Source organism: Durio zibethinus, chromosome 13 (assembly GCF_047325235.1).
Source record: "Durio zibethinus cultivar Kanyao isolate XHJ-2024 chromosome 13, ASM4732523v1, whole genome shotgun sequence".
NCBI lineage: Eukaryota > Viridiplantae > Streptophyta > Magnoliopsida > Malvales > Malvaceae > Durio > Durio zibethinus.
The window spans coordinates 10,891,550-11,014,470 of NC_143174.1; the positions used below are offsets into that span (position 1 = coordinate 10,891,550).

A 122,921-nucleotide genomic window follows, 5' to 3' on the forward strand; every position below is an offset into this window, starting at 1 on the left:
CACATTTCAAATATCAATTTTCGACGTCAAATTTTACTATACAAGCTTGCTTCAGGAGCTCGGGTTATAATCCAATCTAAGGTGCCTTGCGATGCCATTGTTGGTTGCTCTTAAGTCTTTGGGGAGCATGTTAAAGGTCAAGTCAGGCAAATGGATACCTTCTTGGATCTTTTTGGGAAAGATTGTTTAATGTAAAACTACTAGTTTTCAAATTTGGTTTGAATTTCAAATGACGTATTAGATTATATTGGCGGGTCCATGTCTTCTGTAAATCTGGAAAGCTAAAAAAAGGGCAGAAAAAATAGAAAAGTAGATATCACTCCTGATACTTAAAATAAAATTTTGGTTCAGCTTTTTCTTTCTTATATAAGATTGTGCTTTTTATGCAACTACAGATGCAACAATATCAGTATATCACCCTCTTTTTTGCATTTCTTCTTGCAATTGCAAAAAGTACAAAAGGTACAATGATTACGATGATGTGTCCAGTTTTTGCTATTGGATTTGATGTATAATATATCAACAATCAAAGGTAAAATCTTTTTGATTATGACTTAGGTTTGCTTCCTTAAATGCTATAGTAATGATCAAAATTGTCCAACTATTATTAACCTTTTGGTTTTAGGAAAATGAAGCATGGCATTGGAAAGTTGGAATCCTATGTAGTTGATTTCTGATTGACCCTGAGATCAGTGAAAACAAGCCTTTTTTTTTGTTTTTTAGTCTTAAAAAGGTCAAATCAAAATGTTCATTTTGAAAGTCCCAACGCCCACAGCTTTATTGATCAACAATGCCATGGCTCTACTGTCAAGCTACTAGCATATTGTTTGGGACGTCATCGTCAGTTTGCAATGTTAAGTCAAAGTTGCTTCATTATTGATATAAATAATCCACAATTGGCAATGCTAGGATTAGTGGGACATTTAATTTTTTAATTAGTTATTGTAATTCCACAATTACTTGAAATCAATTTTAAAACTGAAAGTCTTTTAATTGTTTGAATTTGAATCTTAAAATGAAATTCAAAAGAAAAAAAAAAATTGTGCATCATTGATGGTTTAAATAAACTTATATGAATAAATATAAATAGACTCTTTAATTATATTGATATATATTGCATTTTTTTATATGGGTTAAAATTCAATGTACCATTATTATTGGGCATTTCCTTGTTTTATTAACGCTTAAAGATGAATAAAGGTTAATTATAAGGTCTCTGTCTTAGGCAAATGTACTGTGCATAATCCAATAGCTAAAATACTTAAACAGCATTCCTAGACCAAAAATGTCCACTTATGTAAGATTTGGAGACAAGAAGAGTAACATGATATTATGTTCAAATTTGTTTGAAAGAACAAGATCAGCCATTTTGTAAGTTTACCTACTTCTTAAGTTAAAATTCGATAGGTTGGATTCTGTAACAAAAGTGACCGAAGAGAGTGGAGGCAATGGGGGCCGAGAAAGGAGCATGGGCTGCCCAAAATCTCTAAATTCGCGTGTGAAGACAAAATTCAATGCGGCGCACGAAGTTTAAACTCATGGAAGGGGGAGATGGAATGAAAAAGACCTGAGTGTGGGTAGGGGGCACCATTAATAAGTTATCTAAAAAGCTTTTCCTTCTTCTAGGAAATTGTGGCTGTAACTACTTTTTCTCTTTGCTTTTGATAGGACAGGACTGAGGGACAAAAGCTTGGGGGACTGAAGCCATCATTTCTTTTGGATATATAATAATGCAAACAATCTTATTCTTATGTTTTACTCAAAGCCCAAAAGGACAACTTAAGAAACACATGCAGTTTGTACAAAATTTTTTAATATCACATCAATTATTGTTGAGTATGCTATAATGATCCAATTATTATACTAGTCGAAAAATAAGTTTTAGATTAAAATTTAGAGCAATCTCCCGTTCAGAACTAGTCATTTAAATAATAGTGCTAATATTTTGTTATTTATGTTAGATTAAAAAATTTTAATCTAATCATATTAATAAAAGCGAAATAAAACATAAAAAAAATAATAATTTAATATTAATCAATTTAATTGACTTAACTTCATGAATAAAAAAAAATCTATTAATTATAAAAAATTACAAATAAATATCAAATTAAGTACTCGTAATTAATATTCATAAATTCTCTTAATCTTTTATAGACTTATAAAATATTTTCAATCTAAACATATACATATCCATATGCATCTATGTATCATACCTATGTGATCCTTTTAATCTTTTGTAGTTAGTTTTAACACACACCCATAAAAATGTTAATCTTTTTTAATCTTATGAGGTGCCTATTTAATAAAATTATACAATTCTCTTATATTTTTTTCTCATACCTAATCATATAAAAACTTCACTTATTTATAAGTATACTAACTTGTCTATTAAGAATCATTTTTCTCTTAAAATTTTACTATCAAGAATTTTTTTTCCTTTTATAATTCTTTTATCAAGAATCTTTTTCCTCTTAAAATTCTTTTTCTACAAACTTTTTTATCCATCAAGTAATATCTAACTAATCTCAAATAAATCTGTTATTGGATTTGAGTTACTATTCTTAATAATTTTCACATTGGCTCATATTTTATCAATCATCAATTTAATACTAGACATGCTTAGCAAATCTACAATAGAAGTTTCACAATCATATTTTCTTGCGTGTTTTTACATTTCACACAAATTAATTTTCAAAACATGAACTCAAATATCTTATTTGAGTTGAGCTTTTCTAGACTTATCTCTTCCTATAACTTAAACTATACTTTGATACCACTTTTAAGTAAAAAGCCTCTATCCAATCAAGTCAACAAAAATATAATCAAATAATTAATTAATCACATAAGAGATAATAATTTAATGTGATTCGATCTAATCTACCTACATATATGGATGAGAAATAAGATCCATTAGTTGTAGAAAATTACAAATATATAATCAAATCTAACATTCATAACCGATACCTATAGACCTTCTCAATCTCTTATAGTCTTATGAAGTATTCTCAATCTAAACAAAACATATACCTATGTGTACTATTTCAATATAAATAAATACATACTCATATGCATCCATGCATCATACTTATGTGATTCATCTCAATCTTTTCTAGTCTATTCACAAACATATAGACATATAAACATACACACTTATAAAAAGTAAATCTCTAGTAGTCTTATTGAGTGTTTATCCCATAAAACCTTTATAACTTTCTTATATTTTTTTCATACTTAAACCTATTAAAATTTCATTTATTTATAAACATATTAACTTATCTATCAAGAATATTTTTTCTCTTAGAATTCTTATTTTACAATTTTTTTCATCAAATAATATCTAACTAATCTCAAATAAATCTGTTATGAGATTTGAGTCACTATTCTCAACAAACTCATCAAATTTCATCAATCATCAATCTTCATGCTAGACATGCTTGGCTTCACCTGCAAAAGAAGTCTCTTAATCATTTTTTTTGTATTTTTATACTTTAAGCAAATCAATTTTCAAAACACGAACTCAAACTTCTTCTTTGAGTCGAGCTATTTTAGACTTGTCTTTTTTCATAGCTTAAAACCATGCTATGATACTATTGTTAGACAAAAAAGCCCCAAATCAATTAATCATCTAATCATACTGACAAAAATGAAATCAAATAATTAATCAATCATATTAGAGATAACAATTTAATGTGGTTTGGCCTAACTTACCTATATCTACAAATGAGATAAAAAATTTACTAGTTGTAGAGAATTATAAGTAAATATCAAATCAAGCACTCACGATTAATATCCATAGACCCTTTTAATCTTTGTTAGACCTATGAAATATTCTTAACTCAAATAAATACATATCTATGTGTACTTATACATCATACGTATTAGACTCTCTTAATCTTTTGTAGTCTATTCCAACATACATATCCATAAAAACATTAATTTCTTCTAGTCTTATGAGGTTTCTAATCCAATAAAATTGTACAACTTTTTTATATATTTTTCTTATATCTAATTTTATAAAAATTTCGCCTATTTATAAACATGTTAACTTATTTATCAAGAATCTTTTTTATCTTAAAATTTTTTTAATAAGAATCTTTTTTCTTTTATAATATTTTTTTATTAAAAATCTATTTTCTTTTAAAATTCTTCTTCTATAATTTTTTTATTTATTAAATAATATTTAATTAATTTCAAATAAATATTATGAGATTTGAATCACTATTTTTAATAATTTAATGATTTAATGATGAAGAGAATTGTATGTCTAACATGTTAATAATAGCATACACATGTTTTTATACATTTGCCAACAAATCTTTCTGACCTCCGTTTTGTTTTGTCTACTAAGTTGCAAGCAGTTAAGCTAAGGGTGGCTAGGGTTCTGTTCATTATGGGTTTTAGTAAGAAAAAGAGGACAAGAGACATGAATGCTCTATTGGGTTCAAAGAAGGTCAAGCATTATCAAAAACGTGTTGTATTTGAAAGTGTCGATGTAAAGTTATTTGCTAGAATTAAAAATCTTTGTTTTCTTTTTGATTGAATCAGTGAAGAAAGATTTAAATAAAGTTTTTTTAAGTAAAATTTATGAAATTTTTAATTAAAAATAATTACATTAAAAATTAAAATTAAAAGATTTTATTATATAATTTAAGTATGTAAATTTTGATTTATATTTTTATGTAAATATTTTGAGTAAAAATATTTTCGAAATTTTTATTATTAAATAAATATCGATTAAATTTGAATTATAAATAATATTTTTAATAATTTTTTTATATATTATTAATTTTTATATTAAATTTTTTAATATATCAATTTAGATTTTTTATTAAAATTTTTATTAAATTGTTTTAAAAAAAATTTACAAATTTCACCTAAAAAATTTGATATAATTTTTTCCCAACCGATAAAAGTGTCATATTAGAATGTATTCCCTTCCCTTTCGATATCTTTTGCAAGGGAGTACCCAACATACTTGATATTAGGAGAAACATTTTTTTGGGGAAGAAGGTTTATTAGTGTAGTATTAATCCACATCTAATTAATATATAATTTTTTATAGTTTTATATTCAAGTTAAGCTCTTTTACTTTCTTTCAATTAGTTTTAAGTTAAATGTTTAATAGGTACATCTTTGACAGATTGGAAAGGAACAATTAGGAAGCTTCTTGTCTAGCCTATGCCATTAGATGATATGATGGAATAACTACAGTCGGTTAGTTTACAATGTGATGCCAATCAACCCAAGCCTGTTAAATGTGATTTCAATGGGAAAAGAACACGAAAAATGCAAAAGGAAAGAATAAAATTAATGACTGGATTTGGGTTTGAATACATGCAAGATCTGGCCTATCATCTCTATTTACAAAGATTGATGTTATTGAGAGAAGACAATGTAGTAAGACTTCTCACTTCGAGTTCTTTTGCTACTAGCTATTTTGGCTTGTTATTAAGAATCTTAGTGGAAAAATCTTTAGTGGGTCTGAATACTTTTGTCAAAGCTGTGATCATCTCACTATCTCAGACATCTTTGATAAACATGAAGTAGTAGCGCGTCTCCGTGTGTCTCGTATTGTAGGACTCGTAATTTAGGCATTTATGTGCCATAACATGGAACTGGACATGAGAAGTGGCTCCACAATCGTTGCAGAGAATCCATACTTATTTTTCAATATGAAACTCAAAGTTAGAGACTAGTTGCGATTGTTCTATATAAACCCATGCTCTTGTTCATTGCTTAACAATACATTTACCATTTTATTTTGGTATATTGTAGGCATTGGGGTAAAGGCAATCTACATTAAAATTTTAAGAGAACAATGTCGGGACCTAGAGCATGAGTTACACAAGTATAAGCACACTAGCATATGGAAATGAAACAACAATGCCACGAGCCCGTTAAGTACCTCTTAATCAAGCTTTTTTCAACATTGAGAAATAAAGTAGAACTTACAAGTTAAAATTCACAAAAATTCAAGCAGGAAGGAAACTAGGATGAAACAATTAGGAAATATCATCATCGACTCGCTCAATAAAGTAGCAATGCATTTCTAACAGTTGTTCACCTCCTTATAAAAGCATGATTCAGAGATGCAAAAAGTAAGCAAGGTTTTTATAGTGCTTACCAATAATGTTGCTGCATTTCTCTCAAACATTCTAAATGCATTGTGTGCCCGTAAGGTAAGACAGTTATATCTTTCATTGTGTCAAAAGAACTGCAAAAACGGAATATGTTATCCCACTAAGAAACAACCTTTTTTTCTCCAAATTTGCTTAATATCATATGAAAATTGCCTGATACTTTTGTTTACCTCAAAGCAAATAGAGCAATTGTGGTGTATTGCTCTCTCCACATAAAGATATGCATCCTTCATTAATTTCGAATAGCAACATCCTATAGCAATAATTTCAAATCCTCAGTGTACCAGTATGATGAGTGGATGAAATGCTATGAGAAAAAAGAAAAGAAAGAGAGATTGCATTTGATTTGTTTTACACTAAACATTATCTAATTTTGTTTACCACATTTTTTGCAATGAAAGAAGTTCTCCTCACCTCCGGTTCTGTAAAGCAGTCACAGCAGAAATAGTGAGATACGACAGGAAATTATCAAACTAAAGAGTGATTCTAATAAAAAAGATGGCTGTGATAGAGATACCAAGCTTAAGCATAAACTTGAAATCTTACCTGTATATGCCACATTCATCACAATGGTATTGAGTTTTAGAAACCTGGATAATGTAACAGTTCATCACATCGGTAATCATTTAAAGGTTTACAAGTCAAGCCTTATAGGATTACAAGTTAGCAAATTAAGCATGAAAAAGACTTACATCATTGTCAAAAAATTTGTATTTAGGACAAAAGCACTTCCCGATACAAACTTTGTAATTGATGTAATACTACCGTACCTGAAAAGTTACAAGACAAGATTATAATAACTGTGATTTAGTTTCGACTTTTAAGATCTAAATAAATTGTTTTAATCTTAATGTTTGGGAGACTCACATCTTGTTCTATGTCACATAGGGAGAAATGACCTAAAATTGTCAAATGATGAATTTATACAAATCAAATGAGAATCTGAGGAAATTTATTTTGGGGCTTCTAATCAATTTTTGGAATGCTTTACTAATTTTATTGGAGATTGAGATTAGTCCATAGGCAACAAGCAAAGATATTTGTTACATAATGTTAAAAAACAAACATTATCCACTGAAAAACTGCCACTTTAGTTATTACTAAGGATAAAACAAACTGATGTCGGAGATTTGGACAACCGATCTAGTCCCTACCAATCTATTTTATTCGTGTGCTTGTTGTCTTTAACTTAAAGTTTATGGATAATCTACGAGACCACAGATCACAAAATCCACTTGCTTTTTCACATAAAAAATGATGTGAAAAAGGAGCAAAAAAGAAGCATACAAGGCAAGATTCAATTTGACAACCAGATCATATTTATAATCTTATTTTTATTTTCTTATTTTTTCTTTTTTTAATTTTTGGCTCTAGAAATGGAAACAAAGAGAAGTATTAACAGAGTAATTTAAATTTTCTATGTCAATTATCAAAATCATAGTAACCACGTTTATCTTGTTAATTTCTACAGCTATTCCTTCCAGATTGTCTTCATGCAAAATATCGGACATATCTTTAAAGAAAAAAGCCATGTTTTCATGACAAAACCCTCAAGTCATAGGGAAAGGGAGCAAAACTCGTCATTTGTGGGATCTAAATTATTCTAGTAAACATGAAAAAACAAACTATACCAAAAAGAAAAGATAAACTTTTTCAACTTCATGGCATGGACTATCATGTTGCTGAAGTGGATTAAATTCTAGGGAATTCTGATCATAGATTTTGAAAAACATAAAAACCAGGATCAGCTAAGCTAATGTTAACCCATACCATAACTTTTCTTAAGAAAAAAAAAAGAATGAAAGAAATAACAAATATCCGACCATGCCTTAGCTTTATTATGGTAATGCCTGCAATCAAAGATCTCATAGCAACATGGTGCTCTAATCTTACATCTCCTTCTATAATGAGAGCACCTAATCATATACACCAATGAAAAGAATCCTAGAAATTATCAGATATCAATTAGATAAAAACTTAATGAAATTAAGGCAAAAGAAGAAGATCGATTAAAAAGCAAAAAAAATGAGACATACCCATAATTCCCTAATCCAATCTCCATCAAAATGGCATTTTAATTTTCAAATTCAACTGTTTCCAATTCATTTGTAGATAACTTTGTCTCACATGCACCTTCCATTCTCTTCAATCTGAATCTCCCAAAACCAAAAGTTTAAAAAAGTTGCAAAAACTAAACAAGGAAGAGAAAACCAACTGTGATCCAAAATCCAATGTTTCCTTCAAAACGAATCTTTAGCAAGACTCATAGCTTTTTTTTTTTCTATTACAGAAAGAGAAGGGAAAAGAAATTGTATTTTATACGAGTGAATTTGAAACGAGCTGACTCAACAACAAGGACGAGCGTGGCATGTTAGACAATAATCAGATAGCTAAGTGATATCTTATAATGCATTTAGTCCTTAACCACTATAATTAGAAGCTATCTTATTTTTGGGAATTTTTCTTAACACCACACTGATATAAACACGCTTTAAAGCTCTGATCTTATTATATTAGGATAACACAAACTGAAAGTAGCTCTTGCATTGACAGCTACTAATGAGCTGAAATAAAAAATAAAAAAAAAAAGAAGGTGAAACTACGCTCTATGGCAACACGTGAAAGAAAATTAGATCCGAACAACTGGTTTCTTACAACTGTGTTAAACACATCATGTGTAGTAAACAACGCTGAACACATGCAAAGAGAAAGTGGATTAGGATACAAGTACTTGCTGACTTAGAACCCATTGATAAAAATTTTTTTTTTCATTTTCTTTTCATGGGCGGCCCTACGAATAACTCGTGATTGAATTTGGTGTTTTTCAGTCGATGTTTTTGTGGGTGAAGATCAACATGGCAGATAATGAATGGTTAGATGCAGACGACAGACCATATGTCGGAGTAGGTTGGAGCTCTTAGATTTGGATTTGGCCCTGTTCTTTTGCATTGAGAGAGATGCAACCGCGTGGTTTTAAGAGACAAAGTGTAAACTTGGAAAGTGGAGACAAAAACAAAATAAATTAATTAATTAAAAGAAGAGAAAGGGTGGAATAGGTTGGGAAATGGGAAAGTGAAAATTTTAACAGAGCTTATCATTGTCAGATATTCGTATTCATATCTATCGACCATCGATACTCTAATAAAGGATAGGCTTTATGATTTTTTAAGAGTTAGAAGGTAGGCCGCTTATCTTGGAAGACAATAAGACACGTGAAAAACTAAACATTGGACGACTAAAATAGATTAAAAAAAAAAGACATGGCAATATTAGATTTATTACAAGGGTCAATGGCCACGACTTGTTAATAAGTTTGGGCTTTGCCAAGAATTTGATCGACCTAAAGTTGTCCTTCTTACTAGCAACAAAACCCAATATCAGAAAGCTAGAAAATTGGCCCTCTAAAGACAAAATTAGGGTAACACAAGATATCAACTGTCTATGACTATGAGCCGTCCATCCGATGAAAGACTCGTATATCAACCCCAACGCTTCCTCTATATAATTAACACATCCGTCGACTTGCCATCTAGGGTTTTCTCACTTTTTCTCTTTGTTTTTGGTGTTTGAAGCTAGGGTTTAAGATTCAATCAAAAGATTAAACCTTTTAAGTAAGCAAATATTATGTTTGAAAAGTTTGAAGCTTCGCTATTTGGTCAGCACGGATTCAATCCTTTCCTATATGATTCGTTCCCTTGAAACGAAATTCATTGTGTTGCTTTTTTCTTATCTCTCCTTCTAATATTTTCTCTTTGCTTTTGGGAGAACATTTGGGCAACTATATTTTCAAATCTCTTAAAACTTTAATTTTTATTTTTACTTATTAAAAAAATTTTAATTTTGAGGAATGTCATCATCAGAACAGTGATGAGTTATAACAGACTTATAATGAATTGTGGATATGATCGCAGATATTTATAAACGTCTAAGGGACTGAGTTCTAGTATGATAAGCGCTCCAAATTTCTTTCATTTTTTTTGAGATTTTTTTTGTATTTAATTAATTAATTTAGTTATTTTTCATAATTTCTTATTTTTAACTCTTCATTTAGCTTAGTATTAATTGATCTTGTAAAGCTATTATAAAAGGTAATTTAAAGATTTTTGTAGCAAAAAGGGTTCAAAAATTTTCAATTAGAAAAGGAATTAAAATTATGAAGAAAAAACATGACCAAAGTTAGAGTAGGAATATAAAACACAATTATGAAAATGATATGAAAATATCATAAATAAATTTAATAAAATTTAAAAATATTATATATATTTTTAATATAATATAGATTATGATGCAGTAATTTTTATATAAAATATAATATAAATATACAAATTATTAATATTTTAAATGATATGTATATATAAATTGTTAAGCCTAATCAAAATAGTAATTGTTTGTCGTTGAATTCCACTTAAATTGGGCCCAAAATCTAACGGGCCTGAGCATTAATGCAAAAGCTTTAGGTCTAAACTAAAATATGACAAAACTTATCAATCTTCGTTGGTAGGACGTGTGGGCCACATACTAAAGGTCAAAACCAGAATCGAACGGGGTGATGAGAATTGTGCCAAGAGCTCTTAGGCCCTACGCCTAAAATGAAACCGAGCTCAAATTAGTGGCTGTTTTGCTAGTTTATTCATTTACAATAAAAGATTATTCCATTGACTATTAATTTTAAATACTGGTAAAATTTAAAAAAAAAAAAAAGAAAGGAGAAAGGTCGTCTAAAAAGCTTAGTACTTACTACCAGAGAATTGATCAAGATTATTGACGTGGAAAGTTCAATTCAACCAAAGCCAAAGGCATTAGTAAAAATATTGAACTAGTCCTTTAGTCAAAGGCCAGAAAAAGAAATGAAAAATACAAACCAAACCAAACCAAACACAAAGTGATTTTGCATTTGTTTGTGCATGATTTTATTGACAGGGTTTGGGTTAATTTTTCTCGATGTCAACAAAACAAGATAGCCAAAAATCCAAAAGAATAATAATAAAAAGAACAAGGGGAAGAAGAGCATACAATTGAGGGGCGGTTGATGTTGTCAGCAGCAGCGTAAGTATTCAGCGCCACAACGGTCGCTAATGGGAATGCGTCTTGGCAACGGTAACTTCAACGAAACATCCGAGACCGGTGTGGGAGTGGAGGACCACGTGATTCTTCGTTGATAAGATATCTTTTATAAAGAGAGGAGGAGAGAGAGGTTTGTTGACTCGAGAGTCAACACACACTCTCTCTAAACACTGTAATACACATATTACGTGCATGACCATTTGTTACTTCCCACCCTTTTCGTTTTATTCAATTACTCTGTTGCCCCTGCTCTCTTATTTTTATTATTTTTTAATTCATGAGATAAAAAATAAAAAATAATTACAAATATTAAAATTTAAATTTATTGAATAATTTTTTTAAAAATAATTATATAAATCAAATTAATTAATCTCTTAAATTTAATTATATTATAATTGATATTCATTCATCAACTAGTCAAAATTTTGTTTTCTATTTTTTAATTTAAAAAATTGATTATTCTAATTTTATCAATGAAAAATATTTCTAAATTTAGTTAAAAGATCTTATGGATATTTCTTTGCTTTTATTTATGTTATGAATATTCCTAGCCACTTTGGTTTTAGAGTCCAAAAATGGGAGAAAAAAAATCTAAAACAAAATCGCCAATTTTCTCTGCGAGATAATAGTAGGGGCAACCTTGACTTTCCACAAAATAAAGGAATGCTCAAAAGTCAAAAGTCAGTGGTCAAAATCTCTAAACCATAACCTCTCTCCACCTATCCGCCATTAACACGGAAGGCCGTGAGCCTTCCAAGCACCTCCCCCTATATATATTCCCTTGTCTGTCTGACACAACCGCTAAAAACAAGAGAAATCATCAAACAAAACGAACCCAAATTTGAACGTTGTAACAAAAAAGAACAAGGAAAACTTTGAAAGAGAAAAACACGATGTCGTGTTCAGTGGCCGTATCTAACTCACCAGTGTTCTCTCCGTCGTCGTCTCTTTTCTGTAATAAAGCCTCCATCATCTCTCCGTCGTCCGAAGCTTTGAATTTGACGTTGACTCACCTCAAACCTTCGTCTTCTCCTGCTTCTCCGGTTCCTTCTTCACCTTCTTCGCCTTTTAGGCTTCGGCTTCAAAAACCGCCGCCTGGGTCTTTGTTATCGTCTTCTTCATCTGCTTTAACGTCATCGTCTTCGGGTCCGGGTTCAACCGCAGGTCTGGGACCGGGATCAGTCTCGACGATTTTGAAGAGGAAGAGGCCGGCGAGGCTGGATATACCGGTGGGGACGACGGCGATGTATTTTGGGGTTCCGGCGACGCCGTGTGATGTGAGGAGAGAGGTGGAGAGAGAGGGAGATGGATATTCTGTTTACTGTAAAAGAGGGAGGAGAGAGGCAATGGAAGATAGGTTTTCAGCTTCTGTTAAACTCCAAGGAGATTCCAAACAGGTATTTTTACGGTTTCTGGCTTTTTTTTATTTAATTATTTTGTTTGAAATAATGACAAAGAAGAAAAGATCGATAGTGTAATTGATTTTAAATTAAGTCAAGGGTTTGGCATCAAAATATAAATTTGATTTTCAATGAATTTTAAGTTGGTGGGACTTATATGGTGTTATATGATAATTGCAGGCATTTTTTGGTGTTTTTGATGGACATGGAGGTGCCAAAGCTGCGGAGTTTGCAGCGCAGAAATTGGAGAAGAACATTTTAGATGAAGTTGTTAGAAGAAGAGACAAAACTAATGTAAAGGAAGCTGTTAAAGAAGGTTATTTGAAGACAGATGCTGAGTTTCTTAAGGAAGACGTCACTGGTGGCACATGTTGTGTGACAGCTTTGATCCAAAATGGAAACCTTGTTGTATCGAATGCTGGTGATTGTCGTGCTGTTGTGAGCAGAGGTGGTGTCGCTGAAGCTCTCACCTCTGATCACCGACCTTCAAGGGAGGATGAAAGGAACAGAATTGAGACTTTGGTAAGCAGTTTCTCAATAAATGAATGACCTTTGCTTTGTTCACAGTTTTCTTTCATTATGTGCATTTCGAAACGAACTTGATCTGAACTGTGACTGATGCATTGTGTGAAAATTGTTTTCGCAGGGTGGCTATGTGGACTTATGCCGTGGTGTTTGGAGGATTCAGGGTTGTCTGGCTGTCTCCAGAGGGATTGGAGATCAGCACCTTAAACAGTGGGTAATAGCTGAGCCAGAGACAAAGATCATTAGTATCAAACCTGAATGCGAGTTCTTAATATTAGCCTCTGACGGCTTATGGGATAAGGTAGGTTGTTGAAGTTTTTTCTTTTGTAAAGTACTTCATATCTTTACAATCTTTACAGTAGATAATCTTTCGTATTAATCTAAATAGATTCTTTCTTCCTTCTTTTCAGGTTAGTAATCAGGAAGCAGTTGACATTGCTCGTTCTTCATGTCTAGGCATCAATAAGACAAATCCTTTGTTTGCCTGTAAAAGGCTTGTCGACCTTTCTGTTTCTCGAGGCTCATCTGATGATATTAGCGTGATGCTGATTCAGCTGGGGCACTATATTTGATTGTCTAATTTCTGAAATGTAGGCAACCAATTAACTCTTAGGATTGACTCTGCTTGGTAGTTTCGTGATTGTTGTTATGTTGGGAGGAGAAGACAGTATCTCATTCAGAGCTAGTTGGTAGAGGTGTTTTGAGACTTTGATGCATTAGCAGATGCAGTAGAGGTGGAAGCTGGCTTATGTCGGTAGGGCAGCAGCATTTAGTCTTTATTGACCATTCTTTGAGGGATTTTTATACCAACGGCTGAAGAAGAGATCACAGAGACCCAGTTGTAATCTTGGTTGTATATTTTTGACATTCTTTGACCTTGGAGTTGTAAATCAGGATATTCTTTATAGAAGCAATTTTCCAATAATTCTTTTCAATGGTGCCGATTCAATTTTGTACACATTGTTCTCAACTGTCTTGTAGATTATCATACAGATTTAATTGATCATTATGATGAAAGATTCAAAGGCTGCCTTATGAAATAGTCTTGTCCATCTTGGTGTTTATGATTCTAGTCAATTAGTTGTTGCGAAGCATGATTCTGCATGAACGAGAACTTATGAAACTATATACTGCCTTATTCCTGTGGAATTGAGAGAGTGAACCGGTGGTTCTTGTGTACTCTTGTATGTTTGCCCTCTCAATGTCATCCTGACAATGAGGAATTTGCGCATTTTGAAGAGTTTCAGGCATTTGTGAATTTTCAAATCATAAACATCATTTCTATGATAACAGTCGCATACTCTTTGCTCTTTCTGATATTTGCATACCATTTTAAGCCTTAACATTGTGTTCATGTGGGGTATGGGAATATATGCATATTGGGATTAATGGATAATCATTACTCTCATTTCAAAGAGTTTCAGGAACTGTCAATCCTGAACTCTTGGTTAGGTTATAAGAATAATTTATACTCTTTCTCGTTCTGATATACATTTTGAGAACATTTTAAGCCTAACATTGTCCTATATTGACAACTTAGATTCATCAGTGATTCATACCAACGTTAACACCTTGACTAGAAAATTCTAGAATTGGTTTGCTTTAACAATGATTAATCAATAACCATTTTGAATCAAATCAAAGACACATAAGCGTGAACTTGAAATTGCACGATTGTTGACCCAGACACAACTTGTGAATTGAAATTATTCATTTGTTGATGAGCTCAAGATAATGAGAGTTGACCACTTTGATGGTGTCGACCATCTTATTGTGCAGCCCTTCTAGTATGTCTTATGCGTTGGATTCATACCGCAATCATGAAGCGCCAGAAAACTTAAGATGCCATAAAGGCCAGTACATATATTGACCAAATCTTTATCACAAGAAAGAATAAAGAAAAGTATCCTGATGCCAGAAAGAATGCAAATTATTTCTCGCACTTAAGTCAGTGGCATTAATAGAGAAAGAATAGTCATATCTTCATGTTTAGTGATCAGCTGTATAATTAGGACCCCTTCACCCTTTCACTAAATTTGACCCACAAATAGCACATGAGAACGACCAAATGTCCAAATACTTGTTTTTTTGTTTTTAATGCTACATCACATGTTCCAGGCAATACTGCAATATTCTTTCGTGGAAAAAGCAACTTGGGTTTGTTGGCTTGCATCATGTATTCATGTTCTGTGTTTTAAGTATTGGAACTTATTAATGTATGTCTAACCAAAACACATGCAATGTCTATGACAAGCTCTACTACATTTTTCTTATTGTCATTAAACTGTTTTTGAGGAGATAAGAATGATTCTTTAACTCTGCTCACGATGGAGCAATTATGAAGATTAAAGGACAACAAAATCCATTCGAATTGTTTTGACTTTGATACATTGACAAACTAGAAAAAAGCTCACATGATCCGGAATTGCATGGCACAGCATATAGAAAGTTAGTTGCAGTTAGGCTGAAAGCAATAGAAACTGAAGGAAGTATCTATTTATGTGATCTGCAACAACTGGCGATTTCATTTGTTTTTTGGTTTGTGCATGAATCTCAAGAAAAAGAGGCATCAAATTGGGAGGAATGAGGTTTGCTTGTCAGCCGCACAAAATGGGTTTGTTCTTCATGCACGTTATACTGTCAACCAGCCGGTTAATGTTTTGCCTCTTTGTAGTGCTGTCTTACGACAAATATTGGCAGCCTCCGCTGTTTTTCTGCCTGCCTAACAAACTTAGTGGGCTATTTGTTTCAGAAGTAATGCCACACCCCAGGTTTTATCGATTGAATTTGAAATTAGGTTCTAGCTATAGTAACGTCCCGTTAGAGTACTGATTCTCACGATATTTTGTGCGGTTATGTATTGATTTATTAGTTGATTAATTTGTTTGATTTAATTAAATTATTTTTATATAAACATAATATTTAATTAGATTGTAACTTATTTATCTAAATTCTACTTATAACATCATAAGAAAAAATAGCATAAATTTGAATGACGAGGATGCTAATTAGTTTAGTCATCAAAATTTTTACACGATTGTATTAAAGAATAAGAGATGATTATTACACCAAAAATAAAAATAATAGTAAAAGACAAGAGATCAAATCAAATATGTATTCATCGTGATTGGAGGGTTAAAAAGGATGACCTAATCCAACAATTGAATTAAAAAATGTACTTCTAATTTTAATGTGTTGAAATGATGATGCAACTATAAGTTTTTTATAAAAAAAAAAAAAAAGAAATAGCGAAAAGATTACCAATACTAATGAAAGGAACGGTAGAAATATTCTAATTCACCTCTTACAATTGGTAAAAGTGGAAAGTGTTGGATTTGGTAAACATAAATTTGGAGTTTTTAGGGTTTGGATAAGTATCACGTGCGCATAATACTCGATAAACTCCAAGATATACAGATATGGATTCAGTGAACAAAATATTTTTAATCGCCCGATGAGAGCCACATACTCATTAATTAATATTTACCAAAGGAGCTTTCCATTCCAACCACGCATAAGCTCACACCGCCAAATCTGAACCCCAATACAAAGGATTTTTTTTTTAATTTAAAAATAAAAAGTTATTTCATCTTCAAAATTAGAATAACTCATCAATTTATAAGTAAGATTTATAAATTTTTTTAAATTTTTTAAATTTATTAATTATTTATCAAAAAAATTTATAAATATTTAAACTTACCTAATTTATATTCAAATTTAAATTTTAATCACTTGCTTCAATTCCTATTAACACAATACAAATGCATTTGATTAAGTGATTAATCAAACACAATTGAAAAATGTTCTTTCTGTTTCCTTTTTAAAGCATTTGACGGATAATCGGCGGCCCCCTTTCTTCCGTTCCCTTGGTTTTAGCCGATTCAAGTTTACGTGGACAAAATTTTCTCTCTTTCCCCTTTCCCCTTCCCTTTTCCTTTGAGCAAGGAAATTGTTGCAGCTTATCCAATGTCAGGACATCTTTAAGAATGCCCCAAGTTGGTTTTCGGGAAGTTTTTGGTACTCTTTAGTACATGGTAGGGTTTCCAAAGATACTGATCTTTCAAAAGATTCGAATGGTACTGCCTTTGACAGGTAAAGTTGTCCTTTTGTTTTTTTAATATATTTTTATTTTAACATAAATCTGTTTAATGGAGGCTGGTGGTGCACGTCAAAGACTTGTACTCAAACGCTCACTGCAAAAGCCAGACACAGGATCAAGCTCCCTGTTGTTGCGACGAATACGTACCATTTTCTGCCATGTAAGCTGATCGTTGGGCGCTACGTACATTTGTTTTGTTTCAAACCGAAACTCTGCCACCGTGACCCTACCTAGTGGACTTGCTTTTGGCCACCAACTTAGCACCTCTAAATAATTTATTCCATTGCTTTTCCCTTCTGATCCCCTACTTCAAAATCACGTGCAACTTCATCCATCATCTTCAAATTTTTAATTTAACCACTCGTTTATCAGGTGGAGATCATCACTGTTAGTACTACAAAATTTGCCTTTTAGACAAAATAAAAGGTTTTAAGAGTGGTTTATATCAATTTAATCAAGTAAACAAATCGGAGGGACAGAAATACTTGGGATTGAGGCGTGTGGTTTTGGAAATATTCTATTGCTCACCAAAAATTTTGCTTTCCACGAACCGTGTAAGCTATTACCATGACAACCGCATACTAAAAAAAACCGATGTTCCCCAAGCCACATGGCCCTTAGATAAGGACAAAACCCATAATCATTCTGCACTCTTCTCGCTATCCCTTGTACGTCAAAACACAAGCCCAGTTCCTAGCTCTATGACATAATCAAACTGTTTTCCGAATTATCCATTTAGAAATTTCACGTAAGACTTGATATAATAATTACAATATTTAGCTTACACGTTTTTTAAATACCCATTTTGACCCTCAGAAAACAGGCGCCAAAAAGATACAGAGAAAAAAGAAAGAGATTTTGAGTTTCAGAGATGGAGAAACAGAGCAACACCCAGAAAATTTCTTGGACTAGAGGGAAATGTTTAGGCAATGGCTCGTTTGGTACTGTAAGCTTGGCAATCAACGAATCAGAAGGCGCCGTTTTCGCAGTTAAGTCCGTCGATTTAGCAACGTGTCTTCCGAACCAGTAGGAGTCTGTGGAGAACGAAATTAGGATCTTGCGTTCGCTTTCCTCTCCGTATGTCGTTGAATATCTCGGCGATGATGTTACCAGGTATGAGTCCCCGACGACGTCTTACCGGAATCTTCACATGGAGTACTTGCCAGGTGGCACCGTTGCTGATGTGGCGATTATTAAACGCCGGTTGGCTGACATGGACGAGAGGATTTGCGGTGGCAAACGCGGTGGTTATTTTCGGCTTTGAAGTACGTGCACGTTGAAGGCATTGTGCACTGTAATGTGAAAGGGAAAAATGTTTTGGTGGGCCCTGATTTCACCTCCGTAAAGCTCGCGGATTACGGCTCAGCGATTGAGATTAAAAGGGGTAACGCGGATGATAGGTGTAAGTCCCTCATCACTTCACGTGGAAACCCTCTTTGGATGGCTCCGCAGGTGATTCGCGGTGAGTATCAAGGACCGGAGAGTGATGTTTGGTCCTTAGGCTGCACCGTCATCGAGATGATCACCGGGCAGCCAGCTTGGGATGATCAAGGTTTCAACTCACTGAATCGAATCGCTAACTTGGATGAATTGCCTGACTTACCGACTCAGTTTTCTGAACTTGGTAAGGATTTCGTGGAGAAGTTTTTGAGAAGGGATGGGAATCAAAGGTGGAGCTGAGATCAGATGCTGCAGCACCCACTTTAAGCATCGGCTTCAGCGTTGAATATGATCGGGGAATCATATCCACGTTGCGTGCTCGATTTCGCTAGCTCGCATTTCGAAGCGGACGAAGATGCGGAGAATTTAGAAGCATCGGCGAGGGAGAGGAACGATAAATTAACGACGGAAGGAGGGGTAATTTGGGAATCGGATGGATGGGTGACGGCAAGGAGTTACGCTTGTGAATCGGGCGTGAATTGTGGGGAAGGAGTAAGTACGGAACACCCTGAGTTGATAAGTACAGAGAAGGAAACAGAGGGGACAAGTTCGGTGAATTCGGGTTCGATGGGGATTAGGCAGGGAATTGAGAGGACAGATTTGGAATTTTGTGATTGTTTTGACAGTAGTAACTCAGTTGAGTGGCAGTATGGTAACTACGAGGATGTGAGAGGGTTAAATTCGCCAAGTCGTTCTCTACGATGCCGTGGGTGGAGATCCGAGTGCTCTTCTGGTCCGAGCTGTCGGAATGGCTTACAAAAGTTGCAGTTAACGGTGGTGAAGGGAGGGTCTAGGTATTATAGATTTTGTAATTTATTATGACTATTTTTGTGTAATTTAAAAATATTAAGATATATTTTATCGGTGTATTCTAATTACTTTTTTATTCGGAAGAATTTATATATATTTTTTAAAAATTTTATTATTAAATATTTGATTTCAACGTTTGATTTAAAGATATTTAATTTCAAAAAAATTTGATATATTTTTAATAGTATTCAAAGTTTTGAAATTGAAAATTCATCTCTTCTTGTGATTTTAGAGGATTTCGAGAGAAAAAATATTATTATTTTTAAAATTGACTTAAATAAAATACTTGAAATAATCGTTATTATATTGAAAAACATGTCTGAAAATAAATGTAAGTTAATTATATATATATGCTGATAAAAAATTTGGTTTATATATGACCTTTGACCTTGAAAATCCCTTCAAGGTGTTTCTAATAAAAAATACATTATAAAAATTTATAAAAAAATTATTAAATGCATTTTTTATCATAAACGTTTTAACGAATCCCTATTAAATTTTTTGTAAGATATTATTTAATGCGTTTTTGATAAAAAATACTTTCAATAATCTCTCGTTATTTTTTTTTTGGATTATTGGAGGTGTTTTTTTTTTGTCAAAAAATACCTTGAATAATCTCTTACGAAAAATTTAATGAAAGCTATTAAAGCGTTTTTAGTAAAAAACGCTTTTAATAATCTCCTTATAAATTTTTATAAAGTGATTATTCAATGTATTTTTAGATAAAATATCTTGAATAATCCAAAAAAAAATTTAATAGGGCTATTGAAGGCGTTTTTGGCTAAAACACCTTCAATAATCCCCTCATAAATTTTATAAGATGATTATTTAATGTGTCTTTGGTAAAAAATGTAAGGGATTATTCAAGTGTTTTTGGTATATTTAAGTGTTTTTACCTATAAATGTCTTGAATAATCTCTTATAAAAAATTTAATAGAGGTTATTTAATGAGTTTCTAGCAAAAAAACGCTTTCAATAATCCTCCTAAAACTTTTATAAGGTGACTATTTCAAAGCATTCTTAAATAATCTAAAAAAAAATTAATGAGATTATCAAAGGCATTTTTAATTAAAAATATTTTCAATAATCCTATTATAAATTTTTATAAAATAGTTATTCAATGTCTTATTGATCAGAAATATCTTAAATAATCTCAAAAAAATTTTAATGGGGTATGTGTTTTAATGCGTGAGAAAAAAAAATTTGCAAATCGATGGGCTAAATGTTATAGATAAGTTGCCGAGGCTTATACAGTTTAGTCTTCACTTGCTATTTGCCAAATACAATTACAATTTATATTTATCTTTATTAACCAAGGATAAATTATGTCTCATTTACATCTAATTAATTAAATTTAAATTATATTCAACATTGCCAACATATTTATGCATTCAAACTGCACTATTTTCTCAAGGCAAATACATTGTTGAAATAAAATTTCCCATAATCTGTCCTTAAGAAAGTACTTTTAATTTTTTTTTCTACCAAGAAATAGCTTCACATTACACACATTCAGTTTGCTGAACTGGTGATGAAAGTTGTATCCTACTAAACTTCAGTAAAAGCTCTTATCTAAGCTTGTAAATACAACTGAATTTCTTAGCATGTATAATTCCTTAACTCATTGCAAAACATGAAAAGGAAAAAATAGTGAAATCAAAATTGCTTGTGCCATTAATCAATAGCTCATGGCTTTTAATGGTTTATTAAAAGAAACAACCTCCAACATATACAATAAGCTTTCATTAACAACTAATACTTATTAGAGACTGAAAAATGATTAACAATGTTAATACACAACACATTAAGTATATAGGAGGTTCAAGGGAGAAAATTCAATAAGATTAAAGGATAAGCCTAGAAACTAAGCAAATGCTGTTATTGATATATATATAATTAATAACATCAGCTCAAATCCTATATTTTAATAAAAGAAAAGAATATATATAAAGAAATCAGTGTCTAGATTTTGCATCATAGATGGTAGTTAATAGGGTGGGAAAGAAAATCAAATCTAAGCTTAAAATGACAGTGATGAAAAACAAGTAGTCTCAAACTAAAATACTCGAGGAATAATCTGAATTCTTAATCAAAATCCTCAAATATCAATAATAGAATACTCATATATCAAAACTATCAATCTCCAAAATCAAAATACCAATATCTTTATCTCATAATCTAAACCTTCTAGAAACTTAAAATAACATGAACATTTATAACTAAACCTAAGTAGAAACGTAAACTAAATATAACTTTTAAGCCTTACCACTTGGAAAATGAGTAAAATAATAACTAATCTAAAATAACCTAATTCATCTAAAATATATATGTAAAAAATAAGATTGAACCTATAAAATATAAAATAAAAACATTAGAGAATTCAATCCTTCACCTAGCATATTTCCATATTCCCATCATACATTGACAAAAACAAACTAATTATAGTTTTGGGATGTCCATGAGTGCACCTTGGAATCATTTTTGACAACTTCTAAGGAAAAAAAATAAGAAAGTTATATACATTATCTAAATACCACCAATAAGAGCAGGAGTAATGACTTTTGTCTAATATCAACCACCACTCTGTGCAGGGAAATAAGGTGCTCGGCCAAGTGGTATTATGAGATCCTTCATAACCTTATATTTTTCCACACTTAATTGGGTACCATCCAGCACTTATTTGCAACTAACAAAGACAACAGTCATCATACATATCATGATATCACAAAAATTGTTATTTTTCATGTGTCAACCACCTAAGTAGTCATCATACATATGAAGCTTTAGTTACTACATTGAACATTTCAAGAATTCAACTTATAATCTTACATTGAACAATACCAAAAGACTACCTTTACAATCTTAGAGTCTCACCGTACAAAGAACTATCCATCTATTAGTCATGTGTGAAGTGAGGGCAGGTATTTTAGATACAAAAAAAGCATTAACAAATAAAAAAGCAATTATTTGCCACTATTTCATTTTGAATACTGAAAGTGCTTCCATAAAAGACATTGTATCTAGTAGGCGCCACTATAAAAATGAACATTTAGAGAACATTTAGAAGCAACTCAACTCAAGATTATGCAAAGTGTAAGGAAATTTTTTGGTTAAAAGAGCTTTCATTAATAAGCAGAAGTAGTAAGTTATGGCTTTAAAATGATCTTACAATCACAATAAACCTCTTAAATAAACTAGTTCAATGTCTTTAAGGTCCTAATCAGAATTATCATCAATTTTTTCAATATGATTAACCATTTCAAAATTCAGAATTAATACCACTCATTGCTCCAAAATAGATATTGTTATTGGCAATTTGAGATCAATAATAATAGCAAGTAAAGCACAAGAAATACAACCAACAAGAGTTTTTTTAATTTTACAAGAATGCTTATCTCATAAGATAATCTTTTATGGATACTCCCTCCCATTAATTGTTAGGTACTCTTCAGGGAAAGTTTAATCTCTTTCATAGATATAAGCCAAAGAAGATGATGTTATCCATTAAAAAGGAGCATTCCACATGGTTGTAAATTTTGATAGCTGGTAGAAATAAAAAAGAGTAGGAGAGGCAATCAATATAAATAAAAAATGCAAAAATAATATGGCAATATTGTTAACCCTGTCAAAAAATAGAGAAATAATATGGTAATGTTGTTAGGTGCATAAGACTTACAATCAAACTGAAACTTTTTGACAAAGCATCAAACCATGAGTCATTTGGGTTAAACATATCAGAACGTAGAATCCCAAGTTTTGTTGGCCATTTTATAGGGGCTACTTCTGGTTCAAGCACATCAACATCCTTCACTGGCTTTTCTTTGTCTGTCTCACTTGGACATGGCAATATGAGAAGCATAGCTTTAGAAACTGGACATATTTTTTACAACAAAATGGGGTTATAGTCATTAAATATAACATTTAAACTATATTAAATTTAATGAAAGCATACAAAAACCTACCAGCATCAGTGGCATCAGAATATCTAGATGCCATAGCTTCTGTTGTCTTACTCATTGCCATAGCACAAGCTTCACTGATACAAATCGTAACATATTATCATCATCATCACCATATTTTGCATTGCCACATATTTCAGAATCTCCTTTCAGCGTATCCATTTCTTCAACTTCATAAAGATTATTACTAAAAGCATTGTCAACTTTCTTATTATTAGCCTAGGTAATGAAACGATTAAGTTTTTTTGCTCCTGCAAATTTAAGAGAGGACTTAAGCACAGTCTCACTTGATGCTGTTGCTTTTTCAGCATGGGCTTCCTTCTTTGCTTCAGCACTACTTGTATCCATACCACTGTAGTAAATGTTTTTTTGTTAAAGTTAATTCTACAATGCTAGAATCTTTTTCCCTTGAAGTGGATGAAAATCTTAATATCAGACATTTATCTTCAAAGTCTTTACAAATTTCTTTTACTTCTTTCAATTTTGACCTAAAACAACTTTGTCTCAACCTTGAGGGTGTCTTCAAAAAAGTATATTGATCATTCATGATTATTTCATTAGTAAAAGTCTATCTCATTAGTAACAAAATCTTCTTTCATACTACTCGACTTCTTTTTTGACTTTGTGTATAACTACCTAGATTCTTGGAAATGGTATACTCATTGTTCCTAATGATAGCACTAGTAAAGTCCATCTCGTTATTAACAAAAAAATATCCTTTGCTATCACCTAGCTTGGAAATACTATAAGCAAGCACTGTAATAAAAATTCAGTGTTTTTTAATCTAAACATAATTAAATTATTCTATATATAATTACCTGAATAATTGGGAAAAAAATTCTCACCTTTATTTTTTTTAATTTTTGAAGGTGAAGGCTTGAAAATCAATTTTCTTTGTGGAACATGGCCTTCAATAGCATTGGAGAGACCCACTAACAAAACTTCCCCAGCTTTTATTTCCTCATTCTCCTTAATCCTTAAATTCAAAAACCCTAAATCCCCATTCTTCCCCAAACCCTCATCGTCCAAATCCAAGTCCCTAAACAAACTTAAAATCTCATTGAGTTTTTCATGATTCAAAATTGAACACCTCTTTTATTGTAAACTACTAGCGAAAGCTTGGCTATTAATTAGGCAGTTGACGAAACAAAACATGTTAGTTTTTTATAAATCGTAAACTCTGTGTTCTTTTAAAAAGATTTGGTTACAACCTTTTCAACGAGGTGTAGATGGTAAGAGGTTCCCACACAGAGGATAATCACAAGTGTTGGAAATCAACCTCTCTGTTATGACATCCTTATAGTTGCTTTGAGAAATTAAAGAAGCAGAGGCTAATAGTTGCTTCTTATCTTGGATTTTGTCGAGAAGGTAAAGTTGAATCGACTTCTGAAAATGAAAAGTGATTGATCTCTCACCATTGATGATGAATTTTTTGGAGAACTTTTATTTATTTATTTATTTTTTTGGAGAAAGGGTTTTAGAGAGTTGCCATCGATTTTCGATTGAAATTTGAAGAAGCGGGGGTAGGAAACAATAGGTTTGGTAAGGTTGTTTTTGACATTTGGTTGTTTTAGGCTTATTGATCCTTTGGGATTTGATAGAATCCAACTCAAGCCCAATTTTTGAAAAGAAGCCTATTATATTAATTTCATAACCCCAAGGCCCAAACCATGTTGTTTTTCTTTCTCATAAAATATATTTTATTAATCAATAATAAAAAACCAAGATATTTAATTTTTTTTATATTGTGTTTGTTTATTTATATTAATAATTTAAGTTACAACATAATATACAGATTAATATTATAAGATATACATATCAATAATTTATTTTTTATATTTTATTTTAAATCACATAATAAAAGATTATTATATTTAAAATTAAAAATAATGCATCTATTTTTAATAAAATGTATAACACTAAAAGATTATATAATTTACTTTACATCATATGTATAATAATAAGAATTAAAAATATATAATTTATTTTAAATTATTATAACTAGTTGTGTTACTATAAAAAAATTGTTGTAAGTACTTATATTAATTGTATTTAATAGTATTATTTTTTATAATGTTTAAAATGTATTAATTGTGTAGTATTACATGTTAGATAAATATAACATATTTATAATAACAAATTTAAAAATTTTTTTAAGAGTGTCAACATATTATATATATATATAACTATTGATAAAATTAATAAATTCATAATAGTTATATATATATATATATTATAAGTTGCTGAAAAAAAAAATAAAGAAGAAAGTGAATCGAGATGATGGGTGCAAACCTTAAGAGTCCTTTTATGCTTCAATAGCTTTATAGTACCAATGCTTCTCTTTTTTCATTGATTCCCGTCTTTATCAAATTAGTACAGCTTTGACTTCCTAACAAATAAAATAAAAACAATATATATATTCAGATTATTCGAATTTGTAGATAAATTAGAGAATATTTGAATCAAAAATATAAAAAAGAGAAAATTACAGACAAATCAAGTATTGGATCTTCATTTTTCTCATCGGTACTGATAGGGACTTTCTGGAGCTTGACGATAGGGTCAACTTGAGCTTCGGTGTCTTCATCATTGGCAATGAGGGTTTTCTCATCTTTTCTAGGCTCGTGATTGGGCTCTTTACTTGTCATAATTGCTTTTTGAGAGTGAGGTGTTTAGTTTGTTGGTGGTGGAAGATATTTGGGGTCTAGGGTTTTTATATAAAAGAGGGAAGAAGTTGTGGGACCAATCAGTCCTCGGTGGGTTTCAACTTAACTTGACCTCATAAGGTCATTTTTTTTTTAAATCAAGTTTTAGGTCAGGTAATGTAAAGAAAAAATCGAGGTTGGTCAAGTCGGGTTTTAGGCAAACCTAACCCGACTCGACTTGATATTATATAAAAATTATTTTTTAATTATTTATTTATATATTTATATAATTATATATTTAAATATTTATATTTAAAAAATATTATTTTATTAATTTTGAATTGAGTCAGTTCAGGTATTGTTTATACAATATCAAGTTGGGTCGAGTTCAAGTGTGAAAAAAATAAAAAAAAATTTCAGATTAGGTTGGGTTCAGGTTTTATGAATATAAAGTCGAGTCGGGTTTAGAACGAGCAAAAACTCACATTGACTCGACCCATTGCCAATCCTAAAGATGAAAAATTTGTTTATTTTTTATTGTGGGAAGACGTTGAAAAGAGGCATACGGTTTTGACAATAATGAGGGAATGGAGGGTGTTTGGGTGGTGGGATAGCTTTATTCTATTGGGGAGTAGCCTTTTACTAGCTAAGGAGCAGTTTGGGATATTGTTACACGAATTAGGTTTTTTTTTTTGAGTAAAATAAAGATTCCATTAAGGAAGAAAAAAAAAATCAATCCAATAAGTCTAATGGTATTTAAGCATATTGTCAAATCATTTTTTTGTCTTTTGGTACTAGATTTGCAATATTACACTTAATCATCCTTACTCTAGATTGAATTGTTCAACTAGTATTCAACTAGAGTCTATACCCAACTTGCACTAATGTTTTAACACAAGCGATAAGGGTATTTTTTACTCTATAGCACCTTAAACATAATTCATTTAGACCAAGCATTATTTACCAGTTGCACGTAATAACTTCACGAAACATGCAAAAAGCATAATACATATCAAACTAAACAGAGTTTGAACGAACTTAGAATTAAATTTTAAAAAGTGTAGTAAAAAAAAAGATTAAAAATAATTCATCTGTTAAAAAAAAATATTGAGAAATTTTAACCATGAAGAATACTTTGTTATATAGTTGGGGAGGAAAGACAACAAGTATCAAATTTTGGACTCCTAGAACAAAGTAACTACATATCCGAGCAATTAACTAAATAGAAGCTAGCTCTGGTCACCCAAATTACAGCATATAATTGGTCAATTGAAGACGAGTTATCTTTGTAATTTTTTTTTTGCTACCTATACATTTTGTCTTCAAGTTAGTATTATATTTATCATTTAGGTCTGTAATTAATTTATGGTATTCTTTTTTTCCTTCTGTTACATCCACATGCAAGGTGAATCTGAGCCTGTTAAGATGTTTGAGCGAACAGCTAATCTGGTTAATAATCAAATCATTGACCATAAATATGATTCCAATGAAAAATGATTAGTCTTGATCGAAATTGCCCCTGGTTCTCCTAAGGTATCTCATATGCATGGCATTCTTATTCTCTTGATCTCTTATCAAATTTAGTTGTATTGATTGGTTAGAGTGCTTTTATTTCTTACAAAGTGCATCAGATACTAAAATCTAATGTAGTTTTAGAGTGTCTATTTCAGTTTTTGACTTCTTGTATTTGATAGTCATTAAGCCTGGTGAACTATGTTTGCTTGTGTATTACATATTTTTTGGTGGTGAATGTAGCAAAAATGGATTCACTTCATATGTAGTACTTTTTTATTGGATAATAACATAATGTTTCATGTCATGAAATGATGTGTTATTTGTTATAATTTTTTTTAATTCCCACTATTGCTGTAGCGGCCATAATTGGTCAAAGGGAATATATAACTTTTTTCTATGGATCAACATCATAGCCAAGCTCTTGAAGCACATTCTACATCATTTGCCACATTTAAAATGTGATTCTACCCCCAAAATTTATTTTTTCTTTCATTTTCTTTACTTAAAATTTGTATTCTTTTAAAATTTAATTTTTAAATAGGTGCCTGGGAATGAAAACCCTTCAACTCTTATTTCTTTTTCAGTAAAGTCATTCAATACCGAGCAAATAACATCTAAGTTATATGTCATTAAACTTGGTGCTCAGCCCGATCACACTTTTTTTCCTACTGGCATCTTCTTTCATGTATAAGAAGACACATGCAAATGTAGAATTTATTGCTTATCATCATTTCGATTATTGCATGGTTAGATGCATGTATGTCATGATTTATAAAATCAAACTTTGGTATTATGTTATTCCATGATACTTTTGTTGAACTTTTTGGGTACTGATCTTGGAACTTGTTATCAGGTAAATCTTAATTCATAAAGAAACAAGCTGATTTATTCTTTCCTCTAGATTTTGTTGATGACTTTTTTGTGTCAACGTAAGTATGGTTTTGAGCTTCTATTGACCATTCTATTATATACAGCTTCAATTATTTCTCTAAAATGAAGGTGGTAAATGTTTTTTCTGATAGATATCTCAAAACTATGGTATAATATATGTGATCAGAAAGCAAAGACTTCTTTTTATGTTTGACCTTGAGACAGTTATTGCAGTTTACCAAAATTGGATTTGTCCAGATCTTATATTCCTGACAATAGAGGCTTCAACCATTGGTGGCTTTTATGCAATAAACAGGTGAGGCTAGGTTTTGTTGTCCAGTGTTAATGAAGCTACAATTATACCTTTTATTAGTGGTTAGGTAAGAATTATCATATTTTGATAGCTAGTAAAATGTTTTCCTTTAAGGTTGCTATGAACTGTTATGTAGTTCACTAGTTTTATATTAAATTGTCATTTGGGGTCTTATAGTTGAACAATCTAGAACTTGCTGTTGCCAAAAGGGGAAATCTTTTTGGTGCAAAAAGCTTGGTAATTGAACATTGGTTTTGTATTTTTGTTCACACTTTCAACAATTCTTATTTTGAAGTACGTCACTTGACACTGATTTTCCCTAGCATAAATGCTTATCTTTGTGATCTTTTTCATGTGTCAAGTTGCAATCTAGTGCGTCAGGCAACTAAATAACTAATGGTTGATTTTAAAAGGAAAATTTAAACTTCAATATAGTTTAATAGTATCTTTTCAATCTTACATTAAGTTACCTTCATTTACTGATGATATGTCCTTGGGTTTGTGTCTGATTATTGACCAAGTCATTAATAATAGATTTCTTGCTACTTGTTTGTACATACCATATATCTTTACCATCTTTTAAAGATTTTGGCCATCTTTGTACTCAGGCGGTCTAGCGATTCTAAGAACTATTTTCACAGATAAAGTACAAAGAGGCTGTAAACTTGCTACAAAATCACCTTAGGGAATTCTTTGTACCTTAGACATTGTTACCAAATTCCAAGTATGTATGTATGCATGGATGAATGTATGAATGTTTTCATTGGTATTAGTTTTTATTCTTCGAATTGAGCAAAACTTTGGCAATTTACCATTTTAATCTTTATAAAGAGTGCTCCTTCCAAAGTTCAAAAATTATTTCTGTTCTTATTTTGAAAGCTTGGATAGTGAATGTCCTGTCATGCTTATGTTTATATGTTGCAGAGTGTTCCTGTTGAAGCTGGGCAAACTCTTCTGTTATTGTAGTATTTTAGAACCTTGTTGACTAGAGGAAGACTCAATGCTTTTGAGTCATTATAATTATCACGCCTTGTCATAAACCATAATAAAAAGAATCTATTAGAGAATTGGTTGACAGATGACAAGCTTGAGTGCAGTGAGGAGCTTGGAGATTTTATGAAGGTTATAATTTAAAGCCCATGGATTTTTTATGCTTTGGTCATTTTGGTGTATATGAAATATTTCTTTCTATGTAGTCGTATGTTATTGTAGGATTCCACCCTGAGAGGTTAGGAAGTTAATGTTAGAAAAATGGGATTCAGCCCCATGTAATTGATTTTGGACCAAGTAAAGGCCATGAGCCTTGGTATTTCTTTTTACATAGAGCCCTAGCTACTTAATAAAAGAGGTAGGATTATTTTAAGGTGGTGTCACAAAAACCAAGAAGATAAAGAAGAAAAGCTAGAAAAAGCAGAGAGAGAAAAAAAAAAGAGAGTTGGTTGAACGAAAGTCGATCCGTGGTTTGATTGAGCTAAAACTTTGTCAATAGGTTTATGATTCTGAGTTCTACATTTTGAACGGTAAAGATCAAGTTTGAAGCTTTCTAGGAACAAATCCAAGGTGTATTTGTTGAGTCACCTATTTGGTGATATTTTTCCAATTATTTCTCTAGTTGTTGATTAGTTGTAGTTTTAGCTAGAGAAAAACTTTGTATATCCATTATTTGATAGTGAGAATTTTTTTAATGGTTCATGATTTTTTCTTTTACACTAGAGGGTTTTTCACGTAAATCTTAGTGTGTTTTATTTTTCTTACATTTTTTTATTATTGATTATTGTCTATTGTTGTGGATTTATTACGATATATTACTTTTGTATTATTGTGATTATTGCTTCAGGCACAATAAGTGGTGTCAGAGCCAAGTTATTTTTAGACATCGATACAAAAGTAATCTAAGACAGAAGTAAATTTTATTTAAGATCATGGAGGGTGATACAAGTTTCATGATAAGATTGATAGCATCGAATTTTCAATTTAAAAGCCTATGATGGAGGATCATCGATACTGTAAAGATTTGTATGAGCCATTTTGTGTGATTCGACTAAATCAACAAATATGAAAAATGAAAGCTGAAAAAAGTTAGGCAAAAAGACGTTGGCTACAATTAAAAAATAAATTGATATCAGTGTGTTTCATTATGTAGTGCAGAGTCAAACGCTTATATTGTTTAAAAAAAATTAATAGCATTGTATGAGAGAAAAATAGGTATGAATAAAGTTATGCTTGTTAAAAAGCTTATAACTTGACAGTACATGGATGGATGATCTATTACAAAGCACTTGAGTAATTTTTAAGATATATTTAATCAGATGACTACTATGGAGTTTAAGATGGATGATGAAATGAAGGCGTTGTTTCTTTTGGGTTCATTACCAAACAGTTGGAATATTCTAGTTGTGACTGTTCTTAATTTAGCTCTTGCTTACAAGGTGACATTGGAGATGATAAAAGACAGTATGCTTAATAAAGAAGCAGGGCAAAAAGATGTGGACCCTAGTAATCAAGCTCTAGTCACAGAAAATAAAGGTAAAAATATTGACAGAGATCAAAACTTAAAAGGTCGTAGTAAGTCTAAAGATAGATCCAAGTTCAGAGATAAAGTGAATTGTTTCCATTGTGGTAAGGTAGGTCATATAAAATGATACTGTAAAATCTTGAAGCAAGAGTGAAAAGATAAGAAAAACCAAAGTTCAAATGATGACAATGTTGTAATAGTGAATTCAGATAATGATTTAGTTACTTTAATTTATATACATGGTGATTGTAATCATGTTGGTGATCCTAGCATTGAGTGGATAGTTGACACAGGAGCGGCATATCATTGTGTTCTTGTTTATAACTTACAAAGTAGGAGACTTTGGTTGTACCAAGATGAAAAACAAGAGTGTGTTGTAAATTGTTGAAATTAGTGATATTGTTATACAAACTAGTATAGGCTACATGTTGATTTTGAGGGATGTCAGATATATTTTAGATATGAGAATTAACTTGCTTGCTATTAATGTCTTTGATAAGGAGAGATATGAAAGATGACAAAAGAATGGACAGTGGAAGCTTCTCAAAAGATCTATGGTAGTTGCAAGAAAAAAACTATGCTACGCAATGTATAAAACATGGTTGCAATTGAACGGTAATAAGGTAAATACCATTAAGGATGATGCTTTCAGCAAACTTGTGGCACAGGAGGCTAGCACACATGAATGAGAAGTGGTTATAGGTTTTGGCAAGGTAATCTTTCATCCCCTTGACCAAAAGTATGTCTCTTTATTCATGTGATTATTGTTTGTTTGGTAAGCATTGTAGGTTTCTTTTCATAAGAGTTTTCAAAGAAAAAAATGAGTGGAATTAATTTATTCTAACGTATGTGGTCCCATTGAGATTGAGTCATTAGATGGTAACAAGTATTTTGTTACTTTTATCGATGATGCTTCCTGTAAGACTTGGATGTATATGTTAAAATATAAAAGTCAGGTACTGCAGTATTTTTAAAAATTTTATGCTATAGTGGAAAGGATGACAGGGTTGTCTTTAAAGTATATTAGGACTGATAATGGTGAGGAATACACATCCAAAGACTTTGAAAAGTATTGTTCAAAGCATTGGATCAAGCATGAGATGACAGAACTTGAAACACCGCAGCATAATGGTGTAGCTAAAAGAATGAATCACACAATTATGAAAAAAGTCAGATGTATGTTGAGAATGGTAAAATTACTAAAGCTATTCAAGGATGAAGTAGTCAACACAGCTTGTTATTTGCTTAATAGGTTACCATTAGTTCTTTTGGGCTTTGACATTTTAGAAAGAGTGTGGATAAAAAAAAATGCTTCTTACTCTCACTTAAAAGTTTTTGGGTGTTAAACATTTATGCATGTGTCAAAAGAACAGAGGTTAAAACTTGATAGTAAAGTCACATAGTGTGTATTTATAAGATATGATGATAAAGAATTTGGCTACAGGGTATGGGATCCAGTGAAAAAAAAGACAGTCAGAAGTAGAGATGTGGTCTTTCATGAAAAGAAAACCATAACAGACCTTGAAAAAAATGAGAAGACTATATGCATTATTGTTGAGTATGATGTTTCAACATCGATAGGGTTCCACAAGAAAGATCCACAGATGGTGGAAATGAGTAAGAAATAAAACTTGAGGATATGACTGAGCCAACCACAGTTAGTGATGAGCCAGATGCAATTAGTTTTGAGCAGAATGAGCAATCTTTTACTTGAAAGTGTTGAGTAGAAGAAGCTACCTTCGACATCAGGTGATGTAAAGTCTCAGTCTAGGAGATTTACTAGAGAGCGTAGGCCATCTACCAAGTATTCAAGTTTATATTTTATTTTAGTTAGCAGTGAAAGGGAGCCAGAAAGCTTTCAAAATGTGTAGGCTACTCTGGATAGAGAGCATTGGTTAAAAATAATGAAAAATAGATGAAATCATTGTAAAAAAATGATATTTATGATCTTGTTAAACTTTCAAAAAGAAAGAAGCCATTGAAGAATAAATGGGTGTTCAAGTTGAAAAAAGATGGTGACAAACTAGTGAGGTACAAAGCTCGATTGGTAGTAAAAGGTTTTTCTCAGAAATCAGGCATCAATTTTGATGAGATCTTTGCTTTAGTTATAAAGATGAGTTTCATTTGAGTGGTATTAGGATTAGCAGTTAGTTTGAATCTTGAGTTTGAGCAACTGGATGTTAAAACTGCATTCTTGCATGGTGACTTATAGGAAGAGATTTATATGAATCAGCTTGAGGGTTTTGAAGTAAAAGGGAAAGAGCACTTAGTTTGCGAATTAAAAAAAAAAGCTTGTATGGCTGGAAACAAACTCCACGATAGTGGTACAAGAAGTTTAATTATTTTATGGTAAGTCATAGCTATAAAAAAATACTAACGAATTCTTATGTGTATGTTAAAAAAATTTTTGATGGTAACTTCATTATTATCTTATTATATGTTGATGATATGTTGATTGTAGGACAAGATGCTAGTATGGTTTGCAAGTTGAAAGAACAATTGTCTAAGTCTTTTGATATGAAAGATTTAAGTCCAGTAAAGTAAATTCTCGATATGGACATTATCCAAGATAGGATAGTTGAAAAGTTGTGGTTGTTACAAAAAAATATGTTAAACGAGTACTTAGTAGATTCAACATGCAACATGCTAAATTAGTTAGCAATTCACTTGCCAACCATTTTCATCTGAGTAAGAAATCTTGTCCAGTGTTTAAAGAAAAGCAACTAGCTATGTCTAGTATTCCTTATTCTTTTACAGTTGGCTCTTTAATATATCTTATGGTTTGTACATAACCTAACATTGCTCATGCAGTTGGTGTAGTGAGCAAATTTATTTCTAATTTAGGAAAAGTTTACTAAGAAGCAATGAAATGGATTTTTAGATATTTGAGGGGCACCTAAAAAATGTGCTTGAGTTATGGAGTTTTACAATCAATTCTAGAAGGGTTTACTGATGTTGACATGATAGGCGATCTTGATGGTAAGAAATCTACTTCAGGGTATTTATTCACTTTTACAGGAAGAGCTGTGTCTTGGCAGTCTATGTTATAGAAGTGTGTTGCTTTGTCAACTATAGAAGCTGAGTATATTACAGCAACCGGAGCAAGTAAATAAATACTTTAGATGAAACATTTTCTTCTTGAATTGGGGTTGAATGAAAAAAAAATTATATGATATTTTGTGATAGCTAGAGTGCTTTAAATTTGAGTAAGAATACCATGTACCATGCTAGAATAAAGCATATTAATGTTAGATATCATTGGTTACGTTCAGTGATTGAAGAATAATAGATGCTAATGATAATGTAGCAGATATATTAACTAAGACACTTCCTAGGAAAAAGTATGAGCTTTGTAGTAACTTGATCGAAATGAGTTCTCTAGCCAAGATAAGTTCTAAATGAAACTGTTATAGGGATAAATCTCTTCCTATTGGGGCTGGAGGGGGAGATTATTAAAAAAATGGGGTCTAGCCCTATGTAATTGGGTTTGGACCAAGTAAAGGCCATGGGCCTTGCTTTTTTTTTTTTTACACAGAACCTTAGCTACTTAATAAAAGAAGTAGGATTGTTTTAAGGTATCGTAAAATCTAAGAAACTAAATAAGAAAAGCTAGGGAAAAGCAGAGAGAAAAAGAAAAAGGGAGAGTTGGTTAAACGAAAGTCGATTTATGGTCTGATTGAGCTAAAACTTTATCAGCAGGTTTATGATTCTGAGCTCTACATTCTTAATAGTGAATATCATATTTGAAGATCTCTAGGAATAAATTCAGGGTGTATTTGTTGAGTTACTTATTGCGTAAAATTTTTTCAGTTGTCTCTCTAGTTGTTGATTAGCTCTAGTTTTAGCTAGAGAAGAACTTTGTATATCCATTATTTGATAGTGGAGATTTTTTTGGTGATCCATGATTTTTTCCCTCTATACTGAAGGATTTTTTACGTAAATCTTAGTGTGTTTTATTTTTTTACATTTTTTAATTATTAATTGTTGTCTATGCTGTAGGTTTATTGCGATATATTGTTTCTATATTGTTGTGATTATTGCTTCAGGTACAACAGTTAAAACTTTTTGAGAATTTTTATGGCATTAACTAGGGTGGTGGTGGGTCAGTGCGCATCAGTAAATGGATGAAAAATGACTATTTTTATGTCCTTTGGTCTTCCATCTACTGAGGTGTCTATTTCTTTTCTTTTTATAGCAAAAGCAATCATGAAAACAATTCAAGCTTTGAAACTAGAGTGAAAGTCTTCGCCTTCATTATTTTTTTTTCAGCATCTTTAAATTTGTTTGAAGGAAAAAAATAAGAGATGTACCTTTAAATTTCAGAAGAACTTAGATCTGTGATGCAACTACTTTTTTGTTGGATGTACTAAAGGCAAATTTACCAGAACATGGATACTTTCAAATAAAAGTGAGCTTTCTCCTCTCTTTCTCTGTTGCTATAATTTTTATAGCTATCTTTGATGCTTTTACCATATCAGTTTCATGATCTACTCTATTCAGGTTTTGAAAATCAATCTAGTGACTTTTTCATATGTCGCTAATGCAATATTAGCAAATGTTATGTTTAGTCATTATGATCGTCCGCGTAATGGCCAACTTTGTGAAAATGTTGGTCTGTACATAAAGGCCCTTTAAGTAAAATGCCTTCAAAATCATGTGTCTAATATCTTGTTAAGATGGTTGATCAATTTCTTAGACTGTAAAGAAAATTATTTTTTGTACAGCATTATACAGAGTTTCCTGATATGAAACATGTCATTATGAATATACATGCCATTGAGTCCCAGGTTTTAATGCTAAAATGCTCAATATGTTTTTCATGTGTAAACTTTTTATTTTACTAATTCTTTAACATGATGCTTTTCAAGCCCTTGTTGAGTTCTTTGGAACCCTTTCTAGAGAATGGGCTCTTGAATGTATGAAAAATCTTCTAATAGTCAATCTTAGGGGAAATCTTCAGATTATTATACAGGTAAAGCATCAGTTCATTACTATAATCATTAGTAACTTTGCTCCAGTTGGAATAGACATTATTTTGTAGACTGTAAAAGAATACTACGAGCAGCTGAGAGTTGATGCGTGTATAAAACTCTTTGAGCAATTCAAGGCCTCTGAAGTATTATGCTTTATCTTGGGTTCATACTTGAGCTCTAGGTTCTTTTTTTTTTCCTTTTTAATATATATAACAAGGAAGATATGATTTTAACGTTATACATATTTTTTATATTAACTTTTTAATTTTTTTTTTCTTTTGGGATAGTGAGGATCTTGATATCCACTTAAAATACATTGAAGCGACAGCAAAAACTGGACAAATAAAGGAAGTAGAACGTGTGACTCAAGAATTAACTTTTTATGATGCTAAAATGACCAAGAACTTTCTAATGAAAGCCAAGCTTCTAGATGTACGGCCTTTGATTAATGTTTACGATCATTTAGGTTTTGTTCGTGATCTCATTCATTATCTATATACAAATAACATGCTTCGATATATTAAGGGTTATGTTTAAAAGGTAAAGTTCATTTTGGTATCAAAAGCATTAGCAAAATGAAGATGGTTGTTCATCCTTCTAGACAGGTTAAATTAAGTAAAAATATCATGTTATAGTTTTCCATTTCTTACATTATAGGTAAATCTAGGGAATGCTCCTTTAGTTGTTGGGCAGTTGTTAGGTGATGAATACCATGAGGATTTCATAAAAGGGTCTTATTCTTTCAGTTCATTCTCTTCTTCCGGTCAAGCCCCTTGTGGGTGAATGTGAGAAGAGGTTTGTTGCTATATGGTGGTCTTTATTGGGATTTGTCTTGAATCTCATAACCCCATATTGATGGTTAATGAGTTTTGAATTTATCTTGTATCCCACATCAGGAGTTTAGTAAATGTATAAAGGGTTTCACCTTTATAAATATAATGTTTTGATTTTGATTTGGTAGTTCAAGATAGTTAGACACCAATAGAATAGCTAGGTTAGTAGGCTATTAAAAGGGTGTAATTGGGTTTTGGGTTAAGTTTTAAGTAAGGAGTTTTTGAAGACTTTTCTTATTCTAAAAGTCACAGTTGTAAATGTTTATTTGTTAGTGAATTGGGTTTGGAGTAAATCATTTTGAGTTAGACCGAAACAAATATATTTGTGTGTTTTTATTTTTTATTTAAGCATGCTATTTTGCTTGTGAATGCTGCGTGTAGGTGTTGATTTTCTAACAAGTGGTATCAGAGCTATAGTGATTTTCTAACAAGTAGTATCAGAGCCAGGTTCAAGGTTTAAGATTCATGGGCCCAAGATATCATAAAACGATATTTCAAGATGTCTGAAAAAGGTATGTCGAGTATATCTATGCCTAAGTTTGAGATTCTGTTATTTGATGAAAAAATTAATTTTATGTTATGATAAAGTACGATTCAAGATCTGTTAGTATAACAAGGGTTGGATTAGGCATTAGAGAGTAGTAAGCCTAAGGGAATGTCTAATGGTAATTGGAATAGAATTCAAAAAAAAGCTGTTAGTGCTATTAGATTGGCGCTAACTCTAGAAGTAAAATACAGTGTGTTGACTGAGAGTACTTTGAAGAGTTTGTGGGATAAGCTTGAGGGTATTTATGCTTCGAAGTTATTGACTAATAGATTATGTTTGAAGATGGATCTATATTCTCTAAAGATGAAATAAGGTACGAGTCTTCATAATCACTTAAATGAGTTTAATAGATTGGTTTCTCAATTGCTGGCAATTTCTATTGATGAGTTAAAAGATAAAGAGAAAGCTTTAATTTTGCTATCATCTTTTTCCAAGTCTTATAGGCATTTAGTTCAGACTTTATTGGTGTGTAGGTTTACTTTGAAGTTAGATGATGAGACTACCCTATTGCATGAGAACGAAAGGTTTATGGGAGCATAGAACTCATCACCTGAGGGGAATACACTTGCTATAGAGGATTTTGATCGAGGAAGGACTTAAAAAAGGATTGATGGATCAAGAGAAAGATCTAAGTCAAGAGACAGGGATTACAGTGACATAGAATATTATTATTATAGTAAAAATGGACATATCCAAGTGTGCTGCAAGAAGCTAAGAAAGGATATGACTGCTTTCAAAAAGGCAAAAGATGAGAAGAAATCAGATAAAAAAAAGAGTGATACTGCTGCTATCATGTCTAATGATGATGATGTTGTTTTGACGACTTGTGTGGATGAGATTCAGATTTTGAAAGGTGATAAAGGTTGGATTTTAGATTCAACTACTACGGTTCATGTTTGCAATGATAGGAGTTGCTTTGTAAAGTTGAATGTGAATGAAAAGTATGGAGAAATTGTGGTTCCTAACAATGAAAAGGTGTAGATTCAAGGCTTTGGGAATGTTCGCCTTAGATCTCACAATGGTGTTGTTAGGACGCTTCGTCACGTAACGTATGTACCGGGTTATGGCGACAATTTAATTGCTTTGGGTGAGTTAGCTTCTCGGAGGTATACATATTATGGTAATAATGATTCGTTGAAAGTGTACAAGAATGATAGTATGATTCTACAAGGGAGTAGGGTTAAAAATCACTTGTACATGCTTGATGGAGCTTCAGTTGCTGGAATCCCTACAATGAAAGAAAAGAAGAAAGTAAGCGTATTAGCTTTGCAGATATTGTTGAAGAATTTGGAGATTCAAGTCAAGGGAGGATTTGTTGCGATTTGCCTTAAATCTTATAATCCCATATCGAAAGTTAGTGAGTTTTGAATTTGTCTAGTATCCCACCTCGGGAGTTTAGTAAAAGTATAAAGGGGTTTCACCTTTATAAATACAATGTTTTGATTTTGATTTGGTAGTTCAAGATAGTTAGACACCAATAGAATAGCTAGGTGAATAGACTATTAAAATGGTGTAATTGCGTTTTGGGTTAAGTTTTGAGTAAGTAGTTTTTGTAGACTTTTCTCATTCTAAAAGTCTTACAGTTGTAAAGGTTTATTTGTTAGTGAATTGGGTTTGGAGTAGGTCATTTTGAGTTGGGCCGAAACAAATATATTTGTGTGTTCTTATTTTTTATTTAAGCATGTTATTTTACTTGTGAGTGTTGCGTGTAGATGTTGATTTCCTAATGAGTGGTATCAGAGCTGTGGTGATTTTCTAATAGTCCTTACATCTTTTTTTCTTTTCATTCTTATCCTCACTTGCTTTTTGTTTGCAGGAATCGTCTCCAGCTGCTGACTCAATTTTTGGAGCGTCTAGTGAGTGAGGGCAGTCAAGATGTTAATGTTCATAATGCTTTGGGTAAAATTATCCTTGATAGCAATAACAATCCAGAGCATTTTCTAACTACCAACCATATTATGATTCACGTGTTGTGGTCAAATATTGTAAAAAACGAGATCCAACACTTGCTGTTGTTGCTTACCGTAGAGGACAGTGTGACGACGGACAGATCAATGTCACAAACAAGAACTCCTTATTTATGTTGCAAGCTAGGTATGGACACTGTCATTCTTAATTATCATGCAATTATGAATCCTGTTATTTTTATTTCTTATAACAGTTTTAATGACCGGATACTTTTCTTTCAGATATGTGGTGGAAAGGATGGATCAAGAACTTTGGGAGAAAGTTCTAAATCCTGAGAATGAGTACAGACGGCAACTTATTGATCAGGTTGTGTGAACTGCTTTGCCTGAAAGCAAGAGTCCTGAGCAAGTATCAGTGGCTGTAAAAGCATTTATGACTGCTGATCTCCCACATGAACTGATCGAGCTTCTTGAAAAGATAGTATTGCAAAATTCTGCCTTCAGTGGGAATTTAAATTTACAAAATCTGCTGATATTGACAGCTATCAAGGCTGATCCATCAAGAGTTATGGATTACATTAATAGATTGGACAACTTCGATGGACCAGCAGTTGGGGAGGTAGCTGTAGAAGCTCAGTTGTATGAAGAAGCATTTGCCATTTTCACGAAGTTTAATTTGAATGTTCAGGCTGTAAATGTTCTGTTGTATAACCTCAATAGCATTGATCGAGCTGTGGAGTTTGCATTCTGTGTTGAAGAAGATGCTGTCTGGAGTCAAGTGGCTAAGGCACAACTCTGTGTAGGGGATGCAAGTGAAGCGATTGAGTCATTTATTCGTGCTGATGATGCTACTCAGTTCTTAGATGTCATAAAGGCTGCTGAGGATGCAGATGTATACCACGACTTAGTAAGATACCTACTAATGGTTCGGCAGAAAACCAAGGAACCCAAAGTGGACTGTGAACTTATATATGCTTATGCCAGGATTGATCGGCTGGGTGAGATAGAAAGTTCATTCTCATGCCACATGTTGCTAATCTGCAAAATGTGGGAGGCTGCTTGTATGATGAAGCCCTTTATGAGGCAGCGAAGATCATATTTGCATATTTCTAACTGGGCTAAGCTTGCTCTCACACTTGTAAAGCTACAACAGTTCCGAGGTGCTGTCCATGCTGCTCGGAAAGCCAACAGTTCAAAAACATGGAAGGAGGTTTGCTTTGCTTGTGTTGATGCTGAAGAATTCCGCTTGTCTTAGATATGTGGCCTCAATATCATCATGCAGGTGGCTTTTTTGCTCCCTATCTTAATTTACTTTCTTGTTATTCTGCTTGGGGACAGACAAGCATTGTGAAATTGTGTCCAAGTCTGCTCTCAAGCAGTTTACAACATAAATTTACATGCCATCAATTTCTTGCTATGCTTTTTCATATGGCGTAGGTTTTTCCATATTGTTTGCTAGTTCAATATAAAATATATGTAGTTTTTGCTTTAACAAGTGTGTAAGTCTATCCTTTTATACGTTGATGACTTAGAGGAGGTTAGTGAGAACTATCAGAACTGTGGATGTTTCAGTGGGCTCATATCTCTGATGGAGAGTGGGCTAGGTTTGGAACGCGCACATATGGGCATCTTTACTGAATTAGGAGTTTTGTATGCAAGAGACCGTCCAGAGAAGCTTATGGAGCATATCAAACTTTTCTCAACTTCTCTGAACATTCCAAAGCTTATTCGAGCTTGTGATGAGCAGCAGCACTGGAAGGAACTAACATATTTGTATGTTCAGTATGATGAGTTTGACAATGCAGCAGCCACCATAATGAACCACTCTCCAGAAGCATGGGATCACATGCATTTTAAAGATATTATAGCCAAAGCTGCAAATGTTGAACTCTATTCCAAGGCTGTGCATTTCTACTTGCAAGAACATCCTGATCTTATCAACGATGTTCTTAATGTACTTGCCCTGTGTGTTGACCATGCACCTTTTGTGGATATAATGAGGAAGGTATGTGCATCTCTTAGGATGTGATAGGGGTTGCCTCGTGCTGTTCTTTGTAAATCTTTTATCCTCTTCTCTTCTTTTTAGAGAAAAATAATGCATGGAGAGAGTTCTGCCTATTATATTTTATTCGTGCTTGCAATTCATTGAGTTTCAGGCTGCACTTGCGTCTTGTTAAGCCATACATGGTTGCAGTTCAGAGCAACAATGTAGCTGCTGTGAATGAAGCTCTGAACGAGATTCATGTAGAGGAGGAGGACTATGACAGGCTTTGTGAATCTATAGATCTGGATGATAACTTTGATCAGATAGGCCTTGCCCAGAAGGTGAGAGGTTCTACCTTAGTTATTTTGTGTGTTGTGTTAAACTTTAGTTGTTTTGAAGTACCAAGACTGGGATTGTTTTACAACTGAGAATGGTTTGTATGAGCAGATTGAGAAGCACGAACTTCTTAAGATGAGGCGTGTTGCTGCTTATATATATAAGAAGGCAGGGAGATGGAAGCAGTCTATTGTGTTGTCAAAGAAGGACAGTCATTACAGAGATGCCATGGAAACGTGTTCACAGTCTGGTGATCTGGAACTTGCGGAGGAATTGCTTTTCTATCTCATTGAGCAGGTATTTTTTCTATTCTTTTTTTTTTTCATGCATACGTGTGCTAGACGGGCCTACGTTCACCTATTTTTTCTGTTTGTCTTATATAGGAAATTACTAAAGTTGAGTCCACTCACTAATCTAAATTTTCATCTCGTCTAATGTAGGGAAGGAAAAGAGTGTTTTCCGGCGTGCCTCTTTGTTTGTTACGACGTAATCAGGCCAGATGTTGCTCTTGAGCTTGCCTGGGTGAATAATATGATTGATTTTGCCTTTCCATATCTTTTGCAGGTGATTTCCGCCCTCTGTCACTAGTTCTAATTGTTAAGTTTTGAAGTTGTTATCCACGAACTTTTTGCTTGGTTCTTTTTCTGGGTTTTTTCTCCCCAATAAAGTTTATATGGGAGTACACAGGCAAAGTGGACGAACTTATAAAGGATAAAATTGAAGCTATGAAGGAGGTGAAGGCCAAACAGGAGGAGGAGAATGACATGGTTGCTCAGCAGGTAAAGCTATATGCAAAATCTCTTCGATTCCTTGCCTACAAATTTTTCTAAAATTTTTCTCAGGGAGAAACAGGGATAGGGATGGAGTGGTGTGTTTCCTCTTTGTGGAATATTTATATCTTTTCTTCATGCTACAAAGTAGGAGATTTTGAAAGAACTGCAAAACTCTTGGGTGCTTTTCGGTGTCACTACTCACTTTTACTGGTGGTCAAGAACTAATTAACTGTTTTCATTGTCATGTGCTTGCTCACACAGAACCTATCCGTCATGTCTCAGGATGTCAATTAAACCTTGAATAAGAACTTGGGAAGAAAACAACCTAATGGTCACTATTGGCTTCTTGATAGCTGATGTGAGGCGATGCTACCTTGGCAAGGAGAAAAGAAAGTAGGCACTTTCATCAGTCATTACTGCAAATGGGCTAGAAACTCTTTGTTATTTTCCTGCCATACAAAGAATTTAGCAACTCAGATTAGTGTGATCACTCGAATGCTGTTAGAAGCACAATGAGCAGAATATATTGTTTTCTAAAATGTGTTGGATGCGCTTATTTTCAAAACGGCAATTGAACTGCACATACTACAAGTTTTCTTATTAATATTATTATAACTTATACTAGACACTTGAGGTGCCTGTAATGGACGCCAATCTTCTTTCCTAAGAACTAATGCCCATGTTTTTGGGTCAACTGCAGAATATGTATACCCAGTTGCTGCCTCTTGCTTGACCTGCGCCAGCAATACCTGGAATGGGTGGAAGTTTTGCTCCATCACCTCCAATGAGTGGGATGGGGATGCCTCCAATGGGCCCATATGGCATGCCAACAATGGGTTCCTATTGACATCTTTGGAAACCAGGATACACAAGCAAGGAACTTGTCAACTTCTACAAGGTTGAATCTCCCAAGTGCCCACAATTTCCAGTTTACATTTGAATGTGAAATTTATCTGTACAGTGGTTGTGAAATATTGAGGTGATAGCTTGCGTTCTTTGGTAATGCATAGTGATGATTATTTACTGCCCAATTAATGCAGCTTTACCCCATAGTCGATAACGTTAGCAGTTAGGTTTTTGACAAAATTTTATGCAGCCTAGTGGTGACTGAACAAATTCGATGGAGCAGTGGCAAGTCCGCGACATGTATAGGTTATTCTAGCTTAATCATTCACTATATAATTTTCTCTTACAATTTTTTTTTGAGATTATTTGAGATATTTTTTGTTCAAAAATACTTTAAATAATCTTTTACAAAAAGTTTAATGAAAGTTATTGAAAGTGTTTTTAGCAAAAAAATATCTTCAATAATCATTTTATAAATTTTTATAAGATGATTATTCAAGGCGTTTTTGTCTAAAAATACCTTGAATAATTCAAAAAATTTTTTAATTAGGTTATTGAAGGCATTTTTGGTAAAAAATGCTTTCAATAATTCTCTAATAAATTTTTGTAAGGTGATTATTTAGGCCATTTTTGGAAAGAAATGTAAGGGATCATTAAAGCATTTTTTTGTCAAAAATGCCTTAAATAGTTCTAGACCTTTTTTTTATTATTATTAAATGCATTTTTGCCTAAAAATGTCTTAAATAATCTCTTACAAAAAATTTAATAGAGGTTGTTTAAGGTGTTTCTTACAAAAAACGCCTTAAATAATTTTTTCATAAATTTTTATAAGGTGATTATTTAAATAAAAACACCTTAACTAATCTCAAAAAAAATTTTAATAAGATTATTGAAGTCATTTTTGACAAAAAAATGCTTCTAATAATTCCATTATAAATTTTTATGAAATAGTTACTTAATGTGTTTTTGATCAAAAATATCTTAAATAATCCTAAAAGAAATTAATGGGGTATGTGTTTTAATGCATGGGAAAAGAAAATTTGTAAACCGATAGCCATTTCAAGTATTGCTCCTGTTGGACTTCTTATGTCAGGATATGGATCAAATAATAAATATTCCTTTTTAGGTGGTCTGTGAGCTACTGCTCAATCGATTAGTTATGAAATACCATTAACTCTATGTGTTTTATCAATATCTCTACATGCGATTCGTTGAAATATAAACTTTTCTTTTCCCTATTCCTTTCATTCTATAAAATAAGCTGAATGGATTGAATAGATATCTTCGTTATTTTATTATCCTTCAGGTTGATAAACTAAATTAGATAGTTATATATGAGTGAAAGATAAGTTGCTAGGGCTTACAAAGTATAGTTTTCACTTGCTATTTGCCAAAAACAATTACAACTTATATTCGTCTTTATTAACCAAGGATAAATTATGTCTTCTTTACATCTAATTAATTAAATTTAAATTATATTCAACATTGCCAACATATTTATGCATTTAAACTACATTATTTTCTCGAAGCAAATACACCGTTGAAATAAAATTTCTCATAATTTGTCTTTGAGAAAGTAGCTTCAGTTTTTTCTACTCAAAAATAGCTTCACATTACACATATTTAGTTTGCCTGCACTGGTGATAAAACTTGTATCCTACTAAAATTCAATAAAAGCTCTTGTTTAAGCTTGTAAATATAGCTGAATTTCTTAGCATGTATAATTCCTTCACTCCTTACAAAACCTGAAAAGGAAAGAATAGTAAAATCAAAATTGCTTGTGCCATTAATCAACAGTTCGTGGCTTTTAATGGTTTATTAAAAGAAAATGACCTCCAACGTATACAATAAGCTTTCATTAACAAACAATACTTATCAGAGATTGAAAAATGATCAACAATGTCAATACACCGCACATTAAGTATATAAAGGGTTCGGGAGAGAAAATTCAACAAGATTAAGGGATAAACCTAGAAACCAAACAAATGCAACTATTGATATATATAATTAATAACATTGCTCAAATCCTCTATTTCAAAAAAAGAAAAAAATCTATATGAAGAAATCAGTGCCTAAATTTTGCATCATAGATGGTAGCTAATAGGTTGGAAAGAAAACCAAATCTAAGCTCAAAATGATAGTGATGAAGAAAAAGTAGTCTCAAACCAAAATACTTAAGGAATAATATGAATTCTCAATCGAAATTTTCAAATATCAATAATAGAACACTCAAATATCAAAAATATCAATCTCTAAAATCAAAATACCAATATATTTATCTCATAATCTAATCCTCCTAGAAATTCAAAATAACATAAACATTTATAACTAAACCCAAGTAGAAACGTAAACTAAATATAACTTTTAAGCCTTACCACTTGGAAAATGAGTAAAACAATAACAAATCTAAAATAACCTAATTCATATAAAATATATATGTAAAAATTAAGATTGAACCCATAAAATATAAAATAAAAACACTAGAGAATTCAATCTTTCACTTAGCATATTTTCATATTCCCCTCATACATTAACAAAAACAAACTAATTATAGTTCTGGGATGTCCATGAATGCATCTTGGAATAATTTTCGACAACTTCCAAGAAAAAAAAAAGAATTATATACATTATCCAAATATCATCAGTAAAAGCAGGAGTAATCACGTCGCTTTAACATTAACCAACACTCTGTGCAAAGAAATAAGGTGCTCGATCAAGTGGTATTATGAGATCTTTCATAACCTCATATTCTTCCACACTTAATTGGGCACCGTCCAGCACGTATTTGCAACCAACAAAGATAGCAATCATCATACATATCATGATATCACAAAAGTTATTGTTTTTCACATGTCAACCACCTAAGCAGTCATCATATATATCAAGCTTTAGTTACTACATTGAACATTTCAAGAATTCAACTTATAATTTTACATTGAATAATACCAAGAGACTACCTTTACAATCTTAGAGCCTCACCTTATAAAGAATTGTCCTCCCATTAGTCATGTATGAAGTGAGGGCAGGTATTCTAGATACTGAAAGAGCATCAACAAACAGAAAAACAATTACTTGCCACTGTTTCATTATAAATGCTAGAAGTGCTTCCATAAAAGACAATGTGTCTAGTAGGTGCCATTGTATAAATGAACATTTAGACAACATTTCAAAGCAACTCAACTTAAGATTATGCAGAGTGCAATGAAATTTTTTGGTAAAAAGAGCTTTCATAAATAAGCAAAAGTAGTGAGATATAGCTTGAAAAATGATCTTACAATCACAATAAAACTCTTAAATAAACTAGTTCAATGTCTTTAAGGTCCTAATAAGAATTATCATCAATTTTTTCAATATTATTAACCATTTCAAAATTCAAAATTAGTATCACCCCTTGCTCTGAAGTAGATATCGGTATTAGCGGTTTGAGATTAGTAACAATAGTAGGTAAAGCATGAGAAATATAGCTAGTAAAAGTTTCTTTAATTTCAAAGAAACGCCTATCTCGTAAAATAATCTTTTATGGATACTCTCTCCTATTAACTGTTAAATACTCTTTAGAGAAAGTTTCATCTCTTCCATTGATATAAGCCAAAGAAGATGGTGTTATACATTCAAAAAGAGCATTCCACATGGTTGCAAAATTTGACAACTGATGCACATAAAAAAGAATAAGAGAGGCAATCAACATAAGTAGAAATGTAGAAATAATATGGCAATGTTGTTAACCTTATCAAAAAATAAAAAAAATACTATGGTAATGTTGTTAGGCCCATAAGCTTACAGTCAAATTGAAACCTTCTGGTAGAGTATCAAACCATGAGTCATCTGGGTCAAACATATCAGAACGTGAAATCTTTGATTTTGTTGGCCATTTTACAGGGGTTACTTCTGGTTCAAGCATATCAACATCCTTCATAGGCTCCTCTTTGTCTACCTCGCTTGGACATGGCAATATGATAAGCCCAGCTTCAGAAACTCTACATATTTTTTATGACAAAACGGGGTTATGGTTATTAAATACAGTATTTAAACTATGTTAAATTAAATGAAAGCACACAAAAACCTATAAACATCAGTGACATTAGAATCTCCATATGCCACAGCTTCTGTTGGCATAGCTCAAGCTTCTATTGATACAAATCACAACATATTATCATCATCATCACCATTTTCTACACTGTCACATATTTCAGAATCTCCTTTCAGTGTATCCATTTCTTTAACTTCACAAAGATTGCCACTAAGAGCATTGTCAAGTTTTTTATTATTGGCCCAAGTAACAAAGTGATTAAGTTTCTTTGCTCCTGCAGATTTAAGAGAAGACTTAAGCAAAGTCTCACTTGATGCTACTGCCTTGTCATCATTGGCTTTCTTGTTTACTTCAGCACTATTTGTATCCATTCTATTATGATGGACTTTTTTGTTAAAGTCAATTCTACAATGTTGGAATCCTTTTCCCTTGAAGTAAATGATGATCTTGATATCAAACATTTATCCTTAAAGTTTTTACAAATTTCTTTTCCTTTCACTTCTTTCAATTTTAAGCTAAAATAACTCTGTCTCAACCCTGAGGGTGTCTTCAAAATAGGGTATTGATCATTCATGATTATTTCACTAGTGAAGTCCATCTCATTAGTAACAAAATCTTTTTTCATACTACTTGGCTTTTTTCTTTCACTTTGTGTATAACTACTTGGATTCTTAGAAATGGTATACTTATTGTTCATAGTTATAGCACTAGTAAAGTCCATCTCGTTATTAACAAAATAAATATCCTTTGCTATCACTCAACTTGGAAATACTAGAAGCAAGCATTGCAATAAAAATTCAACATTTTTTAATCTAAACATACTATAAATAATGACTTGAATAATTGGGAAAAAAATTCTCACCTTCATTTTTTATAATTTTGAAGGTGAAGGCTTGGAAATCAATTCATTTTTATGGAACATAGCCTTCAATAGCATTAGAAGGACCCACCAACAGAACTTCCTCAGCTTTTATTTCTTCATTTTCCTTAATCCTTAAATTTGAAAACCCTAAATCCCCATTCTTCCCAAAACCCTCGTCGTCCAAATCCAAGTCCCTAAACAAACTCAAAATCTCATTGATTTTTTGATGATTCAAAACTGAACACCTCTTTTCTTGTAAACTACTAGCAAAAGTTCTGCTATTAATTAGGCAGTTGATGAAACAAAACATGTTAGTTTCTTGCAAATCTTAAACTCAGTGTTCTTTTAAAGAGATTCGGTAACGACCTTTTCGATAAGGTGTGGACAATAAAGGGTTCCCACATAAAAGGTAACCACAAGTGTTGGAAATCAACCTCTTCGTTACGACATCCTCATAGTCGCTTTGAGAAATTAAGGAACCAAAGGCTAATAGTTGCTTCTCATCTTGGATTCCATCGAAGAGGTAGAGTTAAATCTAGAGTACGGCTTCTAAAATGGAAAGTGATTGATCTTTCACCATTGATGGTGAATTTTTTTGGAGAACTTTTATTTATTTGTTTATTTATTTTTTTAGAGAAAGGGTTTTAGAAAGTTACAGTTTGTTTTCGGTTGAAATTTGAAGAAGTAGGGGTAGGAAATAATGGGTTTGGTAAAGGTGTTTTTGACATTTGATCATTTTAGGCCTATTGATCCTTTGGTCTTCGATACAATCCAACTCAAGCGTAACTTTTGAAAAGAAGCGTATTATATTAATCTCATAACCCCAAGGCCCAAACCATGCTATTTTTCTTTCTTATAAAATATATTTTATTAATCAATAATAAACAAAAACCAAGATCCTTAATTTTTTTAATGTGTTTGTTTATTTATATTAATAATTTAAGTTATAATCTAATATACAAATCATTATTATAAGATATACATATCTATAATTTATTTTATATATTTCATTTTCAATCACATTAGAAAATATTATTATACTTAAAATTAAAAATAATACATCTATTTTTAATAAAATGTATAACACTAAAAGACTATATAATTTACTTTACATCATGTGTTTGATCATAAGAATTAAAAATATATAATTTATTTTAAATTATTATAACTAGTTGTGTTATTATCAAAAAATTGTTATAAGTACTTGTATTAGTCGTATTTAATAGTATTATTTTTTATAATGTTTAAAATGTATTAATTGTGTCGTATTGCATGTAAGATAGATATAACATATTTATAATAACAAATTTAAATTTTTTTAAGAGTGTCAACATATTATATATATAAATATAAAACTATTGATAAAACTAATAAATTCATAATAGTTATATATATACATATATATATATTATAAGTTGATGAAAAGAAAATTAAAGAAGAGAGCAAACCAAGATGATGGGTGCAAACCTTGAAAGTCCTTTTATGTTTCAACAGCTTCACAATACCAACACCTCTCTCTTTCCATTGATTCCCCTATTTATCAAATCAATACAGCTTCGACTTCTTAACAAATAAAATAAAAATAATAGATATTCAGATCATTCGAATTTGTATATAAATCAGAGAATGTTTGAATCAAAAATATAAAAAAGAGAAAATTATAGATAGATCGAGTATTGGATCTTCATTTTCCTCGTCAGTGCTAATAGTGACTTCTTTGAGCTTGATGATAGGGTCGACTTGAGCTCCAGTGTCTTCATCATCGAAAGTGGGGGTTGTGAAGCTGTTGAAGCATAAGAGGACTTTCAAGGTTTATATCAAGGTTTATAAGTGGGGGTCAGGTCAAGTAATGTTAAAAAAAATCAAGGTCGAGTCAGCTTTTAGGCAAACCCGACCCGACTTGACCTGATATTATATAAAAATTATTTTTTAATTATTTATATATATATTTATATAATTATATATTTAAATATTTATATTTTAAAAAATAATGTTTTATATTTTAAAAATAAAATTTTATTAATTTTGAGTCGGGTTGGGTCGAGTACAATTTATACAATATCGGGTCGGGTTGAGTTTGGGTATGAAACAAATAAAAAAATTTTTAGATCAAATCGGGTTCGAATTTTATGAATATAAGGTTCGGTCGGGTTTGGGGCGAGTAAAAACTCACATCGATCCAACCCGTTGCCAACCCTAGAGAAAAAAAATTGTTTGTTTTTTATTGCGGGAAGGCATTGAAAGGACACATACGGTTTCGACAATAATGAGGGAAAGAAGAGTGTTTGGGTGGTGAGGTGGCTTTATTTTATTGGGGAGTAGTCTTTTATTGGCTAAGGAGCAGATTGGGATATTGTTACACGAATTAGGTTTTTTTTTTTTTAGTGAAATAAGGTTTCCATTGAAAAAGAAAAAAATGAATCAATCCAATAAGTCTAATGGTATTTAAGCATATTGTCAAATCATTTTTTGTCTTTTGGTATTGGATTTGCAATATTACACTTAATCATCCTTACTTTAAATTGAGTTATTCAATTGTTATTCAATCAGAATCTTTACCCAACTTGCACTAATGTTTTAACATAGTCGGCAAGGGTATTTTCAACTCTACAGCACCTCAAACATAATTCATTTAGACAGAGCATTATTTACCACCTGGGCATAGTAACTTCACAAAACGTGCAAAAATTATAATACATATTAAACAAAGTAGAGTCTAAATGAACTTAGAGTTAATTTTTAAAAAGTGCAATAAAAAAAAGATTAAAAATAATTCATTTGTTAAAAAGAAAATATTGGAAAATTTTAACCATAAAGAATACTTTGTTATACAATAAGGGAGGAAAGATAGCAAGTATAAAATTTCGGACTCCTAGAACAAAACAACTACATATCTGAGCAATTAACTAAATAGAAGCTAGCTTTGGTAATCCAAACTGCAGCATATCATTGGTCAATTAAAGGTGAGTTATCTTTTGTAATTTTCTTTTTGCTAGCTATGCATTTTGTCTTCATGTTAGTATTATTTATCATTTAGGTCTATAATTAATTTGTTGCATTCTTTTTTTCCTTCTGTTGCATTTCACATAAAAGGTGAATCTAAGCCTATCAAGATGTTTGAGCGAACAGCTAATCTAGTTAATAATCAAATCAATGACTATAAATGTGATTCCAATGAAAAGTGATTAGTCTTGATCGGAATTGCCCCTGGTTCTCTTTAGGTATCTCATATGCATGGCATTCTTATTCTCTTGATCTCTTATGAAATTTAGTCATATTGATTGGATTATAATGCTTTTATTTCTTACAAAGCGCATCAGATACTAGAATCTAATATAGTTTTAGAGTGCTTGTTTTAGTTTTAAACTTCTTGTATTTGATAGTTATTAAGCTTGCTGAACTATGTTTGCTTGTGTGTTACATATTTTTTAGTGGTGAATGTAGCAAAAATGGATTCACTTCATATGCACTACTTTTTTTATTGGATAATAACATAATGTTTCATGCCATGAAATGATGTGTTATTTGTTATAATTGTTTTTTTTTTAATTCCCAATCTTGCTGCAGAGGCCACAATCGGTCAAATGGAATATGCAACTTTTTTTTATGGATCAGCAGTGCAGCCACGCTCTTGAAGGACATTCTGCATCATTTGCCACATTTAAAGTGCGGTTCTACCTAAAAAATTTATTTTTTCTTTCATTTTCTTTACTTAAAATCTGTATTCTTTTAAAATTTATTTTTTAAATAGGTGTTTAGGAATGAAAACCCTTCAACTCTTTTTTTTTTTACAATAAAAGTCATTCAATGCTGGACAAATAACATCTAAGTTACATGTCATTGAACTTGGTGCTCAGTTTGGTCACATTTTTTTCCTATTGGCATCTTTTTTCATGTATAAAAAGACACATGCACATGTAGAATTTATTACTTATCACCATTTCGATTATTACATGGTTAGATGCATGTATGTCATGCTTTATAAAATCAAACTTTGGTATTATGTTATTCCATGATGTTTTTGCTAAATATTTTGGGTACTGATCTTGAAACTTGTCATCAGACAAACCTTCATTCACAAAAAAACAAGCTGATTTATTCTTTCTTCTAGATTTTGTTGATGACATTCTTGTGTCTATGCAGGTATGGTTTTAAGCATTTATTGACCATTCTATTATATACAGCTTTAATTATTTCTCTAAAATAAGGGTGCTAAATGTTTTTTTTTGGCAAATATCTTAAAAGTATGGTCTAATATATGTGACCAGAAAGCAAAGACTTCTTTCTATGTATAACCTTGAGATAGCTACTACAGTTTACCAAAATCAGATTAGTCTAGATCGTATATTCTTGACAACAGAGGCTTCAACCATTTGTGGCTTTTATGCAATAAATAGGCAAGGCCAGGTTTTGCTTTTCAGTGTCAATAAAGCTATAATTATACCTTTTATTAGTGGCCAGGTAAGAAAAATCATGTATTTGGAGCTATTAAAATGTTTTCCTTTATGGTTACTATGAACTGTTATGTAGTTCACTAGTTTTATATTAAATTGTCATTCGAGGCTTACAGTTGAACAGTCTAGAACTTGCTGTAAATTTTGCCAAAAGGGGGAATCTTTCTGGTGTAGAAAACCTAGTAATTGAACATTGGTTTTGCATTTTCATTCACACTCTCAATAATTCTTATTTTGAAGTACGTCACTTGACACTGATTTTCCCTAGCATAAATGCTTATCTTTGTGATCTTTTCATGTGTCAAGCTGTAATCTAGCACATCAGGCAACTAAACTAACTACTAGTTGATTTTAAAAGGAAAATTTAAACTTGAATATAGTTAAATAGTATCTTTTCAATCCTACATTAAGTTACCTTTGTTTATTGATGATGTGTTTTTGGGTTTGTGTCTAATTCTCAACCAAGTCATTAACAGTAGATTTCCTGCTACTTGTTTATACATACCATGTATCTTTACCATATTTTGAAGATTTTAACCATCTTTGTGCTTAGGCGGTCCAGCGGTTTTAAAAGCTATTTTCACAAACAAAGTACAAAGAGGCTACAGAACTTGCTATAGAATCACCTCAGGGAATTCTCCATACCCTGGATATTGTTGCCAAATTCTAGGTATGTATGTGTGAAAAAATATTTAGTTACAATTGGTTGTAATATGAATCATTGATTATAATCTATTGATTATAATCTGTATATATTTATATCTTTAAAATTAAAAATTTGTATCTCTAGAATTAAAGATAAAATATTAGGGTAGTCAATCTCTTAATTATAGGGATCAATTTTTAGGAAGATTTAGTTTTCTAGTTTAACCCTTAGTTAGTTGTAAATAAATCTAAGGTACTTGTATAATTCTTGAGGAGCAATTTTTCAATACAAATTCAATTTTACTCTTAGTTTTTCATATAATTTTAGTTTTTAATTTTTCAACATGGTATCAGAGCTTTAGGCTCTTCTTGAAAAGTAAAATTTTCAGCCTTAATTGCTGACTTCTATTTTTTACCTTTATTGTCGAACCCTGTTGAGGCCTTTATTGTTGAACCCTATTAAGACCTTTATAGCCATTTTATTTTTTCTTTATTTAGCCTTCATTGCTAAAAGTCATTTCTAGTTATATCTTAATACTTGTTTCAGTTTAAAAAAGATATCACCACACCCAATTTAAGTAAGTGTCAATTAAAAAAATCATCGAAATACTACATATGTCTCAAAAAACAAGAAGAGTTGGATAGAAAAGAGATTGAGAAGCTGAGAAGCCTATTGAAAACCTTTGAAAAGCCTACTGGGGTATGTTCTTTGGGTAAGGATTCTAGTTAAGATAAAACTTTTGATTCTTATAGATTAAATATCTCAGTTAAACCTATTATGAGTTCTTAAGTCATAAACTTATGAGCCACAAACTATATGACACATTTCTCATAGAAGTTTAGTACATATACCTCGTGTCTTAGTAATAAGAAAGTTATTATTGCAGATGGTTCACTTACTATAGTAACAAGATTAGAAGATGTTCAAATTAATCCCTCGTTTGTTCTTAAAAATATTGTTCATGTTCCTGGATTGTCTACTAATCTGATATCTATATAAAAACTTATCAAAGATATAAACTGCAAAGTGATTTTTTATCCTTCTTATTATGAATTTTAAGACCAAAGTTCAGATAAGAAGATTGGACTTGCTAAGGATAAGGATAGATTATACTATTTTGAGACATTAAACAACACAAGTAATGTCAAGAATAGTTTACCTTTGTCATTTTTTTCTGAAAAATCTCCCCATAAAGATAAAGTCTGGCTTTATCATTTTTGTCTTGGACATCTTTCTTTTGGAACTTTGAAAAACATGTTTCCTTTTTTGTTCAAAAGATTAAATGCCAAAAATTTTCATTGTGATGTTTATGAACTTGCAAAGTATAGACGTATGTCTTTTCCAATTAGCAATAAAAGAAGTTCTACTCTTTTTTACTTAATTCATAGTGACATATGGGGTCTTTCTACAATTTTTAATATTTTAAGTGCAAGTTGGTTTTTTTTTCATAGATGATTGTACCAAGATTTCTTGGATATTTTAACTCAAATTCAAATTAAATGTGAATAGTATATTTTTAAGCTTATAAAACATGATCCAAAATCAATTTAGGGTGAAAATCAAGAGATTTAGGTATGATAATGCAAGAAACTATTTCAACCAGAGTTTATCTACCTATTATCAAAAGAAAGTGATTATTCATGAGTCATCTTATGTTAATACTCCACAATAGAATGGAATGGCAGAGAAAAAAAATAGTCATTTACTAGCTATAACTCGAGCTTTACTTGTTCAAGCAAACGTACCCAAATCCTATTGGGGGAAGTTGTTCTTACTACCACACATATTATAAATAGGTTACCTTTAAGGGTTTGGGGATTGAAAACTCCTATAGAATTACTTTCACAATTCTATCCCAACTTTAATACAACAAACAACCTCACACCTAGGATATATAGTTGTACATCATTTGTTTATGTTCACAGTCACAATAGGGGGAAATTGGATTTAAAGTAATTAAGTGCATTTTGATGGGATATTTATTTACTCAGAAAGAGTATAAGTGTTATCACCCTTCAACTAAAAAATTATATGTCTGTAGATGTCACTTTTAAAGAAAATAAATCATTTTGTTACTCAACCTTATCTTCAGGAGAAGATTTGTCAAGGTGATATTAGCAATGGGATATAAACAGAGTCAAAGGGGTCATACACTGTTTATCAAACACTCAGATTCAAAGAAAGTCACAGTTCTATTAGCATATGTTGATGATATAATTGTAATCGAAGATAATAAAAAAGAGAAAAAAATCTCTAAAACAGTATTTGATCAGAGAATTTGAGATAAAAGAGCTAAAGAGATTGAAGTACTTCTTAGGAATTGAAGTAGCTCACTCACAGCATGATATTTTCATCTCATAATAGAAATATGTGATGGATCTTTTGAAGAAAACTAGGAAGCTCGCATGTAAACATGTAAGTACCGCTATAGATCCTAATCATAAACTTGGAGAAGCTAACAACAATGTTGCTGTAGATAGGGAGATGTGTTAGAGATTAGTTGAAAGATTTATTTATCTCTCATACACTAGACCTGACATAGCATTTGTTGTAAGTGTGAAAAGTCAATTTATGCATAGTCCTTAAGAAGTGCACTTACAGGCTATCTACTATGTACTACATTATTTGAAGGCTAATCCTAGGAGAGTATCTTATTCAAAAAAAATTCGAGGTTGTTACTGGAGGCATATATAGATACTGATTATGTAGTTTGACAATAAAATATCTATCTCAGGCTATTGTACTTTTTTAGGTAGTAATCTTGTAACTTGGAGGAGTAAAAAACAAAATGTGATGGCAAGATCAAGTGCTAAAGTAGAGTTTAGAGCAATGGCTTAAAAAAATTGAAAACTATTATGGTTAAAGATTATCCTAGAAGACTTGAAGATCAAATGGGATGGACCAATAAGACTTTACTGTGATAACAAGTTTGCAATAAGTATTGCACACAATCCTATTCAACATGACAGAACAAAACACATTGAAGTAGACTGGCACTTTATAAAGGAAAAACTAAATAGTGGGTAAATTTGCACATCATATGTATCAATCAAAGGTCAACTTGTTGATGGTTGACTAAAAGTCTTAGCAATGCAACATTTTAAGAAATTATTTCCTAGCAGGGAATGGACAACACCTATTCACCAACTTGATGGGGAGTATGGAAAAACATTTAGTTACAATTGGTTGTAATCTGTGTAGTTGATTGTAATCTGTTGATCGTAATATATATATATTTGTATCCTTAAAATTGAGAATTTGCATCTCTAAAATTAAAGATAGAATATTATGATAGTCAATCCTTTAATTATAGGGATCAATTTTTAGGAAGATTTAGTTTCTTAGTTTAATCCCTAATTAGTTATATATAAACCTAAGGTACTTGTATAATTCTTGAGGAGCAGTTTTTCAATATACATTCAGTTTTACTCTTAGTTTTTTACACAATTTTATTTCTTAGTTTTTCAATAGTATGTATGCATGGATGAATGTATGAATGTTTTCATTGGTATTAGTTTTTGCTCTTCCAATTGAGCAAAACCTTGGCAATTTTCCATTTCAATCTTCATAAAGAGTGCTCCTTCCAAAGTTCAAAATTATTTCTGTTCTTATTTTGAAAGCTTGGATGGTGAAGGTCATATCATGCTTATGTTCATATGTTGCAAAGTGTTCTTGTTGAAGCTGGGCAAACTCCTCCATTATTGCAGTATTTTGGAACCTTGTTGACTAGAGGAAAACTTAATGCTTTTGAGTCACTGGAATTATCACGCCTTGTCATAAACCGGAAATAAAAACAATTTATTAGAGAATTGGTTGGCAGATGACAAGCTTGAGTGCAGTGAGGAGCTTGGAGATCTTGTGAAGGTTATAATTTAAAGCCCATGGATCTTTTTTGATGCTTTGGTCCCTCTTTTAGTGTATATGAAATATTTCTTCCAATGTAGTCTTATGTTATTGTAGGATTCCACATTGAGAGTCAGGAAGTTAAAACTTTTTGGGGATTTTTATGACGTTAACTAGGGTGGTGGTGGGTCAGTGTGCATCACCAAATGGATGGAAAATGACTATTTTTATGTCTTTTGGCCTTCCATCTACTGAGGTGTCTATTTCTTTTCTTTTTCGTAGACAGTAGATAATGATCTTGCACTGAAAATATACATCAAAGCAAGGGCAACTCCTACAGTTGTTGCAGCATTTGCTGAGAGGAGGGAATTTGACAAGACTCTAACTTACTCAAAGCAGGTATGTGCTTTACAGTTCTGCAATCAATCATTATAAGGTAAAAGCTTCTGCAATTACTAATAGTGTCACTGACATTGATGCAGGTTGGATACAACCCTGACTATTATTCCTTCTGCAAACAATTTTGAGGACAGATCCAGTGGTATGCCCATTTGTTTGCATTTACAATTTTTGGTGGTGTGTTTTCAGCTCCTATGTTTCAGGTCTTTTTATGCAGTTGACCTTTTGTAGTGTTAGAAACTGTCTTAACTTTGGTGCTTGCATAACCTTTTTAATGCCAGGGTGCTGTTAATTTTGCTTTGATGATGTCCCAAACGGAGGGTGGTTGTCCGGTTGATTATAACACAATAACAGATCTTTTCCTTCAGGTTTGCTTGGTCTTGCTTTACTTTTGAGTGCTTAAATGCACATGTTTTAAAGCAAAAGCAATCATGAAAACAATTCAGGCTTTGAAACTAGAGTGAAAGTCTTCACCTTCATTGTTTTCTTTTCAGCATCTTTAAATTTGTTTGAAGGAAAAAATAAGAGATGTATCTTTAAATTTCAGAGGAACTTGATCCGTGATGCAACTGCTTTTTTGTTGGATGTGCTAAAGCCAAATTTACCAGAACATGGATACCTTCAAACGAAGGTGAGCTTTCTCCTCTCTTTCTCTCTTGCTGTAATTTTTATCGCTATCTTTGATGCCGTTACCATATCAGTTTCGTGATCTACTCTATTCAGGTTTTGGAAATCAATCTAGTGACTTTTCCAAATGTTGCTGATGCAATATTGGCAAATGGTATGTTTAGTCATTATGATCGTCCACGTAATGGCCAACTTTGTGAAAGAGCTGGTCTGTACATACGAGCCCTTCAGGTAAAATGCCTTTAAAATCATGTGCCTAATATCTTGTTAAGATGGCTGATCAGTTTCTTGGACTGTAAAGAAAATTATTTTTTGTGCAGCATTATACAGAGTTGCCTGATATGAAACGTGTCATTGTGAATACACATGCCATTGATTCCCAGGTTTTAATGCTAAAATGCTCAAAATGTTTTTCATGTGTAAACTTTTTATTTAACTAATTCTTCGACATGATGCTTCTCAGGCCCTTGTTGAGTTCTTTGGAATCCTTTCTAGAGAATGGGCTCTTGAATGTATGAAAAATCATCTAGGGTCAATCTTACGGGGAAATCTTCAGATTATTGTACAGGTAAAGCATCAGTTCATTACTGCAGTCATTGGTAACTTTGCTCCTTGTATGATGTTTATAGACATTATTTTGCAGACTGCAAAGGAACACTGTGATGAGTTGATGCGTGTATAAAACTCTTTGAGCAGTTCAAGTCCTATGAAGGATTATGCTTTATCTTGGGTTCATACTTGTGCTACTGGTTCTTCTTTTTCCTTTTTAATATATATAACAAGGAAGATATGATTTTAGCGTTATACATCTCCTTTATATTAACTTTCTAATTCTTTTTTCCTTTTGGGATAGTGAGGATCCTGATATCCACTTCAAATACATTGAAGCGGCAGCAAAAACTGGACAAATAAAGGAAGTAGAATGCGTGACTCGGGAATCAAACTTTTATGATGCTGAAAAGACCAAGAACTTTCTAATGGAAGCCAAGCTTCCAGATGCACGGCCTTTGATTAATGTTTGCGATCGTTTTGGTTTTGTTTGGGATCTCACTCATTATCTATATACAAACAACATGTTCCGATGTATTGAGGGCTTGTATGCAAGATACCGTCCAGAGAAGCTTATGGAGCATATTAAACTTTTCTCAACTCGTCTGAACATTCCAAAGCTTATTAGAGCTTGTGATAAGCAGCAGCACTGGAAGGAACTAACATATTTGTATGTGCAGTATGATGAGTTTGACAATGCAGCAACCACCATAATGAACCACTCTCCAGAAGCATGGGATCACATGCATTTTAAAGATATTATTGCCAAAGTTGCAAATGTTGAACTCTATTACAAGGCTGTGCATTTCTACTTGCAAGAACATCCTGATCTTATCGATGATGTTCTCAATGTACTTGCCCGGTGTGTTGACCACACACGTGTTGTGGATGTAATGACGAAGGTATGTGCATCTCTTAGGATGTGATAGGGGTTGCCTCGTGCTGTTCTTTGTAAATTTTTTATCCTCTTCTCTTCTTTTTAGAGAAAAATAATGCATGGAGAGAGTTCTGCCTATTATTATTTAATTATGCTTGCAATTCATTGAGTTTCAGGCTGCACTTGCGTCTTGTTAAGCCATACATGGTTGCAGTTCGGAGCAACAACGTAGCTGCTGTGAATGAAGCTCTGAACGAGATTCATGTAGAGGAGGAGGACTCTGACAGGCTTTGTGAATCTATAGATCTGCATGATAACTTTGATCAGATAGGCCTTGCTCAGAAGGTGAGAGGTTCTACCTTAGTTATTTTGTGTGTTGTGTTAAACTTTAGTTGTTTTAAAGTACCAAGACTGGGATTGTTTTACAAGTGAGAATGGTTTGTATGAGCAGATTGAGAAGCACGAACTTCTTGAGATGAGGCGTGTTGCTGCTTATATATATAAGAAGGCAGGGAGATGGAAGCAGTCTATTGTGTTGTCAAAGAAGGACAATCATTACAGAGATGCCATGGAAACGTGTCCACAGTCTGGTGATCGGGAACTTGCGGAGGAATTGCTTGTCTATTTCATCGAGCAGGTATTTTTTCTATTCTTTTTTTTCATGCATGCGTGTGCTAGACGGGCCTACTTTCACCCTTTTTTTCTGTTTGTCTTATATAGGAAATTACTAAAGTTGAGTCCACTCACTATTCTAAATTTTCATGTCGTCTAATGTGGGAAGGAAAGAGTGTTTTGCGGCGTGCCTCTTTGTTTGTTATGACGTAATCTGGCCAGATGTTGCTCTTGAGCTTGCCTGGGTGAATAATATGATTGATTTTGCCTTTCCAAATCTTTTGCAGGTGATTTCCGCCCCCTGTCACTAGTTCTAATTGTTAAGTTTTGAAGTTGTTATCCTCGAACTTTTTGCTTGGTTCTTTTTCTGGGTTTTTTCTCCCCAATAAAGTTTATATGGGAGTACACAGGCAAAGTGGACGAACTTATAAAGGATAAAATTGAAGCTATGAAAGAGGTGAAGGCCAAACAGGAGGAGGAGAAAGACATGGTTGCTCAGCAGGTAAAGCTATATACAAAATCTCTTCGATTTCTTGCCTACAAATTTTTCTCAAATTTTTCTCAGGGAGAAAGAGGGATAGGGATGGAGTGGTGTGTTTCCTCCTTGTGGAACAGTTATATCTTTTCTTCATGCTACAAAGTAGGAGATTTTGAAAGAACTGCAAAACTCTTGGGTGCTTTTCGGTGTCACTACTCACTTTTACTCGTGGTCAAGAACTAATTAACTGCTTTCATTGTCATGTGCTTGCTCACACAGAACCTATCCGTCGTGTCTCAGGATGTCAATTAAACCTCGAATAAGAACTTAGGAAGAAAACCACCTAATGGTCACTATTGGCTTCTTGATAGCTGATATGAGGCGATGCTACCTTGGCAAGGAGAAAAGAAAGCAGGCACTTTCATCAGTCATCACTGCAAATGAGCTAGAAACTCTCGTTATTTTCCTGCCATATAAAGAATTTAGCAACTCAGATTAGTGTGATCACTCGAATGCTGTTAGAAGCACAATGAGCAATCTATATTGTTTTCTAAAATGCGTTGGATGCGCTTATTTTCAAAAAGGCAATTGAACTGCACGTACTACAAGTTTTCTTATTAATATTATTATAACTTTTACTAGACAATTGAGGTGCCTGTAATGGACGCCAATCTTCTTTCCTAAGAACTAATACCCATGTTTTTGGGTCACCTGAAGAATATGTATACCCAGTTGCTGCCTCTTGCTTGACCTGCGCCAGCAATACCTGGAATGGGTGGAAGTTTTGCTCCATCACCTCCAATGAGTGGGATGGGGATGCCTCCAATGGCCCCATATGGCATGCCAACAATGGGTTCCTATTGATATCTTAGGAAACTAGGATACACAAGCAAGGAACTTGTCAACTTCTACATGGTTGAATCTCCCAAGTGCCCACAATTTCCAGTTTACATTTAAATGTGAAATTGATCTGTACAGTGGTTGTGAAATATTGAAGTGATAGCTTGCGGTCTTTGGTAATGCATAGTGGTGATTATTTAGTGCCCAATTAATGCAGCTTTACCCCATAGTGATCTTTTTTATTATTATTATTATTATTAACCCCTTGAATATTTTCTTATAAAAAATTTAATAGAGGTTATTTAAGACGTTTCTTACAAAAAGTATCTTTAATAATTTCTTTATAAATTTTTATGATGTGATTATTTAAAGCGTTTTTAAATAAAAATGCCTTGAATAATATAAAAAAAATTTAAATTAGATTATTGAAAGCATTTCTAACAAAAAATACTTTCAATAATCCCATTATATTTTTTTATGAAATAGTTACTTAATGTGTTTGTTACCAAAAATATCTTAAAAAATCCAAAAAAAAAAAATTAATAGGATATGTGTTTTAATGCATGTGAAAAGAAAATTTAGAAACCGATAGGCTAAATGTTATAGATAAGTTGCTAAGGCTTATAGAGTATAGTTTTCACGTGCTATTTGCCAAATACAATTACAACTTATATTCATCTTTATTAACCAAGGATAAATTATGTCTCATTTACATCTAATTAATTAAATTTAAATTATATTCAACATTGCCAACATATTTATGCATTCAAAAGGCACTATTTTCTCAAAGAAAATACGCCATTGAAAAAAAATTTCCCATAATCTGTCCTTGTGAAAGTAACTTCAGTTTTTTTCTGCTAAAAAATAGCTTCACATTACACACAGTCAGTTTGCCTTAACTAGTGATGAAACTTACATCCTACTAAAATTCAGTAAAAGCTCTTGTTTAAGCTTGTAAATACAGATGAATTTCTTAGCATGTATAATTCCTTCACTCCTTACAAAACTTGAAAAGGAAAGAATAGTGAAATCAAAACTACTTGTGCCATTAATAAACAACTCATGGCTTTTACTGGTTTATTAAAAGAAATAACCTCCAACGTATACAATAAGCTTTCATTAACAAACAATACTTATTAGAGACAAAAAAATAATCAACAATGTCAATACACAACACATTAAGTAAATAGGAGGTTCAGGGGGAAAAATTCAACAAGATTAAGGGATAAGCCTAGAAACCATGCAAATGTTGCTATTGATATATATAATTAATAACATCGCTCAAATCCCCTATTTCAATAAAAGAAAAGAATATATATGAAGATATCAGTGCCAAGATTTTGCATCATAGATGGTAGCTAATAGGGTGGGAAAGAAAAACGATTCTAAGCTCAAAATGATAATGATGAAGAACAAGTAGTCTCAAACCAAAATACTTGAGGAATAATCTAAATTCTCAACCGAAATCTTCAAATATCAATAATGGAATACTTAGATATAAAAAATATCAATCTCCAAAATCAAAATACCAATATCTTTATCTCATAATCTAAGCCTCTTAGAAACTTAAAATAACATGAACATTTATAACCAAACCTAAGTAGAAACGTAAACTAAATATAACTTTTAAGCCTTACCACTTGGAAAATGAGTAAATAATAACAAATCTAAAATAATATAATTCATATAAAATATATATGTGAAAATTAAGATTGAACCCATAAAACATAAAATAAAAATACTAGAGAGTTCAATCCTTCACCTAGCATCTTTCCATATTCCCTTCATACATTGACAAAAAAAAATTAATTATAGTTTTGGGATGTCCATGAGTGCACCTTGGAATAATTTTTGACAATTTCGAAGGAAAAGAAAATAAGAGAGTTATATACATTATCCAAATACCATCAGTAAAAGTAGGAGTAATGACTTCATTCTAACATTAACTACCACTTTATACAAAGAAATAAAGTGCTGGGCCAAGTGGTATTATGAAATCCTTCATAACCTCATATTCTTCCACACCTAATTAGGTACCATCCAACACCTATTTGCAACCAACAAAGACAGTAGTCATCATTCATATCATGATATCACAAAAATTATTGTTTTTCATATGTCAACCACCTAAGCAGTCATCTACATATCAAGCTCTAGTTACTACATTGAACATTTCAAGAATTTAACTTATAATTTTACATTGAACAATACAAAAAGACTAACTTTACAAACTTAGTGCCTCACCTTATAAAGAATTGTCCTCCCATTAGTCATGTGTGGAGTGAGGATAGGTATTCTAGATACAAAAAGAGCATTAACAGATAGAAGAATAATTACTTGCCACAATTTCATTCTAAATGCTGGAAGCGCTTCCATAAAAGACATTATGTCCGGTAGGCATCATTATATAAATGAACATTTAAAGAACATTCAGAAGCAACTCAACTCAAGATTATACAAAGTGTAATGAAATTTTTTGGTAAAAAAAGCTTTATTAATAAGCAAAAATAATGAGATATGGCTTGAAAAATGATCTTACAATCATAATAAACCTCTTAAATAAACTAGTTCAATGTCCTTAAGGTCTTAATCAGAATTATCATCAATTTTTTTCAATATGATTAACCATTTAAAAATTCAAAATTAATACCACTCATTACTCCAAAGTAAATATTAGTATTGGCAGTCTGAGATTAGTAACACTAGTAGGTAAAGCATGAGAAATACAACCAATAAGAGTTTCTTTAATTTTAAAGGATTGCCCGTCTTGTAAGACAACTTCTGTGGATATTCTTTCTCATTAACTGTTAGGTACTCTTTAGAGAAAGTTTCATCTCTTTCATAGATATAAGCCAAAGAAAATGATGTTAAACATTCAAAAAGAGCATTCTACATGGTTGCAAAATTTGACAATTAGTGGACATAAAAAAGAATAGGAGAGGTAATCAACACAAGTAGAAAATGCAAAAATAATATGGCAATTTTGTTAATCCTATCAAAAAATAAAAAAATACTATTGTAATGTGTTAGGCCTATAAGACTTACAATCAAGTTGAAACCCTCTAGCGAAGCATCAAACCTTGAGTCCTCTAGGTCAAATATATCAAAACATGGAATCCTCGATTTTGTTGGCCACTTTACAAAGGCTACTTCTGGTTCAAGCACATCAACATCCTTCACAGGTTTTTCCTTGTCTACCTCACTTGGACATGGTAATATGATAAGCCCAACTTCAAAAACTATACATATATTTTTTATGACAAAGTGGGGTTATGGTCATTAAATACAGCATTCAAACTATATTAATTTCAATGAAAGCACATAAAAACCTATCAGCATTAGTGACATCAGAATCTCTAAATGCCATAGCTTTTGTTGCCTTACTTAATGCAATAACACAAGTTTTTGCTAATACAAATCATAACATATTATCATCATCATCACCATTTTTTACACTGCCACATTTTAGAATCTTCTTTCAGCATATCCATTTCTTTAACTTCACAAAAATTGCCACTAGGAGCATTGTCAACTTTCTTATTATCAGCCCAAGTAATAGAATGATTAAGTTTCTTTACTCTTGTAGATTTAAGGGAAGATTTAAGCACAGTCTCACTTAATGTTGCTATCTTGTCAGCATGGGCTTTCTTCTTTACTTCAGCATTACTTGTATCCATACTACTCTAGTAGACTTTTTTGTTGAAGTCAATTCTACAATGCTATAATCCTTTTCCCTTGAAGCAGATTACGATCTTGATATCAAACATTTATCCTCAATGTCTTTATAAATTCCATTTCCTTCCACTTTTTTTCAATTTTAAGTTAGAACAACTCTATCTTCACCCTGAAGGTGTCTTCAAAATAGTATATTGATCATTCATTATTATTTCACTAGTGAAGATCATTTCATTAGTAACAATATCTTTTTTTATACTACTCCGCTTCTTTCTTTGACTCTATGTATAACTACCCGAATTCTTAGAAATCGTATACTCATTGTTCATAATTATAGCACTAGTAAAGTCAATCTCGTTATTAATAAAAAAAATATCCTTTGCTATCACTCAACTTGGAAATACTAGAAGCAAGCATTACAATAAAAATTTAGCATTTTTTAATCTAAAAATACTGTAAATAATGACTTGAATAATTGGGAAAAAATTCTCATTTTCATTTTTTCTAATTTTTTTAGGTGAAGACTTGGAAATCAATTCTTTTTTTGGAATGTAGCCTTCAATAACATTGGAAAGACCCACCAACAAAACTTCCCTAGCTTATATTTCCTCATTCTCTTTAATCCTCAAATTCGAAAACCCTAAATCCCCATTCTTCCCAAAACCCTCATCGTCTAAATCCAAGTCCCTAAACAAATTCAAAATCTCATTAAGTTTTTCATGATTCAAAATCGAACACCTCTCTTCTTGTAAACTCCCAGCGAAAGCTTGGCTATTAATTAGGCAGTCGATGGAACAAAACATGTTAGTTTCTTGTAAATTGTAAACTCTATGTTATTTTATAAAAATTCAATAATGACCTTTTTGATGAGGTGCGAACGATAAGAGGTTCCTACATAGAGGGTAACTGCAAATGTTGGAAATCAACCTTTCTATTACGACATCCTCATAGTCGCTTTGAAAAATTAAGGAACCAGAGGCCAATAATTGCTCCTCGTCTTAGATTCCATCGAGAAGGTAGATTTGAATCTTGAGTACGACTTTTGAAATGAAAAGTGATTGATCTTTCACCATTGATGATGAAAGTTTTTAGAGAACTTTTATTTATTTATTTATTTTTTAAAGAAAGGGTTTTAAAAAGTTGCAATCAATTTTCGATTGAAATTTGAAGAAACGTGGGTAAGAAATAATGGTTTTGGTAAGGGTGTTTTTGACATTTGGTGGTTTTAGGCCTATTGATCCTTTGGTCTTTGATACAATCCAACTCAAGCCTAACTTTTGAAAATAAGCCTATTATATTAATCTCATAACCCCAAGGCCCAAACCATGTTGTTTTTTTTTCTCAAAAAATATATTTTATTAAACAATAATAAAAAAAACCAAGATCCTTAATTTTTTTATAATATGTTTGTTTATTTATATTAATAATTAAAGTTATAACATATTGTACAAATCATTATTATAAGATATACATATCAATAATTTATTTTATATATTTTATTTTAAATCACATAATAAAATATTATTATATTTAAAATTAAAAATAATACATCTATTTTTAATGAAATGTATAACACTAAAAGATTATATAATTTACTTTACATCATGCGTATGATCATAAGAATTAAAAATATATAATTTATTTTAAATTACCATAACTAGTTGTGTTATTATCAAAAAAATGTTATAAGTACTAGTATTAATCATATTTAATAGTATTATTTTTTATAATGTTTAAAATGTATTAATTGTGTCGTATTGCATGTATGTTAAATATAACATATTTATAATAACAAATTTAAATTTTTTCTAAGAGTGTCAACATATTATATATATAACTATTGATAAAATTAATAAATTCATAATAGTTATATATATATATTATACGTTGATGGAAAGAAAAAGAAAAAAGAGAGCAAATCGAGATGATTAGTGCAAACTTTGAGAATCTTTTTGTGCTTCAATAGTTTCACAGTACCAATACCTCTCTTTTTCCATTGATTCTTATATTTATCAAATCGATACAGCTTCGACTTCCTAACAAATAAAATACAAATAATAGACATTTAGATCATTCGAATTTGTAGATAAATAAGAGAATATTTGAATAAAAAAATATAAAAAACAAAAATTACAAACAAATTGAGTATTGGATCTTCGTTTTCCTCATCGGTGCTGATAGCGACTTCTTCGAGCTTGACGATAGGGTCAACTTGAGGTCCGGTGTCTTCATCATTGGAAATGGGGGCTTCTTCGTCTTCTCTGGGCTCATGATCAGGCACTTTGCTTGCCATAATTACTTTTTGGGAATGAGGCATTTGGTTTGTTGATGGTGGAAGATATTTAGGGTTTAGGGTTTTTATATAAAAAAAGGATGAAAGTTGTGAGACCCAACCCGACCTCGACGGGTTTTGACCTGACCTTACCTCATAGGGTCATTTTTTTTTAATTAGGTTTCAGGTCAAGTTAAGTCGAGTAATGTTAAAAAAATTCAAGGTCAAGTCGAGTTAGATTTTAGGCAAACTTGACTCGACTCAACCTGATATTATATAAAAATTATATTTTTAATTATTTATATATATATATGTATGTAATTATATATTTAAATATTTATATTTAAAAATAATGTTTTATATTTAAAAAATAATATTTTATTAATTTTATGTCGGGTTAGGTTAAGTACTGTTTATACAATATCAGGTCGAGTCGAGTTCAAGTAAAAAAAAAATAAAAAAAAATTTAGATCAGATTGGGTTCAGGTTTTATGAATATAAAGTTAGGTGGGGTTCGAGGCTTTTTGCTCACCCTGACCTGAACTGTTGCCAACCCTAGAAAGGAAGAAATTTTTTGGTTTTTATTGTGGGAAGGTATTGAAAGAAGGCATATGATTTCAACAATAATGAGGAAAAAAAGGGTGTTTGGGTGGTGGGCCGGCTTTTACTCTATTGAGGAGTAGCTTTTTACTGGCTAAAGAGCAATTTGGGATATTATTACATAAATTATTATTATTTTTTTAGTAAAATAAGGTTTCCATTGAGGAAGAAAAAAAAGTGTCAATCCAATAAGTCTAATGGTATTTAAGCATATTGTCAAATAATTTTTTTGTCTTTTGTTACTAGATTTGCAATATTACACTTAATTATCCTTACTCTAGATTGAGTTATTCAACTGGTATTCAATCAAAATCTTTACCCAACTTACACTAATGTTTTAACATAGGCAACAAAGGTATTTTCAACTTTATAGCACCTCAAACATAATTCATTTAGATTAAGTATTATTTACCAGTTGCGCATAGTAACTTCACAAAATATGCAAAAACCATAATGCATATCAAACAAAGTAAAGTCTGAACAACTTAGAATTAATTTTTAAGAAGTGCAATAAGAAAAAGAATTAAAAGTAATTCATCTGTTAAAAAAAATATTGAAAAATTTCAACCATAAAGAATACTCTGTTATACAGTGGGGGAAAAAAAGACAACAAGTATAAAATTTCAAACTTTTAGAACAAAGCAACTGCATATTTGAGCAATTAACTAAATAGAAGCTAGCTTCATCACCTAAACTACAGCATATCATTGGTAAATTGAAGGCAAGTTATCTTTGTAATTTTCTTTTTGGTAACTATACATTTTGTCTTCAAGTTAGTATTGTATTCATTTAGGTCTGTAATTAACTTGTGGAATTCTTTTTTTCCTTCCGTTGCATCTCACATGCAAGGTGAATCTGAGTCTATCAAGATATCTGAGCGAACAACTAATTTGGTTAATAATCAAATCAATGACTATAAATGTGATTCCAATGAAAAACGATTAGTCTTGATCGAAATTACCTCTAGTTCTTCTGAGGTATCTCACATGCATGGCATTTTTATTCTCTTGATCTTTTATGAAATTTAGTCATATTGATTGGATTAAAGTGCTTTTATTTCTTACAATGCACATCAGATACTAAAATCTAATGTAGTTTCAAAGTGCCTATTTCAATTTTTGACTTCTTGTATTTGATAGTCATTAAGCCTGCGAAACTATGTTTACTTGTGTATTACATATTTTTTAGTGGTTGTTATAATTATTTTTTTTTAATTCCCAATCTTGCTGTAGAGGCCACAATTGGTCAAATGAAATATGCAATTTTTTTCTGTGGATCAGTAGTGTAGCCAAGCTCTTGAAGCACATTCTACATCATTTGCCACATTTAAAGTGTGGTTCTACCCAAAAATTTTATTTTTTCTTTCATTTTCTTTACTTAAAATCTGTATTCTTTTAAAATTCAATTTTTAAACAAGTGCTTGGGAATGAAAACCCTTCAACTCTTTTTTTTTTACAACAAAGTCATTTAATGCTGGACAAATAACATCTAAGTTACATGTCATTGAACTTGGTGTTCGACCCGATCACATTTTTTTCCTACTGGCATCTTCTTTCATGTATAAAAAGACACATGCAAATGTAGAATTTATTGCTTATCATCATTTCAATTATTGCATGGTTAGATGCATGTATGTCATGCTTTATAAAATCAAACTTTTGTATTATGTTATTCCATTATGCTTTTGCTGAACATTTTGGGTATTGATCTTGGAACTTGTCATCAGGCAAACCTTCATTCATAATGAAACAAGCTAATTTATTCTTTCCTTCAGATTTTGCTGATGACATTCCTGTGTCTATACAGGTATGGTTTTAAGCTTTTATTGACCATTCTATTATATATAGCTTCAATTATTTCTCTAAAATGAGGGTGCTAAATGTTTTTTCTGGCACATATCTCAAAAGTATGATCTAATATATGTGATAAAAAAGCACAGACTTCTTTTTGTGTATGACCTTAAAATAGCTGCTGTAGTTTACCGAAATCAAATTAGTCCAAATCTTAAATTCCTAACAACAGAGGCTTCAACCATTGGTGGCTTTTATGCAATAAATAGGCAAGGCCAAGTTTTGCTTTTCAGTGTCAATGAAGCTATAATTATACCCATTATTAGTGGTTAGGTAAGAAGAATCATATATTTGTAGCTATTAAAACGTTTTCTTTTATGGTTACTATGAATTGTTATGTAGTTCACTAGTTTTGTTTTAAATTATCATTCGGGGTCTTACAGTTGAACAATCTAGAACTTGCTGTAAATCTTGCCAAAAGGGGAAATCTTTTTAGTGTAGAAAACCTAGTAATTGAACATTGGTTTTGTATTTTCATTCACTCTCAGTAATTATTTTGAAGTACGTCGCTTGTTACTAATTTTTCCTAGCATAAATGCTTACCTTTGTGATATTTTTCATGTGTCAAGTTGCAATCAAGCATGTCAGGCAACTAAATAACTACTGGTTGATTTTAAAAGGAAAATTTGAACTTAACTATAGTTCAATAGTATCTTTTCAATCCTACATTAAGTTACCTTTATTTATTGATGATATATCCTTGGGTTTGTGTCTGATTCTTGATCAAGTCATTAATAATATATTTCTTGCTACCTATTTGTACATACCATGTATCTTTACCATATTTTGAAGATTTTTGCCATTTTTGTGCTCAGGTGGTCCAGCGGTTCTAAAAACTATTTTCATAAATAAAGTACAAAGAGGCTACAGAACTTGTTATAGAATCACCTCAGGGAATTCTCTGTACCTTAGACACTGTTACCAACTAGGTATGCATGTGTAGGAAAACATTTAGTTACAACTGGTTATAATCTATGTAATTGATTGTAATCTATTGATTGTAATCTGTATATATTTGTATACCTAAAATTGAAAATTTATTTCTGTAGAATTAAAGATAGAATATTAGGGTAGTCAATCCCTTAATTATAGAGATCAATTTTTAGGAAGATTTAATTTCTTAGTTTAACCCCTAATTAGTTGTATATAAACTTAAGGTACTTATATAATTTTTGAGGAGTAATTTTTTGATACAAATTTAGTTTTACTCTTAGTTTTTAACATAATTTTATTTCTTAGCTTTTCAACATGGTATCAGAGCTTGGGGTTCTTTTTGAGAAGTAAAATTTTTAGCTTTCATTGCAAACTTTTATTTTTTACCTTTATTGCCAAATCCTGTTAAAGCCTTCATTGTCAAGCCATATTAAAGCATTTATAGCCATTTTATTTTTTCCTTTTTAGCCTTTATTGCTAAGAGTCATTTCTGATTATATCTTAAGACTTATTTCAGTTCAAAGAAAGATATCACTATACCTAATTTGAGGAAGTGTCAACTGAAAAAATCACTGAAATACTATAGATGTCTCAGAAACAATGAGAGTTGAATAGAAAAGAGATTAAGAAGCTGAGAAGCCTATTAAAAACCTTTGAAAAGCCTACTTGGGTATGTTCCTTGGGAAAGGACTTTAATTCAAGTAAAGCTTCTAGTTCTTATGAATTAATGGCTTGATTAAACCTATTACGAGTTCTTAAGTCATTGACTTAGAAGTCATAGACTATATGACACATTCCTCACAGAAGTTTAGTACATATACCCTTTGTCTTATAATAAGAAAATTGTTGTTGTAGATAGTTCACTTACTACAGTGGTAGGATTAGAAAATGTACAAATTAATCTCTCGTTTGTTCTTAAAAAAGTTTTTCATGTTCCTAGATTATCCATTAATCTAATTTCTATACAAAAACTTATCAGAGATATGAACTGCAAAGTGATTTTTTATCCCTCTTATTATGAATTCTAGGACAGAATTTGAAGAAGAGGATTGGACTTGCTAAGAAGAAGGATGGACTATACTATCTTGAGACATCAAACAACACAAGTAATGTCAATAATAGTTTACTTTTATCATTTTTTTTTTGAAAAATCTTCTGATAAAGACAAAGTTCGGCTTTATCATTTTCGTCTTAGACATCTTTCTTTTGAAACTTTGAAAAACATGTTTCTTTTTTTGTCAAAAGATTAAATGCCAAAAATTTTCATTGTGATGTTTATGAACTTGCAAAGCATCGACGTGTATCTTTTCAGTTAGGAATAAAAGAAGTTCTACCTTTTTTTACTTGATTCATAATGACATATGGGGTATCTTTACAATTCATAATATTTTGAGTGCAAGGTGGCTTGTTTCTTTCATAAATGATTGTACTAAGTTTTCTTTGATATTTTTACTCAAATCCAAATCAAAAGTGAATAGTATATTTTTAAGCTTCCAAAATATGATACAAAATCAATTTGGAGTGAAAATCAAGAGATTTAGGTATGATAATGCAAGAGACTATTTCAACTAGAGTTTATCTACCTATTTCAAAATGAAGGGATTATTCATAAGTTATCTTATATTAATACTCCACAGTAGAATGAAGCGACAAAAAAGAAAAATAGTCATTTACTAGCTACAACTCAAGCTTTACTTTTTCAAGTAAATGTACCCAAATTCTACAAAGGGAAGTTGTTCTCACTGCCATACATATTATAAATAGGTTACCTTTAAAGGTTTGAAGATTTAAAACTTTTATGAAACTACTCTCAAAATTTTATCCCAACTTTAATACTACAAATAAGCTCACACTTGGGATATTTAGTTGTACACCATTTGTTCATGTTCGCAGTCATAATAAGAGAAAGTTGGATCTTAGAGCAATTAAGTGTATTTTTATGGGATATTGATCAACTCAGAAAATGTATAAGTGTTATCATCCTCCAACCAAAAAATTTTGTATCTTTATATGTAATTTTTTTAAAAAGTAAACCATTTTTTACTCAACCTTATCTTCATGAGGAGATTTGCCAAGGTGATGCTAGCAATGGGATACAAACAAGGTCAAGGGGATCACACATTATTTATCAAACACTCAGATTCAAAAAAAGTCATAGTTCTATTAGTATATGTTGATGATATAATTGTAACTAAAGATGATGAAAAAGAGAAAGAATCACTAAAACAGTGTTTGGTTAGAGAATTTGAGATAAAAGTGCTAGGGAGATTGAAATACCTTTTAAAAATTGAAGTTGCTCACTCATGACATGGTATTTTCATCTCATAATAAAAATATGTGATGGATCTTTTGAAGAAAACTGGAAAGCTCGCATGTAAACCTACAAGTACCCCTATAGATTCTAATCATAAACTTGAAGAAGCTAATGAAAATGTTACTGTAGATAGGGAGATGTACCAAAGATTAGTTGAAAGACTTATACTAGACCTGACATAGCATATGTTGTGAGTGTGATAAGTCAATTTAAGCATAGTCCTAAAAAAGTGCACCTACAGGCTGTCTATCATGCACTACACTATTTGAAGGGTAATCTTAAGAGAGCTATCTTGTTCAAAAGAAATTTAAGGTTGTTACTGGAAGCATATATAGATGCTAATTATGCAAGTTCGATAACTGATAGAAAATTTACGTCAGGCTATTGCACTTTTTTAAGTAGTAATCTTTTAAGTTGGAAGAGTAAAAAATAGAATGTGGTGGTAAGATCAAGTGTTGAGGCAGAGTTTAGACCAATGGCTCAAGGAATTTGTGAATTACTATGGTTAAAGATTATCCTAAAAGACTTGAAGATTAAATGGGATAGACCAATGAGACTTTACTGTGATAACAAGTCTCTAATAAGCATTGCACACAATCCTGTTCAACATGATAAATCAAAACACATTGAAATAGACCGACACTTCATAAAGGAGAAACTACATAGTGGATTGATTTGCACACCATATGTATCAACCAAAGGTCAACTTACAAATGTGTTGACTAAAGGTCTTAACAATGCAACATTTCAAAAAATTATTTTCAAGATGGGAATTGAAAACACCTATTCACCAACTTAAAGGGGAGTGTGGGAAAACATTTAATTACAACTGGTTGTAATCTGTGTAGTTGATGATAATCTGTTGATTGTAATCTGTATATATTTGTATCCTTAAAATTAAGAATTTATATCTCTAGAATTAAAGACTGATAGGATAGTCAATCTTTTAATTATATGGATCAATTTTTATGAAGATTTAGTTTCCTTGTTTAATCCATAGTTAGTTGTATATAAACCTAAGGTACTTATATAATTCTTGGAAAATAATTTTTCAATATACATTCAGTTTTACTCTTAGTTTTTCACATAATTTTATTTCTTAGTTTTTCAACAGTATGTATGGATGAATGGATGAATGTATGAATGTTTTCATTGGTGTTAGTTTTTATTTTTCCCATTGAGCAAAACCTTGGCAATTTTCCATTTCAATCTTCATAAAGAGTGCTCCTTCCAAAGTTCAAAAATTATTTCTGTTCCTCTTTTGAAAGCTTGGATGGTGAAGGTCCTATCATGCTTATGTTCATATGTTACAGAGTGCTCCTGTTCAAGCTAGGCAAACTCCTCTGTTATTGCAGTATTTTGGAACCTTGTTGACTAGAGGAAAACTCAATGCTTTTGAGTCATTGGAATTATCACGCGTTGTCGTAAACCAAAATAAAAAGAATCTATTAGAGAATTGATTGGCAGATGATAAGCTTGAGTGCAGTGAGGAGCTTGGAGATGCTGTGAAGGTTATAATTTAAAGCCCATGGATCTTTTTTGATGATTTGGTCCCTCTTTTGGTGTATATGAAATTTTTTTCCTATGTAGTCTTATGTTATTGTAAGATTCCACATTGAAAAGTCAGGGAGTTAAAACTTTTTGGGGATTTTTATGACATTAACTAGGGTGGTGGTGGGTCAGTGTGCATCAGCAAATGGATGGAAAATGACTATTTTTAAGTCTTTTGGCCTTCCATCTATTAAGGTGTCTATTGCTTTTCTTTTTCGTAGACAGTAGATAATGATGTTGCACCAAAAATATACATCAAAGCAAGGGCAACTCTTAAAGTTGTTGTAGCATTTGCTAAGATTAGGGAATTTGACAAGATTCTAATTTACTCGAAGTAGGTATGTGCTTTGCAGATCTACAATCAATCATTATAAGGTAAAAGCTTATGCAATTACTAATAGTGTCACTGACATTGATGCAGGTTGGATACAACCCTGACTATTTATTCTTTTTGCAAACAATTTTAAGGACAGATCCAGTGGTATGCCCATTTGTTTGCATTTACAATTTTTAGTGGTGTGTTTTCTGCTCCTATGTTTCAGGTCTTTTTATGCATTTAACCTTTTGTAGTATTAGAAATTGTCTTAACTTTGGTACTTACATAACCTTTTTAATGCCAGGGTCTTGTTAATTTTTCTTTGATAATGTCCCAAATGGAGGGTGGTTGTCCAGTTGATTATAACACAATAACAGATCTATTCCTTCGAGTTTGCTTTAATAATTTATGTCGTGTTGATGTTTAGATGCTATTTGGATACACGTATTATTCAATTTTGTAAATTTTAAATTGAAATTAAAAAATTATTACACACATATATATATATTATAAATTTAAGTATAGAATATATAATAATACATTTTTTTTAGTTAATATTTGAACATACTATACATGACGAGTATTTTATGTAGGAATTGTGTAATACCTTTTGAAAGGGATAGAGATTTGTCTCTGTAAACAATTGGAAATCCCCTAGAGAATGGATTATAGCATGAGAAAAAATAGACCTAACTCTTCTCATTCTTCTATCTTATCTTCTATGGTGAAATGCGAGCCTCAACATTTATAGATTTGGTACACATTTTGTGTGGGCCAAGTGGAAAGCATTAGAAAATTGATTGAAAGTCACGCTTCGCCCAGAATGGTCTTTTCATAAATTTTTATGTGATTATTTAAGGCATTTTTGGACAAAAATTGAAGCCTTCAATAATCTCCTCATAAATTTTTATAAGATGATTATTTAAAGTGTTTTTTTGCCAAAAATTCTTGAATAATCCAAAAAAAATTTTTAATGGGTTATTGAAGGCGTTTTTGGCCATAAACACCTTCAATAATCCCTTCATAAATTTTTATGAGGTGATTACTCAAGGCATTTTTGCCAAAAATACCTTGAATAATCCTTTCCATTTTTGTATTAGAGATTCTTTAAGGTGTTTTTTTTTCTAGAAAACACCTTAAATAATCCCTAATAAAAATTGAATGGAGGTTATTCAAGGTATTTTTAACTAGAAATACCTTATAAATGATCATTATTTAAAAACTATTCTTTTTTTTCATAAATCAGAGTGTTATGACATAATCATTCTTTAGATACGCCTATAAATAAATTATATTAAGGCATTTGTATGGGAAAATACCTTTATTGGTTAGCAATTAATGTGTTTCTTCTCACAACCGCTTTTAATATTCTCATATTAAAATTTTGTTTTCCCTCTTGATGACCGTGGTCTAATAATATGAATGTTCTAACGTCTAATCATGAAGCAAAAGAGAATCTAACTATCAAATATGTCTTCTTTATGTTTCAATTACAAATACAATTAAAATTTAATCGTATTGATTGGATTAGAATGCTTTTATTTCTTACAAAAGCACATTGGATACTAAAATCTAATGTGGTTTTAAAGTGGCTGCTTCAGTTTTCAACTTCTTGTATTTGATAGTCATTAAGCCTGCTGAACTATGTTTGCTTGTGTATTACATTTTTTTTTTGTGGTGAATGTAGCAAAAATGGATTCACTTCATATGTAGTACTTCTTTTTTATTGGATAATAACATAATGTTTCATGCCATGAATATGTTGTGTTATTTGTTATAATTGTTTTTTTTTTAATTCCCAATCTTGCTGTAGAGGCCACAATTGGTCAAAAGGAATATGCAACTTTTTTCTGTGGATCAGCAGCATAGCCAAACTATCAAAACACATTCTGCATCATTTGCCACATTTAAAGTGTGGTTCTACCCCCAAAATTTATTTTTTCTTTCATTTGCTTTACTTAAAATCTGAATTCTTTTAAAATTCAATTTTTAAACAGGTACCTGGGAATGAAAACCCTTAACTCTTATTTCTTTTGCAACAAAGTTATTCAATGCTGGACAAATAACATCTAAGTTACATGTCATTGAACTTGGTGCTCAGCCAGGTCACACTTTTTTTTCCTACTGGCGTCTTCTTTCATGTATAAGAAGACACGTGCACATGTAGAATTTATTGCTTATCTTCATTTCAATTGTTGCATGATTAGATGCATGTATGTCGTGCTTTATAAAATCAAACTTTGGTATTATGTTATTCCATGGTGCTTTTACTAAACTTTTTGGGTATTGATCTTGGAACTTGTCATCAGGTAAACCTTTATTCAAAAAGAAACAAATAGATTTTTTTTTCCTCCAGATTTTGCTGATGACTTTTCTGTGTCAATGCAGGTTTGGTTTTGAGCTTCTATTGACCATTCTATTATATACAGCTTCAATTATTTCTCTAAAATAAGGGTGCTAAATGTTTTTTTCTCACATATATCTCAAAAGTATGGTCTAATATATGTGATCACAAAGGAAGGACAACTTTTTGTGTATGACCTTGAGACAGCTAATGCAGTTTATCGAAATCGGATTAGTCCAGATCCTATGTTCCTGACAATAGAGGCTTCATCCATTGGTGGCTTTTATGCAATAAACAGGCGAGGCCAGGTTTTGCTTTCCAATGTCAATGAAGCTACAATTATACCTTTTATTAGTCGTTAGGTAAGAAGAATCATATATTTGTAACTATGAAAATATTTTTCTTTATGGTTACTGTGAACTGTTGTGTAGTTCACTAGTTCTGTATTAAATTGTTTTTTGGGGTTTTGCAGTTGAACAATCTACAACCTGCTGTAAATCTTGCCAAAAGGGGGAATCTTCTTGGTGCAGAAAATCTGGTAAGTGAACATTGGTTTTGTATTTTCGTTCACACTCTCAGTAATTCTTATTTTGAAGTAGGCCACTTGACACTTATTTTCTCTAGCATAAATGCTTATCTTCGAGATCTTTTTCTTGTGTCAAGTTGCAATCTAGCGCATTCGGCAACTAAACTAACTACTGGTTGATTTTAAAAGGAAAATTTGAACTTGAATATAGTTCAATAGTATCTTTTTAATCCTACATTAAGTTACCTTCATTTATTGATGATATGTCCTTGGGTTTATGTCTGATTCTCGACCAAGTCATTAACAATAGATTTCTTGCTACCTGTTTGTACATACCATGTATCTTTACCATCTTTTGAACATTTTGGCCATCTTGGTGCCCAGGTGGTCCAGCGGTTTCAAGAACTGTTTTCACAGACAAAGTACAAAGAGGCTGCAGAACCTGATGCAGAATCACCTCAGGGAATTCTCCGTGCCATGGACACTATTGCCAAATTCCAGGTATGTATGTATGCATGGATGAATGTATGAATGTTTTCATTGACATTAGTTTTTGTTCTTCCAATTGAGCAAAACGTTGGCAAATTTCCATTTCAATCTTCATAAAGAGTGCTCATTCCAAAAGTTTAAAAACTATTTCTGTTCTTATTTTGAAATCTTGGATGGTGAAGGTCCTGTTATGCTTATGTTGTTCACATGTTGCAGAGTGTTCCTGTTCAAGCTGGGCAAACTCCTCCATTATTGCAGTATTTTGGAACCTTGTTGACTAGAGGAAAACTCAATGCTTTTGAGTCATTGGAATTATCACGCCTTATCGTAAACCAAAATAAAAAGAATCTATTAGAGAATTGGTTGGCAGAAGAGAAGCTTGAGTGCAGTGAGGAGCTTGGAAATCTTGTGAAGTTTATAATTGAAAGCTTTGGTGCTTTGGTATATGAAATATTTCTCCCCTATGTAGTCTTATGTTATTGTAGGATTCCACATTGAGAGGTCAGGGAGTTAAAACTTTTTGGGGATTTTTTGGACATTAACTAGGGTGGTGGTGGGTCAGTTTGCATCAGCAAATGGATGGAAAATGGCTATTTTTAAGTCTTTTGGCCTTCCATCTACTGCGGTGTCTATTTCTTTTCTTTTCATTAGACAGTAGGTAATGACTTGAACTGAAAATATAGATCAAAGCAAGGGCAACTCCTAAAGTTGTTGCAGCATTTGCTCAGAGGAGGGAATTTGACAAGATTCTAATTTACTCAAAGCAGGTATGTGCTTTGCAGTTCTGCAATCAATCATTATAAGGTAAAAGCTTCTGCCATTACTAATAGTGTCACTGACATTGAAGCAGGTTGGATACACCCCTGACTATTTATTCCTTCTGCAAACAATTTTGAGGACAGATCCACAGGTATGCTGATTTGTTTGCATTTGCAATTTTTGGTGATGGTGTGTTCTCTGCTCCTATGTTTCAGGTCTTGACCTTTTGTAGTGTTAGAAACTTTCTTAACTTTGGTGCTTGCATAACCTTTTTAATGCCAGGGTGCTGTTAATTTGCTTTGATGATGTCCCAAATGGAGGGTGGTTGTCCAGTTGATTATAACACAATAACAGATCTATTCCTTCAGGTTTGCTTGGTCTTGCATTACTTTTGAGTGTTTACATGCACATGTTTTAAAGCAAAAGCAATCATGAAAACAATTCAGGCCTTGAAACTAGAGTGAAAGTCTTCACCTTCATTGTTTTCGTTTCAGCATCTTTAAATTTGTTTGAAGGAAAAAATAAGATATGTACCTTTAAATTTCAGAGGAACTTGATTCGTGAGGCAACTGCTTTTTCGTTGGATGTGCTAAAGCCAAATTTACCAGAACATGGATACCTTCAAACGAAGGTGTGCTTTCTCCTCTCTTTCTCTCTTGCTGTAATTTTTATAGCTGTCTTTGATGCCTTTACCATATCAGTTTTGTGATCTACTCTATTCAGGTTTTGGAAATCAATCTAGTGACTTTTCCAAATGTTGCTGATGCAATATTAGCAAATGGTATGTTTAGTCATTATGATCATCTCCGTATTGGCCAACTTTGTGAAAAAGCTGGTCTGTACATACGAGCCCTTCAGGTAAAATGCCTTCAAAATCATGTGCCTAATATCTTGTTAAGATGGTTGATCAATTTCTTGGACTGTAAAGAAAATTATTTTTTGTGCAGCATTATACAGAGTTGACTGATATCAAATGTGTCATTGTGAATACACATGCCATTAAGCCCCAGGTTTTAATGCTAAAATGCTCAATATGTTTTTCATGTGTAGACCTTTTATTTTACTAATTCTTCAACATGATGCTTTTCAGGCCCTTGTTGAGTTCTTTGGAGCCCTTTCCAGAGAATGGGCTCTTGAATGTATGAAAAATCTTTTAATGGTCAATCTTAGGGGAAATCTTCAGATTATTGTACAGGTAAAGCATCAGTTCATTACTGCAGTCATTAGTAACTTTGTTCCTTGTATGATGTTTATAGACATTATTTTGCAGACTGCAAAGGAATACTGTGAGCAGCTGGGAGTTGATGCGTGTATAAAAACTCTTTGAGCAGTTCAAGTCCTATGAAGGATTATACTTTTTCTTGGGTTCATACTTGAGCTCCAGGTTGTTCTTTTTCCTTTTTAATATATAGGACAAGGAAGATATGATTTTAGCATTATACATCTCCTTTATATTAACTTTCTAATTTTTTTTTCCTTCTGGGATAGTGAGGATCCTGATATCCACTTCAAATACATTGAAGCGGCAGCAAAAACTGGACAAATGAAGGAAGTAGAACGTGTGACTTGGGAATCAAATTTTTATGATGCTGAAAAGACCAAGAACTTTCTAATGGAAGCCAAGCTTCCAGATGCACGGCCTTTGACTAATGTTTGCGATCGTTTTTGTTTTGTTCTGGATCTCACTCATTATCTATATACTAACAACATGCTCTGATATATTGAGGGTTATGTTCAAAAGGTAAAGTTCATTTTGGTATCAAAAGCATTAGCAAAATGAAGATGGTTGCTCATCCTCCTAGCCAGGTTAAATTAAGTGGAACTATCATGTTATAGTTTTCCATTTCTTGCATTATAGGTAAATCCAGGGAATGCTCCCTTAGTTGTTGGGCAGCTGTTAGATGATGAAAGCCCCGAGGATTTCATCAAGGGTCTTATTCTTTCAGTTGGTTCTCTTCTTCCAGTCGAGCCCCTTGTGGGTGAATGTGAGAAGAGGTGTGTTGCTGTATAGTGGTCCTTACATCTGTTTTCTTTTCATTCTTATCCTCTCTTGGCTTTTTGTTTGCAGGAATCGTCTCCAACTGCTGACTCAGTTTTTGGAGCATCTAGTGAGTGAGGGCAGTCAAGATGTGCTTGTTCATAATGCCTTGGGTAAAATTATCATTGACAGCGATAACAATCCAAAGCATTTTCTAACTACCAACCCATATTATGATTCCAGTGTTGTGGGTAAATATTATGAAAAACGAGATCCAACACTTCTGTTGTTGCTTACCGTAGAGGACAGTGTGACAATGAACTGATCAATGTCACAAACAAGAACTCCTTATTTAAGTTGCAAGCTAGATATGGACACTGTCATTCTTAATTAACATGTAATCATGAATCCTTTTACTTTTATTTCTTATATCAGTTTTAATGACCGGATACTTTTCACTCAGATATGTGGTGGAAAGGATGGATGAAGACCTTTGGGAGAAAGTTCTAAATCCTGAGAATGAGTACAGATGGCAACTTATTGATCAGGTTGTGTCAACTGCTTTGCCTGAAAGCAAGAGTCCTGAGCAAGTATCAGTGACTGTAAAAGCTTTTATGACTGCTGATCTCCCACATGAACTGATAGAGCTTCTTGAAATGATAGTATTGCAAAATTCTGCCTTCAGTGGGAATTTCAATTTGCAAAATCTGCTGATATTGACAGCTATCAAGGCTGATCCATCAAGAGTTATGGATTACATTAATAGATTGGACAACTTTGATGGACCTGCAGTTGGGGAGGTAGCTGTAGAAGCTTAGTTGTATGAAGAAGCATTTGCCATTTTCAAGAAGTTTAATTTGAATGTTCAGGCTGTAAATGTTCTGTTGGATAACCTCAATAGCATTGATCGAGCTGTGGAGTTTGCATTCTGTGTTGAAGAAAATGCTGTCTGGAGACAAGTGGCTAAGGCACAACACTGTGTAGGGGATCTAAGTGAAGCGATTGAGCCATTTATTTGTGCTGATGATGCTACTCAGTTCTTAGATGTCATAAAGGCTGCTGAGGATCCCACGACTTGGTAAGATACCTACTAATGGTTCGGCAGAAAACCAAGGAACCCTAAGTGGACTGTGAACTGATATACGCTTATGCCAAGATTGATCGGCTGGGTGAGATAGAAAGTTCATTCTCATGCCAAATGTTGCTAATCTGAAAAATGTGGGAGACTGCTTGTATGATGAAGCCCTTTATGAGGCAGTGAAGATCATATTTGCATTTATTTCTAACTGGGCTAAGCTTGCTCTCACACTTGTAAAGCTACAACAGTTCCAAGGTGCAGTCCATGGTGCTCGGAAAGCCAACAGCTCAAAAACATGGAAGGAGGTTTGCTTTGCTTGTGTTGATGCTGAAGAATTCGGCTTGTCTCAGATATGTGGCCTCAATATCATCATGCAGGTGGCTTTTTCGCTCCCTATCTTAATTTACTTTCCTGCTATTTTGCTTGGGGACAGAAGCATTGTGAAACTGTGTCCAAGTCTGCTCGCAAGCAGTTTACAACATAAATTTACATGCCATCAATTTCTTGCTATGCTTTTTCATATGGCGTAGGTTTTCATATATTGTTTGTTAGTTCAATATAAAACATATGTGGTTTTTGTTTTAACAAGTGTGTAAGTCTATCTTTTTATAGGTTGATGACTTAGAGGAGGTTAGTGAGTACAATCAGAACTGTGGATGTTTCAGTGAGCTCATATCTCTGATGGAGAGTCGGCTAGGTTTGGAATGTGCACATATGGGCATCTTTTCTGAATTAGGAGTTTTGTATGCAAGATACCGCCCAGAGAAGCTTATGGAGCATATCAAACTTTTCTCAACTCGTCTGAACATTCCAAAGCTTATTCGAGCTTGTGATGAGCAGCAGCACTGGAAGGGAGTAACATATTTGTATGTTCAGTATGATGAGCAGGGATTCAAATAACGGTTTGATAACGGAATAGTGGCCGTAAAATTGCGGTAGCACTACCCTCCGCCACCGTTAATAGATAAAAAACGGTTGAGAAATTCATTCATAGCAAAAACGGTTGAGAAAAATAACGGTTTGATAACGGAATAGTGACCGTAAAATTGCGGTAGCACTACCCTCCGCCACCGTTAATAGATAAAAAACGGTTAAGAAATTCATTCATAGCAAAAACGGAGAGTAACGGTCGTAAAATAACAGCGTAACGGGTAATAACGGACCGTTATTGTCGCTATTCCATTTTTTTACTCACGGATCTAATAGTTCTAACAAAAAAATAAAATTTTAAGCCTACAAAATAAAACAGCAAACCTGCAAAAGTAAAAGTAAAAGCCAAATCAAAAAATAAAACTCACAATCTCAGAGCTTTATCATCAAAAGAAATTTTAAAACGAGCTAGAAAACAGATCAATTATTTCAAGTTTCAAGTTTCAACCATTCAATCGATATTTTCGGCATTCAAATTCAAATCAACCTCAAGTTTTCAATCAACATTCAAGATCAAACAAGGTAAGAAAAGAAAGTTAAATTACCTTTTTTTTTTTGTAAAATTTTTGTAAAATGATCTGTTGTGTCTTGTGAGAGTTTGAAAGACGAACGAGATATCTGTAGATACTAGGCAAGTCAGCAAGTGATAGTGATAAAGGGATGTGCAAGAAAATGAGAGATGAAAAAAAAAATAAGAAAATTTTTTTGAAAAGCCAGAGAAAGCAAGATGCAAGACGAAGAAGAAGATGAACAGAAAAATGTAGCATTTCTAGAAGGGTCTCCGTTTGTTAGAAAGAATTAAACAAATTTAATATATTAGGCACGTGGACAGATTGGATGGGGTGGGGAGGATTGGGTGTGGTGGGACGTTGGGGGGAAGGTGGGGAGGGATTGGGTGTGGTAGGGTGTTTGGAGGGTGGGATTGAATTTTTTTATTTAATTTTATAATTAATTTTTAAAAAATTTTTAGATAAAATTTAATTAGTGGTTTTGAAAATTTATAATTAATATAATATATAGATATTTGAAATGAAAAATTTTGATAAATTTTTTTGTATAAGTTAGATGAAAAATAATTAAAATTAAATATTATATTTTGATTGTGTTATATATTAATTTATAATTTTGTATATGAATTTTAATTTTGTTTGTTGTTTTGATATTTATATTATTGTCAATTCTTTTGATATTATATTAATTCTTGTTATTTTTGTGTAATTATTGAAGATTGTATTTATTATATAATTATTAAAAGTTGTTTGTGATAAAAAAAATTTTATATCAATTAGTGTATCAAAAAAATTAAGTTACTTAACAAATTTAGCATTTTATGATCTATTACTCTTATTAAGATTAAAAACTAAAAAATAAAAAATATAGGTTTGAAAATTTTATTAAAATATAAGTTTGAAAACTTTTAATTTTTGAAATTTTTTTTAGATAAAATCTAATTAGAGGGATTGAAGATTTATAATTAAAAAAAATAAGAAATTAATAATTTAATATGATATACATAGAGATTGTAGATGAAAATTATTGATAAATTTTTTATATAAGTTAGAAAAAAATTAATTAAAATTAAATATTATGTTTTGATTGTGTTAGATATTAATTTATAATTTTGTATATGAAATTTAATAAATTTTTTTTGTTGTTTTGATATTTATATTGTTGTCAATTCTTTTGATATTAGATTAATTCTTATTATTTTTGTGTAATTATTAAAGATTGTATTTATTATATAATTATTTGAAGTTATTTGTGATAAAAAAAATTAATATCAATTAGTGCATCAAAAAGATTAAGTTATTTAATAATATTCTTAAGATTAAAAACTAAAAATTAAAAAATTTAGCATAAAATCAATTTTTAATGATGTAATAAGTAATATTAATATTTCTAAATATAAGTTTATTTTGGTTTTATACAAAATAGTAAGTATGCCATCACGTGAAGAATTCCCTAGTAAAGGAATACAGGGTGCGCCAAGTGATGATATAGGTTGGCATTTTGGAACACTTGTGCCAAATACAAGAGGAAATATTTCATGTAAACTTTTTGTGATAAAGTTGTAAAAGGAGGAATAACACATTTCAAAGAACACATTGCTCATAAAACTGGCAATGTTGCACCATGTCCCAACGCTATTGGTATGTTATTTTTTTTAATTTCTTTGAAAATATTATTGTTAATTTCTTAATAAAAATTATAAAATTACATAAGCACGTGCAATTAATTTTCTCTTTTTTTTTAACTATATTATTAATAGGTATAGTAAGAGAAAGTATGATGAAACTCCTTCAAGAAAGCAAATAAAAAAAGCTGACAACAAAAGAAGAAAAAATGAATTTTTATCACAGTTAAGAGGAGAAGATGATTATGAAGGATTTATTGATGAAGACATTGTTACTAGACAAGCCGTGCGAGATAGTATCCAATCACAACATGAGTGGCACAGAAGACAAGAATTCAGACAAAGAACTAGTGGTTGGAGTAACATATATGAAGAAAGATGAAGCTCTCATGGTTTAGTTGCTGAATATTTTGAAGAAAGAACAAGGAAATCAACTCCAAATGAGTCTGAATTTTCATTAAGGGGAGCTGTTCCTGAATTTGTTAGAAATAAAAGTTCAAGACAACCAAAAGTAAGTGATTCATTTCTAAAGACATTAAGAAGAAAAATGGGTGAATCAGTATTAAAATTTTTTATATATGATCGACTTCCTTTTCAATTATCAAATTCCCCATGGTTGCATAATTTGATTTCTGTGACAGCAGAAGTTGGCCAACATGTAAGACTTTTAACACCTTATGAGGTCTCAGATGTGTATTTAGAGTCTGAGTATCAACAAGTTCATGAATGGGTTAATGGATTAAAAGCTTATTGGAATGAATTGGGTGTCACTTTGATGTGTGATGGTTTGACCAATAATTTGAATCAAATGCATATTATTAATTTTCTTGTTTACTGTAATAAAGGGACTATTTTTTGGAAATCTATAGATGTCTTAAGTGTTTGTAGTAAAGATACAAACTTTTACTATAGATTATTAGATAAAGTTGTGGAAGAAATTGGAGAAAAATACATTGTTCAAATAGTCACTGATAACGAGGTAGCACTTAAGGCCACAGGAAAAAGACTAATGGAGAAGAGAAAATATTTGTATTGGACAGCATGTTCAGCTCATTGTTTGGACTTGTGCCTTGAAGATATTGGGAGGAAAAAAAATGTGGCAAAGGTTTTAGATGATGCAAAGAAAGTGACTTGTTTTATATACAATCACATTTGGACTGTTAATTTGATGAAGAAATATACACAAGGGAAGCAAATACTTCGTCATGCTCTTACCCGATTTGCCACTCATTTATACAATTAGAAGAAATAATGAGGCAAAAGCAAAGTTTAAGAGAGATGTTCAATTCAAATGTTAGTACTTAGTAATTAGTATAATTATTTAAATCTAGCATATTTTTATGATATTATTGTTTTAAAATATTAATTTAAAATATATTACTCTAAAAATTTATTGATGAATATATAAGAATTTAAAGATTCAAAATGGGGATAACAAAAATCAGGACCTGCTTATGAAGTCAAAAAAATCATTTTGAGAAAAGATTTTTGGAAAAAAGTAGGTGATATAATAAAAGTTTATGAGCCATTGGTAAAAGTGTTGCACCTTGTGGATGGTGATGAAAAACCAACAATAGGCTTTATTTACGAGGCTGTGGATAGAGTTAAACAAGCAATTCAATAAACTTGTCGTTATTCTGCTGAATATGAAAAGATTATTGACAATAGATAGAGTTTCATGCACTCTGACTTGCATTCAGCTGGTAAGTAAACCAAGAATATAGATGGTATTTAAAAAATATGTTTATTTTTTATACTTAAATTGCTTATATATTTATTTTTTATTACTTTAATATAATATTGTTATAAATTATGTTTAGGTTTCTATCTAAATCCACAATTTCAATTTGGAGTTGAACATTCTGTAAATGTATTTAAGGAAACATTAGAAGGTATAAAAGCAGTTATTGAAAGATTAGAACCTTCGATAGATACTCATATCAGAATGATTAATCAGGTTATTATTTAATACTATTTTATAACTTTAACATTTGTTTTATGTATTAAAAATTAAATTATTTTTTATTTATTCATTTATTATTGTATTTTCAATCGATGTAGTTGTTATTATTTCGAGACAAGCATGAAACATTTGGTAGTCCACAAGCACAAAGAGCTTGAAAGCAAATGAATCCAGGTAAATAGTAAGTTAAATAATTATAATTTATTTATATTATTTAATTGTATAGCCCATTGAAATTTAATTTAAATAATTTTATACAGCTGAGTGGTGGATGATATATGGCACTTGTGTTCCTGAATTACAAAAACTAACAATCAAAGTGCTTAGTCAAACAACATCTGCATCAAATTGTGAACATAATTGGAGCACATTTAGCTATATTCACACCAAAGCAAGAAACAGATTGAAGTTTGAAAGACTCCAAAAACTTGTATATACCTATTATAACATGAGGTTGAGGATGAGACATCATAAAAGAATGAGCATTGATGAAATAAATAATAGTTTTAATCCTATTAGCCTTGATCATATTTTTGAAGATGATGATCCACTAACAGAATGGCTGCAAGAGAAAAAAAATCCTCTATTAGATGGTCAAAACTCTGATTGGTTGCCTGCAGATAATTCTAATAATGAAATGAATGTTAAACGATCACGTCAATCTCAAGAAAGGAATGTGTCTCATTCAAGTTCAAGTCCAACACCAAATCAGAGTGATGATGGTGGTGGTTTAAGTCCAGATGATGATGGTGATGGTGATGGTGCGAATTTTGGTGATAATATGGATGTAAATCGACCTTCCAGCCCACTTAGAGGAGAATTTGGGCTTGCTGCTACTGGTGGACTTTTTATTAATATGGCATAATATGAAGGAAATCTATTTGCTAAATCTAATGAGGGTCAAAATGCACTACAGCTCGATCAAAAGGAAAAGCAAAGAAGCACCACTATGAAATTTCTAGAGGTTCTTCATCTTCAGGTGAGAGACCAAATTCTAGTAACTTTGAGTATAGTGAATCATCTGCTAGTACTCAAAGACATTACTATCCACCAGAACAACATAATTTTCAACCTCCTCATGGTTATCCATCTCCATATGGTTATTATCCACCTCAAATGTATCCTCCACCTCCTCAAATATATCCTCCACCTCAAATGTATCAGTTACCGCAAATGTACCCTCCACCACAAATGTATCATCCTCAAATATATCCTCCACCTCAAATATATCAAGAACAAAGGTCTCAGGGATGGAGATGGAGTTAACTTGGCTCTCAAAGTGAAGATAGAGAATTTGATCCTCCTCGTCATTCTACCATGTGATAAATTTGAAATATGTATCAATAATTGTAGTTGATGGAATTTGAATTTATTATATTTTTAAGTTTGTAATTTTATTTAAATTAAATGCTTGGTATTTAACATATTATGTTTTGTTAATATTTGATTTGTCTAGAATTAATATTGAATATGAACTTGGCCAAGAAAAATTTTATGGATAAACCAAATATGAATGCTTTTTATAATCTAAATAAAATTGTGAATAATTTTTTTAAAAAATAAAAAACATAGAGTGTCATAAACTATTTTTAAAATCATTGAATAAGAGTTTTTATAATTATAATTATTACATTTTATAATAAATTGTGCAAAAAAAAAAATTTCACGACCGTGATGACTGCAGTGACCGCAATTATCTCTGTTATATCCGAAAACGTGACAAATGCTACGCAACCGAAAACGTGACTGCGACCGCTATTTAAATCCCTGATGATGAGTTTGACAATGCAGCAACCACCATAATGAACCACTCTCCAAAAGCATGGGATCACATGCATTTTAAAGATATTATAGCCAAAGTTGCAAGTGTTGAACTCTATTAGAAGGCTGTGCATTTCTACTTGCAAGAATATCCTGATCTTATCAATGATGTTCTTAATTTACTTGCCCTGTGTGTTGACCATGCACGTGTTGTGGATATAATGAGGAAGGTACGTGCATCTCTTAGGATGTTAGGGGTTGCCTCGTGCTGTTCTTTGTAAATTTTTTATCCTCTTCTCTTCTTTTTAGAGAAAAATAATGCATGGAGAGAGTTCTGCCCATTATAATTTATTTATGCTTGCAATTCATTTAGTTTCAGGCTGGTCACCTGCATCTTGTTAAGCCACATATGGTTGCTGTTCAGAGCAACAATGTAGCTGCTGTGAATGAAGCTCTGAACGAGATTCATGTAGAGGAGGAGGATTATGACAGGCTTCATGAATCTATAGGTGTGCATGATAACTTAGATCAGATAGGCCTTGCTCAGAAGGTGAGAGGTTCTACCTTAGTTATTTTGTGTGTTGTGTTAAACTTTAGTTGTTTTAAAGTACCAAGGTTGGGATTGTTTTACAAGTGAGAATGGTTTGTATGAGCAGATTTGAGAAGCACGAACTTCTTGAGATGAGGCATGTTGCTGCTTATATATATAAGAAGGCAGGGAGATGGAATCAGTCTATTGCATTGTCAAAGAAGGACAATCACTACAGAGATGCCTTGGAAACGTGTTCACAGTCTGGTGATTGGGAACTTGCAGAGGAATTGCTTGTCTATTTCATTGAGCAGGTATTTTTTCTATTCTTTTTTTTTTTCATGCATACGTGTGCTAGACAGGCCTACTTTTACCTATTTTTTCTGTTTGTCTTATATAGGAAATTACTAAAGTTGAGTCCACTCACTAATCTAAATTTTCATCTCGTCTAATGTAGGGAAAGAAAGAGTGTTTTGTGGCGTGGCTCTTTGTTTGTTATAACGTAATCAGGCCAGCTGTTGCTCTTGAGCTTGCCTGGGCGAATAATATGATTGATTTTGCCTTTCCATATCTTTTGCAGGTGATTTCCGCCCTGTCACTAGTTCTAATTGTTAGTTGAGTTTTGAAGTCGTTATCCTCAAACTTTTTGCTTGGTTCTTTTTCTGGGCTTTTTCTCCCCAATAAAGTATATACGGAGTACACAGGCAAAGTGGACGAACTTATGCAGGATAAAATTGAAGCTATGAATGAGGTGAAGGCCAAACAGGAGGAGGAGAAAGACATGGTTGCTCAGCAGGTAAAGCTATATGCAAAATCTCTTCGATTTCTTGCCTACAAATTTTTCTCAAATTTTTCTCAGGGAGAAAGAGGGATAGGGATGGAGTGGTGTGTTTCCTCCTTGTGGAACAGTTATATCTTTTCTTCATGCTACAAAGTAGGAGATTTTGAAAGAACTGCAAAACTCTTGGGTGCTTTTAGGTGTCACTACTCACTTTTACTGGTGGTCAAGAACTAATTAACTGTTTTCATTGTCATGTGCTTGGTCACACAGAAACTATCCGTCATGTCTAACGATGTCAATTAAACCTTGAATAAGAACTTAGGAAGAAAACCAACTAATGGTCATTATTGGCTTCTTGATAGCTGATATGAGGCGATGCTGCCTTGGCAAGGAGAAAAGAAAGTAGGTACTTCAATCAGTCATCACTGCAAATGGGCTAGAAACTCTTGTTATTTTCCTGCCATATAAAGAATTTAGCAATTCAGATTAGTGTGATCACTCGAATGCTGTTAGAAGCACAATGAGCAGTCTATATTGTTTTCTAAAATGCGTTGGATGCGCTTATTTTCAAAAAGGCAATTAAACTGCATATACTACATGGTTTCTTATTAATATTATTATAACTTTTACTATACACTTGAGGTGCCTGTAATGGACGCCAATCTTCTTTCCTAAGAACTAATACCCATGTTTTTGGGTCACCTGCAGAATACGTATGCCCAGTTGCTGCCTCTTGCTTGACCTGCGCCAGCAATACCTGGAATGGGTGGAAGTTTTGCTCCATCACCTCCAATGAGTGGGATGGGGATGCCTCCAATGGCCCCATATGGCATGCCACCAATGGGTTGCTATTGATATCTTAGGAAACTACGATACACAAGCAAGGAACTTGTCAACTTCTACAAGGTTGAATCTCCCAAGTGCCCACAATTTCCAGTTTACATTTGAATGTGAAATTGATCTGCACAGTGGCTGTGAAATATTGAGGTGATAGCTTGCGTTCTTTGGTAATGCATCTGGTAATGAGCGGTGGTGATTATTTAGTGCCCAATTAATGCAGCTTTACCCCATAGTCGAGAACGTTAGCAGTTAGGTTTTTGACAACATTTTATGCAGCCTAGTGGTGAGTGAACAAATTCCATGGAGCTGTGGCAAGTCCGCGGCATGTGTAGGTTATTCTAGCTTAATCATTCACTATACAAATTTATATTTAGTTAATTGCTCCGACATATAGTTGCTTTGTTCTAAGAGTCCGAAATTTTATACTTGCTGTCTTTCCTTCCTTATTGTGTAACAGTTTTAACAAATGAATTATTTTTAATCTTCTGTTTTACTGCATTTCTTAAAATTTATTTTTAAATTCGTTCAAATTCTGTTTTGTTTGATATGTATTATGATTTTTGTACATTTCGAGAAATTACTCTAAACAGTTGATAAATAATGCTTGATCTAAATGAATTATGTTTGAGATGTTGTAGAGTCGAAAATATCTTTACCACTTGTGTTAAAACATTAGTGCAAGTTGAGTAAATATTTTGGTTGAATATCAGTTAAACAACTCAATTTAGAGTAAAGATGATTAAATGTAATATTGCAAATCTAGTACCAAAGGACAAAAAATGATTTGATAATATGCTTAAATAACATTATATTTATTGAGTTAGATTCGGTGTTTTTTCTTCCTCAATGGAAACCTTGTTTTATTAAAAAAAAAAAAAAAAGAAAAATGAAAAGAGCCGTGCAATGATATCTCAAATTGCCCCTTAGCTGGCAAAAGGCTATTCCGCGATAGAACAAGCCGCCCCACCACCCAAACGCTCTTCTTGGCCTTAAACATTCTGCACGCTTAATTTCAACGCCTTCCCACAATCACAAACAAACAATTTCTTCCTCTCTCACACTCCCACAACTTCCATTCCTCTTTTATATAAAAATTCTAGACCCCAAATATTTTCCACCATTAACAAACCAAACGCCTCACTCTCAAAAAACAATTATGGCAAGCAAAGAGCCCGATCACGAGCCCAGAGAAGACGAGGAAGCCCCCGTTGCCGAGGATGAAGACACCGGAGCTCAAGTCGCCCCTATCGTCAAGCTCGATGAAGTTGCTGTCAGCACCGGCGAGGAAAACGAAGATCCAATGCTCGATCTGTCTGTACTTTCAGTTTTTTATATTTCCGATTCAAATTTTCTCCGATTTATCTACAAATTCGAATGATCTGAATATCTATTATTTTTATTTTATTTGTTAGGAAGTCGAAGCTGTACCGATTTGATAAAGACGGGAATCAATGGAAAGAGAGAGGCGTTGGTACTGTGAAGCTGTTGAAGCACCAAGTGACCGGAAAAGTTCGCCTTGTTATGAGGCAATCTAAGACTCTCAAGATCTGCGCCAATCATCTCGGTTCGTTCTCTTCCTTAACTTTCTTTTCCTCAATCCTATTTCTGCTTCCGTTTTATTTTCTTATTTCATAATTTTATTAAAAAATATTTGTGTAGTGTTGCCGACTATGACGGTGCAGGAGCACTCAGGGAACGACAAATCGTGCTTATGGCGCGCTTCTGACTTTGCAGATGGTGAGCTGAAAGATGAACTTTTCTGCATTCGTTTTGCGTCTGTGGAAAGTAAGTATATTTTACGTTAAATCACTTTGCTTCCTTTTATTTGCTAAATGAAATTGAATCAATGTTGTTTCAATTCTTTATTTAGTCTAAGATCTGGAGCCGCCAATTAGAGTTTAGTAACCAACAGAATGTTTGAGAGTTGAGCATTGGTATTTTCTTCAAGTTGTTAGTGACTGGCATTTCGGTTAATAGTTGTAATATTTACCAAATTTTGGTTCTCTTATTGACTTTATGAATGTTTGGTTGTACATAATTCAAAGGTTTATGCTTGTGCTGGTGTCAGTTTCAAATAAGTATTTGGTGTAAATAATGGGTTGCATTGCAATTTTACAAATTTCTGACATGAAGTGAGAAACTGTGTTTACTTTTATTAACATCGATCAAAGCATATGAGGCAGATTCTTGCTGATTTTTCCCTTTAATGATGTGATATAGGTGTTTTACGAAATATAATAATAGTTATTTTAGATGGTTTTGTTTGTGTTTATATATGGCTGCAATGGTTTATCAAAAATTTCCTTTTGTTCCTTTATGGGCGGTTCTGTTCTCCTCCTTTAGTGGTTAGTGAAAAAAACTGCAAATAACAGAATATATGAAGAAATAAGAAATATTAGTAATAATAACTGTTACACCTAAATGTTGATTAATGCTATAAGCCTGTTTCCTTCAAAGTTGATGTGAATGTCAGTTTTTCACATTACTCAGGTAGCCCAAGTTGAGTTTGAATTGTACTTCAGCAAATTTTTTAATGGATAGAGTTAGGGATTTCCATGATGGCAATTTGAACTATCTTCACATGTTAGCGTTAGTGTTTTTCTTGGGTTTGATATTTCTTTGCTTGGAAAACTAATAAGATAGTATAAAGTTAAATTTAATTTCATAATGATGACAAAATGTCATTTAAATAAGAAAGGTATCCTAGGATGTTCAATTGAAGAAATTTTAAAATTAAATGTTATTGCTTGTGTACTAGCAATATGCTTTGAATTATTGAATATTTTTAATTCCTAAGTACTTGGTGTAATTTTGTATAATGGTATCCTTCGGCTGAATTTATAAGTCTTTTAGGCAAAGTTAATAGAAATAGTTGCATATATGATCTGGACTCTTTAATGTAATAACTATATCTGAGAGCTTGATATGTCATGATACATGTTTCATTGAAGTTTTATAGTTGGCTTTATTATTTCTTTTGTGAACAACAATAAAAATGTGTTATGAGAATAACAGAAACAGTTAATATAGATGGGTTTACATTGTGGTTATAGATGGCTACATATGTTCTTTGCAATTTGCCTTCTTTTTCCCTTTATTTGACAGTTCTCATTTTCCTTTTGGGGAACAAAGCCTTCTAGTTTTTACTGATTTTCCTTTTTCTTAAAATTAGATTGCAAAGCCTTTGTGGAAATGTTCCAAGAAGTTGCTAAGTCACAAAAACTGAAAGAGGAAAATGAAGATGGATCTGCTGCTGCTGGACTACTTGAGAAGTTGAGCATTGAGGAAAAGAAAATTGAGGGTAAAGCTCAAGAGGAGAAGGCTGTTGCAGCGAAGGAAGAAACTGAGGGCAGTCAAGATGTGCGTGTTCATAATGCTTTGGGTAAAATTATCCCAAAAAATTCATCATCAATGGTGAAGGATCAATCACTTTCCGTTTCAGAAGCCGTGCACAAGATTCAACTCCACCTACTCGACGGAATAGAAGACGAGAAACAACTATTGGCCTCCGGTTCCCTTATTTCTCGAAGCGACTACGAAGATGTCGTAACGGAGAGGTCAATTTCCAACATTTGCGGTTACCCTCTGTGCCGAAACCCCTTACTGTCCGAACCTCGTCGAAAAGGCTGTTACCGAATCTCTTTAAAAGAACATAGAGTTTACGATTTACAAGAAACTAACATGTTTTGCTTCACCGATTGCCTAATTAATAGCCGGGCTTTCGCTGGTAGTTTACAAGAAGAGAGGTGTTCGGTTTTGAATCATGAAAAACTTAATGAGATTTTGAGTTTGTTTGGGGACTTAGATTTGGATGATGAGGGTTTGGGGAAGAATGGGGATTTAGGGTTTTCGAATTTGAGGATTAAAGAGAAGGGGGAAATAAAAGCGGGGGAAGTTTTGTTAGTGGGTCCTTCCAATGCTATTGAAGGCTATGTTCCACAAAGAGAGTTGATTTCCAAGCCTTCACCTTCAAAAATTAGCAAAAATGAAGGTGAGAACTTTTTTTTCCCAATTATTCAAGTTATTATTTATAGAATCACTTAATTATGTTTAGTTTAAAAAACATTAAATTTTTATTGCAGTGTTTGCCTCTAGTATTTCCAAGCTGGGTAATAGCAAAGGAGATTTTTTTGTTAATAATGAGATTGACTTTACTAGTGCTACGATCATGAACAATGAGTATACCATTTCCAAGAATACCAGTAGTTTTACACAGAGCCAAAGAATGAAGCTGGGTAGTACAAAAGAATATTTTGTTACTAATGAGATGGATTTTAATTGTGAAATAATCATGAATGATCAGTATACTGTTTTGAAGACACCCTCAGGGTCAAGACATAGTTGTTTTGGTTCAAAAGTGAAAGAAATGGAAGGAAAAGGAATTTGTAAAGACTTTGAGGAAAAATGTCTGATGTCAGGATCCTCATCTGCTTTGAGGGAAAAGGATTCTAGCATTGTAGAATTGCCTCCAACAAGAAACATCTACCAGAGTGGTCTGGATACAAGTGCTGAAGCAAAGAAGGAAGCCCATGCTAATAAGGCAGCAACATCAAGTGAGACTGTGCTTAAATCCTCTCTTAAATCTGCAGGAGCAAAGAAACTTAATCTCTCTATTACTTGGGCTGATAATAAGAAAGTTGACAATGCTCTTAATGGCAACCTTTATGAAGTTAAAGAAATGGATACGCTGAAAGGAGATCCTGAAATATGTGGCAGTGCAGAAGATGGTGATGACGAAAATATGTTGCGATTTGTATCAGCAGAAGCTTGTTTGGCATTGAGCAAGGCAGCAGAAGCTGTGGCATTTGGAGATTCTGATGTCACTGATGCTGGTAGGATTTTGTGTGCTTTCATTGAATTTTGTATAGTTTGAATGCTGTATTCAGTGACCTTAACCCCATTTTGTTGCAAAAAATATGTACAGTTTCTGAAGCTGGGCTTATCATATTGCCATGTCCAAGTGAGGCAGAAAAGAAGGAGCCTGTGAAGGATGTTGATGTGCTTGAACCAGAAACAGCCCCTGTAAAGTGGCCAACAAAATCTGGGATTCCACGTTCTGATATGTCTGACCCAAAGGACTCATGGTTTGATGCTCCGCCAGAAGGTTTCAGTTTGACTGTAAGTCTCATAGACCTAACATTACCATATTATTTCTCCATTTTTGATAGTGTTAACAACATTGCCATATTATTTCTGCATTTTCTACTTATGTTGATTGCTTCTCTTGCTCTTTTTGATGTCCACCAGCTGTCAACTTTTGCAACCATGTGGAATGCTCTTTTTGAATGGATAACATCATCTTCTTTGGCTTATATCTATGGAAGAGATGAAAGTTTCTCTGAAGAGTACCTAACAGTCAACGGGAGAGAGTATCCACAGAAGATTGTCTTACAAGATGGGTGTTCCTCTAAAATTAAAGATACTCTTGCTGGCTGTATTTCTCGTGCTTTACCTGCTATTGTTACTGATCTCAGACTGCCAATACCAATATCTACTTTGGAGCAAGGATTGGTACTAATTCTGAATTTTGAAATGGTTAATCATATTGAGAAAATTGATGATAATTCGGATTAGGACTTTAAGGACATTGAACTGGTTTATTTGGGAGGTTTATTGTATTGTAAGATCATTTTTCAAGCCATAACTTACTACTTCTGCTTATTAATTAAAGCTCTTTTTACCAAAAAATTTCCTTGCACTTTTCATGTTCTTGAGTTGAGTTGCTTCTGAATGTACTCTAAATGTTCTTTTATATAGTGGCGCCTACTAGACACAATGTCTTTTATGGAAGCGCTTCCAGCATTCAGAATGAAACAGTGGCAAGTAATTATTCTTCTGTTTGTTGATGCTCTTTCTGTATCTAGAATACCTGCCCTCACTGCACACATGACTAATGGGAGGACACTTCTTTATAAGGTGAGGCTCTGAGATTGTAAAGGTAGTCTCTTGGTATTGTTCAATGTAAAAGTATAAGTTGAATTCTTGAAATGTTCAATATAGTAACTAAAGCTTGATATGTATGATGACTGCTTAGGTGGTTGACACATGAAAAACAAGAGTTTTTGTGATATCATGATATATATGATGACTGCTGTCTTTGTTGGTTGCAAATAGGTGTTGGATGGTGCCCAATTAAGTATGGAAGAATATGAGGTTATGAAGGATCTCATAATACCACTTGGCCGAGCACCTCATTTCTCTGCACAAAGTGGTGGTTGATGTTATAGTGAAGTCATTACTCCAGCTCTTGCTGATGGTATTTGGATAATGTATATAACTCCCTTATTTTTTTTTTCCTTGGAAGTTGTCAAAAATTATTCCAAGATTCACTTATGGACATCCCAGAACTATAATTAGTTTGTTTTTGTCAATGTATGATGGGAATATGGAAATATGCTAGTTGAAGGATTGAATTCTCTGGTGTTTTTATTTTATGGTTTTCTTTCCCACCCCATTAGCTACCATCACCTTCACTATAAATATAATTTGATGCAAAATCTAGGCACTGATTTCTTCATATATATTCTTTTCTTTTATTGAAATAAGGATTTGAGCTGATATTATTAATTATATATATCAATAGCAGCATTTGCTTGGTTTCTAGCTTACCCCTTAATCTTGTTGAATTTTTTCCCCCGAACCTCCTGTATACTTTGTGTATTGACATTGTTGATCATTTTTTAGTCTCTGATAAGTATTGGATATGCCCCTGACTATTTATTCCTTCTGCAAACAATTTTGAGGACAGATCCACAGGTATGCCGATTTGTTTGCATTTACAATTTTTGGCGATGGTGTGTTTTCTGCTCATATGTTTCAGGTCTTCGTATGGAGTTGACTTTTTGTAGTGTTAGAAACTATCTTAACTTTGGTGCTTGCATAACCTTTTTAATGCCAGGGTGCTGCTAATTTTGCTTTGATGATGTCCCAAATGGAGGGTGGTTGTCCAGTTGATTATAACACAATAACAGATCTATTCCTTCAGGTTTGCTTGGTCCTGCTTTACTTTTGAGTGTTTACATGCACATGTTTTAAAGCAAAGCAATCATGAAAACAATTCAGGCCTTGAAACTAGAGTGAAAGTCTTCACCTTCATTGTTTTCGTTTCAGCATCTTTAAATTTGTTTGAAGGAAAAAATAAGAGATGTACCTTTAAATTTCAGAGGAACTTGATTCGTGAGGCAACTGATTTTTTGTTGGATGCTAAAGCCAAATTTACCAGAACATGGATACCTTCAAACGAAGGTGTGCTTTCTCCTCTCTCTCTCCCTTGCTGTAATTTTTATAGCTGTCTTTGATGCCTTTACCATATCAGTTTCTCCTTTTACGATGCACAGATAGAACTTCATCTCTGATCTACTAACAATGTACATTCCAATTTGCAGGTGCCGCTTCATACTATCATAGAAATAAAAATGGGACTAACAGGTGTTCAGGAGAAAAGACATAAGCTCATGGATCGGACACTGGTTCAAGAAATTTGTGTTTCTGGATATTGGATTGTCCAAATATTAAGATGAAATTTTCATTCATTTTATTTCAATTCTTTGTCAAAATAAAATATGCAAGTTTCAGCTCCTGGTATTGTGTAACATGGTGGGCACAATGGCTTGTTTCATAAAATGGTTGTGAAGTTATAGGTTTCTATGGCTACAAATTAATTTTATATATGAAGATTATCCTAGCATTAAAATATGTTTGATCGATTCCTTGATGTATATCTTTTTTTCTTTGTTTTTTTTGTTCTCTTTTTTTTTTTTTTTTGCGCGGGGGGGGGAGTAGAGGAACATTCAATTTCATCTTTAGTATTTTACTTGCTTGAATTTTTGAGATTTTAATTGTTATTTTATTTACTTTTTATTTCGAATTTTATCTTATGTTAAACGCTCTTAATATAAATATTTTTTTTGAAGTTAGGCTTTTAAAGATATTTTTATTTTGCTCTTAGTATAAAAGATCATTAGTTGGCGATTGTTTTGGAATAAGAAATTTAATAAGTTCAAATTGACAGCAAGTGGATAATTTTTTTTTATGCGAAGGATAAAGAAAAATATTCATTTATTATTTCAAACAAGATAATTTAATTAGAAAAACAAATTATTTCAAAAAAAAAATAATTTTTTTTTTGTTATAACCATTAATTATTTTTGCGTGATCGATATTTCATCTTGTTTTCAACTTAAGGTTTTTATGATAATAAAAATTAAGTTGTATTAGATGTCACAAATTTGATTACTCAGTTCATAAAAAAAGCTTATTTTGGTTTCAAATTATTTGACACTTTTGGTAAATAAGGGGGAAAGTTATTAATGTATAAAACAAATTGTCTTAGGCAAGAATAATTTTACTTCTTTTAGTCAATGTACTTTAAGACGTGAAATAAAGGTTACTTAGAGAAAGAAAGTTCAATATTTTTTATGTCTATGGTTATCGAAAGAATTGTGATGATTTAATTATATTGACAAAATTTGACATACATTGAATTACCAATTAAAAATTTGAAAGAGTATTTTGCTTGATTTTCGAAATTTAAACTAAATTTTTAAAATTGACTTCTTTTGTTTATTGCCCAAGAAAAGATTATTATCTTAATATATCAAATGATAACAAGGTTCGCAAGTTAAAGTTCATACCCCTTAAAAGTTTATGACTAGTGAGTAAAGTTATTTTAAAAAGGTTGAAACATAAGAGTAGTCAAGAAAAGGTGAGAAGATATTTGATAAGTTTATTTTTTAAAAGAAATCACCAATTACCTTAAGATTCTCACAATTTAAAAACATATATTTCCCTTTGAAAATGCTTATTCTTTTAAAAAAAAATTTTGATGATCTTGAAAATCGTTTATATAGACTTTATTTTCAAAAAATTACGGATCAATTTATTTGAATTTATATTACACGAGTTAGAAAACAATATTTGGAAATCAACAAAAATCTAAAAATTAAAAGCCATTTTTTTCTCAAGCCATTTCTTTTTTTATGACTTTTAGGAATTAATTCAAATTCAACAAAATTTTTTATTGTTTTGCTATTTTTTTGAAAAAAAAACTTAAAATTTTAAAATTGAAAAGGAATTAAAAATTTCCAATGTCAACAAATTTATGAGATAATATGATGTACCATAACCATTCATTCAATGCAAACATTCAACCTAATTTAAAATTCACATTCTTAATAGTGCTCTTAAAATGATATATAAGCTTAAAAAAAGTCATTTCTTTGGAGTTTCAACTTTAGAATCTTGATCATCAATTCCACCACTATCAATTATCAAAGTCATCGACTAGCTTTTTAAACTTTGCAGGATTTGCATCGATCAAAGATTGAGCCATATCCTTAAAGGCAATGTAATTTTTTATGAAATGTCCTTTGACCCTATCGAGGTATTCACATTTAGTATTGGGATCATATTTTTTTGGGGTATGAAAGCTTTCTAGGCTTTGCAAGGATAAGGAAAATCATATAGCTACTGACAAGTAATGGGAAAAGCTTTGTGTAGGATATTGGAAGCGAATGGTGTGTTTTGACTCTCTTTCTTTTATGGTTCTATGGCCAACGTTAATTTTTTGTTTTATGAATACTTATGGTGAAGGACTCTAGGAAAGGGACATTTGAACATAAGGATCAAATGGTTAAAAAAAAGTCATTGGCTAGAGGTGTCAAATGGTAAAAAGGTTAGGAAAGTGTGGTGACCAATAACCATCCACCAGATCTTCATGTGTCATGCTAAGATTTTTCTCATTTCGCCCTTCAATAGTTATTTCTTAAGCATGTTCACCATAAATAATCCATTTCTTTCATTATAAATCTTTACACTAGCATCCATAATTCTTCTTTTTTGTATCTTACCCTCGATTCTACCCATAGTAAATAGTAAATCTACAAATTCTAAAAAGGCATTACCGATCATCCTATCATAATAAGAAAAAGGAAGAGTATCCATAAATAGGGAATTCAGCTCCCTATTAGTGAGGGATAGTCGTATTTGTGATGCTACCTTTTTTCATATAATAGCATATTCTTTGTAACTTTCATTGAGGCTCTTTTTTATGTTTTGAAGGGTTAATCGGTATGGATTATTTCTAACATGTGTTGATATTGCTTTAAAATTGTTGAAGATAAGTCCTTTTAAGTATGAACTGACCTATTTTCAAATTATAGTACCAGTTAGTAGCTATCCCCATCAAACTTTCTTGAAAGATGTGAATAAGTAATTATTCATTATAGGCATACCCAACAATTTTGTTATAGTATCAAGTCAAATGTATCTTAGGGCATCTGTTTCCATCATATTTCTCAAGTATCGAAACCTTGAACTTTACAAGATTACCAAGTCAGAAACTAAGCTAAGCTTATTGGCATTAATTTTCTTGAAAACATCATTTCATTCTACCACCCTAAGTCTCTTTTTCAACTCATTGTACTTGCTTTTAAACTCGATATTCTCGATCAGTTCTAGCATTCCTTTCAGCTTCTTATGTTCTTTAGGATCATCCAAGTTGGGTATTGTGATGGAATCATAATAGGTAGCCTTGGGATTGACATATATATGAACCAGAGATGGTCTAGTTTTGGTATAATTAAAAGAGTGGTAATCTACTAGTGGTGCTTATATAGTATGTGGATTTTGAGCATAGGGATGTATGGACCCAAAAGGGTACAATAGTTCTTTAACAATAACTCCTTCTCTTGCCTTAGATGTTTCAATAATTGCCTTTTCTTCTAAAAGCCTTGACAATATCAATTTCAAATCCATTAATTGTCTTTTAATATCTTGCCCTATTTTCTTAACTTTTCCTTTCATCTCTTCTTGAGCCTGTTCAATCATTTTTATTCTACTAGTTTAATTTTTCATGTTGTGAACAAAACTAGTGTCAAAAGATGTAGTAAGAAATTAGCACTATTGAACCTTTATTTTTTGAAAGAAACAAGATTAAATTTACTTTTCATGATGATGAATGTGCTTGACATGATCATGGATGCATGAGTGGTGTAAAACATTATCAATATGCATAGATGCTTAGGTGATGAATATTTGTATACATATGATGCTTAAGTAACAAAAATCATACCGCCTATGCAAATGTATATGTAATGGGACGCAACATCATATTACAATGGTGGTGAGATGTGGTCACATGAAATGCAATATGTACAATGCACATTTTATAGAATCATATTATTCATGAATCTACATGAATGACTAATGAAAGGCATGTATATGATTGACAAAACATATTTATATGAGATGCACTAACATATTTTATGCATGGGTTACAATGCATGTATAATACAAATCCAATGAAATTGACACTAACATATAGGTATGAGATGAAGTGCATGTATTACTTTTTATTTTCAAATGCAAAACATGATAAAAATAACCACAAAAAGGATTAAAATAATTGCAAGGGTCAAATTCAAAATCACAACTCTTTCTCTTTTTTTTTTGGTTCTTTCTATGAACACAAATCTTAAACAAATGCTAAAGCAATCAAATAATATACCCCAAAGAAATTTCATCAGTTGTGTCCTTTTATCTCTCCCTTTTTTCTTTTTTTTTTCTTATTTTCATTATTTTCATTCTTTTTTCTTTTACCTATTGCTTATTTTCAAACTATTCCTTGATTTTCCAAGATAACTCACTAACAACAAGACCTATTCACGATTCTCGAAGTTTCATAAAAATCTTGTTGATTGAATATCCAAGACAAAATGTCTCTAATGCTTTATGTAAAAAAAAAAAAAATGATGCCTGCAACAAAATTTAGAAAACATATAAAACTTAAAAAAATTAGTAAAGGAAAGCCTTTTAAATGCAACGCGAAACGGTAAATTAATGTTCTCAAACAACTTTTCACTTTTTCTCCTTTTTCCCTTTTATCATTTTTTTTTTCCATTGCCCCCTTTTTTGTTTTTTTTTAATTTTTTTCACTTTTTATCAGATCATTTTTTTTTGCAAGGCCCACCAAATAGCTTGATCAATTTTAAAACTTTTCTTTTTATTTTTTTTTTAAAAATTTGAGAACATAAAAATGAAATAACAACTTGATTCTAAATTTAAAAGAAAATTTAGGTTGGAACAAAAGGGATAAAATATCTCTTTTCTTAATGTTTTTGCTTATTATTTGTCTAACGAAGAAATTAAGAAAACCTCTTTTTGTTTGTTTCTTCTTTTTTTTTTTATAATTTGTCTTTTGCTTTTCTTTTTTTTTTGCTTTTTTGCTTTTTTTGTAAAAAAAATAATAATTCGAGAAAACATTTTCTATGAAAAAAAGGCATATAAGTTTACCAATACTCAAGAAAAATTTTTCCTTTTTTCATGGTTTTTTTTTATTTGGTCAATAAAAAACTATTTTTTTAAAATTTCATTTGTGTTTGTTTGTTCATTGGAAAATACTAAAAAGATACTTTTTTTCAGAAAACATTTTTCGAAAATGCAAATTTTGGACAAGTGCTAAACGAATCGAACTATATGTAAAAAAAAAAAAAATTTATTAAAGGAATGTTTTTCTTTTATTTGTCTTTTTTTTTTCAAAATTTTAGTTTTATTTACACTATTCTAAACCTTAATAAAGATTGTATTAGGATGTTCCTTTCGTGTCATAATCTAAGTAATTTTTATAAAAAGGGTTTGCTCTACCTAAAGCCAGTTCTTTAAATATTAGTGTATGCTTGGTTCGGATTTAGCCATGTCTAAAAGCTCCTAATTATTCCTCGTTGGTGTCCATAAGACTAGTAAGCATCATAATCCTCACCCATTATAGACTCTAAACAAAAAGAGGTTCAATCTAAGTAGGAGTACTTCACTTGTCATTATAGAGGTTGTCACCTCACGAGAGCATAGGTACTCTGTCACGGGTCGAGACTTAAGCTCTGAACCCGCGCGGCTCCGGGACCCGGGCATTCACCCTTCCGGCGTCCCAGATCAGCCTTCCACCATGGTTCACACCCTTGTGAGGTATTGTCCGCTCTGGCCCCCCTGACCTCATGGTTTTGTCCTACAAAAAGGACCTCACAAGGCGGAGATGGTGTGAACCCTTTTATACCCCAGGGACCTTCTTATTATGTTCGATGTGGGATTCAGGACTCCCCCTTAGGTCCGTGACATTCTCCCGCACCCAACCTCGTGACGCCCTCGTCACGGAGGCCGGCCACCCTGCCTACCTCCCTCGAGGCGCTCGGCGTAGATCGAACGGTTTAGGACTGGCTCTGATACCATTTGTCACGGGTCGAGACTTAAGCTCCGAACCCGCGCGGCTTCGGGACCCGGGCATTCACCCTTCCGGCGTCCTAGATCAGCCTAACCGCCATGGTTCACACCCTTATGAGGTATTGTCCGCTCTGGCCCCCCTGGCCTCACGGTTTTGTCCTACAAAAGGCGTCTCACAAGGCGAAGATGGTGTGAACCCTTTTATACCCTGGTGACCTTCCTATTATGTTCGATGTGGGATTCAGGACTCCCCCTTAGGTCCGTGACATTCACTTGTCACGGGTCGAGACTTAAGCTCCGAACCCGCGCGGCTTCGGGACCCGAGCATTCACCCTTCCGACGTCCCAGATCAGCCTGACCGCCATGGTTCACACCCTTGTGAGGTATTGTCCGCTCTGGCCCCCCTGGCTTCACGGTTTTATCCTACAAAAGGCGTCTCACAAGGCGGAGGTGGTGTGAACCCTTATATACCCCAGGGACCCTCCTATTATGTTCGATGTGGGATTCAGGACTCTTCCTTAGGTCCGTGACATTGGACAATACCTCACAAGGGTGTGAACCGTGGCGGTCAGGCTGATTCGGGACGTCGGAAGGGTGAATGCCCAGGTCCCGGAGCCGCACGGGTTCGGAGCTTGAGTCTCGACCCGTGACAAGTGGTATCAGAGCCAGCCCTATACCGTTCGATCCACGTCGAGCACCTCAAGGAAGGCAGGCAGGGTGGTCAGCCTCCGTGACGAGGGCATCACGAGGTTGGGTGCGGGAGAATGTCACGGACCTAAGGGGGAGTCCTGAATCCCACATCGAACATAATAGGAAGGTCCCTGGGGTATAAAAGGGTTCACACCATCTCCGCCTTGGGAGGCGCCTTTTGTAGGACAAAATCGTGAGGCCAGGGGGGCCAGAGCGGACAATACCTCACAAGGGTGTGAACCGTGGGAGGAAGGCTGATCTGGGACACCGGAAGGGTGAATGCCCGGGTCCCGGAGCCGCGCGGGTTCGGAGCTTGAGTCTCGACCCGTGATAACTCTACTCTCTTCTTAAGCGGATGGAGCCTGAGTATAGAGTTCATACATGATATGAAATGTGGCATCATATGTGTGAGAGAAAATAAAATTGCAATCTCTACCCTAAATGCCCCACAATTTAATATATACATAAAATAACTAATGAACAAATAATATAATTAAAATGAAGTGCATGTAAAAATTTTTATTACTATTGTTTATCTAAAAAAAAAATCAATTAAGAAAATAAAAGTTAAATACCAATTAAGACCACTAAATCAAAATTAAGGATAACACATAATTAATTTTTTGCTTGAATCTCTTAAAAATGACATTGCCAATCAAGTTGATAAGCTATCATAATAGTTTTTGAGGATCGTTAGATGAATTTGAAAATAAAAAAGAGTCGCTATTAATCTTTTTTAACTACTGTATTGACTACCTATTAAAACTTACCTTCTTAATAAAATCTTAAAATTAGTTAAGATTTATTAAAAAGATAAATTTTAGGTCTACAAAAACAGTTTGGATTTAGGAGTTGGTTAAAGATTAGTACCCCCACAGTACCTGTTTAAAATTATATCAATTAATTATGTATTATCCTTTAATTTTGACAAAAATGATCATAATTTTGGTATTTAAAATTAACTTTCTTAAATTTTTCTATTGTAGTAAAAATATATTTTTATTTTTATTTTTTCATCTTGGTTGGAAAAATAAATAAGAACCTTGTTTATTAGAAAATTTTTGAAAATATTCCAATACTTTAACAATATTAAAAGGAACTTTCTCCCTTAAGAAATTTTTAAGAATCGCTACTTGAAATTCTAAAAAATTTTGTCATTTACTGTTCATATTTATCTTTACAATTAATATTTATAACACATATAATAAAATATGATAACTATAATTCAATTCCGATAATATTTAAAAAATTTATTTTTTATTTTATTTATTAAAATGATAAGAAATTTTTATCGAAAATGATTCTAAATTTACATTAGTGACATTTTAGATAAATTTTTTAACTAGAGATTCTTAAATAATCACTGCTCAAATTTCTTTGGAATTTTATCCTTGGAGATTTTTCTCGTTTACTTTTATAATAATTATTAATATTTAAAAGTTATGTAATAATATAATTAGCTATAAATGAATTTATTTCCTAAAAAATGCATACCCTTATAAATATTTTATATTTTTATTTCTTCTTTAATTAAGGAAAAAAAATCTTTATATTGAAAAGCATTTCTAAATATTCTAATACATTGATAAAATTTAAAAGTATTTTCTCACCTAGGGAATTGTAGAAAATCACTACTTAAACTTTTTGGAATCCCATCATTAAAGATCTCTTTTACTTTTCCCCTCTTTTTATATTTAATTTTGAATTTATTATTGTTATTATTACTTTTAGGAAAAATAAACGATCATCATAAGTGATATTCATGTGTCATTACATTAACTAATCATCACAAAAAATCTTTTAATCTTTTTCTTTATCAACATTAAAGTATAAGCATTTTAGGAAATCAAAGGAAAAAAATATTTTATATTGAATACTTTCTTAAATACTCCATTACTTGGGCATAATTTTTTTAAAAAAACTATCCTTACTAAGAGACTTTAAGGAATCATCACTTGAATTTTCTTAAAACCTCATCCTCGAAGCCATTAATATATTTTTTAAAATTATTAAATTCCTATGACATGAAAAACTAGATTAGTTAAAACTAAATTTATAATCCTAATTACTTAATAGTTTTTTTTTTTCTAAGAGTTATTGCTTTTATTATTACAAATAGTTAAAACTATTTAAATATGTGTCCATTTTTAAAATGTTCATACAAAAATAATAAATAATTTGATAAACAAAACTAAAATAAATTTATCTCAAAATTGATCAAAATTCATTTCAAAGAAAGGGTTCAAGATAGTTGGCTGTAACTTGGGCTTATCCAAATCAAGCAATCTGAGCTTGGTCCAAATGGGATCAAGTTGGGTTTGGATTGGTAGAGTAATTAAGTGGCCCAAATATTAACATACCCCAGAGTTGGACAGGGCTTGGAGTGGACAAAGGCTTGGAATGGACAAGGGCTTGGAACAGACAAGGTTGAATAAATAGTTGGTTGGGTCTAGGCTCATGAGTAAGATTAAATCAATTTTTTTGTTGGGCCGGGTTGACCTACCTAAATTTATTTTTACTATAAAACCCAAAGTTTTGTTTAACTCATTTTACTGCCTCCTTAAAAAAAAAACTAGTTTTTCTTTAAAAACATCCAAGCAGCTAACCCTAAGACTACTTTCATTTACCATTTCAGCTACCAGAACTTCTTTTTCCCTTTATTTGTTTCTATTTTCTATTTTTTTTTCTCTTTGTTTTCTCTTTACCGCAACAATTTCCTTTTGTTTTCAATGCTTCTAGCCCAAAAGCCTCTTCAACCACTGATCGCCCATTTTGTTACTGTTATCGACTTCTCTTTTCTCATCACTGTCAAAAGCTCACTGCTTCACTTCTCCTTTTTTTTATTCCTTTGTTCTTTTTCTTTCCTTTTTCTCTTTTTCTCATTTTTTTTTTGTAAGTCGAAACTAATTTTTTATTTTTTCGCTTTTGCTTTTGCAAGAAGGCTTGGCACTGAGGTTCTCTATGAAGAAGATTGTGATTTTGATTTTTTTTGGATGGGTATAGTTTTTTGTGCCTTTTTTTTTGTTTGGGTAAATGTTGCTATTGTTTTTTTTTTTTAAGAAAGCTAGAAAATTTTTTAGTTTTTTACTTTTCTGTTTTAGTTGGGGTTTTTTTTTTATTGTATTCTGCTGATTTTTTAGTAAAGCCCTTTAGGTAATTTTTTTGTTGCTTTTGGCAAAGCTCACCTATTGGGGATGTGGTTGGTTTTTTAAAATTTTGCTATGGTATTTTGTTGTGTTTTTGGGCGCTTGTTGGGTATTAAAAGGTTAATGATGGTTGACTTCAAATTTTTGTGGGTAGTTGTTTATAGCATTAAGAAGTTCAATAAATAAGAGAGGTTATGATGACTAGAGTATACGGGGATTTATAGTAAATGCCATGAGGGATGGTTTCAGAGAGTGGTGAAAGGTCTCCCAATTATGGAAGTTTTGGTGAAATTTTTTTTAAGATGGTGGATGCTTGGCCAAATGGGTTGGTTGCGTTTTCCTTAAGGATGGTGATCAATGGGGCTTTTACAAGGGTGATGGGTTAGTGTTCTTGTAGAGCACTATTGAGCATGAGAAATTTTTTAGGTGAAGAGAAAATTGTTCACGGAAAGTTGAAGGAAAAAGTTAGAAAAAGTGTGAAAGTGGGAAGAGTTAAGGAATGTGTGAGTGGAGAAAGTGGGGATAATTGAATGAGTGTTTGGAGGGTTTGTGCTATACAAGGTTTGGGCAATTTGAATGAGGGCTTGGAAGTTTTGTGCTGGGCAAGGACTAGGTAATTTAGGGATTGGCTGAGGACTTCTCGAGTAGGCTAATAGAAGATGATCAAGTTTGGTAAAGGGTTTAGAAGGTTTATGCTGGGTATTTTTGTTGGTGGCTGATAGGATTTGGCAAAACTAGCAAAAGGTCTCGATAGGATTTTTTTTTTTTTTGTTAAATAGAGCTTGGTTTTGGGTCTGTGAAGATAGAGTAGAAACTTGGTTGGCTTTGGGGTGGCGATTGGTATAGGGGTTGTGTCATGATGGAAAGGCTATGCAAAGCTTATGAGGGGCTTAGTGCTTATAGGGAAAATGGATATTAAAACCCACCTTTTTGCTAATGGTGCATGTGAATTTTATTTATTAATTGAGGCTGCAACAGTCTAAGGTTAACTCCTTAAAGTTGTAGGGTAGTGGCTAACAAGTTACTGATTGCAAAGTGTAGGGTAATGGAGCAAGGTGTAAGGGCTATTGTGGCTAGAATTAGTAGTGGCTATCAGCCACTTCTTTTTTTTTTATAATTTTTTATTTTTTTAATAATAACAAAAATTAAATAATAAAAATAAAATTGGGCTTTGAAATTTACTTTGGACTCAAAATTAAAGTTTAGGTCATTATTGAGCCTTCAAGCTCAAATAACTAAAATTTGAATTAATTCTAATTAAATCGAGCTTTGACCCAAATAGAATTGGATTTGACAATTAATTTGAGATAAGGTCTAAATGAGTGAATTTAATTACAATGCTTAAATTGGCCCAAATTGAATTATTCAAATCAAGTATAAAAATCAAACAAAGTTGAATTGATCCGAATTAAATTAGGTTTAACTTCAAATTATGCAAATCAATTTGAAAACAAATAATTTTTAATAAACTTTAACGAACTTAATTTAATTAAATCCAATTAAGTTAGTCCAAATTGAAATGTTAAAATCAAATTTAAAAATCAAACAAATTCGAGTCAGTCCAAACAAAATTGGGTATCTACAATATTAATACCAAATTCATTTAAAAAAGTGCTATTTTCTCATCTAAAAGTTGGGTTTCGAGTGTACCTTTGTTTGAGCTTGTAAAGATTTTGGAATATCCAGCTTAAAATAAACTTTGTTAGCATGATGAGAAAATGTACAACATTTCTAGAGAAATTTAATAATTTGAAAAAAGAGTTAAATTACATTATGTGTTAGAGAATTAAGATGAAGAATTATAACAAAGTTACCGTGTATTTATTATTATCAATCTAAAAAATATTAATACTGGATTTTTTGGAGCCTATCCTCTTTGATATTTGCTATCGTGTTGCCATACAATATAATTTTTAGACTAATTATTCTTAGAATAATTAAGCTTTATTTTGCCTTTCACTCCTTCTATGTGAGGTTGACTCTATGCACTTATACTTTACAATACTTGTAGTTGACATTGATCTAAAATAGCACATACAGATTGCTACCTATTCTTATGCATTCTAATTACATTTACTTTTGGGCTCACCATCATATTGTTTTTAATGTCATCTATTGTAAGATTGACTATTCTTTCTTTAGTTACATTGCTTACAACAAAATATCTTTAAGTGAAATTAGATTTAGAACTTGTATTTCGCATTGGATGATTTCTTCTTAATCTATTTGGCCTATTTTTTCTAATATCCTAATTATATTCTCTGATGACTAATTAATAGTACCCATATCAGAAACAAATGCTACCACAAAAAGCAAAATCAAAATTGCAATAGCAATTCATACACACAAAAAAAGAACAATCTAAGCCTGCAGTAATGACAAACACAAAAAATGCAAAACTTCCATTAAAACTACATGCAAAATACATGAAATAAAGCAATCTCTAGACTCTAATCATAAGTTTCATCAAATTTAAAATTAAAATCCTTAAAAGTAAGTAACTATTAAAATTTATATATAATCATAATATGAAAAAGTAATAACTTGAATTGAAGTCAAAACCTACTGAAACACAATTACAATTATTTAACCAAAAATTGAAAAAAAAGAGCTTTTAAAAAATATCTTACATTCCACTAGTAATCATTATGAAACATCAATATAAAAAGTAATCAAATTAAAGTTTATTTAAACAATTTCTTTTTAATAGAAATGAAAATTAAAAACAAATCAAAACCAAATTAATATATATTATTTTGACTAAATATAAATACATCAATACTATAATTTTCCATTTAAGATTGAAACAACAAATGAAAAATTAAAGCAAAAAAAAATCTAAAAAAACCTAAAAAGCAAAAAATAAAAAATAAAAAAAGAATGTTCCAAAATAAGATGAATATACACAAAAAATTTATGATTTAAAGTAAAAAATCAAAATTAAAAAATGGAATACTTGAAGGAAAGGAATTAAAAGAGAAGAACAGAAGAAGGAAAAAACAATGAGAAAAACATAGGCAGTAAATGAGAAAAAGACAAGTGAAAAAGTGAAGAAGGAAGTAAAAAGAAAAATTATTATATACAATTCCCTCATAGATCCCTAATTAAAAACTTATCATAAAAGGCAAATATAAAAAATGACAAAAAATTTTATTTTTCTTTTCTTTGTTTTTTATTATTTTTAGATCAACTAAACAAAAGTTTAAGGGAAACAAAAGATAAAAAGGAAGAGATTGAACCTTAATAAGTAGTGTCAAGGATAGGTGAAAAATCAATCATTGTCGCTAGCTTTGTTCTCTTTTTTCTTTCTTTTTCTCTAGCTTTTCATTTCTTTCCTTGAGATACTAGAAGCTTTTATTTTATTTTTTATCGTTCTTTTATTTTTTTTTATTTTTCTTTCTTTTTTCTTTTCTTATTCATGTCTCGAGAAGATTTATCTTTCCTTTTCTCTCTTTCTCCATTTATTTTATTTATCTAATCCCTTCAAATGCTTTTAATATATAATACATAGAGTAAGGCATTTTTTTTGCTAACTTTTTTCTTCATATTTGGATATTGAAAATAATTAATAAATTTAACTAAATATTTTATGCCAAATGTCAAATAGATAACCCCTTAGGGGATTTTTTTCATTTATAATATAAGTATAAATAGTATAGATATAGATTTGAAACATAACAAAACAAGTAAGAATTGATATTTCTACAAGAAGTATTTTATTAAAGGCTTAAGTTATTACTTAACAAATAAAAATTGAAATTAGTAACGGATGAGATCAATTCAGAAACACTTTTTTTTATTATTCATAATATAGCAAACAAAATTTCATTGGTATAATTTTAAACCTTTCAGTCCATTTTTTTTTTTTATCTATTCTACAACCATACAAAGAGAAATAAAACTAATTCGATCCTTAAATTATTTGTGACCCACACGAAGCCAAATGAGTTGAAAACCTCATGTATAGTTTTGAACTAATGACGGAAATAATGATGTTATCATTAACAATAATTATCAACGGCTCAAATATAGTTGATATAGTTAAGGCGCAATCAAAATATTAGATTTAGGGATGGAATTTCATGGCATTACTGACATCATTAGTGTTAAATTGGTATGTGGAGTGGCATATTAAAAAAAACCATTATTTTAGCATGCATGTATGAGTTTATTTTTATAATGAGAGAAGTACATATGTAGAGCAAGCAATGCAAGAGTTATTTATTTTATGTTAGTATTTTTTTATTTAAATAATATTTTTAAACACTTAATCTGATTATATGATATTTAAATAAATATTTTTTTCATATAAATATTAAGATAAAAACAAAGAGATGAAAAAAATTAACTAAGGCTTTATGATTGTTAAACTTTATAAAAAGAGTATAATTGTTTCCTTGAAAAAAATTGAAATATTTATAAACATTGGTTTGAAAAAATAAAATATAAAAAAAAAAAAGAAATTCAACTTTTAAGGGTTATTTTATTAATTAATTTTATTTTTATTAAGTTAAAAATAGTTAAACAATAAAAAATAAGTTAAAAATTATAAATTATATTTCACATTCACATACCGACAAAAACATGTTATTCCATCAAAATTTACTAAAACAAGCTGAAAAGAACGAAAACAATCGGTATTACCCAAATCAAATTCAGTACAAAAAATTATTCTTAGGTATACCATATTTTGGTATAACTAGAACGTACTAAATGGTACGGTTAGTATTGAAATGAAATTAATAACTATAATATTCACACCTAAATTTTAGCTTTGTCATTCAAAATAAACAAACTTAGTAATTTTTAAAATAAGTAAATAAACAAACAAAATCAACATAAAATTAAATTAAATTTACTTATGACAAAACATCAATATCTATACAAGTTGAGTAAAGTTATCCTCACTTAAATTTAAAGCCTAATTCATGGACAACTCATATTTGTCCTAAATTATAATTCAAGGGTTAAATTGGGTATAATATTATAATCATTTTGGTTAAATTTGATATTGCTAGTTTTAAAATTACCATGATAATTTAAGAACGAAAATCAATTTTTTAGGCTAATAATTATTTAAAAATTAAAAATCTTTCTTTTGAGTTTACTTATAAATTAAATTTATATCCTAGTATTATTTTGGGGTTTATGAGGAATGAGATGACATTTGATCAATTAAGATACTTAATTGAATGACACATGTCTTTAATTGTGATACATTGATTGGGTTGAGTTGAAGGAGTTATAAGAGATCATATGATTTATAATTAATTGGATTTATGGATACTATTCACTTACATTTTATTCTTTTATTTTAAATTACATGAATCTAATTATTCACGAATCTAACTATTCATGAACTTAACCATTTATGAATTCTTTATAAACCTAAGTAGTTATGAGTGAATGTACTTCGTGTTTAATGTTATTTAAATTTAATATTTTGAGTCTAGAGTCATATCTATTATTGAATAGCATAAATAACCATGAATCAAACCCAAATTGTTTGAATCTAATTATTCATGGATTTAACCATTCATGAATCTATGGTTTCATAAACTTAATTAATTATGGATGAATGTACTTTTCATGATTAGTGTAATGAACCCAATTCATTTTTTTTATGTTGTAAAATTATCAGTTTTTTTGTTTGTATCATTAGAAATTAGGTTTTAATTTTCAATTTATACATAAATGGAGTTTCAATTAAATGAGTTTCTTGATTTGTTCACTTATACATTATTTTATAAATATCTATTATTTGTTCATATTAAATAAAATTATAATATGAGCAAAGTCAAGTAAATTTTTTTAGTGAATTTAAAAGGTTCTTTAGCATGTCTATAATTATATATATAAGTAAACCCTATAGACATAACGATTATGCCCTTCTACTTATTTGCTAATTACTTAACACATGTCCAAATTTAATGTAATGCCCCTCTTTCATAACCAACCAAAATTATTATAATATCCTTTTATTATAAGTACTAAAATTTTCATCTTAACACAATTACAGAAATGCTATTATACCATAATTGGTTAAAGCCATTATAATATCTCTCTTATCATAATTACGAAAATATCTTTCTACTTTGATCATCCAAAATCAATATAATATCTCTCGTACTATAATTACATGAATGTTCTTCCTCCTATACAATGTATAAATATCTATACAATGTATTGAAAATTGTATTTTATGGAAAATACTATAATGCCCTTCTAATTGTTTTGATTTAGGGTTGACTTCTGTTTAAAATTATTATAATGGTCTTCATCCCATAATTAACAAAAATTATTACAATGCCATTAAAAAATAATTATAAAATTGACCTTATTATTATAATTTATTAAAATTATTATAATAATCTCTAACCTTAATTACGAAAATGTCATCTTTTATGATTAGCCAAAATTACTATACTATTCCTCCTGCTATAATTATAAAAATATCTCTCTTACTATTATTAATAAAAAAAAAATACTCTAATGCTCGTATTAAATTACATATTATTTTTATATTAAAATTATTATAAATATATTCAAAATAATAAAAATAAAAAAATAATTTATCCCACGGAACGTGGTGACTATTTCTAGTTCTTTTACATTGAAGCAAGATGCGTCGTCGACTAAATTTTGACTTTTCTAAGTCTGCTTGCTTCTTGTAATACTGATCATGTTAGTCACCAGTGTCTTGTAAAAAGCCATACGTAAGTATTTCTGTTCTCAAGTAATAAAGAAAAAGCAACACTTCAAAATTGACATTTCTACTTTAGATTTCAATCTGCAAATTGTAGTAACCAAGTGAAGTGACTAGCAGAATTTCTCAAGCATCAGGGGAGACTATAATCGGTCATATCGGTTAATGGCATAATCCAGCTTAAATTTCTTCTTCTCCTTAAATCTGAAGTTAAAAACTAATAGTGCGACAATTCAGCTTAGAATGGATTGCATTTGATCCTTTAATTTTTATATAAAGTATTGTTGGAGTAAAACTGTTTTAAAAGAGACTTATAAAAAGTTTGATACACAAGTACTGTAAAATATTAAGAAAATTATTTGATAGTAATTTTATATGTTTTTAATAAATAAAAAATAAAATATCTTGTAGAAACTAGAGAGGTTTAGTTTTGCATTACTCTTCAAAGTACCAACGGTTGTTATCTAACTTCAATGCTAAATAAAAAAAATTAAAAACCTGATTTGTAAGTTTAAACTAAAAAGTTGTTCAAAAGATATTTTTGTGATGAAAAATTGTGTTTATGACAAAAAATCACTATATTATTTATATATTTTATTATTATTATTATTATTTACAAAAGGACACAATTCTTACGAAAGAGAAAGAGAAAGAAATCTTGACTCAAAACTAATATCTTTATGTTATCATTTTAGATATTTCAATTTTTTATAATATTTTTTCATAATAATATTAAACATTTAAAATTTATAATCACATTTTTTTATTATACTTTTTTAAACGTATTTTTTTCAATCCAAAATTTTTTAACTGCAACAATAAAACTAAACTATCTTAAATTAATTCTATTTTGTTGTCTTTCTATTTTAACTATAATTTCATTAAAATTCACAATTTATTTATATTTATTATAACCACTAGATCCAGAAAAAAAATGTATGTACACCATTGCCATCTGCTTTAGAGTTGTAGTTGATAACACGCACACATGGATCCAACTCCTCGTCAGTCCACGAGCTAGACTAGAGATGCCAACCCATATTTAAAGATGGGACTACCATTTTAGGTAACATCAATGCTCAAAATTTTGTCATATTAATTATTTTTTCTTTTTTGCTATTATCTTTATTTCAAAGAAAAAAAAAAAGTAGACCCAGCCCCCTCTCATTTCGTTATCATTTTTTTTTTCCCTCCGCAATGCATCAATTCAAACAACGATTTGAAGTTTGGACTATTTTAATTCATTTACCAACAATTTCTCTAATACATAAATTCATCTTCTATATTTCTTTTTTGATTTGCATATTCTATATTCATTTGTGTGTCTTTCACAATTTGTCTTTCTTTCGAACTAAATACTTATTATTCCACCGTAACACCATCCAACATTTATAAAAAAGCAAATAAGAGGGAAGAAGAATTTTCCTTTTAAGTCTCCTTTTATTTTGCATAAATTAACTTTCAAAAAATTACATGCATTTTTTTTAATTTTTTGGTAAAATATTATACAGTTAACAGAAAATAACTAATCAATTGAAAATAAGGTTTAAAACTTGAAAATTTTCTTGTAAATTAAAATATAATTTTCAAAAAAATTTGTTCATAGGTTGGACTGTTCGTTAAGACTTATGAGCTTAGTTCAATTCAAACCGAGTTTTTGACATAATTATTTAGATTTGAATTTAGCTTGATTCGACTTAAAATATTATTATATTAATAGAAAAATATTTTATTTTAATTTTAAGTTAAAATATTTAAAAATATTATTATAAAATATTTTTTAATATTTTAATTATACATATCACTATTTTAAAATTTATTAATGATAAATATTTTTTAAATATTTAATAATAAATTGTATTATATTTCTATTTAACAGTAAATAATATTTTGTAATATTTAATAATAAATAATTGTCATAATGATTTGGGTTTGATGACTAACCACTGAATAATTTTAAAAACATATGAAATCATCACAAAATTTTTTGGCTACATATGATTAATTACTTAACAAAATTTATCATTTTAATAAAATTTTAAAATTAGTCAAGATATATTGAAAAGATAATTTTGACTTACAAAAATAAAGTTTAGATTTAAGATTAGAGTTACTCATTAAGAATGCATTAGCACTTCACAACTCCCATTCAAATAATGATACAAATTATTCATGTGTTAAACATTAGTTTTAGTAAAATTAATTTTGATTTCAATATTATAAAATAATTCCCTTAATCTATTTTTTTATTGCAACAAAATCTTTTTTATTTTTTTGTAAGAGTTTATATTTGATGCACTCTTAATATATAGATTTTATAAATTGTCAATAAATCAAATGACGCTAATTCATTAATGAGCAAATATTATTTTTTAAAATAAATATACCAAAAATTAATATTTTTAAAAAAATTATTCATTTGATTTGTCTCTTTAATAAGTTGGTATCATCTGATTTATTGATATTGTATAAATTCTATATATTGACAGTGTATTAAATATAAATTCTTTTTATAAACCCTTTTATTTAAAGAATGAAATCAAAATATTTTTTGTTGAAAAATTTTATTGAATTCCCCAACATTTTTTTAGTACTTAGAAAAAGGTCCATTCATTTAAAAATTTTTAGATTTTAGGTCAAGTTTTATTGTGTGTGAATTTAATTGTTTAATTAAATTATAATTTATTAAGTAATTATTTAATGATGTAATTCAATTATAATATAATAATTAATTAATTATAAGAATATACTACTTAAAAAATAATTCTTACAATAGAAAGTTGATTTATGGGAAAATGGAGAAATTAGAATTAAGGACATAATGAAGTTGTGATTGATAATGAGGCCTAAAGTAGGTGTCCTCATTACAAATATGGATCAATCAAAACTCACAGTTGCATCCCAGCTAAAGTAAAAAAAAAAAAAACCTAGTGCAAATTGGTAGTAGTATTTTTGTTTTTATTTGGCAAACCCAAAATTGGTTTGGTTATTTTGATTCATTAGTACCGATTTAGTGAAGAAAAAAGAAGAAAAAGGAACAAATTGACAAAGAAAGGGGTAAAAAGGTCATTGTAAGGACGATAGATAAGGATCAATTTAAGGAGACATTCCAGGGAGAAGCATGTATTGGTATTGTTAGCATTATAGTATAAAGAAAGAAATCATTACATAAGAATATAATTCCTAAGTATATAATGTTGGTAGTTTAGAATATGGTGTATTTTATATTGAGTAAAAGGTCATTTATATGTAGTTTAAAAAAGATTACTTATGTTATTTAAGTAATTGAGCTAAATGTTAGAGTGGGTCAAGTCATTTGATTTTAATAAAAGTTTTTTTAATGGGTCAAATAATTTTAAAAGTCAAAGACAGGCACGTAGGGCACTTGGGCTTGTTTACTAAATGGATTTAATTTTTGAATCTTTTATTAATTTTTTATTTCAGAATATTACTAATTTTGAATAAACATGTTTGAATAGAGAAAAACATGATGGTTTAAATGATCTAAATAAACATATTTAAATAAGAAAATATGACTGTTTAAATAAAGTTTATTTAAATAAGAAAACATGACTATACAAAATGTTATGACTTTTCAAATCGACTTGATTGGTGACTGTTCATTTATTGTAAATAGATCTTTTTGCTTGACCAATTTCAATACTTCTGATTTAGAGAGTTTTTCAAGGCTTTATTGTATCCTATAGGCATAATTGCTTTTAAGATAGTGTTTTTCATGCCTCAAAGCCATATTTCTTCTTTCTTATTATCTCTATTTTCTTAAATTTTCTAACAATTTAAAGGTAATTATGGATACTACATCTATTGTTGTCCCTACTGCTATTATGGATTTGGAATCAAGCATAAATGTTCATTTTCTAAATCAAAATGTGATCAAACTTGATCGTTTTAATGGATCAAACTACACTAGGTGGAATGACAAAATGGTTTTTCTTTTGACTGCATTGAAGATGTTTTATGTATTTGATCCAAATTTGGAACCAATTCCAAAACCAACTCTTGAAGATTTTAATATTATTAAGGCAACAAGAAGTAAACGTGAAAAAGATGAACTAGTCTATCTAGGTTATATTTTGAATTCATTATGTGATCATCTATATGATTTATACAAAAATATGAAAACACTAAAAGAGATATGGACTGCTCTTGTACACAAATACATGAACGAAAAGAAAGGAACTGATAAGTTTCTGGCTTTGAAATACTTTGAATTTTCAATAACTAATGACAAACCAATCATGGACCAAGTGCACGAGTTACAAATTCTGGTTTCTAAGTTAAGTGAGCTAGAAATTAAGGTTCCTAATTCACTTTTAGTTGGAGCTATTTTCTCAAAACTTCCTTATTTTTAGAATGGATATAGAAAGAGAGTTTTGCATTCAATAGATACTTTCACTATTGAAGAATTTTAGACTTACATATAGATTGACGCAGAAAATCATGCAAGAGATGCGTTCTTTCTTAGAAGTTCCAATGTGAATTATGTGAGTGGACAAAATTCTGGAAAAACTCAGGTCTTCTGGTAAATTTTAAAACAATTTTAAAGTAAAAAAGAATGGATTTAAAAAATCCAAATTTAACAAGAATAAAATATGTTTTCATTATGGAAAGAAAAGACATTTGATTAAAGATTGCAGATTTAAAAATGTTGAAATCAAGATTGGTTCTAGTTCTAAAAACAAGGCAAATTTGGTTGAGCAAGAAATTAATGAACTTATTGCAATGGTGACTGACATGCAAATTGGAATGATCATTGAAATTCATATGGCTACTGCAAAAAAGTCATCTAATTGGTGGCTAGCTTCTAATGCAACAATTCATGTTTGCAACAAAAAAAAGCAATTCAAGACTTATGATGAATGCAAGAGACCAGAGAACATTCTTATGGAAAATCATGTTCCTGCCAAAGTGATTGGAAAAGAAATGGTTGAATTGAAATTCACCTCAGGACAGAAACTAACTTTACTTAATATTTTTGATATTCTTGAGATTACAAAGAACCTTGTATCTACAAATCTATTATGTAAGAAAGGCTTTAAGATTGTACTAGAGTCTGAAAAAGTTATAGTGTCTAAAAATGGTGTAATCATTGAAAAAAGATATTCCAATGATGGTATGTTTAAACTAAGTATTGATGAAATAAATAATGTTTTTGTTTATATTGTTAAGCATTCTTCTTTTTTATGGCATGCTAGATTAGGACATTTAAATTATCAATATATGAATAATATGACTAAGCATGGTTATTTAACATACCAAAAAAATCATGATATTAAATGTAAAATCTATGTCAAAGTAAAAATGACTAATAAACCTTTTCCTAAAGCTGAAAGAAATATAGAATTGTTAGAACTTGTACATTTTGATATTTGTGAGTTAAATGGTTTACTAACAAAGAGAGAAAAAAGATATTTTATAACATTTATAGATGATAGTTCTCGTTATACTTCTGTGTATCTAATGAGAAGAAAAAATGAAGCTTTTGATAAATTCAGAGAATATAAATAAGTTGTTTGAAATCAAAAGGAGAAGAAAATCAAAATTCTTCAAACTGATAGGGGTGATGAATATTTTCCAGATTCATTTTCTCATTTTTGTAAAAATAATGGAATTATTTATCAAAAGACAACCCTTTATGCACCTTAACAAAATGGTTTAGCGGAAAGAAAAAATAGAACCTTAGTTGATATGGTAAATAATATGTTGGTAAATGCTTAATTACCTCTAAATCTTTGGGGAGAAGCACTTTTAACAACATGCCATATACATAACAAAATTCTTTTAGAGAAATTCTTAAAGACACCATATGAACTTTGGAATCATGGCAGAAAACCAAATTTGGATTATTTTAAAGTGTGGGGGTGCATTGCCTTTTATAAAATACCTCATCCTTATAAATCAAAATTAAGATCTAGAGGTATTAAATGTATTTTTGTTGGTTATGCATAGAATTCAAAAACATATAAACTTTTTTATTTAAATACTATTGTTATTGTTGAATCTATTCATGTAGAATTTTTTGAAAATAAATTTATATGTGATATTGAAATTGATATGGAGAAACAAATTGAAATGATTCTTACGATGATTACATTGAACTTAGAAGAAGCAAAAGAACTAGAAAAGAGAATTTTTTGCCTTTTGATTTTATGTCTCCAGATTCTATAGTATTCATAGTAGAAAGAAATAGAATCAAAATGCTTAATAAAATACCAATTCTACTACATGTAGATGAAAACCCTAAAACATTTAATGAAGCTATGACTTCAAAAGATGTTATTTTTTGGAAAAAGGCAGATAATAATGAAATTGACTCAATCATGTCCAATAATACATGGGTCTTGGTTGATTTACCTCCAGGTTCTAAACCTATATGATGTAAATAGGTGTTTAAAAGGAAATATGATACAGATGGGTTTGTACAAACCTTTAAAGCAAGATTAGTTGCAAAAGGTTTTAAACAAAAGAAAAGCATAGATTATTTTGATACATATGCTCCAGTAGCTAAAATAACATCCATTAGAGTTCTTATAGCTTTACCTTCTATTTATAAATTACATGTCCATCAAATGGATGTTAAGACGGTCTTTTTAAATGGTGACTTAAAAGAAGAAATATGCATGAAACAACCAAAAGGTTTTATTCTTCCAGCTAATGAGAATAAAGTTTGTAAATTAATTAAGTCACTTTGTGGGCTAAAGCAAGCTCTTAAACAATGGCATGAAAAGTTTGATTCAACCATAATAGCAAATGGTTTTAAACATAATGGAGCGGATAACTACATTTACTCAAAATTTACTAGAAAATAAGGAGTTATAATATGTCTTTATGTGGATGATATGTTAATTTTTAGCACTAATATTGGCATAAATGAAACCAAAAGGTATCTGATTTCTAATTTCAAAATGAAAGATTTAAATGAATGAAGTTGATATCATTTTGAGAATTAAAGTTAAGAGATATAAGAAGGGTTTCATACTTAATCAAAGTCATTATATTGAGAAACTGCTTAACAAGTTTAAGTATCTTAATATAAAAGAAGCCAATACTCCATATGATACAAGTATAAAATTAACAAAAAATCAAGGTTATGTAATTGCACAACTTAAATATGCTAGTGCTGTTGGAAATGTTATGTATGCTATGCATTGTACTAGGCCAGATATAGCTTTTGTTGTTTGCAAGTTATCAAGATATATAAGTAAGTCTAGTATAAGTCATTGGAAAAGCTATAGGAAGAGTTCTAGGTTATCTTAAAAGAACTAAAGATTTTAGCTTATTTTATTTCGAATATCCAACTATTCTAGAAGGATATTTAGATGTAAGTTGGATCACTAATATAAGTGATAATAAATCCATTTTAGGATGGATGTTTACCCTTGGAGGTGGTGCAATTAGTTTGGCATCCAAGAAACAAATTTGTATTTCACATTCAACTATGGAATTTGAATTTATAGCTTTAGCTGCAGCAGGCAAGGACGCTGAATGGCTAAGAAATTTATTAATGGATATAGAGTTGTGGCCATAACCAATGACAACCATTTCCTTGTACTGTGATAGTGAAGTTACTATGTCTAGAGCTTATAGTGAAATTTATAATGAAAAATCTAGACATATTAGTTAAAGACATGATTATATCAGAGAATTGATAAAAAAAAATAGAGTGATTACCATAATATATGTTAAATCTGCTAGCAACTTAGCAGATCCTCTTACCAAGACACTACCTAGAAATTTGGTAAGAAACACCACAAGTGGAATGGGTTTAAAAATCCTTTTAAACACCAATAATGAGAACCTAACTTTGAATTA

General features: G+C 31.3%; 2 protein-coding genes, 1 long non-coding RNA gene, 1 other non-coding gene and 9 pseudogenes across 12 annotated transcripts; 10 read left to right on the forward strand and 3 right to left on the reverse strand.

The window, feature by feature from the left end:
• The first annotated feature begins 9,997 nt into the window (after nt 1-9,997).
• On the forward strand, nt 9,998-10,083 carry LOC149515326 (small nucleolar RNA SNORD25). The gene has a single exon (XR_016327195.1). It is a non-coding gene; the product is annotated as a small nucleolar RNA SNORD25 (small nucleolar RNA).
• A 1,868-nt stretch (nt 10,084-11,951) lies between these two features.
• Nucleotides 11,952-14,064, forward strand: LOC111302814 (putative protein phosphatase 2C 25). Its single transcript, XM_022898655.2, has 4 exons — nt 11,952-12,601; nt 12,785-13,126; nt 13,251-13,430; nt 13,540-14,064. The coding sequence occupies exons 1-4, from the start codon at nt 12,098-12,100 to the stop codon at nt 13,699-13,701; spliced, it is 1,188 nt and encodes a 395-aa protein (XP_022754390.2). The 5' UTR covers nt 11,952-12,097; the 3' UTR covers nt 13,702-14,064.
• A 3,566-nt stretch (nt 14,065-17,630) lies between these two features.
• LOC111303978 (mitogen-activated protein kinase kinase kinase 18-like) lies at nt 17,631-19,555 on the forward strand (annotated as a pseudogene).
• A 2,447-nt stretch (nt 19,556-22,002) lies between these two features.
• On the reverse strand, nt 22,003-24,858 carry LOC111303979 (putative RNA polymerase II subunit B1 CTD phosphatase RPAP2 homolog; annotated as a pseudogene).
• Nucleotides 24,859-27,978: 3,120 nt separating this feature from the next.
• On the forward strand, nt 27,979-43,679 carry LOC111303980 (clathrin heavy chain 1-like; annotated as a pseudogene).
• A 1,438-nt stretch (nt 43,680-45,117) lies between these two features.
• Nucleotides 45,118-48,981, reverse strand: LOC111303981 (putative RNA polymerase II subunit B1 CTD phosphatase RPAP2 homolog; annotated as a pseudogene).
• A 2,972-nt stretch (nt 48,982-51,953) lies between these two features.
• LOC111303982 (clathrin heavy chain 1-like) lies at nt 51,954-61,933 on the forward strand (annotated as a pseudogene). Its single transcript, XR_016326448.1, has 21 exons — nt 51,954-52,052; nt 52,138-52,247; nt 52,450-52,541; nt 52,632-52,847; nt 52,957-53,022; nt 53,394-53,507; nt 57,149-57,350; nt 57,612-57,728; nt 57,812-57,870; nt 58,010-58,096; nt 58,276-58,359; nt 58,452-58,586; nt 58,676-58,738; nt 58,819-58,954; nt 59,023-59,104; nt 59,209-59,826; nt 59,958-60,126; nt 60,233-60,417; nt 60,557-60,680; nt 60,785-60,895; nt 61,589-61,933. The product of XR_016326448.1 is annotated as a clathrin heavy chain 1-like (transcript).
• A 1,570-nt stretch (nt 61,934-63,503) lies between these two features.
• On the reverse strand, nt 63,504-67,679 carry LOC111304038 (putative RNA polymerase II subunit B1 CTD phosphatase RPAP2 homolog; annotated as a pseudogene).
• Nucleotides 67,680-67,759: 80 nt separating this feature from the next.
• On the forward strand, nt 67,760-75,282 carry LOC149515327 (clathrin heavy chain 1-like; annotated as a pseudogene).
• A 601-nt stretch (nt 75,283-75,883) lies between these two features.
• Nucleotides 75,884-83,393, forward strand: LOC111302815 (clathrin heavy chain 2-like; annotated as a pseudogene).
• Nucleotides 83,394-86,007: 2,614 nt separating this feature from the next.
• LOC149515328 (uncharacterized) lies at nt 86,008-87,226 on the forward strand (annotated as a pseudogene).
• A 116-nt stretch (nt 87,227-87,342) lies between these two features.
• LOC149515329 (uncharacterized) lies at nt 87,343-88,005 on the forward strand. Its single transcript, XR_016326864.1, has 3 exons — nt 87,343-87,417; nt 87,522-87,597; nt 87,684-88,005. It is a non-coding gene; the product is annotated as an uncharacterized LOC149515329 (long non-coding RNA).
• A 6,628-nt stretch (nt 88,006-94,633) lies between these two features.
• On the forward strand, nt 94,634-99,040 carry LOC111302816 (putative RNA polymerase II subunit B1 CTD phosphatase RPAP2 homolog). Of its 8 annotated transcripts, none has more exons than XR_016326451.1 (10): nt 94,634-95,325; nt 95,417-96,166; nt 96,259-96,452; nt 96,582-96,845; nt 97,092-97,250; nt 97,449-97,603; nt 98,019-98,090; nt 98,233-98,319; nt 98,498-98,579; nt 98,720-99,040. XR_016326451.1 is itself a non-coding variant. In XM_022898656.2 (8 exons), the coding sequence occupies exons 1-8, from the start codon at nt 94,746-94,748 to the stop codon at nt 98,782-98,784; spliced, it is 2,181 nt and encodes a 726-aa protein (XP_022754391.2). In that variant the 5' UTR covers nt 94,634-94,745; the 3' UTR covers nt 98,785-99,040. The 8 variants fall into 8 exon arrangements, 2 of the variants coding, with proteins under 2 accessions (XP_022754391.2, XP_022754393.2); XR_016326452.1 differs by having other exon boundaries at nt 98,083-98,128; XR_016326453.1 differs by lacking the exon at nt 98,019-98,090 and having other exon boundaries at nt 98,445-98,579.
• Nucleotides 99,041-122,921: the final 23,881 nt, after the last annotated feature.

Bases quoted from the DNA above. Each gene is read 5' to 3' on its own strand.
- LOC111302814 (XM_022898655.2), top strand. From the start codon at position 12,098: ATGTCGTGTTCAGTGGCCGTATCTAACTCACCAGTGTTCTCTCCGTCG. The intron at 12,602-12,784 runs GTATTTTTACGG...TGATAATTGCAG, and splicing joins TCCAAGGAGATTCCAAACAG to GCATTTTTTGGTGTTTTTGA. The intron at 13,431-13,539 runs GTAGGTTGTTGA...CCTTCTTTTCAG, and splicing joins CTGACGGCTTATGGGATAAG to GTTAGTAATCAGGAAGCAGT.
- LOC111302816 (XM_022898656.2), top strand. From the start codon at position 94,746: ATGGTGAAGGATCAATCACTTTCCGTTTCAGAAGCCGTGCACAAGATT. The intron at 95,326-95,416 runs GTGAGAACTTTT...TTTTTATTGCAG, and splicing joins AAAAATTAGCAAAAATGAAG to TGTTTGCCTCTAGTATTTCC. The intron at 96,167-96,258 runs GTAGGATTTTGT...AAATATGTACAG, and splicing joins TTCTGATGTCACTGATGCTG to TTTCTGAAGCTGGGCTTATC.